Genomic DNA, 122,602 nt, shown 5'->3' with positions numbered 1-122,602 from the left:
TCCCTTCAGCTCACAGCTTGTGGACCAAGAGTCATGTGGATGGGGGCGGGGAAACAGGAGTCTGCCCTTTGCCCCAAAGAGGAGGCCCTGGAAATGCTGGTGAACCACTGAAGGCCTCATCAAGCCTCAAACCCCAAAAGGTCGCTGCGATGCCATCTATTCAGGAAATACGGGTTAAAGAAAGCGAGACAGGTACACGTACTGCAGGACTTCTCAGAGCCTTTAAACTAGAAATGTGTATTGTAACTGTCAGACACAGTGTTTCAGGGTGGAGCTGTGACTTTGTCTTCCTGATGTGTCCTCTGTCCCCGGGCCCAGTGCCTTGTATACAATAGGTTCTCAAATATTTGGCTTATGACTCCTACCATCTGCAGGCCAACCTCCTGGCTGACCTCTGAGAAGAGGCTTACTCGAGAACAGAGGGAGGACACAGGCAGAAGATCTGCGTTGTTCCGTGATTACGTGTGCAGGCCCCACACTAAACCCTCCTACACCTTTATGCCCTGGGAACTGCTCTCATCCTCACTTTACAGATGGGGAAACTGAGGCTGCGGGAGCCGGCAGAATCAATTTCAAGTCAGTGTCCAGTTTGGGTGGCCCGTGCTGACAGCTTGCGCTGTCTCCCAGGTTATTTACCTTTGGTAACCTCTGCCGAAGTTTTCACACCCAAAGTAGCCTTTTAGGTCTGAGCTGGGGGCCAGAGAGACCCCCAAACCTTTACTTTGGTGGCCAGCGCCCGTTCCTGGGTCCCAGGAGCTGAGCATGTGGGTGCTGAGCCCAGGGCAGTCTCTCCACGGGGCCCCCTGGTGGCTGCAGCCTGTTTAGTAGGCTCCCCCCACTCCCCCCCCCCTTTTACAATAGCTGGGAAGCGTCTGAGCATCACCTTGGTTAGCCCAGTGCCTCCCCAGTTCCTGGCGGTGTGGGCATTGCTCAGAGGTGGCTAGAAATGTGAGCCCACACCAGACTCACCTGCATTTAGGGTGTCAGCTTCTCCGAGCCTCAGTTTCATGTCCTACACAAGGCCACCCCACTGGGAGGGTTCCAGAAGACCACTGGTGAGAAGCACTGGGCACCACGCCTGGCACACAGCTGGAGACAGCCAGTGCTCGGTGGGCGCTCTCTCTGGGCTGGGCACACACAGCATTGCATCCACTAACTGGCTGACCCTCAGAGCAAGGCTCCGAGGTGCATACTGTTACCACCTCCCTTTTCAAAAGAGGAAACTGACCCAGAGAGGCAGTGCCTGGAACAAGGCCCACAGCCTAGGAGGGAAAGGGAGACTCACGACTGAGTTGCAGTGGCGCCAGGAAGCTGTTCTTGTCATCAAATGGGGGCTAATGCGGCGTTTCTCATCTCCTGGCAAGTGGGCATCCAAATGGGCTTAAAAGCACGGGGTGCCGGGCCCACTGCTCCTAGTGGGACATGTTTGTCGTAGCAACTCCATCCTGGTGTTTCACAGGGGAGGAACTGACACTTCAGAGGTGGTGACCTGCTAGAGTTCACAGCGAATCATAGCCCTGTCTCCCTGCAGCTCCAGCCTGCTTTCCTCTGCCTCACGAGACTGTGCCCAGGCCCAGAAGCTCCCCACCCGGCCTAGCCCCCCCACACCTCCTTTCTTGGGAGGCTGTCCTGCCTGCCTGCCTGCCTGCCCCTGTATCCCTGCCCCACACCCCCTCCTGCCGCCCTGCTCCTCCTTGCCTCTCCCCTGCTCCTCCTCCAGGATTGCTGACCAGGTTCCACACAAGCAGCTGAGCAGACCCACGTTTGCAAAGACCTTTGAAACTAGTCATGCAGAAACACGTGGGCAAAAGAATTACCTGACACTCCCCTTTAAAGTTCGGATTCCCAGGTTCCTCATTGCCCAGAACCTGATTCGGGTAGGGCTGAGGCCCGGAAGGTGCATCTTTACAGCCCTCCCAGGGGGTCTCTGCATGGTCTCCAGGGATGAGAGGAACCCTGCTGGGGTGGGAGCACTCAGACTGTGGGTTGGGGATGACTCTCCTGGGCAGCGTGGCCAGGTGTGGGCTGGGCCTGAGGGCTACGTGAGCACCAATGCACACACCGAGCCAGCGCTGCACTGAGCGCTAGGAATGCGCAGCGAGTAAGACAGGATGACCAGCGGGCGTCTCTCCTTGCCCTTAACACAATGCACAACTATTATTTACTACAATATTTTTAGGGGGTGGCTGTTTCCCCACCAGAACGAGGCCCAAGGCTCTCTTGCTCTTCACTGTGAACGCCGCATCGGAAGCCCCGGATGACCCTCTAACGTTTACCGGCTGCAGCGCAGCTGAACGAATGACGGTCCCTTATCCTCGGCTCCGGGGGCCCTGCGCAGGACCAGGCGCGTTGCATGCCCTCTCCCCGGCAGGAGCCCTGTTACCCCACCCCGTGAAGCAGACGTGGCCGTCACCTTCATCCTGCCCACGAGGACACCGAGGCCGGAGGGGTTTCAGTGACTTGCAAAGGTCCGTGCGGCCAGCAGGCGGGCGCCGGGCGACAATCCGGCCGCCGCGACAGGCCCCGCGTGGGGAGCCGGGGTGCTTCGCGTGCGCGGGGGGCCATCACCCCCTGGGCCGGGGTGCAGGAGGCCGAGGGAGACGTGGGTGACACCCCGGCGCACCCACCAGCAGGTGAGGTCACTCTGAGAGGCAACTCGGGGCACCTGCCATGAGCGGAGCCGCACGCAGACCACCTGCGCCCCAAGCACCTGCAGCCTCGCGGGCGGCCGCGGACGCTCTGCGCTTGCGCATTCTCCGGGCCTCAGGGCTTCCCGGCGTCCACGTGCACATCCGGGTTACAGGCCCTTAAGGGACCAATGAGCAAGAGCGTCGCGAGCCAAGGGGCGGGGCTAAGGCGGGGCAACATGGCCGCCCCCAGCGCGCTGCGTCCCAGAGCTTGTGGGTGGTGCGCGGCCCAGTAGCTCCGCCGCCGCGGACGCGCCCTCTGCCGTCACCCGTGAGCCTGGGCTGGACCCTGGCAGCTCTGTGAGGCGGCGGTCGGAGAGGGAGCCATGGGGACGGTGCACGCCCGGGTAAGAGGCCCAGCGGGCTGCGTGACCTCTGGGTGGGCGCCGCGGGGACGCGCGCTCGCGGCGGCGCCCGGGGGGCGGTCCCCTGGCGAGGGGGCTCCGAGGGCAGCGCTCCCCGAGGCCTCCGTGGAACGGCCGGGCTCTCCGCTTGCAGCGCCCCGCGGCCCTGTGCCCGAGGCCGCCGCGATGCCGCCCGTGGGTCCCGCAGACCTCGGACAGGAGGCCGAGGCGCAGTGGAGGGGCGAGACTTGCCCAAGGTCACTGAGCTGGGCCGCGGGGCCGGAAGGAGCAGCCGGGTTCCCGCGCCGTCCCGGACCCGAGCGATACGCTCTTCTCTCTACGGCTTCCCTACCGTCGGCCGCTGCCAGCGTCTCCTCCCCGGTCACTCTCCGGCCTCCCGATCTGTAGCCTCCGGGAGCACCCGGTGTCCTCTTGCCCCGGCCCAGACCCCGCCGGAAGCCCCCCTTTTACCTCTCAGTGCGCCAGCCCCGCCTTGTAAGAGGAGGCAGCAAGGGTGCACGTTCCCGGGCTGTGGCGAGAATCAGCGGCGCGTGCATGTTGAGTTCTTGCTCGGGCGAACGGACCGCTTGCCCAGCTGCTGCCCTTGCCCCTTTAACCGAGGGCCGGGAATACAAGTTTTGTCCAAGGTCACACCGTTAGAGCCTCGGGACGCCCCCAAACGCAGGTCTCTGAGTCCCAGCCCTTCCTGCAACTTTCCTATGACGATGGGGGTGGCTTCACTGACAGCTCAGTTCTCAGCTTCCCCGTTGTCTTCCCCAAAAGAAGGGAGCGCAGGGGTCCTGGCCTCCGGACTAGGACCCCGCAGACCTTTCGTCCAAGTGAAAGAAACGCTGCTCTTCCGACTCCCTCACTCGGACACCATTGCACACAGCTTCCTCCTCCTCCATCGCCCACCGCGCAGCCGTCACCAGCTGTCAGGCGTTCCTGTCTTGGGGAACTCAGCTCAGGTCACTTCCTACATAGACCTTCTCCGTAGCTCCCGCTGCTCAGGTCCTTGACCTTTCCCCTCGGTGCCCAGTTTAGCTGTGTTTGCGTTTTTTTGTTTTATCCTTTTGGAGTGTAAGACTCTAGACGTTGCAGTAGGAACTGCATCTTACATGGCTTGCATCCCTTGTAGCATCGTAAACAAAGTAAGCATTCATTCACTCATTCATTCATTCATTCATTCAAGTGAAATTGGCCAACAGGCTGCTCTGTGCCTGGTGCTGCTGCTAGGGGGACAGAATGAGTCTCTGTTTTTATTGAGCTCTTTTGGTATTAGAATTGCTGCTGCTCCGATTAATGTATTGATAAAAAAAAAGGTATAAATTTAATTTGGCCTTTCTGTTTCACTAGCCAGTGTTATGTGAACTTGTTGGTCAAGACTCACAGTAGGAAAGTATGTTTTCTGTCTAGTATCCTCAAGCATGTGTGAAACAAAGGTTATGGGAAACCCTTTATCATTAATATCTGTTATTATAAAAATGTTTTATATATTTTTTTTGATTTCAGAGGAAAGGGAGAGAGATTGAGACATCAGTGATGAGGGAGAGTCACAGATTGGCTGGCTCCTGCACGCCCTCTACTGGGGATCGAACCTACAATTCGGCAGGTGCCCTGATAGGGAATGGAACTGCGACCTCCTGGTTCATACGTTGATGCTCAACCACTCAGCCACACCAGCTGGGCATTTTATTTTTATTTATTATTATTATTTTTTTAAATATATTTTTATTGTTTTCAGAGAGGAAGGGTGAGGGAGAGAGAGATAGAAACGTCAATGATGAGAGATAATCATTGACTGGCTGCCTCCTGCACGCCCCCTACTGGGGATTGAGTCTGCAACCCTGGCATGTGCCCTTGACAGGAATCGAACCCGGACCTTTCAGTCCTCAGGTAGATGCTCTATCGACTGAGCCAAACCAGCTAGGGCCCAGCTGGCATTTAAAAAATATTTTCTATTAGATTCTAGTCTATATCACTTTAAAGATGTTTTTCATAACGAAACATTTTATGCCCGATCCCTTCAGTTAGCACTGCAGTGTCTGGCACAATAAAATGTGACCGGCTGGCAGGCTGATCTGCTTAACGATTAGAAGCTAGATCCAGACATTTATTTTAACCCATTTCACCAGATACCTAGCACCATGCCGACTCTTTCAGACACTGGAATGTAAGTTCTGAGGGTGAGGATCTCATAAGTGCTTGCCACATAGTAGGTTCTTAATATTTGGTGAATGAGTAAATTTCTTGGTAAGAGTTAATTTAGGGCATCAATCTTTGACGTAACTAAAATCATAAAGACATCACCTCTGAAAGCCTGCGTTTCAGATTAAAGACTACAAACGGGTCTGGCCGGCCTTTAGTGAAGCTCGTTTCATGCTTTGAGGTCTCAGGAAACACAGTAGGATTTTTAAAGACATAATGGAATATAAACGCTGTGCCTGGAAAGAGCATATTTTGCTTGGCTGTCAGATTAAGTGGGCTGAGTTGTGCGCATATTCATAACCACAGTGTTCACTGCATACATGACTTGCACTGTGTAAACTGAAAGATAACACAGGAAAAAGTTACTAATTTATTAATATACTTGAGAAACAAAGTAATGATTCTGTTTTAAAAATGTTACACAACAAAAGCAGAGGATAGTGATAGGAAATAAGTGACATATTCTTTGCTAGTGTCCTCTTCCCCGGTCCTTTACCGACGTAGTGTTCCACGTCCCGCACTACCAGGCAGGGACCTGGTCTGTGCGGCTCACTGCGGCGTTCCCTGCTGTTGGCCCGGTGCTCAGCATATGGCACTCAGTAAATGTTTGTTAAATGAACAAGAGAAAAGAAGTCATTCACTCTCCCACTTCACAGACACTTGAGTTCTTCCGATGGGCCAGGCGGATAAAAATAAGAAAAAGAGGGTGTCCTCGCGAAGGCCATAAAGTTCTGCTATGAGTGTCCCTGTGAAGGGGGCGGGTTCTGCCCGAGGAAGCCGGACGGCTCACAGAGGAGATGCCATTGACGTGGCTTTTTTTTTTTTTTAAATATATTTTATTGATTTTTTACCGAGAGGAAGGGAGAGGGATAGAGAGTTAGAAACATTGATGAGAGGGAAACATCGATCAGCTGCCCCCTGCACACTGCCCACTGGGGATGTGCCCGCAACCAAGGTACATGCCCTTGACCAGAATCAAACCTGGGACCCTTGAGTCCGCAGGCCGATGCTCTATCCACTGAGCCAAACCGGTTAGGGCCATTGAAGTGGCTTTTAAGCTACTAGGGGGCACTTACTTGTGGCAGAGAGAGCAAGGTGTGCAGGAACGTGAGTGTGAGGGGCAGGGCGCAGACTGGGCCTTCCGGTGGAGTGTGCCCTGCGAAGGGATCTGGCTGGGTTCTACCCCGTAGGCACTTTTGAGGACCGTACAGGCTTGGGCTGGGATGGGACAGAGGACTTGCTATGTGAGGCCGTCACCTTCCCAGAGAAGCAGTGACGTGACAGGACGCACTGACGAGAGGCTGGGTGTCCAGGGAAAAGGCGGCCCGGGCCCCGCGGCGCTGCTCGCTGCAGGTGTCAGGCCTTCGGTGACTGATGTGCTTATTTGTAGAGTTAGTGGAGTCGGGAAGCAGCCAGGTAACCGGTTAGCAGCGTTTCCCCACACTTGCCTGTTTGTACAGTTACCTGGCGCCACGCTAGACCTGCTGAGCCCATCCGGGCGTGTCTGGGCATCCCTGTGGGTAGGCAGGCTTACACTGCAACCTGTATGCTGTTATGCACACGTTATGTCGCCTGGAGGGGAACCAGCACAGCCTGGAGTCCTTATTCAGAGGGCACTTCGATGCCTTCATGATAACGTCAGTTCACTCTGAAGAAGGTGATCTCTCTGCCCATTGCGTGAGCATGTGTGCGAGGGAGACCTGCTGAACCCAAACAGATCTACCAGGTCCAGAAAAATATGTTTTAGTAATTTGGGTTGTCAGTGTAATTAGTTGTCATAGAATAGCCAATTTTGATTTAAGAAATTAGGATGATTTCTCTAACAACAGGAAAGAAATTTTTCTTTTCCCTGATATATGTCTTTGTGGCATCTTATTTTGAAATCATTTTTGTCTTCCAAAGGGCCTCAGATGTGCAGAACTAACGTAGCCGTAATCCTCGGATCATGCCCCAGTCATTGGTTCACGCCTGACCCTTTCGGTTAATTGAAAATTCATGTTTGCTTTATTTATTGATAATACGCTGGACACTGAGGCTCTCGAGTCCAATATGGGACTTTACAGCGGCAGCAGCTTATGCCTGGCCCCCCACCCTGCTCCCGCCTCCACTGACCGGCGGGCCAGTGGAGCGTCATCTAAAGCTGTGGTTCTCAACCTTCTGGCCCTTTAAATACAGTCCTCATGTGGTGACCCAACCATAAAATTATTTTCGTTGCTACTTCATAACTGTAATGATGCTACTGTTGTGAATCATCATGTAAATATCTGATATGCAGGATGGTCTTAGGCGACCCCTGTGAAAGGGTCGTTAGACCGCCAAAGGGGTCGTGACCCACAGGTTGAGAACCGCTGATCTAAAGACAAAACTGAGATTTTGGTTGTTTAAAAGTTACAAGTTCATTTCTCTGTGGTTCCTTCCTCCCTTTCAGAGTTTGGAGCCCCTTCCAGCCAGCGGGCCTGATTTTGGAGGGTTAGGAGAAGAAGCTGAATTTGTTGAAGTTGAACCTGAAGCTAAACAGGAAGTTCTTGAAAACAAAGATGTGAGTATTCTGTTCGAGGGCTTGAGGTGATGCTGGGAGGAAGGGAAAGGACGGACCTGTCTCCGTGACTCCATCAAAGAGTTTGCAGCCGACTGCGTCTCAGAGAGACCGGTGACTGAGAGAAACAGCTTCTGGTTTAGAAAAATGGCTCTTCCTGATCATTTATGTGGAAAGTTTAGACAAACTTTTATTTTTGTATTTATGTCATTAAAAAAAATTGTTTCAAAGACTAACTCAAATTCTGCTTCCGTTTATACTCTATTCCCTGCTCCCAGAAAAAAGACCTTGGTTCTTGAATGCAACTTTTCCTGAACTCTGTTGCTTTTGAAATTAAATGCAGCTGAAGAAATGAAAGCACATTTTCATTAATTCTTAAATTAAGATCTTCTCTGTGTGGTATTCCAGTCACCTATAAGTTATAAATTTCCCCAGTATGTCCTATTATCTTTCTGTTACTTATCCCCATCTACTATACAATACACATTGCCTTTTTCTCCCCTAAAATATAAGCTCCACTGAGGCAGGAATTGATGTTTTGCTCACTGCTATATCCTGTGTTTAAAGTAACTCCTTGTTCTTGAACCAGTTAAACATCTGCGTGTTTACTGTGTACAGTGCTTTTATGGAAACAGGTGAGCGAGAAGCAGTTCCTACTCTTTTTTTTTTTTTTTTAATATATTTTATTGATTTTTTACAGAGAGGAAGGGAGAGAGATAGAGAGTTAGAAACATCGATGCGAGAGAAACATCGATCAGCTGCCTCTTGCACATCTCCTACTGGGGATGTGCCCGCAACCCAGGTACATGCCCTTGACCGGAATCGAACCTGGGACCCTTCAGTCCGCAAGCCGACGCTCCATCCACTGAGCCAAACCGGTTTCAGCCAGTTCCTACTCTTGAAGGGCTTCCTGTCCAGGAGGAGACAGTGAGAGGCCCTCTGAGTCAGCACTCGTCAGAGAGATCACAGGAGATCTCTAGCAAAAGACACACCGCGTGAAACCGGGTCATAGTGCCACCCGGGCCAGCGCTGGGGGCCTGCTGGGCAGGACACACGGGCCTCGGGGCCTGCTGGGTGAGGACCCGCGTGGTCCCTGGCCATCTGGGTGCAGGCGACCTTGTTCACAGGAAGTGCAGACGTGGCAAAGGGTACGCTCAAGTCACCAGTTATTTGAAAAGGTGTGAAAAATAAATACGATAAAGTCTGGGATTAAGAAGCCTGGGTCATTAAAGTTGGAAAAAACTCCCTGGAATTAACTTCAGACGTGTGTCCTTGGCTGGAAGCCTGAGCTCGTGCCGTGTCCCCTCAGCAGTCTGTCCTCTCGCCACGCAGGTGGTGGTGCAGCACGTTCACTTCGACGGGCTTGGGAGGACCAAGGATGACATCATCATGTATGAAATCGGAGACGTGTTCAAGGCGAAAAACCTCATTGAGGCACGTATTCTCCCTGCTTGCGTCTTCTGTTCCCTTCTGAAGACCCTGGGCTCCCTGTGGCCTCACACCGCTGCGTGCCCCGCCCCAGCCTCTGGCCCTGAAGCGAGCGTGGGCGCCCCAGGCTGAACCCCCTCACTTCCCCGGCGCCTCCCACAAACCGACACGTTCGCGTTCCCCCTTGTCCCTGAGCAGGGTGCCCGTCTCTCCCAAGGCCGCCCCCTGTGTTCTCACAGGTCCCAGCACTGGAAGGGGCTGCGGTGCCAGTGCTGCCGCCTCGCCGCACCCTGCTAAGCGTCCCCCACTCTCCTGTGGGGGCCCTCGGGGTTACCCTCCCTGCGGTCCCTTTGGCCCTTGCTCCCTTTCCCGCAGTCTCCCTGGGTTGCATCATAACTTCTGTCCCCTGGGGTCTCTTCTGTCCTTCTGACCTCGGAACCACGTTTATGCGCCGGGCAGGGTCACCCAGCTTCCTCGTGGCAGGGCCCGTGGCTGCTTTCAGCCCTCGTTCTACTTGACCTGCAGCAGTGTTTGGCCATTCCCACTTTTAAAAATTAGTATTTTTTTAAAAAAGATTAAAGTAATATATAAGTATAATTCAAAAAAAAACCAGTATAAAACAGTCCCATGGCGTAGAGGGCATTGAAGTGAGTGTGGGCTGTTCCCCCACTGCCTCGCCGAGGCCCGCCGGCCTTCAGAGAAAGCCAGGCGGAGGGCTTGGTGCGTCCTTCAGGAATGGCGCCTGCCGGGCAGAGCACGCCGAGCCTGTGCACAGCAGCCCCAAGCTCCACGTTTCTCCTGCCCTTTGACGCTCGGCATTATCAGTGACCATGGCATCTTTCCACATCAGCACGAACCAGCTGCCTGGTACCCCATCAGTAATTGTGACGTTTCCTGTGGATGAGCATCAGACAGAGGGCTCAGGCGAACAGGGCTGCAGCCAGCATCTGTGTGTACTTGGTGGCGTATCTGCAGGACGCTGGCCTGCAAGTGGTCCTCTGGCCCGAGGCTGTGTGCTCCAGCTTTAACATTGTGCCATCTCGCCCCCCAAAGAGCAGTGCGGTCCGGTCCGCACCGCCCAGCGGTGTTGGAGGGCCTGTTTCGCAGCACTGGGCGTCCTTGCACTTTCAGAATCCGTGCCAACCTGTAAGGAGAGAAATACCATCTCGTTGTTTCAATTTGCACTTTTTAATTATGAATGAGATTAAGCACATTTCCATGCCTGTTGGCCATTCACATTTCTCCCTTGTGAATTACCTGTTGGCGTCTTTGTTTTCCATTGGACTGTGGGCCCGTGTTAATAAGCTGCTTGTATGTTGAAAATGATGACTGTCACCTCGCATGTGTTTTGCTTGCGTTGTTGTCTTCGGAATGTGTTTATATCCTTTCTCGACATTTCCTTCCTCTCGGTTTCCATGAATCCCTGCTCTCCTGGCTGCTTCCCCCCTCGTCATTCATTTCAGGCCGGTGGCAGCCTCGTTCCCTGTGACCACCTCAGGCTTGGTTTCCCACGAGGGTCAGTCTCTGGGTGCTGTCACCCTCCTGGGGGTCTCATCCACAGCCTCATGCTCCCCAACCTCATTTCTAGCCATTTCCCTACTGAGCGTTAGCCCTGAACGGGCAGCTGCCCACCAGCATTTCCTCACGGAGTTGCCACAAACTTTGCCAACCTAGTGGCTGAACACTGGACTCCTGGCCTCTTCCCACCAGCCTTGCCCATCCCCCCGACTTCTCCAATGGCCCTGAGAAGCCAGAGCCCAGAGCTGACCGTTTTCGTAGCCTCCCCTCTCTGCTTAGCTGCTCCATCCAGACAGTGGCCCTCCTCGGCTCTTGCCTGCGAAATGTGGGTCTGTCCTCCCTCTGACACGGGGACCGGCTCGGCCAGCCACTGTCACAGCTGCCGGCCTGCGGTGGGGTTCCTCCTCCTCCTTCTGTGTTCACCCGCCCGGCCAGCTCCTGCCCTAAGGAAACGCCGTCCTGTCACCCCTGCTGACAGCCTCAAGTAACCCCTTTTCTGCAGGACGAAACCACACTGCTGTCCACAGGGTCCTTCCCACTGCTCCTCGTCCCTTCCCGGCCTCCAGCTTAGCTCCCGCCCCTCCGCCCCCCCCCCCCCCAGAAGGGCTCCTGCTCCAGAGAGGACGCTCTTGGCACCGAAGAGGAGGAAGAGCAGAGTAGCGAATGAGAGCGCATGCACACACGGAGGGTCCCACGGAGAAGTGACTCATGCCGAGGCGCTTCCGCCAGGAGAACCTGCAGCGCTGTGGCCTTTTAACCTGGGCTTTTGTTTCCACAAAAGGGGTTTGTTATCTGCTCTGCTTTCTGCTCTCTGAAAAGGACTTCTTGTTGCCCCTTCGTGTTCCATCCCTTCTTTTGTGTCTGTCACAGGGGCGCTGTCTTCTCAGTGGCCAGCAAGCCCCACATGGTAGCCCCCAGCCTGGACACGGGGCTGCCTTCCATGCCGGTACCTTAGAGAAATGCATCTTTGTTTCTCTCGTAGGTGATGCGCAAGTCTCACGAAGCCCGTGAGAAACTGCTCCGCCTGGGAATATTCAGACAAGTGGACGTCTTGATCGATACGTGTCAAGGTACGTGCTGTGGGTGGCGGCCCCTCCCACCCGTCCTCCAGGATCACAGGGCTTACCAAGCACCGGGCTGGGCAGCTGGCAGCCTCGGAGTCACCACTGAGTGTCAGGCTCAGGGTGGGCGGGCGGGCTGTGAAGATGTCCTCTGAGCCTGCACGGCACCAGGGCCTGAGGAGGGTCCCCGTGGAGGGAGCCCGCCCTGGACGGCACCAGGGTGAAGAGGGTCCCCGTGGAGGGAGCCCGACCCGCAGCTGTCCGATGGGCTCCTGCAGACTCCACGGAAATGTGCTTGGAAAAGAGGAGGCGCTATGGTCAGAGCTCAGCCTCAGGTTTTGCTCACTGCCTGTTTGCTATGGCAGGCGTCTGGGGCTGGTGTCACAGCTCTGCTCCTTGAGGTCCCCTGGGGCTGGTGTGGTTTTCCCGGGTGTCTTGTCACCTCATCATCCCCAAGATCACAGAAGCTGTTTGTGTGGCCCGGGTTGTGTGCCCCGGTCGCTGTGATGGCTGAGCACCGTTCCCGAGTTCACATCTCATTCCAGCGTCAGGAAGGCCGGCAGGGGTGAAAGGGTACCCCTCCCTTAGGCACCTGCCCTGTGTTGTGCGTAGCGCTCCCCTCTCATCCCTCGGCAGGACTCACTCACGTGGCCACACCTGGTGCAGGGGGGCCGCAGGGGGCTGGCAGTGAAGTCTGAGTGGCCACGTGCGCAGTAGGAGTTGAGGGTCCGCTTACGGCTGGGACAGTGGCTCTCAAGGTGTAGTCCCGGCCAGCAGCGCTGCTCTCCCGGGGGCGTGGTGAAACGCACATTCGATCAAAGTAGGAACTTAGGGCGCACCAGCAACTGGCATAATGAGCCCCGGGTGACTGTGATGCAGTGAGAGTGGAGACCACTGGCTGGACAAGAGGAGAGAAATGCGGGCGAGGCCGGCTACCTGCATCCTCAGAGTGACAGTCATGCCCGTGCCCAGCTCTGCGCAGGCGTTTCGATCCAGTGAATCCTCACAGTTGGGCAAGTGTCACTGTTACTCTTTTAGAAAAAGGAGAGGTTCAGTAACACGCCCAGGTCAACACGTGAGTGACGGGGGTGGCCCTGGCCTCCACGCCGGTGTGCTGCTCCGGTGGCGAGTCTTGGTGGCGTTTAGCGTTAGCACCCCCCCCCCCCCCCCCCGCCTGCTGTCAGTGTGATGTGCGCGTGGTCAGCTGGCCCGCCTCCGCCAGCAGCCACCCTGGCCGCGCACCGGAACTCCCTGGGAACTGAACCAGGAGTCATTCCGGATGATTCTGTAATGGTGGGTGTGGTGGGTGCTGCCGAGAACCGAGAGCAGCAAGCGTGAGCCCTAATGAGACCGCACTGGAGCTCACAGCAGTGCCCCACTGCCGCTCAGCTGTAATAAGGTACCTCACTGACGCAGCGTGTTAATAACGGTGTGAAGAGGCAGGGAGGGGGTGTATGCAAACTGCACTTTGTATCAGTTTTTCAGTGAACCTAACACCACTGTAAACAGTAAAATCTACTCGTTAGAGAACAATAAACGGCTCTGACCTCCACCCTGAGGATGGACTCAGAGTGGGAGCCGGTGGGAGCCAGTGGGTGGGCGTCGGGGAGGGACAGCTGCAGGTACCCTCCTGTCCAGCCAGGGTCAGGGCCAGCCCCTTCCTTCCCATGAGAGGCCACGGCCCCGCAGAGCGTGGCCTGGTCCCCTGCACCCAGGGCCCTTGGTGGGTGATGAGGCGGCTGCACTGAATTCAGACACTCATCACCCCAGGCCCCGCCCCCACCTGAGCATCTGTGTGCGGCTCATGCTTCTCTTCCGGGGTTACTACAGTCCCTCTTGGCACACGGAGTCCACCTTTTAATGTCAGTTGATTGAGGCCCAAATCTCTTCAGGCCCTTCCTGATGTGAGAACAGAGGCAGATAACGTGCTCACCTAGGTGTTGCCGTGGCTCCGGCCGCGCGCACACGCCTGCTTCCCGAGACCTCCCGCTGGAGGCGGTGGGTGCGGCGGTTGTCCTGGTGGCGGTGTGGTGGTCTGCGCGGCGCCCTGAGCCCCACAGCAGAGGGCGCGCTTCCCAGGGGAGGCTGCGGGACAGACGCCGCGGGTGCTGCTGGGCGGGGCCCAGAGTGAAGCCGTGGCTGCGGTCTCACTGCCGAGTGCTATTTCCTCACCCAGGTGACGACGCACTTCCCAACGGCTTAGACGTGACCTTTGAAGTGACCGAGCTGCGGCGGCTGACGGGCAGCTACAACACCATGGTCGGGAACAACGAGGGCAGCATGGTACGAGGGCTTCCCTCCCTTCCGTCTGCGCTGGTGAATGTGCCTGTTCTGAACCCGGGGTCGTTTCCACACCCTTCACCTTGACCTTCGTTTGTGGGGTGACCCGTGCTTTCTCCTTCGTCTCCCTGACTGACCATGTTTCAGATGGTGGAGGCAATACTGACGTCAGTGGTGAACTAGGAATGATTTGGGGAACGTTCATATTCAGTTTCTTGTTCAAATTCCCCTGCTCTCCAGACCCCAGCGTTGGTTTCCCCGGGCCTCACAGTGCAGCAGCGGGTGTAGTGGCCCTGGGCCCTGGGCGAGGACAGGGTGACAGGTAAAAGCCACCACAGATGATGGCTGCCCGGCTCCAGATCTGCAGTCTGTGTTTCTGTCCCGTGTGGGAGGGCCCCTCAGCTAGCCAGGTCCTTCTTAAGAAGTTATCACTCCTTCAGTGTAACCAAGGTCTCCCTCTCTCCCTCCCTCCCAGGTACTTGGCCTCAAGCTCCCCAACCTGCTGGGCCGGGCAGAGAAGGTGACCTTCCAGTTCTCCTACGGCACAAAGGAGACTTCCTACGGCCTGTCCTTCTTCAGGCCGCAGCCCGGGCACTTCGAGAGAAAGTAGGGTCCCAGCAGGCCCTGGTGCGGTGGCCTGGTTAAGGGTTAAAGTTCAGGAGCTGGCTGGCGGCGGGGAGAGCGTGCCGAGCGAGCGCCCCTCCTGCAGAGCCACAGCGCTGCGCCCAGAGTGTGCTTCTGAGTCTGTGGCTTTAAGTGTGTGTGGGCTGTAGTCACTGTGTCCGCGGCTAAGCTCCGTCCGTTGTCTCCTAGCTTCTCCGTGAACTTGTATAAAGTGACGGGGCAGTTCCCGTGGAGCTCCCTGCGGGAGACAGACAGAGGCGTGTCAGCCGAGTACAGTGTGAGTGGCGCCCCCGGCATTCCCTCCCTGCACCCGCGTGGGAGCAAACGCCTGTTTCCCCGATTCCCCGGGATCTTGCGTGTTTAATGAGTAACCTAAGGAGGCCTCGTTCTGAGGCCCGGCCGGCCGCCGTCCAGTGGAGGTGACCGCCCGTGTGCTTGCAGTTCCCCATCTGGAAGACCAGCCACACCGTCAAGTGGGAGGGCGTGTGGCGCGAGCTGGGCTGCCTCGCCAGGACTGCGTCTTTCGCCGTCCGGCAGGAGAGCGGCCACTCCCTGAAGTCCTCTCTCTCGGTAAGGGCCTCCCTGGGCGAGACTGTTTGCACCCGCTGCTGCAGCCGCGTGGCACCTTGGGAAGTAGCCTTCGCCAGCATGGGGCGGTTGACAGGTGTCCCAGGTTGTGTGGAAAGATGGTGCGCCCTGGCCACCGGATTCATGGGCTCCCGTTGTCATGTTTGAGATAGCATTGGTGTAACGGGGAGCGGGGTGCGGAAGAGCCGCTGGGTTCCAGTTGAGAGCTGCTGAGCGGACCTCGGTCAGGGTGGTGAGCTCCTTGAGAGAACGGACCCGGGCGGGTTGTCTCCTGCCCCATGAGCGAGAATTGGTCGTTTCGCTCTCTCGGGTCCCTCCTGTACAACACGGGGTGACAGTCCCACCTTCCTCACGGGTCTTCATAGAGATGAGTGATGTAAGGGCTGTGCCGTGTCAGCACCAGGCCTAGCGCACAGCTAGAGTTCATAAGCACCACGGCTTTTCAGTCCTGTTGGAACTGAGAACACCGGACGCGTTTCTTGCAGCACGCCATGGTCATCGACTCCCGGAACTCCTCCATCTTGCCCCGGAGGGGGGCTTTGCTGAAGGTGAACCAGGTAGGGCTCCTGCTCCTGGGCCTCCCGCACTCGGGCCCTGGGGATGGGCTCACGTCTCAGTATTGACCGTTTTCCTTTCATTGTAAAGGCCGTGGTAGGACGGCCCGCTAGGATGTCAGTGCACCTTCACCCAGGTGAGCGAGCGTCACTCTGGCCTCTTGGTGTCACTGGATGGGCCAGGAGGACAGTCGTGCTTCGGTGTGAGTGTTTTCCCATGAGAGAACTCCTCACGCAGGGCCGGCAGGGGCCAGGCTGTGGTGCCAGGGACACACGCGGCCAGGCTGCGGCGCTGCGGCTCTGCCCTGATTGCAGGGTCGGAGCAGCTGGCAGTCGGCTTCTGTGGGAAACGTGCAAGACCCTGATGGTGTTTGCTTTTAATCCTCACCTGCGGGTATTTTTTCCATTGATTTTTAGAGAAAGTGGAAGGGGGGGAGGGAGGAGAGGAAAGAGAGAAACATCGATGTGAGAGGGACACATCGATTAATTGCCTCCTGCACGTGCCCCAGCCAGGGCTGGGGATCGAACCTGTAACCGAGGTACGTGCTCTTGACCGGGAATCAAACCCAAGACCCGTTGGTGTACAGGCTGACCCTCCAACCACTGGGCTAAATCGGCCAGTGCCCGGCAGATGTTTTTTCAAACGCCGATTTGGCCAAGCAGCGGTCACCCATTGCAGGCTCTGTGATAAGACGGTCACGCGCCCGCGCTTTCCTCTCACATGGGATGGGCAGCTCCAGCTGCTCAGGGTGTTTGGTGACTGTCTGTCAGGCCCTGCACCGCGTGGCACGGCTTCTGGGAGACAGTGGTCTGTCTAACGATGCAGAGCCGCACAGCACATGGCGCTGCGGCGGGTGGCGTAGCGGCCTGTGTGGCACGTCTGCTCCTCTGACCTGTGGCTTCGCCCCCAGGAGCTGGCCGGCTACACCGGAGGGGACGTGCACTTCATAAAAGAAGACTTTGAGCTTCAGTTGAATAAGCCACTTGTGTTTGACTCCGTGAGTATCTGGGCAGATGTTGTCTTATCCCTCGTGCCCGCCCCCAGGCTTGCTCTTCCCCGCCCCAGGGCTGAAGGTTCGCGGGCAAGTGTGACTGTTCTCCTGACAGGGGGGCTGCCGGGAGACAGTGGTTTGCTTGTGTCTCACTAGGTCGTCTCGGCCTCTCTCTGGGGCGGGATGCTGGTCCCCATCGGAGACAAACCGTCCAGTATCGCCGACAGGTGAGCGGGTGAGGGGTCCTGGGCACGGCACGTGTTTTCCTGCCGCCCTTCTGGGTTGGTTTCTGTAAGGCGTTTCAGAGACGTTTAGGAGAGCAAGTATTTCCAGTTTTACTTTAGTTTTTGTTTCAGTGAGTTTCAAAATACCTAGCATACCTCCTATTTAACATTTTGCCTTTTGGGAGGAGGGAGTTAACTTTGTTATATTAAAGAACTTTATTTTCCCTTGAGTAGGAAAGGAAATAGTTGATACACGTTGCTGAAATATAAAAATAGAGAGACATTTAAGGAGGTAAAGATACAGTCCTGCTCAGTGGAGTTTACATTTGGGATGCCTTCCTTTTTTTCTGTTTTTTTGTGGACATGAGTTTATACATGTTAATGTATATACTCATCTGTTGATTATTGACATATATGTTGTGTATAGATTTATGTTCTCCCTGTTTTCATAAAAGTTTGTATGTTTTTTAAAATTCTCACATGAGGATTTTTTCCCATTGATCTTTTTTAGAGAGTGGAAGGTGGGGAGGGGAGAGGGGACGAGAGAGAGAAATGCCAGCGTGAGAGAGACGTATCAGTGGCTGTCCCAGTTCCCATCCCAACCCGGGATCGAACCTGCAGCCCTTCGGTGTGTGGGCCGACGCGCTAACCACTGACCAAACCGGCCAGCACTAAAACAGTTTTAAAGAAATGATAGCGAATACACCATTCCCCAAGTCAGGAGAAGTTTCTCATAAGCAGCATTGTAATGCTTCTCTACACGAACGACGCTGTGAGGAATGTGATTTTGTAACTAACTTTTGTTCACTTCGTGTTCTGAGAGGAGATTCCTAAATGTGGAAATACGTCTCCAAGGCCTAGAATGTTTTCCGGCGGATGAGGCAGAGCGGGCCTTTCAGAAGCCGGTGCTAGCGCTGCGCTCCGGCCAGCAGGGGGCGCCGTTGTCCTGGCTGCTCGGAAAGGCTCCGCCTGTTCTCCAGGGCCAGAAGCTCCTTCGGCCTTGCATGAGCTTAACCTAGCCTTTTGGCTGGCTGTTTGGGAGCATAAAAGCGTTTCATTTCTAAACTCTGGGACCTAACATTTCACCTCCACACGGCACAGAATATAATGCACAGAAATACATTCAGAAGTGTTGGAAGATTCATGTGCAAGGGCGCCCATGGCAGCCTTGTTGAGGATAGCAGAAGTTCTGGAGCTGCCAGCGGGGGGCTATTACATGCCCGCACAGCCATGGGGAAGAAGACGTGGAAGTATGAAAGGAATGGGATTGGATGTTAATGAAATCCACCGTCGCTGTGCGCCTGCCCGGGGCTGGAGTGTTCTCCCCGCGCCCGCGCCAGCCTACGGTGCGCCTTCTGCACGGTCCTGTGCGACGTTCCCGCCGGCTTCCTCTGACGGCTGCGTTCCCTTCCAGGTTTTACCTCGGGGGACCCACCAGCGTGCGCGGCTTCAGCATGCACAGCGTCGGGCCGCAGAGTGAAGGTCTGTCCTCCCCGAGCCCCACCCTCAGCTTTGAAAGGATGTGCTTGTTTAAACCACCACAATCGTAGGTGTCACCACCGACACAGCGCCTACCACCCAGCAGGCCTGGGAAGGTACTTGTTAAGGGAATTGTAGGAAATATATCCAGGCGAAAATACAGCACAGTGAGTGACGTGTGTGACGGTGATGACGTGTGTGACTGTTATTGGTGGGAGATAACCCTGTTTCTCCCACCAATAACAATAATGAAGATATTTATAAGAATATATACTTTATCATTTTAAATGACTGTATTTTATCTTATTGACATACTATAATTTTTAAAAAAATGTTTTTATTGATTTTAGAGAGAGGAAGGGAGATGGAGAGAGAGAAACATCAGTGATGAGAGAGAATCATTGATTGGCTGCCTCCTGCATGCCTCCTACTGGGGAATCGAGCCTGAAACCCAGGCATGTGTCCTGACGGGGAATCGAACCGTGACCTCCTGGTTCATAGGTCGACGCTCAACCACTGAGCTACACCGGCCAGGTGACATACTGTAGTTTTTAAAATCAATGGCCGTTATTGTTGAGAGCAGTTTCAGGTTTAAAGAAAAACTGAGCAGAAAGTACAGGGCTCCCTGCGGCCGGCCGTGCGCCTCTGCTGCTAACGTGCGCTGCTGTTTCACTGTTGCTGTCGTTGCTGAGCCGGGGCCGGCGCGTTAGTACCCGCTACGTCCCGTGGCGCACGTTAGGCTCACGCCGTGCCTTCGACAAGCACAGGGCCCGATAGCAGCCTCACCGCCACACGCCCACCGCGCTCCCTGCCCATCCCTCCGCCTGCCCAGCCCCGGCAACCGCTGAACTTGTTACTGTCTCCGTCGTTTTGCCTTTTCCAGAAAGTCACGTAGTTGGAATCGTACAGTGCGAAGCCTTTGAAGGCTGCCTCTGACCAGTGGCATTTACCGTTCCTCTGGGTCTGTTTATAGCTTGATTGCTCAGATGTTTCTATCGCCAAATACGGTTCCATAAATCATTTTACAAACAACGTTCCATGACACCAGTTTGCTATCCACTCCCCTATTGGAGGACATCTTGGCTGGCGTCAGGGCACCCGGTTTTTGCAGTTAGGAGCAAAGCTGATGAAATTTCCACGTGCAGGTTTCCGTTTGGACACAGGTTTCAGTTCATTTGGGTCAGTGCCGAGGAGCACAATTGCTGAGTCACAGGGAAGAGTCGGCGACTGTCTTCGCAGGGGCCGCACGGACAGAGAAGAACTTGCACTTCAGTAGCATTTGTGTTAGACTCGGGGGCACGGCGTGGTGGTGAGACAGTCTCACGCTTTAGGAAGTGACCCCGTGCTCCCAGTGCCTGGTGCCTCCACAGTTGTTAGTGTCATTGTCATGGCCGCACACTTCATCTGCTGGCCATACCAACATCTTCTAAACAGGGCCAAGTGTTAGACATGGAAACGGTTCTTTTTCCTGTGATTGTGAAGCAGTGACGCAGTGAGCACGGGATAGTCTTCGTGCTCCTCTGTAACTCACTTCATCATCGAACGTGGAAGTGGAGCTGCTGGTGGCAGGACTGTGTGTGGAGGCGTGTTGCTTGCGTGTTGCTCTGAGACGTGAGAGAGTTTTGGTGCCTGAGCCTCTGGCACTTGACATTGTGTCAGGTCCCTCCACGCGTCATGATAAACTTTGAAAACGTCACTCAGTGGGCGCATTTATTCCATTTTAAAATATTCTGTCCTGATTTTTCTGTTTTTTAATATCTTCGTTGCTTCGATTTTATATTGTATAAATAATGAGGGCCCGTGCACTGACTTCTGTACAAAATGCAGATGGTCCCTTTTCACTTATTTTTGGAGTGCTTTCTCAGCATCTTATTTTCTTAGAAAAGTAACATAGTTTACGGGTAGCTTTATTTTATTTTTCATTATAAGTACGCACTGTGAGTGCTCCATGAGAGTGTAGGCGTTGTACACTTGCCTGGAAGTTATACACAGTGAGGTTCCACTCTGGTAGCTGTCAGGTAGCCCGTTGGTACATTCTGTGGTCAAGAACGTAAACCGTCCTAACTTTTCATGAGAGCAGCTTGACAGTATGTATCAAGCGCCTAACGCAGTGGTTCTCAACCTTCTGGCCCTTTAATACAGTTCCTCGTGTTGTGACCCAACCATAAAATTATTTTCGTTGCTGCTTCCTAACTGTCATGTTGCTGCTGTTATGAATCGTCATGTAAATATCTGATATGCAGGATGGTCTTAGGCGACCCCTGTGAAAGGGTCGTTCGACCGCCAAAGGGGTCGCGACCCACAGGTTGAGAACCGCTGCCCTAAAGTCTATATGTGCAGGGACTTTTAATAACACCGCCCCCCCGCCCCCCCGCAACTGGAAACTGGGAACCCAGGTGCCGTCAATAGAACCAGACGGTGAAGAGCGGATCGCCACACGTGGACTGTTTCTCAGCCGTGAGGGCACCACGAGGGGCCTGGCCCGGAGGCCGTGCATGGTGGCCGGTGTGTGAGGGCGTCAGGCTGCCCGACCTGCGCAGCGAGGCCGGGGCAGCGCTCACTTAGCGGCCTGGCGGGTGGGACTGAGAGCAGGGCCCGCGAGGGGCTGCCCACGCCTGCTGCTCCGTCCAGGTGCTCCTTTTGTGGTGTGTTCATGTGTGGAAACTGGGCTGTACGCTCAGGGTGTATGTACTTGTCTACATGTACCTGTGTGTGCAAGGAAATGCATCACCAGTTCCTGTGCACTACCAAGAAATTAGACACCAACATGCCGTGGGTGAGGAGTAGATGAGTGTGCGGTGCCGCGGGTGACTACGCAGACCAGCCTCACCTGGTCACGGAGCAGGGGGTGTCGGGAAAGCTCATTGCAGCACGTGAGCTAAGGAAGCAGGCGGCACTGGAAGCCCCCTCTGTGATTGGAAATGGCTCACATTTTACGTTCTTATTTGTGGTTGCTTACCGCCCACTGGGGGAAGGGCAGGGTGTAGGGTTATCTCTGAACAGAGTGGAAGTTTCCCCTTCCCGCCCCTGTGGTAGCAGCTTCCCCCCCGCCTCTCACGTTACGATTAGTTGGAGAGGCCGTGGCTGGGAGGCCGTGGCTGGGAGCCGTGGCCTCGAGCTCTTTGTCCTGCCTGTTCCCTAGAGCAGTGGTTCTCAACCTTGGCTGCACATTGGAATCACCTGGGGATCTTTTTAAAATCCTGATTTCTGGGCCTCATCCTCCGGACATTCTGTTTCTTTGTTATGGGGTGGGGCCACAACAGGAGTAACAACGAGCCACTGCCTTAGAGCCTCAGTGAGGAAGGGACGCAGGGCGAGCCTCCACGTCGTCCAGCAGGTCATTCCGGGCTAGTCTCGGAGACAGCGTCTCTCCTTCTTATGACAGGTTTGTCGTTTCGTATCAAAGGTCCTCAGACCATCTACAAAGGTCTTTTGCAACAACATGTAAACGTTTCAAGGTTGTGTTTTCTTGTCACTTTCATGCTGTGGCTGTTTGTAGTTGAAATGGAGCAGGTAGCGGTTGTCAGAACCCTAGGGGCAGTCACCCGGGGTCATGAGCCCTCACCAAGGAGCCCTTCTCTCGCGTGGCGCTGGGTGCTGCCTCCACCGTGAGTGGCAGAGGCCGTGCCTGTGGATTCGCAGCGTGGGCAGCGTGTCCGGAGGGTGCAGACGTTCATCTGTCTCCATTGTGGAGTTTTTGCAAAATGCCGCCTGTCAGGTGGTGGCGATGGGCGCTTAGGGGACAGTGAGTCCCAGGAGGCCTTGCTTTGTTTAATGCTGGAGGTGCTTGCGGCCCCGGTGAGCCTGTTTTATTTCGGGCACTTCACAGGGATGCTCTGCGTCTGACTTCACTGCTTTCTAAGCGGCGTTGGCATTTTTCCTGCTCAGGCAGAGTGCAAAGTCAGCGGGACAAAGCTTATCCACATGGAGGCCGGCAGCCTCGGCGTTGGGAGCAGCCAGGCCTGAGGCTGGGCGTGTGCACGCAGCACTCCGCTGCTCACGGGAACTGTGGCCCCGGCCTCTTACTCTGTGTGGCCTTGTCTCTGCACCCCGCCTTGCAGGAGACTACCTGGGCGGAGAGGCGTACTGGGCCGGCGGCCTGCACCTGTACACCCCCTTACCCTTCCGGCCCGGCCAGGGCGGCTTCGGCGAGCTCTTCAGAACACACTTCTTCCTCAACGCAGGCAACCTCTGCAACCTCAACTACGGTAAACGGGGCTCAGACACTGCTGGGGAGTAGACTGATGTTTGCAAGCACAGTGCCAGCCAGGTGTCTGTCTGTCTAGATCACACAGTCTTTAAATTTTAGGGCTGTGCCTTCCTTAAGAAACTCATACAACACCTGACACTGTGTGCAGAGTAACGTTTCTGGTTGAGTGAGTGGGTCACACATGGAAAACCCCCCTCGAATGCTGTCTTGCAAAAACACATCTATGCATTTGCCCAGCAGACATGCCTGGTGCCCCTTCCCCCTGCCGGTCAGTGAGGCCATGACTGGGTCCCGTTCTCATGGCGCTCAGGGCGAGGGGAGACCCCGGGGGCGTATCCAGCCGGGGGGACATCAGAGGTGTCCAGCGCTGCACGCAGCACAGGCCCTCAGCCTGGTGTCTGGAGGGGGCGTGCCATTCTGGCAAAGGGACAGAATGTGCCGGGCCCAGAGGATGGAGAAGCTTGGCTCCGGGACAGGGAAAAGTGTGGTCCCACGCCCTCTCCATCCGGGTCCTATCTGCGTCTCCTGACTATCCAGGCCTGGCTTTGAACGTGGCCAGAGGGCACAGAGCCAGCGAGCGAGCGAGGCTGGCCCGGGATGGTGTGAAAGGCAGGGCTACACCGTGGACACCCCTCCTTCTCCTTTCAGGGGAGGGCCCCAACGCTCACCTTCGCAAGCTGGCCGAGTGCATCCGCTGGTCCTACGGCGCGGGCATCGTGCTGCGGCTGGGCAACATCGCCCGGCTGGAGCTCAACTACTGCGTGCCCATGGGCGTGCAGGCAGGGGACAGGTAGGTGCCGCGCGTTCTCAGCCACTGCCCCACCTCTGCCTTGGGCGTGTGAGTCGTCTCATTGGCCTTTGAGATTCAAGGTTTAGGAGAAGTTGAAGAGGTAGCAAGAGATTGAGAGTATACGTGTTTTCTCCATTGTTTTTTTTCTGTCTTGTTGGGAGGGAAATATGTGACGTGTCCCCACCTCACACGCTTGCACTTGCTGCTGCCGCGTAGAGGAGCTCCTCGGGTCGGCCACGGCGGGCGAGGCCACGGGCGGGCGAGGCGTTACAGATCCGCTTGCTGGTGACCGCCGGCCGGGGACTCGGGCTGGAGGGCAGAGCTTCGCTCCCGGCCCCTGGGGGAACCCCCCACCTTGCCCTTTCTCCGCAGTCATCTTACTGAGCAAGGTGCTCACCACCACATGGATGACGATGGCATAGGGGCATTTACAGTTACAGAAACGCGTTCCTTCTCTGTTATTTGGTGCCTGATGAAGCTTTAAGAAATCCCTGTCATTGTGTACGTGTCAGCGGCTAGGCTGCTGTAAGAGAACACATAGACTCAGGGCGTAAGCAGCACGTTTCTCTCTCCCTGTTCCGGAGGCTGGAGGCCCCGCCACCACCTCTGCTCCTCTGAGAGCCGAGTGCGAGGGAGAGCGCAGCCGCTCCGTCCACTCGGGACTGCTCTGCTGGGCTCGGAGCTGCGGAGAGACAAGTCACCTCTCCTTGCTGACCTTGCTGGAGTTTTTGTCCCAACTAACTCTGCACCAATCCCTGCCTCAGAAAACACACAGGCTGTTCCCGTGTCGAGCAATTGGTGTGTATTAACTGTGTTCACCGTGAGTCCAAACTACACAGGGAAATACTTTACGAATGTTCTGTTGCAAAGAAAATCGAAGTGCACGTGGGTTTAGCTGTAGCTTTATCGTCACTCACTGGCCTGAGGCTCAGCCTCCTGGACGGGCCGCCAGCCCTGCCCTGGCACTCCCTGGCCGTGGGACTTGCCCTGGGGGTCCTGTCCTTCAGACAGTGGGGTGCAGCCCCCGCCCCCGTGCTGTGGCCATGGAAGCTGCATTGTTGTTGAGGCCACTGGAGGTCACTGTGCCCCAGGAAGCAGCCCCGGGGCTGAGGGAGCCCGTGGAGTGGACCCTTCCTCACGTGTCTTCACAGAGAATGGCCGGCTCCCTGCAGCCGGGCTCCCCTCCCTCCAGGTGGAGTCGGGAAGGTGCTTAGAGGTGGATTCCAGTGGGTTTCTTCGGGAAGGAGGCAGCCTGCTGTGTGCGTGGGTTTAAGGACCAGAACGTGAGCCGCTCCTGCGCCCGGGCTGCACGGCTGTCTGTGCTCGAGGCGCTGCAGCAGGTGCCGCTGTGCTCAGCGCCCTGGGTGGGGGGGGGGGGGGGGGCGTGCCTCAAGGGCCGCGCCGTCACTCGTGTGCTGTCCAGATTGGAACTTGGGGACGTTTGAGTGAAGTTGTCAGAGTGTAATCGGCTCTTCTGAAACTCAGCGGCAGCAGGCTGGGGATGGATGTGTGCAAATGACAGATTTCCCCCGAATTCATGCTGGCATCTCTAATTGGATTTCAGGCCTTCACAGAAATGGAAACGGTTCTGAAACGTTCGCTAGATTTAACGCTGGGGGTGATTGCGGCCCCTTGTCTCTGAGATCTAGCAGCGTTGTCACGGTGCGGCTGAGCGGGTCCCCGGAGACGTGATGAGTGAGGCGGCCGCCTGGGGAGCTGCGCCCCGGGAGTGCCAGGCAGAGGCGAGAAAGGGCCATCTCGGCCGCAGGGCAGCGCCTCTGAGCCGCGGGGCGAGCAGAGCCGCCACAGCCCTGATTTCCTGCCCTTTTCCTAGGATCTGTGATGGCGTCCAGTTTGGAGCTGGGATCAGGTTCCTGTAGCCGCGAGCATCCTCCAGCCCCTCCCCGGAAACACGTTGGAGCGATTCTCTGGCCGCAGCCCTCGTGGGGATCCCTGTCAATAAACGTTCAAGACAAACACTCAGACGCCCTGTGGCCACGGTTTGCTTTTCTGACCAGCATCGCACGCGGGCTCCTCCTGGGGGCCAGGGGCGGGGCAGGAGACGCCCCGTCACAGTCCCCAGTCCTCTCCCCAGACGCGAGGCTTCTGTGAGGGGTCCCCATGTGCCAGCGCTCCTTCCGCCTGTTGAGTCACTGAACGTGAGTGGCCGGGAAGGAGGAAGTGTGTGTAACGGGGACACTGAAGCAGAGAGGGCCGTGTCCCCTGGAGAGCAATAGCTGCGCCAGTCAGACCGGTTAGTGCCCGGGTTCCTGCGGCCTCTCCAGCAAACCGCCGCTAACCCGGTGTCTCGAGCACACAGCGGGCACCGTGCCGTCTGCGGCCGAAGTCCAGGCTGGGTCTCCCGGGCCGGAGCCAGAGTGGCCGGCTGTTCCTTCTGGGGAGACGCTTTCCTGGCCTCGTCCAGCTCCCAGAGGCCCCACCTGCCTGGGCTGACGGCCCGTCCGTGTTTTCAAAGCCAGCGCGTGGCGCCTTCCAGTCTCCCTCAGGCTCTGCCTCTGCCCTTTGATGGCTCCTGGTGACTGTTGGGCCACCCGATCATTCAGGCCTCCCTCCTTATTCTGAGGCCCTCTGTTCTGTGGCCCCTCAGTTCTGCCTGCAGCCCACACCCCTCGCCGTGTTCTGTGACATCGTCACACAACCCCGAAATGGGAGCGCGGACAGTTTCATGGGGGCAGTGGGGGAGGCGATTACTATTCTCCCTAACCCACCTGTATCGCAAAGACTGTATTTGGGATATATGTATTAGTCACATGTGGGAAACTTTTTTTTTTTAAGTTAAACTTCCTTTGAATTCTTAGGAAAAAATGTTGCCGTGTGAAGATGTCCAGGGGAGAGGTGCCGCCCCCAGCCTTGGCCAGGACGCGTCCCTGCAGGGTTTCCCTCCCTCTCCAAGCCGGGGCTGTGTCCCTTCCTTTCACGTTGTCCTCCCCAGATCTTTTTCATGTCTTTGTCGAGTGAGCTTGGGGCTCAGGGCAGCCTGAGGGCAGCTTGGGGCTCAGGGCAGGTCGTGAGGCTCAAGCTTGCAGGCCCTCCGCCTGCAGGAGCTGCGGGGACTTGCAGAGAATCTGTAGGAAGAAACAGCTTCCCTTTCTTATAATTGGGAACATGGGAAACTAGATTCCCCCCCCCTTCCCCCGAAAATGGTTTCCTTGTTTGGGGAGAAACCCGTTCGAGCCCTGGCATGGCCAGACTGTAAGTTAGAGCCACACAGCCGAGATCTAGTCCCAGACGCTGACCCGTGAGGTCTAACTGCTCCTTCAATGGGAACCGTTCTTCCAAAGGCGGCTTGTGAAAAGCTGCGTGCTTAACCCAGCGAGGCCGGCACCTGGGTCCCTGATGGGCCCTCACCACAGCCACCTGGGCCGCTGTCTCCCCGGGGGAGGGTGTGCCGCCTGCAGGGGGAGTGGGGATCGGAGCCCCCGGGTGCTCAGGGGGGCAGGAGTGGCAGACGAAGGCTTCACACGGGCTCTCCGGGGAAGGCAGGAGCCGGCGAGTGCCCTGCGGGAGGCCTCGCTGCCGCTGGGGTACCAAGATGTGACAGGAAGACACGAAGCAAGTCCCCCACAAAGTGCCACCGGCCTTGGCGAGTCTGCATCAGTTTTACTCCATTGTCTCTGAATACCTGAGCACTCAGGCTGGAGCAGTTGGACGTTTGGGTAATTAACCTTTTGCTCCACTCTGCAGGAAGGGGCCAGGAGCCAGCCTGTCGCCACGGGGGACGCCCCCAGGGGACGCCCACAGTCCTGTGCTGGGTGTCGCCTTCCGTGTGAACAGGAGCTCACTTAGGTGAACCTGATCCGCACGGTGCTCATGGGAGAGCAGCCCGCCTGACGCCTCGTGTCCTCCGTCCCGTGGACGCGTGGTCTCTCCTCGCTCTGCGTGGCCTCACGCGCGGCTCCGTGGGCAGTGTGCTCACCGGCGATGCCTCTGCCGGGTGTGCCCGCTGCGTCTGCAGCCACAGAACAAAGGACAGCCGAGGCCACGAGGAAGACGGGCTACCTGACGCCCTCCACTCCCTGCAGCGACCCAGGTGGAGAGTTGTTCTTAATTTGCTGCCTTTTTTTTTAAAGGCCAGATGAACTCATCTTTAGGACAGTGAGCTGTGCTCACGTGCACCGTATGTGTAAAGTGGCACCAAGGAGGAGAGAAAAGGGGTTCCTTAGCAGAAACTTGAACCGTGTCCAGCACGGCCAGGGGTGACCCTGAGGAGGGGCGGTGAAGGATTAAAGCAGCCAGACGAGAGAATACAGTTGGGGCCCGGGGGATCACTGTGCCTGGATGAGAAACAGTGACCCAGCCCCTAAGCCGAAGCTTTATTTTCTAGTCAAATCACACAAAGCAAGGGGAGTGGTCAACAAGTTTATCATGTTCTTGGGAATTTCAACTCTATTTTGTTCCTCAGGCCTTGTTTTGGCAGCACTTCCTGTACCTCCCACAGCCCATTAGCTTCCTAGGAACAAGGGAGGACTACAAGGTCAAGCTTAATTGTGCTGGGAGGGCTCTGCCACAGGTCAGTCCGAGGCCTGACCCTATAGCCACTCCCTACAGAAACTAGAGAATCGAGTTTAAATAAAATAAGCAATGTTTAAAATCAGGAGACTGTCTTCAAACTTCTAGCTTCCTTTAAACAACTGGGTCTGAAGACTGAGTCTTCATTTCTACTCGAGACCAGGGGCTGGGCGGGGTCAGGGCTCAGGGCTCAGGGCTCAGGGGCCGTCTCTGGGACTTGGCTGTCTCCGTGGTCCTGCCTGGGGCCGATTAGAAGCAGCATCTGAGTGTGTCCCAGAGGAGGCACATTTTGGGAGGATAACTCAGAAGGTGGAGGAACAGGGCGGGGTGGGCTGGGGAGGCAGGTGCAGTCTTGGCCTGGGGTGGTCCGGGCCTTAGATGGTAAATGCTGTCCTGGAGGCGTTACAGAGGGAACCTGAGCCTTCCCTGCGTCGGTCTCCTGGCAGCGGTCTCTTGGCAGCGCTGTCGAGAGAAGACGGGGACGTGGGATGGAACGCCAGCCTGCTGCCATGCACACCGAGTGTGAGGGGGAACTGTGGGCGGCTGCTCACCGATGTGCTGGGTCAGCCAGCCGTCTCAGTTCCGAGAGCGACCCATGCTTCGCCTGAGGGGCTGCCGCCGTCCCCACGCCCAGCTGTGACTTCATGGCGCTCCCTGACGAGTGAATTACTGGGCTCCTTTGCCGAATCGTTGGATGACTTTTAAGAACAAAGCACGTTTGTGCGGAAGGGGATTCAGCATGGTCTTTTTTGAAAAGAAAGCACATTTGATGAATTTGGACCAACTGTGAAAATCACAGCCTCCCCCCACCCATGTATCCCCCCCCCCCTTTTCAAGCAACCAGGGTCAGCTGTCGGATCGGAGCCCTTCCCGCATTCATCCCGAGATGGGGGTGCGGTCAGGGAAATGCCCCGACTTCCCGCGCCGAGGCACCGCCACTGAGACGGAAGGAGACCCCACACTGAGGCAGAACCAGGCTCCACGGTCAGAGCATCGGCCCCAGAGATCGCTGCTCATCTCAGTGTCATTTCCCCGAAATGCCCGTGGGCAGAGCTCCCGCTAGAAAAATGAGAACATAACCGACGGTGCAGCCTTGACATTGGACGGAGGGATGGGAACTGACATCTGTCCTCCCGGTCAGATAGCATTCACCCCACCTCAATCCAGAGAAAGGACGGGGCACCTCCACGGGGCGCCGCCTGGACCCCCACACTCCCCGCCCCAGACTCAGCCCGTCTCTGTGAACACAGCCTCCTCCGGGCCGGGGAACAGGGAGCTCCCAGAGGAGGGGGGCTCGCGCTCAGGACTCTCACCTCGTTCACGCTCAACACACACGTGCGAGGCGCTGGGCTGGTGCTCCCGCCCTGCCTGCGCGATTCCAGAGTGGGCGGCCTCCTGTTCGCCCCACAGGCCTTCAGCACGAGTCTGCTCATTCCTCACTGTGTCCCCGGCCCACCCTGGGTGCCCCCTTCCTGGCGGCCATTCCCAAGGACCCCGCTGCCAGCTGCAGGGCACCCCTCTCAGTCGGAGCCTGGGTTGGCCCTCCAGGGCCTCCGAGACCCAGCTGGGTGTCAGACAAAGCTTTTCTCAGAAGGGACTCTCAGGCTGAGAGCTGAGGGTTAAGTAGGAGGAAGCCAGCGGTGAGCAGGTGCAGGGAACAGCATTGGTGGAAGAGGGACCAGCAGGTGCAAAGGCCTCTGGGGGAGGACCTGGAGGGCAGGGTTGTCCGGGGAAACGGAACCAACAGGAAGCATGTGCCTGTGAAAGGAGAGTGTAGGGAATTGTTGGTTGTGGAGGCAGCACCGTTGATGGAATTCATTCCGAGTCCAAAGGCCTGAGAACCAGGAGCTGGCATAAGTCCAAGCTGGGGGCAGGGGAGCCGAGGTGAGGTGTCCCCGCTCCAGCAGGGAGGCAGGGAAACGTGGGGGTCCCTCTGTCCTCTGCCCTTGGCTCTCTTTAGGCCCTTGGTGGGCTGGACGAGGCCCACCCACACTGTACTGCCCCTGCCCCTGCCCCTGCCCCTGCCTCTGCCCCTGCCCCTGCATCTGCCTCTGCCCCTGCCCCTGCCCCTGCATCTGCCCCTGCCCCTGCCCCTGCATCTGCCCCTGCCCCTGCCCCTGCCCCTGCCCCTGCATCTGCCCCTGCCCCTGCCCCTGCCCCTGCATCTGCCCCTGCCCCTGCCCCTGCCCCTGCCTCTGCCCCTGCCCCTACCCCTGCCTCTGCCCCGCCCCTGCCCCTGCATCTGCCCCTGCCCCTGCCTCTGCCCCTGCCCCTGCCCCTGCATCTGCCCCTGCCCCTGCATCTGCCCCTGCCCCTGCCTCTGCCCCTGCCCCTGCCCCTGCATCTGCCCCTGCCCCTGCCCCTGCCCCTGCCCCTGCCTCTGTAGGAGGCGTTTACATCTCTCTCCTGTTGGCCTGTTTCTCTGAAACCCTCCTCACACAGCCCTTCCAGAACCCCATCTGAGACTAGTGGGGAAGAAAGGCTTGTCCTGCATTTCATTCCCTTGTCAGAGAAAAGAGCCCCACCTTTTCTGGGCTCCGGTAATGAAGACAATCCCCAGAGCCCCGGAACGGACAGGGGTCTGGTGCACGGCTGTCCCGCGGCTACAAGGGGCAGGTGCAGGTCCCCGCTGGTGGCCGGGGGTGAGCGGTGAGCGCACACCTGGCCCCGCCTCTGGGCTGCCCTCCGTGCCCCTGATGGCGCTTCCCCGCCCGGCTGACCGGGACAGAGCAGGCAGAGGGGGAAACAGCGGAAATACATTTTGGAAAATGGACAAAGGAGTCTGAATGTATTGACTGATTTGCTAAGGGTCTTGCTGATTTATGACTGACTTCCTCATGCGCTTTGAACAGCCTGAAAATCTTTATTTTGCAATAAAGGTGGGAAAAATACAATAGTTCTTTACAAATCAAGATGATATTATTAAAAAAAATAAACTTTCCATCCCATAGTTTTAGATTCACAGAATTCAGACAGTGTGGGGAGGGAGTTGGCGCAGACCGCCCCGCTGGCCCTGTTATAACATCTGTGAGCCAGGCCGCATTTGTTACAATTAATGAGCCAAGTGGACACGTTACTGACTGAAGTCTCTACTGTACTCAGATTTCCTTAGGTTTTACCGCTGCCCTTTCCTGTCCAGGAGGACCCCACAGACACCAGTGTCTCCTTAGCGCCTCCTGCTGTGCCGGTTTCTCAGACGGCCCTGTGTGGGTGACCTTGACCGTGTGAGGAGGACGGGCAGGGGTTCTGTGGGAGGCCCCTCCGCTGGGTTCGTCCGGGGCTCCTCCCGTGGACACAGGAGGTCTGTGGAGTCAGGTTCGAGGACACAGGTGGCGTGTCCTCCTCCCGTGCTGCCCGCACGTCTGAGTGCGCGGTGGTGCCTGAGCGCCTGGCGGGTCCATAGAAACTGGCTCTGAAGGCAGACCGGTGACGTGACCGAAGTGGCCCCGGCGCTCCCGCCCAGCCGCCCTCCTCACGCGTGGGACGGGGCGGAAGGTAACGGAACAGGCGGGCCGGGAGCTGTCAGCAGGGTGCAGGGGGCTGGGACATTCGGGAACCAAAGGGCTCTGTCTCACCTTTGCCCCCAGACCTGACAGCTCCCACCGGGCTGCCTTGTGGGGACATGGAACATGTGTTTCTGAAATGAATAAGGTCCCAGCGGACACACAGGCAGAGACTCCTGGGTAAGGAGGCCCCAGGTTCGGCGTGGGGCCAGGTTAAGCTCCAGCCCCGGATGGAAACCCGAGGCCCAGGCGCCCTGCGGGGCTGCTGGGGACGCGCCTCTGCCACACGCAGCCCCCACGTCCTGGGTTAACAATGTTCCTTTTTCCTCAAGGAAAATGACTATTCTTTTTAAAATCTTTATTGTTGAAAGTATTACACATGTGCCTTTTCTTCCCCCCCCCCCCCCCCCCGCAAGCCTTCATACCCCCGTCTGTGTCTGTGGGTTATGCACACGTGAGAGGCTCAGGCGAAAGCCAGAGCCCAGGGGGCGCAGAGGGGCCCTCAGGCTCCTGGTGGTGCTGGAGGGGGAGCCTTTGGGGGAGCCCTTGGGAGAACGACTCGCCCGGCCAGCCTGGCCCGCAGCCCGCGGAGGGGAGGCAGGTGGCGCCCATCTTCCTGATGGATGAGCTTCACCTCCTCACCCAGGAAGCGGTTCGGCAGGAAGTCGCAGAGCTGAGGGCCTGCAGGTAGAACCGCGGCTCAGGCTCCTCTCCACGGCGGGGCGGCCTCCATGGCGCTCACCTTGGGAGGCTCCTGCTCGTCCTGGAAGAGAACGCGGTTTCTCGGCTTTCAGGCATCTTCTCCGCCAACTGGAGGAAGAAGTGGCCCCGCCCCGGAGAGCCACACTGTCCCCGTCCCCCGTGGGAACAGAAGCCCAGAGAGAGGTGGGTGTGGAGGCCGCAGAGGCAGGCCTGGCGGTGACCGCAGCCTCCACCTGCTGGGGTGATGCTGGCCAATCCGGGAGCTCAGGGTTGCTGGGCAGTGAGGAGTTAAGGTAGGAAAACCCCTGTCGGCTGGTCCTGGAGGAGGCTCTGCAGGTGGAGACTGGATAAGACGCAGGAGGGGGCCGGGGGCTGGGAGAAGGGGCGCCGCTGAGGGCACTGGAAAACGACTATTCTTGTGTTCAATCCTGCAATAGTGGCCAGGAATTTGTTTTTGTTTTTCAAGCAGGAAGTTGCCAGGAAGCGTCATTCTTTTGTTGATTATATCTATTCCTTTAGGACACAAAGTTCTCTTTAATTATTTTTTGGGGGAAGGGACGCCACACTTCTACTCGATTAGGAGAAACCTTTTCACCAGCACAGAAGTCTCCGCTACACTCGCCCTGCCCTGGGGCTATGGGGAGGGTCCCGGGCCCCAGGCTCCTCCGGGAGCTCACGGAACCGGCACCGTCCTCTGCGGCCTCCTTCCTTTCTGCTCATTTCCTTCACACGTTTCAGGAAGCGCTCTCGGCTCTTGAGGGCTTCACAGGCTCAATACGGGCACTGACTCCCTTGGCCAGAACCTTGCCCTCACCTGCACGTTCGCGATGCCGTGGCGCGCTGCCGTGGGCAGGTTGGTGGGGCCTTCCTTTCTGAACAGCCCATTCCCTCGATGTCCGCCGTATCGCCTTCCTTGAGGCCTCGCATGTTCGTGGCCGGAGGAATAAGTCCGTGTTCCCTAAAAGGCCTAGGGGACACGTAACGGTGCCACTCTCTCCCTTTGTGCTAGTCATTTTGGCGAATTACTGGAAGATGGTGGTGATATTTTTTAACCTTTTAAAAATAGAGAAGCCACCTTAGCTCCGGCCGGACAGAACAGGCTGGGTTGTGCTGTGGGCGTGGCTTGCTGAGCCCGAGGCTGTGAATCCGGCCGAGGCTGGTCCTGGAGCCGAGATGCAGCCGGTCATCCACACCAGCTCAGGGTTTAAACCCACGCACCTGCCGGCACGCCCATAGTGTGTGCGCGCGCTCGCGTGTGTGTGCGTGTGCGTGCGTGTGTGTGTGTGTGTGTGTGCGCGCGCGCGTGCGTGTGCGTGTGGTGTGCTCTCCTGTCCCCAGAGTGTAAGGGGCACGGCCCTCTGTGGAGGCGGGGAGCCCAGAATCAAGGTGTGAGGAGGGGACCCTCTCGGAGGCGCGCGGCCTCTTACCTCCGGGGTCACCTGTGACCTCGGTGGGTCGTGGCTCCCGTCGGCCTCCATCCTCACCTGGGCCCTCCCCGGCGTATTGGACAAGGAAGCGGGCGTTTTGGACTGGAACACGGGTGTTCCCCGGGCAGGATGGTTCCCGGATTCTTTGTCCGTCGGAGTCGAAGAATGAGTCCTCGGACGGAAGGCGTAGAGCAAAGGTGGAGGGGGAAAGGGTCCCGCAGAGCAGACCCCCACGTGGGGAGGGGGAAGGGTGCCCCTGAGTCCCTTTTCCCTGCGGCTTACGAAGGCTGCACACCTTTGTGCCTTGACATCCCCTCTGATGGGTCACTATTCCCTTGGACTGGTTACTCTAGCAACTCCTGGGTCAAAGGTCAAACCTCACCTGGGACCCGTGAGGCTCTCCCCTCCTCCCTTATTGTTTTCGATCCCTTTGGGCTTCTCCCTCCTCTGAATGACGGCTTCCTTCCACTCAGTGACAGACCTGCGGCTCCAGCCCCTCCTTCTAGCCCAGTGACGGCGAACCTTCTGAGCTCGGCGTGTCAGCATTCTGAAAAACCCTAACTTACCTCTGGTGCCGTGTCACATAGAGAAATTTTTTGATATTTGCAACCATCGTAAAACAAAGACTTATATTTTTCATATTTATTTTAAATATTTAAATGCCATTTAACAAAGAAAAATCAACCCAAAAAATTAGTTCATCGGTTCGCCATCACTGTTCTAGGGCGTGTGCCCATGGCAGCTCCTCAGCTCCCCTAGTCTAGGGAGATACACCTGCTGCTGCCCTGGTCCCCTTCATTTCTAAAATGTCCTCAACCTGCCTATTTTACCCCCCAAAATTCCTGCTTCAACGAGGCCCGTCTGCTGACTCATCCTAACCAGTTTCATCTGCAAAGACCCTGTTTGCAAGTCAGGTCGCCTCCCCAGGGGCCGGGTTATGGCTTCAGCAGGGTTTTTCGGTGGAAACCACTCCAGCCGTAACAGGTGGCCACCAAGTACACGTGGCAGGAAGGACAGCCATGGCTGCGGGGCTGGCCGGGGCGGCGGGTGAGAGGCCGCAGGGACCGGGGGCAGCTGGGATGGGCGGGCAGAGAACAGAACGCTCTTTCAGGAAAGGCATCGGGAGGGGTGGAGGGAGGGCCGGACTGGAGAGACCCTTGTCCCTGTGAGCCTCTGGGGACAATGGTTCTTTTACTGGAGAAGCTGGATTGAAAGGGAGACCCTCCCAGTGGCGGAGGGGACGGCCAGCCCCTCCCGGGCCCCTGTTCCCTCTTGCACAGCCCGAGGCGCCTCCACCCTGCACGGCTGGGCACACCCTCCGCGCTCCGTGCTCCCAGCAAGAGGGGCGGAGAGACGGGCCAGCCCACAATTTTTATTTTATTTTATTTTTTTGTTTATCTATTTTTAAAATATATTTTACTGATTTCAGAGAGGAAGGGAGAGAGAGGGAGAGATAGACACATCAGTGATGAGAGAGAATCATGAATCGGCTGCCTCCTGCACGCCCCACACTGGGGATCGAGCCCGCAATCCGGGCCTATGCCCTGACCGGAATCGAACCCTGACCTCCTGGTTCACAGGTCGGCGCTCCACCGCTGCGCCACGCCGGCCGGGCCAGCACATGATTTTTAAAAAGTAACTATTTGGATCAAGTAATTGAATAATTAAAAAAATAGGTTGCGAAGTCCAGAAAGCTTCGGGGCGCCCGGGGTCCAATTGTGTCCTCTTGGTGGGACCGGTTCAGGTGGGGTTTCTTTAGCGCCATCAACTGCCGAGTTTGAGGAAATAAGTGGCTCCCTGGCTGGCACCGTCTTTTCCCAGAGCCCATGGTGACGCCTGGACACCGGGCGGGTGACACCCTGACACCGGGCGGGTGATGGGGAGCAGGAGGGCCAGGCAGCGAGCTTTGTTTCGGAAGCTTCTCCGGTTTCGGGGCCACACCTTCCCCCACGCCTGCATCACCACACCCGTCACCCGGTGGAGGGTAGAGGGAGCCACGCTCAGCGGGCATCAGTCCATGAAGGCTTCTCTGTGCGGGGGCGATGTCACAGCCACCCCACGCAGTCTAGGCATCTCCTGCAGTGACCACCACCAGCCCGTGGCCCCAACCACGTGCCCCTCAGCCGCCCACCGGAGCCCCGACGGGCTGAGTGCTGCGAGGCCCCTACTGGGGTGGGAAGGCGGTGCCTGTCTGCTGGGGAGCACAGACACCCCAACAGGGCCAAGGGCTCGGTGCTCGAGGCGGCTGCGGGGCGGGGGGGGGGGGCGGGGGGGGGAGGGCCGGCTGCGCCCGAGGGAGGAGGGGCAGGGAGGGGCCGTCTTCTGCTGGCAGCTTGGCTGGAGGCTCAGCAGGCTGCACGCGGCTCCCCGGAGGCGGAGTTAGGGGCCCCATCCTCCCCTGTGCGCTGCGCCCCCTCATCTCTGTCCCCAGTGGCTCCTGCCCCCAGGAGGCCACGTCTTCTCGGTTTCCATCCGTCACTTCGCATACCAAGGCCTCCGTCTTCTCTCTCCCAGGACAGAGCTTTTCAGTTTGTTCAGTCGCCCTTAGCGTCCAGCCTGGTTTAGGATGGTCTGAGACACAGGCCGTGTTTATTTTTTCTTTTTACAAGTAAATCGCGGTAAAATACACATGGTACAGTTTTCACGTGCAGCTCAGTGGCGCGAAGTGCGCTCATCTCCAGGCTCTTCACCTGGTGAAATTCTGCCCGTTAGACACTGACTCCCCGTCCCGCCCCTCCCTCTGCCTCCACGGACAGGACTCCCCCAGGAGCCTCACACAGTGGGACTCCCACCTGCAGGGACCTCACACAGTGGGACTCCCACCTGCAGGGACCTCACACAGTGGGACTCCCACCTGCAGGAACCTCACACAGAGGGACTCCCACCTGCAGGAACCTCACACAGAGGGACTCCCACCTGCAGGGGCCTCACACAGTGGGACTCCCACCTGCAGGGACCTCACACAGAGGGACTCTCACCTGCAGGGACCTCACACAGAGGGACTCCCACCTGCAGGGGCCTCACACAGTGGGTCTCACACCTGCAGGAACCTCACACGGAGGGACTCCCACCTGCAGGGGCCTCACACGGTGGGACTCCCACCTGCAGGGGCCTCACACGGTGGGACTCCCACCTGCAGGGGCCTCACACGGTGGGACTCCCACCTGCAGGGGCCTCACACGGTGGGACTCCCACCTGCAGGGGCCTCACACGGTGGGACTCCCACCTGCAGGGGCCTCACACGGTGGGACTCCCACCTGCAGGGGCCTCACACGGTGGGACTCCCACCTGCAGGGGCCTCACACGGTGGGACTCCCACCTGCAGGGGCCTCACACGGTGGGACTCCCACCTGCAGGGGCCTCACACAGAGGGACTCCCACCTGCAGGGGCCTCACACAGTGGGACTCCCACCTGCAGGGGCCTCACACAGTGGGACTCCCACCTGCAGGGGCCTCACAGAGTGGGACTCCCACCTGCAGGGGCCTCACACAGAGGGACTCCCACCTGCAGGGACCTCACACAGTGGGACTCCTACCTGCTCTGCTGGTGTCTGGCTCATTGCAGCCCCTGAGGCTGATCCGTGTGGTAGTGCGGTCAGGACCCGTGTGTATGTGCCGTGTGGGCACGTTTCGTTTACCCGCTTATCTGCTCATGGACGTTAGGGCGGTTCCTGCTCAGAGAGGACTTGGTGACTCATCAGATACTTCCTGAGCGTCTGCTGGGCGCAAGGCACAGCAGCTCTTCTGGGAAAGGCCCCCAGGGCACAGCGTTTCAGTTGCAGTTTCCAGCTGGCTGTTAGGGCGCCTGAGACCTCTGTCCCCCGAGGGCCAGGGCCCCCAGGGCTGCCACGGGGCTTCCAGAACCTTCAGCCCGGCTTTCGTGGTTCTTGGTAATAAATACTGCACAGCCCCGGGGATTGAAGGTCTCCGCAGGCCTGGCATCTCACGTCCCTGGTGACGTCCCACGCTGAGTGGAGCGCCCCTCTTAAAACGACGTTCCTGATTCAGAGCACAAGGTGCGTGGCTGCCCAGCCCCCTGTCCTATCAGCCACCGGCCGGCGGGGGCAGAGGCTCGCCTTCGCGCTGTGGGCCTGAGCGGAGCACGTCTCATTTCTGTGACTGTTTTCACCAGGGACCAGGGTCGGCCGGAGGACCCACTTGCTCAGCGGCATTCTAGGTGGTTCTGAAAGAGGTGTTTGCGCTACAGCAGGGGTGGGGGCCTTTTTTCTGCCAAAGGCCATTTGGATGTTTATTTACTTATTTTAAATATATTTTTATTGATTTCAGAGAGGAAGGGAGAGGGAGAGAGATAGAAACATCAATGATGAGAGAATCATTGGTCAGCTGCCTCCTGCACGCCCCCCCACTGGGGACGGAGCCTGCAACCCGGGCCTGTGCCCTGACCGGGAATCGAACCGTGACCTCCTGGTTCATAGGTCGATGCTCAGCCCCTGAGCCACGCCGGCTGGGCACTGTTACCTTTTAAACATTGGTTTGTTTTTAGTGGTGCCACCATCGCGGCCACTATTAGGGTTTTTAGGCAAAAATGAGCAGTAAGTGACACCAGTTTCGACACAGCCTGCTCCCCAATCTGGGCCAGTGTCTGGTTTTGCACGGCCCATGAGCTAGGAATGAGTTTATATTTCACATGTTTTGAAAAACAGTCAAAAGAAGAATTTCACAACGTGTGAAAGCGACAGGAGATGCGACTGCCTGGGTGCATGGTGCAGCGTTAGTGGAGGCGCCACGCTCGTTTGCTCCTCTGTGGCTGCTTTCCCGCCACAGCACCATCGTGGCGGAGCTGCGACAGGCTGGGTGGCCCCCAAACTCAAAAATCCTCCCTGTCTGGCTCCGTACAGGTTTCTAAATTATATTTGTATTGATTTCAGAGAGGAAGGGAGAGGGAGAGAGAGAAACGTTAATGAGGAGAGAATCATTGGCCGCCTCCTGCACGCCCCTACTGGGGACCGAGCCTGCAACCCCCTGACTGGGAATCGAGCCGTGACCTCCTGATTCATAGGTCGACGCTCAACCGCTGAGCCATGCTGGTTGGGCATTCTGACTCCTTACAGACGCCTGCCTAGACCCCTGTTCCCAGCAGTGTTCTTTTTTTTTTTTTTCCCCTCTCTCTTTTTTATTGTTTTATTGCTTAAAGTATTACAAAGGGTATTACATATGTGTCCTTTTTTTCCCCCCGTCCTTGACAATCCCCTGGCCTCCCCTACCCCCCCAGTGTCTTATGTCCATCGGTTATGCTTATATGCATGCATACAAGTCCTTTGGTTGATCTCTTACCCCCCTCCCTCCTGACCCCAACCCTCCCTGGCCTTCCCGCTGCAGTTTGACAATCTGTTTGAGGCAGCTCTGCCTCTGTATCTATCATTGTTCAAAAGTTTACAATGGTCTCTATTATCCATGAATGAGTGAGATCATGTGGTATTTTTCCTTCATTGACTGGCTTATTTCACTTAGCATAATGCTCTCCAGTTCCATCCATGCCGTTGCAAATGGTAAGAGTTCCTTCTTTCATACAGCAGCATAGTATTCCATCGTGTAGATGTACCACAGTTTTCTAATCCATTCAGCTACTGATGGGCACTTAGGCTGTTTCCAGATCTTAGCTATGGTGAATTGTGCTGCTATGAACATAGGGGTGCATACATCCTTTCTGACCCAGCAGTGTTCTTATGATGGTCTGTGGGGGCCATGTCTCCTGCTCCAGCAGCAGCCGGGACAAGCTCACTGTCCCAAAGAGCCCCACCCTCCACCCCAAGCACAGCTCTCATGCCCTCACTGCTCCCAAGTCCAGTGGGCGGAGGAGAGCAAAGCCTTCCATCTTTGCAGGCAGGTGCTACGCCTATGGCAAATGAATGGGGAAAGAAATTCAGACTAAAGTGTGAATGTCTAATAGGCCTGCCTTTGTTCTTTCACGCATTGGATGCACCGACATTTTCCAAGGCATTTGCCCTCAGAACGTATCATCTTTTAGGGGCCGTCACCAAGTCTGCACAGCAGACTAGGACCCAGTCGCCCGGTGCCGACTTTTCGATCATCCCTCATCTGTAAAGCACGTAGGGGAGCCAGCGCGTCTGCAGTTTAATTCGCCGACGGTGCGAAAACAAAACTCCGAGGAGCTGCTAGTAAATGCAAATCCAACTTCCCTCCGCTCAAAATTTGCTGAAGTTTCCAAAATCACTGGGGTGAGAGGCCGTGAGCGCGGCAGCCCGCGGCGCATGCTTGGCCCGCGAGGGGAGACGTGTTAGCTGCACGGTTTTAAAATTCCAGGCGAGTGTGGTCATCTCTTCCTGCTCCCAGCGTCCACCGCGGAAGCCACAGCTCACTCTCGCCCGAGCAGTCCCTGGGCAGACGGATGACATAACACCGGTCAGAGGGCTGCCTGACTGTCGCGGGGGCAGCCGGCTGCAGATGCGCCCGGAGCGCGGGGAGGCCGGGCAGGCCCCGGAGCTCAGCGCCTCCACCACCCAGGCAGCCCGCCAGGCAGCTCCGCAGGCTGCTGGGAGGCCTGCAACAAGCAACACAAGAAAGCGCTTCCCAGGCTGTCACTCCTGGAGCGGGCTCCCCTTCCTCCCCCGGAGAGCTAGCGCCTCTTTTTAGGTTTTCCAGGGAAACCCCTCTTTCTTGTTAGGTGAACAGAAGCGAGGGGAGCCCTGCGGGAAGCGGGCGGCTCTAGCCTCTCTCGGCGCTTGCCCAGCGCCTGCTACCGGAACAGACGGGTTGGTGAGGAAGAGACCTCGCGTTGCCCTGTGTGTGTGTGTGTGTGTGTGTGTGTGTGTGTGTATGTGTGTGTGTGTGGGGGGTCGTTATTCACGCCCCCCCCCAGGCTTTTGGGAGGCGGCAGTGAGGCAGTGAACCGCATGCGCCCGCCGGAGCCCCGGGCAAGGACGGAGACTCCTTGGGGTGCGCACCTGCTCGCCCACCCGAGACCACGCCTGGGCCGCTGGCATCTCCAGAGGTGCCTCCCCTCCGAGGGTGACCACTTGCGACCTAGGAAAGGCGCCGCCTGTCCTGGAACTTCGAAGGCGCGAATCCACTCCGCGTGGACCCTGGTGTCTGGCCGCTCCGCTCACATGGTCTTGAGACACGTCCGCGCTGCTGTTCTTCTATTGCTGCGTGGCATTCAGGGAGAGAGGCAGAAACCTCAGTGAGAGAAACGTGGACCGCTGCCTCCTGCCCGCCCCTCCTGGGCATCGAGCCCAGGACCCAGGTGCGTGCGCTAACTGGCCATCGAGCCCGAGACGGGACCACACTCACCCAACTGAGCCGCACGGGCCAGGGCTCCCGCTCCTTCCTTCGACGGCTGCTTGCCTGGTTCGCCGCGGCTGAAGTGTTCGGGCAAATTCCACCGTCCGCACAGCCCGGCGGCCTCCATTCCTGGGGAGGAGGCCCCTGGGTGACCGAGGCCGACGATCACGCCGCGTGGGCCCCGCACGCGCTCACGAGATGCTTGTGCCTCGGCCTTAACTCGGCTAAAAAGGAAGTGGCCTCCGTTCAACAGCAAATCGAATGGCTTTCTCTCTGAGCGGCTCTGCCTGCAGCCGACTTCCATAATTCCTCTCCCAGCATGCCGAGCGCTGGAGGACCCCGCTGATGGGGACTGAGGTCCTATTTCTGCTTCTTGCTAAATTCTCTTTTATTAAAAGCCAACGTTTCCGAACTCCAGGCAAACACGTGCGATTACCGCTCTGTAAGGCAGCCTGGCGAGTCCTCCCGGATGAGGACCCACCAGAGAGAAGGACCCCCGCTCCCCCCCCCCCCCAGAGAAGCCAGTGAGCTCCCCAGGAGCCCAGAGGCAAGGAGGGGAAGCAGGGGGAGTGAGAGGATTTGGATCATCTGTCACTCCTTCCTCCGGCCCAGAAAAAGTGCAACCCAACCCACAGCCAGCAAGTCCACTCTTATTGTCCTCCGCGCACACAGGGGACAAGACAACCCACTACGACTAACACAATAATAAACACCTCCCGAGCTGGGCATCTCCCCTCCTCCGCCCGCAGGTGCGCGGAGATGGAGCAGGCGGAGGCAGGCTCGGCTCTCGGGGGGTGGGGGGGGTGGGGGGGGTGGAACCACGTGACCTTTGCTGCTGCTCCGTAAGGTTTCTTTTAAAAAACCTTTATTGTTGAAAGTACTACCTCTGTCCCCCTCTTCTCCCCATTGACCTCCTCTAGCCCGCCCCCTGACGTATGATTTCTTAGTAACAAGCACCACGCTTGCGCTTACGTAATGATGATGCTTTTTATACAAACGACGCCTACAAAATCCCAGGGCCTCCTTCCCCGGGGCCGGCCACTTCCCCTTCCCCTTCCAGCTGAGTCTCCTTTGTCGTGGGCGGCCTGCCGGAAGCAGGCGGGCAGCTGTCAGCGCGTGGCTGTCCACTAGAGAAACCCTTTCACGGCGCCACAACATTTTTTTTTTTAATGTATTTTATTGATTTTTTACAGAGAGGAAGGGAGAGAGATAGAGTTAGAAACATTGATGAGAGAGAAACATCAATCAGCTGCCTCCTGCACATCCCCCACTGGGGATATGCCCGCAACCCAGGCACATGCCCTTGACCGGAATCGAACCTGGGACCTTTCAGTCCGAAGGCCGACGCTCTATCCACTGAGCCAAACCGGTTTTGGCATCACATTTTTATTTTTTAAAAAACTCTGGTTAATCCTCACCCGAGGATATTTTTCCCATTGCTTTTCAGAGAGGGTGAAAAGGAGGGAGGAAGGGAAGGAGGGAGGGAGAAACATCAGTGTCAGACAAACTGATTGGTGGCCTCTCGCATGCACCCCAACTGGGCTGGGGATCGACCTGCAACCCAGGTACGTGCCCTTGACCAGAATTGAACCTTGGTGCGCGGGCTGATGCTCTAACCACTGAGCAGCACCAGCTGGTGGCCGTCATGACATTTTAAAAAAGAGAGTCTACCCGTCAGTGTTTGAGTAGCCGTTAGCAAATGACAGTTGTAAATCCCGTGCGTCCACTGGAAGCCGGACCGGGGACGGAATGCTCAGACACGGGTCTCCCGGGCACTCCCCGCGTGTGCGCCCACGCCACCGGGCTGCCTGGTGCTGGGCCCGGGACCTCATTCCCCCTTGCTTCCCCAGGCTGCCTTTCTGCTCACCCTCTCCTGGTCACAGCTCCCCACCGGGGGCCTGTGTGCGCCCAGGGCAGTGGGAGGCGGGCGTCCGTGGGCCACCCGAAACTACGCAGCCTCTTGTTCGTGCGTTTCCCAGAGTGGACCCCCGTCCTGTGGGTGGGTTCTGAGGGTGGCTGACAGGACCCCCAGCACAGAGCGCGCTGCCGGGCCCGGACTCTGCCAGCACCACTGGGATCTCAAAAGCCCAATTCACAACGGCCTAGGTTCTCCCCAGCTTGCTGAGTGATGCCCCAAATCGGGCCATGGAAGCCTCAGAGACCTCTGGCCTCACCGTCCCGAACCCCCGCATCCCACTGTTGCCCACGTGTGTGGCTTGCGGCCCTGAAGGGCCACCCACCAGTCCGTGCCCTGGCCCCCGCCTCTGCTCCCGGGCGGCTCGGCCCGGCGGGTTCGTTCGCGCAGCTCCGGGATCGGGACTGGGACTGGCCTCCGTGGGTTTGCTTCCATCAGTCTCTGCAGCCGTGGGCGTGTCAGGCCTCGGCTCGGGCTTGCAGTGGCTCAGGGTCCCCGCACAGGTCGCTGACCTCATTCCCCCTGCCCCTCACCCCGCCCACCCGGGCATCTTGCCGGTCCTGCCCTGCCCTCCACATCCCCCAGGACGAGGCCCGGCCCGTCCTCTTCTCCCTTCCCTTCGCTTGCGGAGACTTCTCTTGCTTCACTGAAGGCAGGCAAGAGGTGATGCATCCCTGTCCCAGGTCAGAGGCCCCCTCCCTGGCAAGCCTCCTGGGCCCCGAGTCCCCCCCTCCCGCACCCTCTCCTCCGTTCCCCTCGCCTTCTGGGTTCCTGACTGTGTGACTCTGGCATCCGTGTCGCTGGGGCCTGTCTCCTGGGTTACAGGCTCCCGGAGGGCAAGGCTGTCCTTGGGGTCCTTGCGCACCCCCCCTCCCCCCGCCCCCAGAGGTCAGGGCCTGGCATCCACCTGGCCAGGAGTTGCTGTGGGTGTGAGGCTCTGAGCCTGGCGAAGGGAGGTGGACAAACCTTACCCACTGGTGCAGACCTAGGCTCCCCACCCTCTGCGGTACACCTCTGGCCCCTGTCTGGGGGTGGCTGACCCCACCCGTCATGCCTGGCCCAGCCAGAACCAGCCTTAACTCTCCCAGCTCCCGCAGCCTGGGGCTCTTCCCTGGGAGGGCCTCCGGGAACCTGCGCACTTCCCTCCTGAGTCCCCAGGGGCCTGGGAGCCTTCTCCCCGCCCCTGGCCTTTCTCCTCCACCCGCTGTGCACACGGGAGTTAACTTTGGTCCTGGATCGACGGTGACCTCAGGTCTTCAAACCCTTCCCGCTTCCTGGCTGCCCTGCCCTCTTCTCGCAGGTCCCCTTCCCAGGCCCCCACACTGTCCCCCGCCCCCCCTGCTCTTCCCTGGGCCTGAACACCCCCTGGCGCGCAGCCAGCCTCTTTCCTGTGGCTCAGCGGCACCGCCTCAGGAAACCACCCCTGCCCCCTAAGACAGGACAATTCACAGGGGTCCCTCCAGCCCCAGGCTGGTTCTGGGGAGGAGCTCAGCAGTGGAACGACCGTTTGCGTGGTTATCTGATGCACGTGGCCGCCCCGCTCCCCACTGGGCGTCTGCAGAGCCCGCGGAGCGCAGGGCTCAGGCCCGCAGAACCAAAGGGCGCAGGGTGGGCCTGGGGAGTCCCAGCTGCGCCGAGGAGCAGCGCCGCCCTCCACTTGGAGAGTGAGAGGGACGCAGCGTGGGAACGGCTGCTGCCTTGTGGGCAGCCCGCGGGCTAGAAGGAGTGACCGCAGATCCGGTCCAGACAGACCTCTGGCGGCGGGCGCTGCAGGGCCAGGGGCGGGGCGGGACCGGGGGGGGGGGGGGTTGGGGGGGGGGCCGGGGCCGCGCCCTCCGGCCACTCCCCGGGGCGCGCGGGCAGCGGCGGGCAGCGACCAGGCGGCTCCAAAGCGCTGCGCCCGCGGCCCATGTCCTCCGTGTCCTTGCGCTCCTCCCCCCTGCGGACCCCCAAAATGAAGAAGGAGGAGACTTTCCTGGGCAAGCTGGGCGGCACGCTGGCGAGGAAGAAGAAGGCCAGGGAGGGTGAGTGTGCCCGCCGCGGGCCTGCAGCTGCGCCTGCGCCCGCAGACCACGCGTCCCGGCCCCGCCAGCCACCCAGTTCCGCCAGGACCGCGGGTCTCTGCGCGCCCCCGCTCCCGCCGGGTCCCCGCGTCCCGCGCGCACGCCCCCCGCCCCCCAGTCCCGCCCGCCAGGCTGGTGGCGCGCAGCCGCGACCGTTGGTCCAGGCCCTGACCCCTGCTCCTCGCTCCTCCCGGGGACCTTTAAACACCCCTCCCGGGCTCCCGGGTAGTGTGACCGGCCCGCTCCGCCGAGGGCGGGGCTTGGAGCAGAGTCAGGGAGCGGCGCCAGCCCGCTGAGCCCGGGTCAAGGGCAGCAGCGCGGGGCCGGAGGCTGCTGGTGGCCCCGCGCCGTGCCCCCCATTCCTGGGGCGCCCACGGCACTGGCTCTGGGCGGGGCTGGCCGCTGGTGGCCTCGGGCGGTGCGCATGCGGCCCCTGCCCGCACCGTGGGGGCTGGGAGAGGGTGGGGAGCGGAGGCCAGCGGCGGGAAGGGGTGCAGAGCTTACAGGACCGCCCCGCGGCTGAGGGGTCTGGCCAGCAAGGACCACGGAGGCCCCCAGTGTGTACTCCGTGCGCCCCTGGAAATCGTTCTAAGAACTGCCCGCCTCCTCACCCGCGTGCTTTAGGGTTACAAGGGTGTCGCCTTGGCGCCTGTGTGCGCGCTTCCACCTCATGCTGCCCCAGGGCTGCCCTCCTGAGGTTCCTGAAGGTCCTTTGTTCAGGGGGAGCTTCTTCCCCTGGGACTGACGGGGGGGGGGGGGGGGGGTGCGTGGGGGGGGGGGGAGAAGGGCGCCAGCCTGAAGGTGCCGTGTCGCGGAAGGGCGCTGTGAGAAGGCAGGGCCCAGGGGCCGCCTCAGGCGGTGGTGGGGAAAGGAAGGGCCCAGAGGCGGTGTGCAGAGGACTTATCTCCTGGAAAGTCTGCCGCACCTCGCCATGGGCACAGCCCCGGGCTCGTGTCCCTCCCGGACACACACAGGGACAGGGCACCCACATGAGGCCGCACTGTGTATCCTTGGGCCTGTGACACGGTGCCCTCTGAGGATGTGTGTGCCCCACGCTCCCTCCAAATGGGGACTGGGGGCACGTTTCCAGGCGGGAGGCTGTAACCGGTTGGGTTATTCAGTTCCCAGAAGCAGGGCCTCTCCTGGGACCCGAGGCCGGGAGTAATCCCCGGGAAGTCATGTCCTCAACAGACAGCCAGCTCTCTCCCTCATTCCCGCCCTCCGAGCGCGTCCCCAGGGGCAGTCATTGTCCCCTGGCTCTCAGGGAGCCCGAGGCAGTGGTATTAACCAGACCAAGGGGACCATGATAACAGATTCCAGGAAGGAAGCTCCCCCCCATCCCCCCAATCAGAGTGCCTGGGGGAGGCCTGGGCACCCGGGAACCAGGAAAGACATCCTCACAGAATAGCAAGTAAGTGAATGTCCTGGACCGTCCCCACTTTTCATAGGCGCCATTTAGGCTCTCAGAATGCAAAGAGCACCTGCCTGAAGCCATGGACGGGTCCCCAGTTCCAAAGGGGAGTGCTGGTCCCGGCCTCAATGAACTCGTGTGAGCCGGAATATGGGGGCCAGTCTGCTTTCATTTAAATACACCAGGTACCCCAAAGTCATCTCATTTAGGAGGCATGTAAATGCACCAGGTACCCCAAAGTCATCTCGTTTAGGAGGCATTTAAATGCACCAGGCACCCCAAAGTCATCTCATTTAGGGGGCATTTAAATGCACCAGGCACCCCAAAGTCATCTCATTTAGGGGGCATTTAAATGCACCAGGCACCCCAAAGTCATCTCATTTAGGGGGCATTTAAATGCACCAGGTACCCCAAAGTCATCTCATTTAGGGGGCATTTAAATGCACCAGGTACCCCAAAGTCATCTCATTTAGGGGGCATTTAAATGCACCAGGTACCCCAGTCATCTCATTTAGGGGGCATGTAAATGCACCAGGTACCCCAGTCATCTCATTTAGGAGGCATGTAAATGCACCAGGTACCCCAGTCATCTCATTTAGGGGGCATGTAAATGCACCAGGTACCCCAGTCATCTCATTTAGGAGGCATGTAAATGCACCAGGTACCCCAAAGCCATCTCATTTAGGGGGCATTTAAATGCACCAGGTACCCCAAAGCCATCTCATTTAGGGGGCATTTAAATGCACCAGGTACCCCAAAGTCATCTCATTTAGGGGGCATTTAAATGCACCAGGTACCCCAGTCATCTCATTTAGGAGGCATGTAAATGCACCAGGTACCCCAGTCATCTCATTTAGGGGGCATTTAAATGCACCAGGTACCCCAGTCATCTCATTTAGGGGGCATGTAAATGCACCAGGTACCCCAAAGTCATCTCATTTAGGGGGCATGTAAATGCACCAGGTACCCCAGTCATCTCATTTAGGGGGCATTTAAATGCACCAGGTACCCCAAAGCCATCTCATTTAGGGGGCATTTAAATGCACCAGGTACCCCAAAGCCATCTCATTTAGGGGGCATTTAAATGCACCAGGTACCCCAAAGTCATCTCATTTAGGGGGCATTTAAATGCACCAGGTACCCCAGTCATCTCATTTAGGAGGCATGTAAATGCACCAGGTACCCCAGTCATCTCATTTAGGGGGCATGTAAATGCACCAGGTACCCCAAAGCCATCTCATTTAGGAGGCATGTAAATGCACCAGGCACCCCAAAGTCATCTCATTTAGGGGGCATGTAAATGCACCAGGTACCCCAAAGCCATCTCATTTAGGGGGCATGTAAATGCACCAGGTACCCTAGTAGGCAGAGCACCTGGTGAGGAGCAGAGGAGACGTGGACACAGCAGAAGGAGCAGGTGCTGTGGTTGCTTTTGCGTGCGCGTCTGCTGGATCCCTTGCCTCAGTTCTCAGGTTGAGGTGCCTGGCACCCGCCCGTGTTCCCCCATAGAAACCCAAGGCCTCACTCCATAGCTGGGCTCCGCTGCAGGGGTTGGGGGAGGGCTGGACTTGGAAGGTGGCGGTGGCTTCTGTCTGGTCCCTTGGGGAGCGGGGAAGGGGCATGAGCGGAGGCAGCGTGTAGACCAGGGAACGCAGTTCTGAATCGGGCTGCCAGCGCCCCTGCAGGCCGCGCCCGGCAGCTCGCCCTGGTGTGGGTCTCCAGGCTCATGAGCCGGAGCAGGGCCTGGCCCAGGCGCTGGTTCGCCCCCCGCAGGACGGTCAGGAAGAGGCGCTTGGAGGTGTGCTGGGTGCTGCCCGCTGCGTGGTGGGTTTCGCTTCCTTTTTGTTAGGAAGTTCAGGAGTGTGTGTGTGTTGGGGCGGGGGGGGGGGGGGGGAGGCCCCACTGCACTGCCCAGAAGTTAGAGACCGGGGAGCCTGTAGCGTTTGCCTGCGTGGGTGGACAGAGTTCTGGGTTTGACAAGGCATGTGTGTGTGGGGGGGTGGGGGCCCTCCTGCCCGCCTCCAGGGGCGATCACTGCAGGGAAGTTTGCCCTGCGCTGGCGGAGCCGGGCAGGAAGCATCTGGATGAATTCACGGTGTGACTCAGGCTCATGCTCTAGGGAGGGACCCAGGCTGTGTCATGTCACGTGGCGGCCGGTTCAGAAAGTGGAACTCGGACTGACTAACTGTGGGCACCGAGGACGGGGGCGAGGGGTGCTTAGAAAAGAAGCCAGGGCTCCCCGTGGAAAGCCGGGCCTCTCAGGGGCAACCTGCTAAAAGCTGGGTCCGTTGCACTGGGCTCAGCAGCGAGGCGGGAGGAGAGGCGCCCACTCGAGGTCCCCTTGTCCCTCGTGAGGTGCTCTTGTCCTCACGGATGGAGGCCCCATAAGTCCCTCTGGCCAGGAGGCGGGCGAAGGTGTGCCCCAGGGATGCCCCAGCTGCTGTGTGACATCCTTTGAGGGGTGAGGCCAGCTCTGGGCCAGTGAACCCTGACGGAGAGGGGCTGGACTGAGTCCACTCCACGCATGCGCCACATGAGGCCCCGCTGCTCTGCCCAGCCACCCGGGACCAGTGCAGGACTGCCCAGAGCTGGAGCCACCAGAGCCCACACGGAGGCTTCCTGTGGAGAGAAGCATCAAGGAAGTGCCTTGTCCCCGGCTGCCTGTTTGTTGTTGTTGTTATTAAATACTAGAGGCCTGATGCACAAAGATTCGTGCAAGAATGGGCCTTCCTTCCCCTGGCTGCCGGCACCGCCTTCGCTCTGGCCGGAGCCGCCTTTCCGCCTTCCCAAGCTGTCCAAAGGCCTGGAGTGGCTGGGAAAGGGCGGAACGCCTGTTTCCCACCCCACCCCACCCCCGGCTGCTCAGCGCCTATATATGCAAAATTAACCCGCCATCTTTGTTGGGTTAATTTGCATACTCCTGATTGGCTGGTGGGTGTTGTGAAGGTACGGTCAATTTGCATCTTTCTCTTTTATTAGTGTAGATGTTTTTAGAGCAGAATTAGGGTCACAGTCCCTAATGACTTACGCTGTGTGGTACCTTTTCATATGGTGGGTGCCATCTGTGTGTCAGCTCTCTGGCCCATTTTTCAATTGTGGGACTGTAAGGGCTCCAGGTGTGTTTTGGATACGACTCCTGCATCAGACACGCCTTATTTTCTCCGGGTCTGCAGCCTGTCTTGTCCCTCTCCCCGGGTCGTCCGCTAAGCAGCTGATGCAGAAATAGCAACAAACAAGCCAGATGCTGCCTGCGCCTCTGCCACCAGATCTAAAGAACTCGCTAGGTGGCTGCGACCTTGAACTGAAGGTCGGACGTGTGCAGGGTCCTTCGTGGACTTTAAATTACTTCCAGGGGAGGAATCCCCCGTCCTAAACCGCTCCCTGCTCGTCCCGGGGGGGTTCCCTTCGGATCGCCCCGAAGGCAGAGCGGTCCGCTGTGTGGACACTGCATCGCCCGAGCACCAGCCACTGACACTGCCCTGTAGCCCGCCACGGAAGCCAGCCCTGGCGGGTGGGAGCCCCTCGTTGTATCGCTGAGGGAGCAGCCTTCCCCAGCACCCGCCCCAGCTCCTGCAGAGGCGCCCCGGCGGGAGGCGGAGTGCCCGTTTGGGATGGTTTGCACAGAGAACTGGTCGGGGCCGTAGTGGCTTTGAAGGGATCGCCAGGTCCCGTTAGGTAGCAGGTCCCAACAGCTCCTCCACTTCCCTTTAACAATGAAAGGAACAGCGCCTTCTCTCTGGCAAGATAGACGAGAGGCTATGCAATGCGGGTCCCTCCACCAGGCAGGCGGGACTGGGACTCTTCCATCTCCAGGCAGGGAGCCGACCACCTGCAGGAGGCCCTTAGGGAGTGAGCCACGGTCCGGTGAAGGTCCTGGACCCCTGACCCGAGAAGGGAGAGAGAGCGGCTGGTAAGACGTGGGGGAGCCGTGCACATGGTGGGTTCTGGAATGTTCTCTGGGGAGAGAAGCCAGTAGAAGTGCTGTTTGGGCCCATCGGGCCTGTGAGGTTCTCTGCAGACCCTGCCAACAAAGAGGAGAACACCCAAGCGCGTCTCCTTGGGGCAGGGCGGCCTCTGTCTGTGTGGCTCGGAGGTCGTCCGTGACTCTGTCTGTCTCCTGCGTGGCAGCGACTCCTGGGGGGCGGGGGAGGACCTGGAAGTTGCCGCCTGTTTCCTCTCTGGCTGAGCGGAGAGCTTGGCGCGGCTTTGTCCAGTTTCCTTTGATTATTGTTCTGGTCGTAATCTTCAAACCCAGCCTCTCCCCGGGTTTGTTGCACGTCCCCCGCCCCCGGGGTGCAGGGCGTGGACGAGGGAAGCACGGAGGCGCCGGCCTGGCCTGCGGGCTGTGCGTGGCGCTGGTGACGCTCCTGGACACTGCCTCCGTGGAGAAGGGAAGCGAGGCCGGGTCCAGAGGGGTGGCTTCGTGCCCTTGCTTCCTGTGCCGGGGGCGGGCGGGGTGGCCTCGTACCCTCACCTTCCTGTGCCCGGGGCGGGCGGGTGGCCTCTCCGGGACTTGCTGCCCCCTGTGGTTCTCCTGGCATCTGGCTGGACCTGCCCGGTCCCCGAGGAGGCAGGTCGCCGTGACAACCTCACTCATGGGAGGAGCTGGGCTTTGAAATGCGGCCTCCGCTCCGGGAATTGGATTTATCGCACCCCCGACGTCGCGGACTGCACTCCCTGTCGGTCGTCGGAATAGTTCAGGGGTGTCTGTCCGCCCAAGTGGGCGCGCACCTGCCCTGAGTGGCCGGAAGGGCTGCGCTTGATGGGCCCTCCCGCCGGGCTGGCAGGGGCGGTGCCGGCCTCGCCCTGTTCCTGTTTCCAAATGCACGGCCCCTCGCACGCAGGATGAAGCCCGAGAAGCACCCTTTCTCCACGCCGAGATGCTTTGGTTTCCAGTAAAACTGCCTTACGTCGATGAGCAGGTTTACTGGGTAGTACGCAGGGCGGCAGGAAAACGCTGGTGAGGCTGGGGGCGCAGCACAAGCAGGCTGGCCACGTCCACGGCTAACCTGCGCCTCTGCTGACTGCAGGGTGAGAGCGGAGACCCGGACTGCGTCGGCTCGAGGCCGTAGGGCTCCCCCGCCCCCGTTGAGACCCTCCGTGCCTCACTTCACACGGGAGACGTCCCCTCTGGCCCCGGCACTGTCTGGTCTTGGGCGGCAAGCGCGGTCCTTTCATTCTGTCCCGACAACGAGTGTCCGGCCACGGGACCCGTTTGGGGCTGCGTGTCACCCTCTGAGTTTTAGAGCTTTGGGGTCTCACTTCCTCGTGTGGGAGGCGCGGGACTGTGGGGGGAGGACCAGCCCGAGTTTCTAAGCAGACGGGACGGCCGGGTCTCAGAAATGCAGGGGGCCAGGTCCGGCTCCCACCCTGCCTGGGGGCTGTGCTGCGTCTCCCAGCCTCTGCTCCTGGGGCCACGGGGGTGCTGGGGGCGCTCGCCCGTAGGCGGTGAGAGGAGACATTTGAGGAAGGTGTGGGGTGTTATCACCCCTGGGCGGTCTCCGTGTTCCCGGCTGATAATGCTGACGCGGGAGGGGCTGCCGGGAAGCCAGACCTCAGAGCTGGTTGAGGCGGAGCAGGGGCCGGGCTCGATTTCTATGACCGCCTGCCTCTGTTATGGATCTTCTAGAGCAGTGGTTCTCGACCTTCCTAATGCCGCGACCCTTTAATACAGTTCCTCATGTGGTGACCCCCAACCATAAAATTATTTTCGTTGCTACTTCATAACTGTAATGTTGCTACTGTTATGAATCGTTATGTAAATATCTGATATGCAGGATGTATTTTCATTGTTACAAATTGAACATAATGAAAGCATAGTGATTAATCACAAAAACAATATGTAATTATATATGTGTTTTCCGACAGTCTTAGGCGACCCCTGTGAAAGGGTCGTTCGACCCCCAAAGGGGTCACGACCCACAGGTTGGCGACCCACAGGTTGAGAACCGCTGTTCTAGAGAGAGAGGAAGGGAGAGGGAGAGAGAGAGAGAAACCTCGATGAGAGAGGAACATCATTGACCCGCTGCCCCCTGCGTGGCCCCTGCTGGGGATCGTGCCTATAGCCAAGGTGACTGCCTTTGACCGCAATCGAACCGGGGACGACCCTTCAGCCCACAGGCCGACGCTCTACCCACTGGACAACACCGGCCAGGGCTGCCTCTGTGTCAGGATCTGTCCGAGGCTGCGTCTGGGCTGGGACTGATGAGGCTTTGAGAGGACTGTGCTTGGTTTGGGTCTTTACACCTTTACTTGCTAGTTAACCAGGTCGGTCGGGATTGTAGGAGACCCAGGTGGGGCCGTATGAATAATGGACGCCTGTCGTTTTCAGGTTCCGCATCTTCATACGTTCGCGGGGAAGTTCCAGTCCCCAAGGGTCTCGGCTTTCTCTCCTGTTAAGTCATTGAACAGCTAAGGAGGGTGCAAGCCCTCACTGCCAGGGCTCACGCATGGCACTTGCTGGAACCTCACAGTCCCGGGAGCAGCGGTGGGATCAGAGGAAACCAGGGCCTCCCCCAGTGTTTGCTGCTGCTCGTGCTCCTGCGGAGTCTAGAACCTTCCAGCCTCTGGCTTCACCGTGTGGACAGAGTCCTCTGAGCGGGCCCGGGAGGGGACGCCACGGGACGGTGTTCGAATCGCATTGCCGGCAGAAATGGAACTTGAGGGACGTCTTCCCCAGAACAGCGTAGGTGAATGCCTGGGGCGTTAGGCGCTCTCGCCGGGAGCCCGGGGGGAGGCCAAAGCTGTGTATTTCTCCCTATAAATCACCACGATCCCAGTTCCCCAGACAGGCGTCTGACAAAGGACCGAGCCCAGGGTCTGTAAAGATGGTAGAAAGACATACGGCCCAGTGAGAGGAGAGAGAAAAGGTTTGGATAGACTCTCCAGCAAAGAGCATGCAGGCACGGCCTGGGCGCGTCCGGAAGAGACGTCGGCGTCCCCCGTCCCCGGGGAATGAGCCACAGATTAGAACCAGAGGGGACAGACAGGCTGCACGCCCGGCAGCGGCTGAGATGGCCGCAGGAGCCCTGGCGAGGACTCGGAGCTGGGATCCGCACGGCTGGGTGGGCGTCCGCTCAGGATCCAGTTCACTCAGAGCTGGACTACACGCCCCCAGGGCCCAGCAGCTCCAGCCTGAGCTACTCACTCAGGAGGAACGGAGGCCGTGTCCGTGAGAAGACGCGCAGGAACGTGCGTAGCAGCTTCATTCATCGGAGGTGAGACCTGGGAGCAGCTCGGTGTCCCGTCCACGGAGGACGGAGGAGTGGGCGGCAGTGTTCATGGACGGAATATCACGGGGTGACAGGAGGAGGGAAGTGCCGATACACGCGGCACACGATGCTCTCCCAGCCGCCCTGCCGAGCGAGGCCGCAGCCCCGGGAGCGCACCGGTCCCACGGTACGGGGCTGTGCAGTCGGCCGGCTGGTCCGTGGCGGCTGCCTCGGGCTGGGGCTGGGGCTGGGGCTGGGGCTTCCTAGGGAAGGCAGGAGGGGTTTTTCTGTTCTGGAAACGTCCTCTGTCTTGCTGGGGGTTTGAGAAATGCAGGTACATGCATTTGTCGAAATTCACTGGATGAGACTAAAAATGTGCCTTTCGTTGCATGCAAATTTTACCAAAAAAGAGAGCTATCCTATATAATAAAAGAGAAACATGTAAATTAGCCGGGGTTCTTGTCCCAGCATCAAGAAGGGTTCAGGAATCTGGAAAAGGCTGTGCGTAGATGACATAGGAATCCAGAGACAAGATATAATTTTGAAAGGCATTGGGGGTCAGAGGACCTTCAGCTAAAGGAACTGAAGAGTGCCTCCTTGTCTAGGACCCCTGCTTTTCTTAACACAATTTGTCCTAAGGCAAGGTGCAGATAATACACTTCAAAGGGTAAGGTTTCAAAGGATATAGAAGCATTGTCAGTTTGGGGGAGTTAGCCTACGGCTGTTCAGGTGTTTGGCCAGTAGGCGGCAATAGCATGTAGATTAAGATGCCCTTTAATTGTCTGGCAGCCACAATCAGTTTCCTATTCAGGTTTGGGGAAATGCCTTTAGCCATTCCCAACAGGTGACTACACGTGTGACTCAACCCTGTTGAGTCCCCAAGTTTCATCAACCTTTTGATGAAACTCTTAAAATGATGACATGCTGGAATTGGTCTATGGCATAAATTGACTGTCCCTCTGCTATGCTCACCAGCCAATCAGGAGTGAGCATGAAAATTAGGGTGCAGGTCGGGCTGAGGGACTCCCATACCCCCCAGTGCATGAATGTTGTGCACCGGGCCTCTAGTGCTATATAATAAAACCCTAATAAGCAAATCGACCAAATGGTGGAATGACCAGTAGCTGTGATGTGCTCTGATCACCAGGGGGCAGATGCGCAATGCAGGAGCTGTCCTCTGGTGGCGGCTGGCGAGCGCAGTGGCGGAAGCTTCTCCCGCCTCCGCTGCAGGCGGGTGGTAAGGAGTGAGGGTCCTGGAATGCGAGAGGGTGCAGGTCAGGCTGGGGGACCCCCCCACCCCAGTGTACGATATTTTGTGCACCGGGCCTCTAGTCAGTATATATTGCGCTCTAGTCAGTATATCCCCGTCTGCAGTTCATTTTGAAAAGCATGAAAAACACAATGGCATGGTAGCCCCCAAACAGTCCACCTCCCATAGCAGCACCTGTGAGTACGCCCCCTTACACGGCGAGAAGGACTTGGCAGGTGTCACTCAGTGAAGGGTCTTGAGCCGGAGATTGTCCTGAGTAGCCAGTGGCCACGGGTTCTTGCAGGGGGAGGCAGAGCGTCACCCAGGAGACAGGCTGTGTCGAAGGAACAGGTTGGAGCGCCGTGGGCTTGCAAGCCCAGGAAGTGGGGGGACCCCGGACGCTGCAGAAGTAGAGAGACATTCTCCCTGCACCTCCCGGGGGACCTCAGCCCTCAGCCAAGGAGACCCGTTCGGGACTTCTGGCTCCCAGAACTACACGAAAGTACAGTGTGTTTTCCTGAGCCACTGTTTGCGATCATCGTCACAGCAGCAACAGGGAGCGGACGGGGATGGGCTGCTGGGGAGGCGGAGGGACGGTGGGAGGGACGGACGGACGGGTGGAGGATGCTGAATGAACAGCCTGGGAACACGTTAGCAGGACACGCAACCGGTGTGCTCGGTGCTCACGGTCCGTCTCCTCACGTTCCTGCACGTTTGAACATTTTCATGGTAAACTATGAGGGGAGTGCGTGGGCCGGGCAGGTAACGAACGCCCATCGGTGTTGGCCATCGCTCTCGTCATCGTCATCATTGCGACGACTGCCACCCCCGCTTACCCATCGGATAGGGAGACCGGGAGGCTGGGGGTGAAGGGACGGAGCTACACAGGCTCCCCGTGAGTCAGGGGCAGGGCCTGTCGCGGCCGGCTCAGGCCCAGGGGCGAGCTTTTACAGAGGTGGGGTGGCAGGTGTGGGGTGAGCTTTTGCAGAGGTGGGGTGGGGGGTGCGGGGCGAGCTTTTGCAGAGGTGGGGTGGGAGGTGCGGGGCGAGCTTTTGCAGAGGTGGGGTGGGGGGTGCGGGGTGAGCTTTTGCAGAGGTGGGGTGGGAGGTGCGGGGCGAGCTTTTGCAGAGGTGGGGTGGGGGGTGCGGGGCGAGCTTTTGCAGAGGTGGGTTGGGGGTGCGGGGCGAGCTTTTGCAGAGGTGGGGTGGGGGGTGCGGGGCGAGCTTTTGCAGAGGTGGGTTGGGGGGTGCGGGGCGAGCTTTTGCAGAGGTGGGGTGGGAGGTGCGGGGCGAGCTTTTGCAGAGGTGGGGTGGGAGGTGCGGGGCGAGCTTTTGCAGAGGTGGGGTGGGAGGTGCGGGGCGAGCTTTTGCAGAGGTGGGGTGGGAGGTGCGGGGCGAGCTTTTGCAGAGGTGGGGTGGGGGGTGCGGGGTGAACTTTTCGCTCCAAGAACAGCTGCGCTTTGCAAGGGGGAGGCGTGTTTGGGCCGCGTCTGCCCAGAAACGCTGTCATTAGTGCCGTGGGGTTTTAATGGCGGGAACTTCTGTCGGAGCGGCACACGGGATTTCAGTCTCGCCGTGCGCAGCCGGCTTTGCGTTTATCCTCCCGCGTGGGCTGTTGCAAGGACACGGTTCTACACGCAGCCTTTCGTTTTCCTTCCCCGGAGCCCTGCTTCAGGCCGCTCTCCCTGTCTGTCGGGACGATCCCTTGGAAAAACAACCCACCTCTCCTTGGTGTAACACTCAGGGGCTTGTCGGAGCCAGAGGGCGAGTCTCCCTGGAGGACACACAATTTGGTTCAGGGTGTGAGGCAACAGTCGCCACAAAGGGGACACAGCCCAGATGCGCGTCAACAGACTGATGGACGATGGACGAATGCCTGGTGGTCCGTCCTTGCAGTGGAATATTATTTGGCCAGAAAAAGGAACAAAGTAGCTGTGTGTGCTGCCCCGTGGATCAGCCTTAAACGCTGCTAGGCGAAGGCGGCCAGACAGGAGGCTGGTGTCGCCTGATTCCACGGATGGGAGACGCGCAGCCAGAGCGGAAGCAGATCAGTGGCTGCTGGGGGGCGAAGGTGGGGGGGGGGAGGGGGAGGCGGGAGAGGGGAGCTGGGAAGGGGAGTGACAGTAGCGGGTACGCGGTTTCTTTGGCGGGCGATGAAAATGTCCCTACATTGATTGTGATGGTTGCGCCACCTGTGAGGATGCTGCAGATCATTGAGTTGCCCGTTTTAAAAGGGCGAACGGTATGGAACGTGGAGTCTGTCTCAATAGCGCGGCTAAGAGTGTGCTGCCCCGCTCACACTGTTCCCAGCAGAAACGGTTTGGCCTCGGGAGCAAGACCTGGACTGGACGGGAGGAGCTGGCCCGGCGCTGGGCGGGTTGTGGGTGTGACCCTGCCCTGGTGTGTGGCTGTCACCCACAGCGTCACAGGGGGGGAGCCCCGCCTCCGGGACTCCTCCAAGTCAGCCCCCCGAGGACGAGGACGGGCTGTCGGGGCTGCCACATGGGCACCGAGCCCGTCCTGTCACATCCTGTCGCCGGGCGGGTAGCAGCTGGAGAGGGAGGACTCCAGCTCCGGGTGTCCCAGCCATGCGGTGGCGGGAGCAGGCTGCAGGCCCAGGCCGGGGGCTCCCGGGCCGAGCTCTGGGCTGTGCCGCCTCCCCAGAGACTTGAGATGAAAATTGGGTCTCATTTTGCAGAGGAGGAGCCAGGCCCCGCACGCGCGGGACGCCAGTCCCCGGCAGGGGGCCCCTGCGAGGATCGTGCCGCAGGATCCTGAGGCGCAGTCCGCCAGCCCTGCGCGCGATGGGCAACCAGCAGAGAAAGGGCTTGTTCTTCCCCCCCCCCCCACCCCCGGCTCATTCCAGGCCGTGGCGGGAATGCAAGGCCATGGCCAGGTGAGCCGTCCGCGTGAGTGGCTGCTGCACACTCTTCAGCGGGTGTGAAGGCACCGCCCAGCGAGACCGCGGTGGCCTGCAGGCGGCCTCCAGGGCCCATGGGGCCGCTCGGGCGGCGAGAGGCCAGCTGAGCAGGTCCCCGCGCCGTGGCGGCCCGTGGAGGCCCCATAGCTCGCTTTTCTTTCCCTCCGTGTCAGAAGGATCCGATTTCAAGCACGATTTCTGCACCGTAAGGAACTTCAGGGATGGCAGTGGCCCTGGAGATTCGAGCTGGAGATTTGAGCTGGTATTGGCACGTAGCTCCCGTCAGAGGCGGAGCCCGGGCTGAGGGCGAGGGCTTAGCCCTCCCGACCCGGGAGTGGGTTTTAGTGGCCGTGCAGACCCGGCCTCAGACTCAGCCGCTGCCTGTCCCTGGTGGGGGGACTGGGTCCTGACGCTCTCACCGTGGACGCCAAGCTCTGTGAGTTCCTCTTTCCTTCTTTCTTTCAAAGATATTTTTATTGCTTTCAGAGAGGAAGGGAGAGGGAGAGAGAGAAACATCCATGATGAGAGAGGATCATGGATCGGCTGCCTCCTGCACGCCCCACATTGGGGAGTCTGCCACCCGGGCCTGTGCCCTGACCGGGAATCGAACCCTGACCTCCTGGTTCATAGGTCGATGCTCCACCACTGAGCTACACCGGCCGGGCATGAGTTCCCCTGTCAATGTCACGGGCATGCACGTCCCCGGAGGCGCCTGCCTGGGCTCGCCCAGATTCCGTCCTCGCTTCTCAGTCGTCACCTACACGAGGGTCTGCAGACTTTGACGGCAAAGGGCCAGAGAGTAAAACTGTTCGTCTCCATGGCAACAGCTCAACTCCGCCGCCTCGGCGCAGAAGCAGCCGTAGAAAATACTGAACAGATGGACACGACTGTGTTTCAGTGAAGCTTTATTGACCAAAACAGTCCAGGGGCCAGGTTTGGTTTGCTGACCCCGATCTCTGGCATACGTTCTACTTCCTGGGTTTTGAGTGTTTCCGGTCGTCTTTCCATCTCCTTACACTGCTGCTGAAGACTCGCTCTGCTGCAGGCTGGTGGGTAGGGACAGACCCGGGTCACCTGTCCCTTCCTAGCTCGGTGACATTGAGCGGACAAGGGGGGTTGATGGCAACACTGCCCTGATCAGTCTCCGGGATTGTTTGAAGAATGAACTGTGTTGCCTGGCCGGTGTGGCTCAATGGTTGAGCATTGGCCCATGAACCAGAAGGTCACGGTTCGATTCCTGGTCGGGCCACATGCTTGGGTTTCGGCCTCGATCCCCACTAGGGGGCGTGCAGGAGGCAGCCTATCCATGATTCTCTCTCATCACTGATGTTTCTCTCTCTCTCCTCCCTTCCTCTTTCTAAAATCAATACAAAGTAGATTAAAAAGAAAGAGTTAATTGTGTTAATGGGTGAGCAAGGCCTCGTGGGTTGTCACGTGTCATCTGAGTGTGACAGGTTTGTCGCCGGGTCAGTGCCCTGCCCGGAGGAGCACATGGGCAGAGACGTGATGGCGGCACGGAGGCGGGCATTTCTTTCCACCTGTGCCGACCGCCCCTTTCAGACAGCCGTGTCTGACCGCTGTCGCCTGGTCTGTGGAACAGTCCCCGTGGCCTGTGGCTCTCCCTCGCCATCGTGGCTCCCGAGGGCCGTTGTGCTGAGGGACAGCCGGGGAGAAGCGTGGCTCTCGGCGACACACCAGCCGGGCAGCCGTGAGAGCCCTCCCGGCCCCCCTGCCAGCCGGTGGGAAGGTCTCCTTCGCCAGGCGCCCTGATGACAGCCTCAGGCCTCGTGCACATCCCTGCTGCGGAGCCACGTGCTTCCTGGGGAGCGAGCGGGAGGGCGGGGAGCTGTTCGCAGGCGCTGGGGGGACGGGAGCGGAGGGCGCCCCGCTGGCCGAGCTGCCGCCTGAATCGCCTGGGACTCCCTCGCCGGGCGCTGGTGCCGAGGAAGGCCCGGGGGCCCAGCCTGGACGGGTGCCTGGCGAGTGGGTCCGGGTCTCGGTGGGCACGTGGGTGGCGAGGTCCCGCGGGGGCCAGTGTCCGGCTTGGCCTCGGAGTCCGCGGCCCCTCTGCCTGGGAGGAGCCGTCCCACAGGTGGCACCGCCTTTAGTAAGCGGAGCTCACTCCAGGCCGCTCTCTGCTGTGTTACTTGTGTGTGTCGGTCAAGGGGGTCCGTGAGAGGAAACAGGGCGGAGGCCTCTGTTGGGGTGAACTGTGCTCCCCCCGCCCCCCAAGAGACCTGTGCAGGTCCTCGTCCGCGCAGCCTGCGAATGTGGCTCGTTTGGAGATGGGTCTTTGCAGGTCGGTAAGGCTGTAAGTAAGAGGAGGTCACCCGGGAGCAGGGCCAGCCCTTAGGAGAGGAGGCCAGCCCTGGCCGGTGGCTCAGTGGTCAGAGCGTTGGCCTCTAGACTGAAGGGTCACAGGTTCGATGTCCGGCCAAGGGCACCTACCTCAGTTGCAGGTTCAATTCCCGGCCCTGGTCGAGGTGCCAGCGGGAGGCAACCAATCGATGTTTCTCTCTCTCTCCCCCTCTTCTTCCTCCCTTCCACTCTCTCCAAAAAAGTCAGTGGGGAAATGTCCTCTGGTGAGGATTAACAGCAACAACAACAGCCAAACAAAACAAGAGGAGGAGGCAGACACAGCGTCCCAGGAGAGAGACAGAGGCAGAGACTGAGGTGACGGGGCCATAGGGACCCGGGGGCTGCGCCCCCTCAGACGCCAGGAAGGCCGGACAGCCCCTCCCCCGGAGCCCTGCCCACCTGGACCTCGCGCCCGGCCTCAGCCCTGGGGCAGGAACGCCTGCTGGTTTACGCCTCAGGGTTGGGGTGCTTCGGGACAGCAGCCCAGGACGCTGGCTGAGTCTCCATCCGGCCTCCGATGCACCGAGTGCCCGTGGTTCTGCGGCCAGTGGGGCCGCGGGTGGGCCACGCCGGCGGCAGGGAGAGGCCGTGCTGAGGAACTAACCGGAGAGCAGCCTGGAGGCTGTGCCGCCTCCTGTCGCGGTGCGAATGCCGAGCAGAAGCTTTGCCTCCACTGCCGCTGGCTGGATCCGGAGCAACGGGAGGGACTCACCGCGCTCTCCTGCTGGATCCGAGGGTGCGGAGAACCCCTTGTTCCTGCCCTCCTCCCGGCCTGCGTCCCGCCCCGGGGAAATATTAGGAGACTGTTATGCCTTGTTCAGCATGGAAAGCCGGCAATCGTTTTCCGTAAAGTTCCCGAAGCAGCTTTGAGCCTCTGCGGCCCCGTCTCTGCAGGATCGACCCCCTGCTGCTGTAGAGCGAGGCACCGTGTGGCTGCGGCCCAGGGACGCTCTGCACACGCACGGCGGCCGGGTCGCCCAGACCAGCATTTAAACCCGTCCCGCGTGGCTGGGGCCCAGGGGTGCTCTGCACACGCACGGCGGCCGGGTCGCTCAGACCAGCATTTAAACCCGCCCCGCGCCCTGGACGCTCCCACAGACGCGGGTTAGCGTCCTGCCGTCCACCTTGCCTTTTCCGTGACCCTGCAGTGAGGGCTGGGGCCCCGTGCGGGCCGTCCAGGTAGGAGGCCGGGACCAGTGCGCGGGCGAGGCCTGCCGGCCGGCCCCCAGCAGCTCCAGGGCTGTCTTTCAGCCCCTCCGTCCTCCTTGGGAACGTGGTCATTAAAAAATACGCTGTGCGCCCGGCCGGCGTGGCTCAGGGGTTGAGGTCATGAATCTGGAGGTCACGGTTCAATTCCCGGTCAGGACACAGGCCCAGGTTGCGGGCTCGATCCCCAGCAGGGGGCGTGCAGGAGGCAGCCGATCAATGAGTCTCATCATTGATGTTTCTGTCTGTCTCTCCCTCTTCTTTCCTCTCTCTCTCTCTCTCTCTCAAAAAAAAAAAATCAATTGAAAAAATACACTGTGCTCAGGGCAGGTGTCTCTGTTGGTTGGAACATCATCCCATACACCAAAGGCTGCGGGTTTGACCCCTGGTCGGGAGCATCTAGGAGGCAACCGATCAATCTTTCTCTCTCTCTCTCCCTCTCTCTCTCTCTCTCTCTCTCTCTCTCTCTCTCATCAATAAAAAGCAAACATACATTGTGACATAGCAGCGTGACTCACAGTAGCCAAGAGGTGGAGAAACCCAGGTGTCCATGGACAGGAGTGGACAAACACGTGGCCCGTCCCCTCAGCGGACTCTGCCTCCGCCGGGAACAGGAAGGAGACCCTGCACCAGCCGCAGCGGGGGGGCCGTGAGGACATGGTGCTGAGCGAAGCCAGCCGGTCCCGCGGACACGGGCTGCGCGGTCCCGCGGAGGCGAGGTCCCTGCAGCGTCAGGTTCAGACACACAGAAAGCAGACGTGGCCGCCGGGGGCCGGAGTGCGTGTCTAACGGGGGAAGGTGAGAAGGTCCTGAAAATGGATGATGGTGATGGCTGTACAACAGTGTGAAGCCGCGGGCCTGTACACAAAAATGGCGAAAGTGGTAAATTTCAGGTTATGTACACGGATCACGATTTTAAAAAATAAATGAAAATGTATTGTGAATATATACAGCGTACACATATGTGTATTTTTTTAAGAATTGATTTTAGGAGAGAGAGAAAGGGAGAGAGAGAAACATCGATGTGCCAGGGAAACATTGACCAGCTGCCTCCTGTACACCCCCTCCCAGGGACTGAGCCAGCGGGCCGGGATGTGCCCGACCGGGAATCGAACCGGCAGCCTTTCGGTGCACAGGATGATGCCCAGCCAACTGAGCCACACTGGCTAGCGCCACAGCTGCGCAGTTTAAAGAATAATGATAATGAAATGTACCCAGGGTCTTGCCACCTGGCTCAGTCACCTGTACCCTCCTCTCCCCGACCCTCCCTCCCAGCAGAGGCCCACCCCGGGGATGTGTGCTGAGCATTTCTTTGCTTTGCTTGTAGAGTTACCACACCCACACCCACACCCACACCCACACCCACACCCACACCCACACGCACGCCTGCACACACTTGCAGAGTGACCACACACACACATGCACACACTTGCAGAGTGACCATCCACACACACATGAACACACACATGCACACGCTTGCAGAATGACCACACACACATGCACATGCTTGCAGTGACCCCCCCACACATGCACACACACATGCAGACGCTTACAGAATGACCATGCACACACACGCACACACTTGCAGAGTGACCACGCACACACATGCACACACTTGCAGAGTGACCACACACACATGCACACATACATGCACACACTGCAGAGTGACCACACACACATATGCACACACACATGAACACACTGCAGAGTGACCACACACACATGCACATGCTTGCAGAGTGACCACACGCTTGCAGAGTGACCACACACACACATGCACACGCTGCAGAGTGACCACACACACATATGCACACACACATGAACACACTGCAGAGTGACCACACACACACACATGCACTCCTGTATGTCGTTGGCCTTTGCCTGACCTTGACCTTTCTGCACCTGGAGCCACGCCGGCGCGTCCCCTGTGTCGGGTCCGCCTAACATCACAGCCAGCTCCGTGTGCAGCCGCCTCTGCAGGGCTGTCGGGCCTGTGCCGGGGCCTGTCCCTTTGGGCGCAGGAGGTGGTGCCTCAGTGCCCGGCTGCAGGGGGACTTCCTTTGACTGAGTTTTGACTCAGAGGCAGGACAGCCAGTGGGAGGGTGGGGCCTCCGCTGCCAGATGGCCCGGCTTCTGCTCTGCCCCAGCGTCCCCTGCCCTGAGCCTGACGGACGGGTCACCCCCGCTGCTCTGTGCTCAGCATTCCCTGCCCCTGAGCCTGACGGACGGGTCACCCCCCTGCTCTGTGCCCAGCATTCCCTGCCCCTGAGCCTGACGGACGGGTCACCCCCCTGCTCTGTGCCCAGCATTCCCTGCCCCTGAGCCTGACGGACGGGTCACCCCCCTGCTCTGTGCCCAGCATTCCCTGCCCCTGAGCCTGACGGACGGGTCACCCCCGCTGCTCTGTGCCCAGCATTCTCTGCCCCTGAGCCTGACGGGCAGGTCACCCCTCTGTGCCTGAGCTTCCCTGTCAGGTGAGGGGGTAGCACCAGCTTGTGGGGTGACTGTCGACACTGAGAAAGGCAGCGGGTGCGAGCTGGGGGGAGTCCTTGTTTGGCGCTGGTGCTCACCGTTTCTGTTCTCTTTTTTAAAAACATTTTTCTTGGCTGCTTGTCTCCACTTGGCAAAAACGCTCAGCCCGTGAGCTCGTAGTTCCACTTGTTGGAAAATTAAATACATCGAAGAACACATTAAATTAGGGGATTTGCGGTCATTAGCCGAGGAAATTACTTTCTGAAAAATGTGCCGTGCCGTGCGGGATCTCGCGCGTGGCGGACGCGGGTAAATACTGTCGGGCCCGGGGCGGTGGTATGGGCCCTCACAGCGGATGCTGACTGATCCGTGTGAAGAAAATCCGGAGATGAGGGCGCGGGCGTGCGGGATCCGCCGCGAGCAGGGCCCGGGGAGCTGCGTGCTGTGTCCGGGGAGGCGTCCGCGGGCCTCGCGGCCGTGACCCGAGTTCATCAGCGCCGGCAGACCTGTCTCGGGGAGACGGGGGGAGGCAGGGATGCCACCCTGCAGGCGGCAGTGCGCCTGAAGTCAGGCCGGACGCCGCGTCTCGGCCCTCGGCACCCGGGGGGCTGGGCCTGGGGCCCTGTCCTGGCCTCTCCCTGGTTCCCGCTGGGCCCGGCGCCCCTCGGTGTCCTTGGCTCGCAGCCACGCGAGCCTCTGCCTCTGGGTCACCTGGCCTCCGCCCTGTGTGTCTGTGTCCAGACTCCCCTCTGAGAATCGCCAGCGACCTCATCTTAGCCTGGTTACCTCTCTGAAGGCCCCATTGCCAAATACGGCCACGGTCACAGGGGCTGGGCGGACATGAACTTGGGGACACGATTCATCCCAGCTTGTGCTTGGTGAGTGCCTAACACCCGTAGCTGTTACTGTTGCTGTTATTGTCACAGGTGAGGGAGGGATGGAGAAAAACACGCAGCAGCTCACATTTTATCTTGATTCTGCTCGTCCCTGGTTCGTGTCCAAGTCTGTTCTTGGCTTTGAAGGAAGAAGAGGGGGGAGGATCGGTCTTTTTCTTCTGAGAAACGCGGAGAAGCCTGTGTTTGCTCAGGGCCCGCCGCTTGCGCCCCGAGAAGCCGTGTGGGTGAACTCCTGCTCTGTAGGTTCATTCTATACAATTAGAAAAATCTCAGTGGAGTTTGAGAGAGAGGAAGGGAGAGAGGAACATGGATCGGTTGCCTTCCACATACACCCTGACCGGCATGGAACCCGCCACCTGGGTCTGTACTCCGACCGGAACTCGAACCCGCCACCTGTCGGTGTATAGGATCCCTCTCCAACCCACGGAGCCACCCGGGCAGGGCTTGTGCTACACAAATGTTCAACCATAAAATAAATAGCCGGCTTTATTTCTGACACGTACGCCTGGAAAATAAACACCTCTCGCTGTCAGCCGGGACGCTTCACCCGCGGGTACAGCGGCCGCTCCTGTCGCCGGGGCGCGTGGGAGTGTGTGTCCCGGGTGCCGTCCTCGGCGTCTGCCTCTCCCTGTCTCTCCCGACAGAAGCTCCGCGCCGTGTTTGACAGGCGCGGCGCGTGTCATTAAACAGATGCCGAGACGGCTGTCACGGGTTTAAATAGCACTTGTCGTTCTGGCGGCTGCTCGCTCCGCCTGCGGAGGGCGGCAGTGGGCCCGTCCCGCCCCAGCCCAGCCTCCTCCGCTGGCTCCGAGCCGGGAGGGTGGGGGGAGGCCCCGGCCGCCTGCACGCGGGTGTGGTGGGTGATGGCCACGGGACCTTTCTCAGGAGCTGCGGCCAGAAGAACCGCTTTCAATAGCAAACTTTTGACCATTTGAGCCGGAGAAACTTGGGCTGAGCCAGAAGCACAGACATGGGGGTGGGGGGTGGGGGGTGAGCAGGTGGCTGAGCGGGGAGCTTCGGGGCCACCCAGAAATCTCCACATTTCGGCGAGGGCGTGAGGAAGCCGAGCTGAGCGCAGGCCCGCCCAGCGGACTTGGCTGGTAGATGTGGCTGTGACACAGCCAGTGGGACGCCACACCTGGACATCGCGGGTCCACCCGGCGGGATTTGGCTGGTAGATGTGGCTGTGACACAGCCAGTGGGACGCCACACCTGGACACTGCGGGTCCACCCGGCGGGATTTGGCTGGTAGATGTGGCTGTGACACAGCCAGTGGGACGCCACACCTGGACATCGCGGGTCCACCCGGCGCCTCGGAGCCAGGCCGAGGGGCGGAGGCTGATGTCACTCACGGGGACAGGTCACCGGGGAAGGTGACCAGTAGCTTTCCTGCGGTGACCACCTGGCCAGGCGTGTGAGTGCCGGGTCACTGTATTGTGCACCTGGAACTGATACAATATTGTCAGCCAGCTAGACTTAGACACACCTTTTTTTGTTGTTGTTAATCCTCACCCGAGGATATTTTTTTCCATTGACTTTTAGAGAGAGTGGGGGGGGGGGGAGAGAGAGAGAAAGAGAGAAACATCAGTGAGAGAGAGAGAGAGAGAGAGACAGAGAGAAACATCAGTGAGAGAGAGAGAGAGAAACATCAGTGAGAGAGAGAGAGAGAGAGAGAGAGAGAGAGAGAGAGAGAGAAAAACATCAGTGAGAGAGAGACACACTGACTGGTTGCCTCCTGCATACACCCTGGCCAGGGCCGGGGATCAAACCTACAACCGAGGTACATGCCCTCGACCAGAATGGAACCTGGGACCCTTCAGTCCATGGGCTGGTGCTCTGACCGGAATAATCTTAGAAAAGGTGGAGGAGACCGGAGCAGGAGTCAGGAGCCGGGAGAGGGGGTGCTGGGTTCAGGCCGCGCCTTCCCAGTGCCGTCCCTTCTCAGGGTCTCGGCCCTGTGTCCTGAACTGTCCCCCCCCCCCCCCCACACACACACCGCCGGCCATAGCGAGACGCCGCCCCTGGGGAATGGTAGGAACCAGGTGGTGTGTCCAGTGGCCAAAGGGGGGTGAGTTCTACTTCCCCCCAGCACCCCCTTTTCCAGGACCTCCGGGTCCCTCCACCCGGGAAGGGAGCTCGGGAGGCAGGCAGCCGCCCCCACAGTCTGGCTGGCTGTTGCCTCGCCTTTGTTTCTGGTATTTGATTTCCGTCGTCATGGAAACGGGCTGACAAATGTGCCTCTTTTGCGCTGGTCCTCCTGACGGACGGGGACCAGGGGATGCAGGTGGGGCGAGGCGGCAGTGGGCCTGTCTTGTCTGCTCAGGGGGGGGGACGGGAGCCGACCTGCGGGGACCTCCGGGCTGCCCGCCCCGTGGCCGTCGCTGGCCCAGGCCGGGGTCAGACGGATGGGAGGCCAGGTGTACGGTTCCCTTGTCACTGAGCAAGTCACCGTGTCTGCAGGGGCCGCCCAGCTCGGGCACTCCCGGCCGGCCTGCCTTCTGCCGGCTGCGGGCGGTTTCCTGGGCCGCGTGCTCGCCCGCAGCCTGGGCAATGACGATGGCTGGAAATAGCATCTGTGGTCACCAGGCTTCTATCGCTGCAGCCCAGTCCCCCGGCTCCGTCCCGAGCTTCCTCAGGGCCCCTCAGAGCCTTTGCCTCGAGCTGCAAGTCACGGTGGCGGCCCCGCCCGCTCCCACATCCGAGCTCCGTGTGCCCCGTCTCCCGCCCAGTCCCCGCCGAGTCCCGCCTCGCCTGGTCTGTGCTTTCCCCGGCTCCCCGGCCGCACCTCGTCACCAGTGAGTCCCGCTTTCTTCCTTGGCGTTCGCAGCGGAAGCTGCACGGGCCCACCTCACTCCGTCTCCGCCTGTGGGGGTGTCGAGACGAGAGGCCTGGCTGGCCTTGCCCGTCCCAGGCAGGTGCCCGGGACGCGGGTCTGAGGCTGATGGGGTGACTGTGGAGCGAAGCGTGTAGGGAAGTTCTGTCCCCCGGGGGGTCGCGTGGGTTTCGGGGCTGGGAGACTGGTGTTTGCAACCCTTTCAGGATCCAGATGCAGCTAAGGTTCCCAGGGGGATCCCGCTGAGGGGGCGGGGCAGTCGCGCTTCCCTCTAACCGGCCGGTCGGGCCTGCCCCTGCCCTGGTCACACCGGCGAGAGCTTCGTTCTCTGTGTCAGGAGCGGGCGGTGGCAGGGGCCCGGCCTGGGCGGCCCGGGGCGAGCCCAGCTCTGTCCGCGGGGACTGGCGCGGCTGGGGCGCTTGGCGGCCGCTGCTGCTCGGTTTTCCCGCCTGTGGAATGGGGACAGTGGTTCGGGTGACGTGGTCTGAGCGGCTAGCCCCCAGGGACTGTCCCCGTCCCTTAGCGTGCGGTCTCGTGCAATCCTCGTAGCAGCTTTGTTTTGTAGCTGAGGAAACGGAAGCCCAGAGAGGCCAAGGGGCCAGCCCAAGGTCACACAGGAGTGGGAACGGCCTCCCGCCTCCCGGGAGCTGCTGGGGGACCGAAGGAGCTGCTGGCTCCTGGAGAAGCCTTAGGGCTCTGACACGGAGGAAGCTCCCAACCAGAGCCCCGCCCCCCCCCCCCCCCCCCCCCCCCGGCGGCATAAAGAACATACGTTGAGAGGGGGCCGGTGCCACGCCCACAGGGCCCGGGGGGCACAGGCTGACCTTTGCCTTGATCATCTCCTCCCCTGAGCGGGCTTTTGTGGGCGCGGGGCTCTTTCCAGAGGCGCAGCTGAAGGGGGCAACACACAACCTGGGCCTCGCTGGCAGCTGGAGGGCGGGGCGTGGGGGGGGGAGGTGGAGCCGGGGAGGGGGAAGACGGTGAGTGACGGCCAGAGCCCTCCCCCGTACCCCCTTCCTTCACTGAGGCCAGGCATAGCGGGGGGCCCCCTGTTCCCCGCAGGCTGGATCCACCTGCCCTGGTCCTCCCTCCTGGGACTGCAAGCTTGGCCACCTGTCCGAGGCCCTGGCCTCCCACCTCTGGTTGTCCTGGCAACCGGCGCCCTCCCTCCAAGGCAGCCTGGGCTCGGCAGGGTGAGCGCTCTGGTCACTGGTGACAGCTGGACCAGGCAGGCAGGCCCGACCAGCCAAGTGTGAGCCGCGTCCTGTGCAGCTGACAGCTGCCGCCCGAGGCCCCCAGACCCGAGCCCAGGTCACAGGGGACCTCTGTCCGCTTTGCTCGTGGCGGCCGTGTGGGCAGCGGGATGCACCGGGGCCCCCTCGGAGCTGGGCTGACCTGGGCGTTGCAGGGCCCCCTCTGAGCTGGGTGACCTGGGCGCTGCAGGGCCCCCTCTGAGCTGGGGTAACCTGGGCGCTGCAGGGCCCCCTCTGAGCTGCAGTGACCTGGGTGCTGCAGGGCCCCCTCTGAGCTGCAGTGACCTGGGTGCTGCAGGGCCCCCTCTGAGCTGGGCGTTCTGGGCGCTGCAGGGTCCCCTCTGAGCTGGGCATCCTGGGCGCTGCAGCGTGTTGGCCGTCTTGGCCTCTACACATGAGATGCCAGCAGCAGCGTCTGCCTCCCCATGTACAACCAGCGCTGTCTCCAGGCCCTGCCACACGTCCCCCGAGGCGGGATTGTCCCCCGAGGAGCTCTGTGCTTGGAGGAGCTGCCTCCATGGACGGCGTCCTCAGGACCCTCCACCCGCAGGAGAGGGAGCGCGGGGAAGAGATGACCCCAGCAACCACTGCCCTTTCCCCCTGGGACATGGGTGCCGAGATCTTCCTGGGACACACACATATACGCACATGTGCACACATGCACACACACAAACACATTCACACACACATGCCCACACACATGCACACACATGTGCACACACCCACGCTCTGAGGCAACCCCCTGCTGCTCTTTTTTTAAAAATAGACTCAGAGCCGCAGTGTGGCACCTTCCACCCTCTCTGCTTCGCCCTCACGTGGCCTTTCCTCACGCCGACCCACCTGCATCCACCTTATAAGGCCCCTGGATGATGGGCACCTCGCGGTCCTTAACTTAGTCCCATGGCAAAGTCCCTCCGCTTTGTACGGCCACAGAGTCTATGGACTAGGACGGGGACATCCTTGGGGGGGGGGGGCTGGGGGGGACTGTGCAGCTTGCCACGGGGACCCTAACAGAAGGAGCAGGAAACAGCGCCTGTGGTTCCCAGGACAGATGCCGGGAAGGAATGTTAGGGCCCAAAGCATTCGTTCACTCACCCATTCAGTCACGTACTTACCATGAGCTCACCAGGGCCCCGGGCCAGGCGCCCTGCGGGGAGCTGGGGAGGTGGGCAGGCCTGGCGTGAGCCCCCAGAGAGCGCCAAGGGCAGGTATCCAGCAACACAGACGCACACACACGCCTCCCACTGATCGCGCTCAGAGGGGACGGCCAGCACGGGCACGGGAACCTGACTGGGTGGCAGGAGGGACGCTCCACGTCCTTGGCCTCCAGCCTCTCCTCTGGGGCTTCCGCCGAGAGGCCCCCGGCCAGGAACACTGTGCGTAGCGGTCCTTCACCTTCGTTGCCTCGAGTGTTGCATCCGCTCAGGTCGGGTGGAGCTCTCTGCGCCTGGGCCCCAGGAATGCCATCTGGGTCCCTTGAGAATCTCAGGTGGGGACGGGGCCACCAGCACCAGGGTCGCCCCGAAGCCACCTGTTTTTGAAGGTGCCCATCTGTTTAGATGAAACCCTTGCGGGTTGTCTGTCTCGCTTGTAGAGGTGGGAACGGGCCACTAGAGGGCGCCGTCCGGGCGTTTTCTGTGAGCGTCTCCCCGAGTTCTCCCCAAAGGAGTGTTTCTGCTGCAGGTGCGCGCACAGTCGCTCTTTGCAATGACTTAATGGTTTAATTCTCTTATTTTCTCGGCAGAGCACACTCTGGGCTTCCCTGGTGCAGCGGGACATTGCTGATCAGATTAATTAATACCAGCTCGCAGCACAGGGGCTGCTCCGGGTTTGTTCTTTCCGTCGCTGCTGTGGCTGCTGCGAGCTGTTTCCTCTTTGCTGAGCAGGTTCTCCCAGCGCCTTAGCCCCGGGGGCTGGCCCCTGCTGGGAGTGATCCGACTGGTCACCTCCAGCCGCGGTGGGCCACACCCCACAGCTTGGCACCAGGGGAGCCCTCGGCGGCGTCGCTTTCTGGATAATTCTGAGTTTCCGTTGGGTCTCACTCTCCCACCCTCTGCTTCCTTTAGACTCTTTGTCACTTATCACCGATTAATGACAGATTAATGGCCTGCAACTGATATCGATTTCACGTGCTCAACACCAGCACCATCGATGGATAGAAATAGGACCAAGGCACCATCCCCCAATCAAGGGCGCAGGACGCCCACGCCAAAGGACTCGCCATCGGATTGGCCTGAAGGGGCCAGGGTGGAGTGCTTGCTGGCACTGAGTTAAGGGGTGCTAGCGGGGCCAAGAAAATGGGAGGCAAAACAGGATGGCCCTTTGGGCGTCGGGGAGGCTGGCTCTGGGGATATGGGTCCAGCTGCCCATCAGAGGATGGGGGTCATGGGACGTGTGCCCCAGAGACCCGGAAGAATCCGCATGAAATGTCGGCGGCCCTCGCGGGCCCTGGGGAAGCCGCGCTCTTGCGTCCGCCCAGGTGGGCACGATGCCTGACAGGGCCTGCTGGGCCGCCGGCGCCTCTGGCCGCACCCGCATTTTAATTTCCCCGGACTCCCGTGCACAGCACGCCCGAGCCTCCCGCAGGCTGCGTGCGTCCTCCTCCCGGCCACCTGCCCCTGGCTGGCGCGGGCCTGCTCAGGGCTGCGGCCCCGGAGGCACCCTGCCGGGTTCGGCATTGGTGCGGGCCAGGCTGTGTTGCTGGCGCCGCCCGGCTGCCGTCCTGCTGCTCTGGAGATGAAGCTCTGTGGTCACTCAGTCTAACGGGCATCTGTTTAAAGGCCCAGTGACGTGTGAAGCTGGTCCCGGCGACGCCTGAGCAATGCACTCGGGTCTTCGCGACGAGACCCCCCGGGGCGCGGGGCCGTGGGCGCGGCCGTGTCTGGGTGCATTAGGGTTGCTGACCTGGTGACCGGTGTCTGTCGGTGGCCGATCCACGCCTCGACGCTGGCAGATAACAGGCTTTCAGGAGCAGCCGGTTCTGTCCGTCCCGGCCAAGCACACGTTTGTGGGGCCACCTCGGTGCATGGACCCTCCTCTGGGGCTCGGGTGACGGGACTCGACCTCCACTTCTGGGCGTTTATAATCCGGCAGCGAGACCCCACACGGCCCCTGGGTCACAGCTCCGGAGGTCGGGGGGCCCGTGAGCTCACGGCCGGGCCTGCAGCCCCGTGTGGTTCGCTGGCCAACTTGATGGCCGTCACGCTGAGCCCTCCCGGTACCCGGCGCAGGTGCCGATGACGCAGGAGGGGAGGGGAGACCCACGTGTACTGCTTGGCTGAGTGCCTGTCCACGCACACCATCTTGTAAATGAGTTGTCATGACAACCTGGATCAGGTCTGCTTGTCCCCCCCCCCCCCACACACAGCGGGGAGGAGGAAAAGGTGGGAGGAGTTAAAGCGCGTGCCCAAGGCGTGGCCTTTCTGCGACCGGCCCCAAGGCCTTCTCCACGGGCAGCATGTGGGCCCTGGGCCGGGGTTTGGAGGAGAGACCGACGCCTCCAACAGGCCGAGGGAGAGCAGGGCAGGGTGTCGCGCCCGAGGCCGAGCAGCCGCTGGACATGGTGCTCCCGGCAGGGGCGCGTCTGAGCAAAGGCACGGAGGGGCCTGAGCTCTGGGTGGAGGCGGGTGGAGGGGGTGCCCCGGGGAGGGGGGTGGACTCTGGGCGGCGGAGGCGCATGGCAGGCTGTGGGCAGAGGAAGCCCTGAGACACTGCGGGGTGGGGGGACGGGAGGGACGGAAGGTGGACCGGAGCCTGGACCCACGGAGGCGAGCGCAGCCGCCCGACTTTCCTCCGCTCTGACCGCTGTTCCGGCCCCGAGGACTCTCCCTGCTGCGCTCGGGGCGGGGACGCGACGGGGCTGACCCACTTGCTTTCTGCCTGACGCCTGGGCACGTGGGCTCGTCCCGAAGGACCAGCGTCCGTCACGGCGCCTCCGTGTCCCGGTTCCCCGCGCCGGGGGGTCCACCTCGTCTTTCATCCCGTTCTTCTCCCTCAGGCAGGGTCTTCTCTGTGGCTCTCACATCTCCCTCGCCCCGGGCAGCGGGGGGGAGGCCGAGGCTCTGGCCGAGGCTCCTCTGTTTGATGTCGGCTTCTGAGCTCCAGCCTTTTGCATCTGCGCTTCAGCCACGCGGTCTTCAGACCCGTGGCCGCAGGTGCTGCGTGCGCCCAGCACACGGGGCAGCCTGTCCGGCAAGTGAGCCCCTCCTTGCAGAAGGGGCCTCCCTCTCGAGTCCTCGGCCTCCCCTGCTGGCCTGCGGCCGAGGCCCGTCAGACCCGCGGGCTGTGGCTCTGCGGCCGGACCAGGGCGGATCCTCAGTGCGAGCTCTTGTGGGGCCAGGGGGCCCGTCGACCTTCGGTTCGCCTCATGGCAGGGCTCCCCTGTTTACTCCAGCCTCGACCCGTATTGCATCTCGAGGAACCAGATGGGCCTCGTGCCCCAGCAGAGCCAACCCCGTCAGTCAGGGTGTGGGCAGCCGGCCTGGGGCTCTGATGCCCGGCGTCTCATCAGCGCTCACGGCGGGTTAGCGGGTGTGACCACGCGGCTGATTGCGGGCCGCGCCCCGTGGACGAGCCTCAGCACAAGCGGGACCGGTCGGGCACCTCGGAGATGAGAGCTGCCTCCTCTCACGCGTTGCTACACGGATGGCCGAGGGCGCTTTCTCTCCACGCCCGCGTCTGGGCTGGGAGGATGGCGGCTCCCGGGGGCCGTTTGCCCTGCGGCCTCGCCCTGGACGGGACGCTGCCACCGTCCGCCGCGGTGCTGAGGGCCCTGGAGACTGACCCTGCAGCTCACGACCTCACGTTCCCAGGCCTTTTCGAGCGGGACACGCGGGACACGGCGCCTGCGGAATGAGGGTCGGGGCGGGTCTGCTCCGCGTGTCTGAGCCGGTCAGGGCCTCTCCCCGCAGCCCCGGCGCCGAGTCTGGGGCCGTCCTTCCCGGTTCCGTCTCTTCGGGCCTCGAGGAAACGCCCCGAGCTGTGCGCCGGCCGAGGAGAGCAGCGTGATTGATTGTAGAGGAGCCGCTCTGTTTCGAAGACCTTCATGGCTGACGAGTTTAATCGCCCCAATGAATGACAGCTTCCGCGAGGAAAGGGCCCCTGAGCGCCGACGGGAGGGCGGGATCCAGGGAAAGCTCTCGGGAGCCTGGTTCCCGGAGATTTCGTGGCTCCTGCTGGACCGCCTGGACGGGAGGGGCGGACGGGCAGAGGAGGTGCGCCCTGCGCTCGCCTCCCTGTCGCTGCCCACGCTGAGCCGTCCTGTCCGGCCCCTGAGGAGGCGCTGTCACTAGAAGGGGTCTGGGGTCCGTCCTGGAGGCTGGTCGGGGCCCTGCGTTGCCAGCTCCTCCAGAGGCGGCTGGGGAGGCAGCCGTCTGCTGGCGTTTTCTCTTTGGGCCTGGGCCCGCCGGCCTCTGCACCTCCCTGAGCTTCTGTTCCCGTGAAAACCAGGACGCCGTGCGTGGCGACAGCCCCGTGGGTGACGAAGGGTCGCCGCTGTGTTGAAATGACACACTTAGGAAAATGTCAGAGCGCGGCGCTGTCACAGCTCCGGCCTCCGCGCCAGGCTCCCCCACGAGGCCTCTTCATCCTCGCGGAACCCCCACAGCTCCCTGCTCCCCATCTTTGCGTGTGTGTCATGACCCCCCTCCCTGCCCGGCGCCCCTGGAGTGAGGCCTCGGTGCTTCTAGGGCCAGCCCGCTTTCCTAATAACGTCAGAAGGAAGAAGAAAAGGAAACCTGCTAAAAGCTTTCCTTTGGAAAGAGCCTGAGTATAAACAAACGCAGGAGTGAAACCCACACAAAGGAAAAGATTAAACACAGGAACTCAAAGCCGGAGCCTTGTGCTTGGCCCGGGGTGCTGGGCAGCTCTGCGGGGACGCTTTCCGGTGGCCAGGCTTTTGGGTTTTGGAGCCTCTTTCTTCCTTTCTGTGCGGCTGGAATCCCAGCCGGGAGCCGTGCTCCGGTTTCAGCCTTGCCCGGGCTTTGGGTGGAGTGATGGAGAGAGAGGGGGAGAGATCTGGAAACACACAGGTATTCGTCCCCTCCGCAGACGCCGAGGCCAGCATGTACCGGCTGCTGCGGCACGCCAGCGGGTCTTCAGTGGGCGCATCTCTTTTAGTGGAAACTGAGGCCCAGAGCGGGTGGGTGCCTGTGGCATCACCCAGCTGGTCAGTGGCCGAGCCGCCACCCGAAACCCGCAGACTGGCTCCAGGTTCTCAGCCCTTCGTCCAGCTGCTCCTGGAGTGCACGGAAAGACCCACTGTGTGCAGGAGCTATTAGCACGGATGTGGGCAGGTGGTCCAGGGAAGAGATAGTGACAGGGCTGTGTGGCTTGAGCTGGGCAGAAAGGCATCTGGGGTGGATGTGGAGCACCCAGGAGGGCTTCCTGGAGGAGGTGGCCAGTGAACTGAGGCTTGAAGTTGGTTAAGGCTGAACTGGGGCCAGTGAAATGCAAGATCAGGTCGAACCAGGTTCAGGCTCCCAGGCTCGCTGGTGGTGTGTCTCAGGTGCCTTCCTCTCTAACAGATGCCAGCCCAGCCCGGACCCAGCCGCTCCCTCAGAGACCGGTTAGGAGATGAGATGAATGAACAGTATGGAGCGTGTCTGGCACATAGTAGGTGCTCAGGAAATGTTAGTAGGTCCACCACAGAATTTGAATTATTGGCTTACATTTATAGATTAGGAGATTCTACACAAAACCCCAAACTTCCAGCTTTATTTGAAAACCCCTAACCACCGTGGCCCGAAGGAGGAGTGGCCGTTCCCAGTGGGCACTTGTCCTACGGAACGCTCTCCCTGGCCCTCTCCCGCCCCGCCCTCCCTCCTCTCTGACCCTCCTGGCATTCCCAGCCCCGTGCCCACTGCGTGGCCATGTGTCACCGCTGGGAGGTGAGCTCCGCGCGGTAGGAATGCGTGGGCACCGACCTTTTCGTGCTTGGCTGTGGACGAGGCCTTCATCGCACAACGATGGCAGACGCTTGCAATTGGTCCCCAGCTCGGCTCGCAGCCCAGTCCGTCTGAACGCCCACGCCCGCTGCGCACCCACCAGGCATCCGAGCCTTGTCCGTGACTCAGGGCAGCTGGGGTTTCACGGCTTTGAAGTGTTTCCCGTCTGGCGAGTGGACCGGTTCTGTGAAAACCCAAGCATTCCTGGGCGACTGACCTCAGAGGACGATAATCAGGTTTGGGCTGGAAGCTCCTCTCCGAGGGCCCCTTGGAGCCGCCGGGCCGGGGGCGGGGGGCGGAGGGGGGCAGCAGCCCGCCTGCGGCTCAGCGTCGACGCGGCCTGGCGTTCGGCGCCGGAGTCCAACTCTGACAGGCCATCTGGAATGTACGTCCCTTCTCTGCATTCTTGGCATCTTTCATGGCTGCCTCCTCCAGGGAGCCTTCCGTGGTTCTCCCTGGGATGAGGACCTCACCTTCCTCTTCATCGCTCATTCCCTGGTTTGCACCCCTTTCCAGAGCCTGTGTACCCTCCCCGCCTTCACAGAGTCGCCCTGAGGCGGGGCTGAGTGCCCTCAGCCTCAAAGTCCTCAGCGCCCCCTGGAGGTGGGCACTGCTGCCCTCGCCACCTTACAGATGGGGAACCTGGGCCTTGGCAAGGTGAGCGGACTTGCTCCCAGCCACACCCCAGCAGGTGAAAAGTGGGGTTTGAATCTGGGGCCCTGTGACCATAGGCCCTGGCTCAGAGAGCTGGTGGCCGGCCCTGTGTCTGCCGGGACCCCCCTCCTGGCTCAGGGTCCTGGTTACCCTCAGGGCTTGATGCGTAACGAGCCCCTTGGACGGGCTGTTGGACCGGAGCCTGGGCGGGGTGGAAGCGTTTCTCCCTGATTGCGGCCGTGGAGTCCTGGCCCTGCTCAGTGTCTGTCACCTTTGATGTTCGAGGGCCGTGTGCAGAGCTGTTTCCTGTGACCCACTTTCCCCGCGTCAGAACCCGCCCCCGCTCTCAGCCTGGAAGCACGTTCTCCCCCCGCCCCCCCCCACCCCTTTCCGCCCCGTCCCACCCCGTCCCGCAAGGGGATGGATGACCTTCTGAGGGAGTGATGGGCTCCCACTGACGCCTCACCTGCACCCAGAGCCCCCCTGTGCCCGAAGCCCCCCTGTGCCCAGAGCCCACCTGCACCCAAAGCCCCACTGTGCCCTGAGTACCCCTGCGCCCGGAGCCCCCCTGTGCCCGGAGCCCACCCGCACCCGGAGCCCCCCTGTGCCCTGAGTACCCCTGCGCCCTGAGTACCCCTGTGCCCTGAGTACCCCTGTGCCCTGAGTACCCCTGCGCCCGGAGCCCCCCTGCGCCCGGAGCCCCCCTGTGCCCTGAGTACCCCTGTGCCCTGAGTACCCCTGCGCCCGGAGCCCCCCTGTGCCCTGAGTACCCCTGCGCCCTGAGTACCCCTGTGCCCTGAGTACCCCTGTGCCCGAAGCCCCCCTGTGCCCGGAGCCCCCCTGTGCCCTGAGTACCCCTGTGCCCTGAGTACCCCTGTGCCCGAAGCCCCCCTGCGCCCTGAGTACCCCTGTGCCCGGAGCCCCCCTGCGCCCTGAGTACCCCTGCGCCCTGAGTACCCCTGCGCCCTGAGTACCCCTGTGCCCGGAGCCCCCCTGCGCCCGGAGCCCCCTGCTCGACCCTCCGCTCCCGTGAAACCAGGGTCTTTTGTTCTTCTCTGGCCGTCACCCAGAAGGACGCCCTGGCCTCTCTGTCCCCTTCAGTGGCAACAGCGCCCCGGACATGGGACCTGGCGCCGGGTCCTCTGCCTGCACCACCTCCCCGGGTCACGCACGCACCTTGGATCCACGAGGACTTTGTGAAAAACCCTTTCCTCCTCCCGTCTCCTTTGAACACTGTCCCGGTGCAGCTCTGTAGTTCCTGGCGTGGGAGAGCAGCGCTGGGTGCGGTCTGTTCCGAAGCGGCCGAGGAGCCGTGGGGTCTCCGGGGACTGGGCGGATGGCGAGGGTCTCGACAGCCACGTGCTCTCAGCGGCTGTGAAGCGCGAACCCCAGCTGCTCCTGGCGCAGAGCTGAGCGAAGGGTCCGGGGACGAGGGGCCGGCTCTTGGGTGGGTCCCGTGGGGTCGAGGCGCGGCCGACGGCGCGGCCGGCTTCCAGGCCGCATGTGGGAGAGGGTCTCTGTTTTCTCTTCAATGGCGGTAAATGTGTAACATGAAATTTACCATCTTTGACCACGTTTACGAGAACAGTTCAGTGGCAGGCGGTCCATTCACACGGCACAGCCATCACCTCGAGGACTTCGCACCCTCCCAGACAGAAACTCTGGGCCGTGGCACAGCCCCGCCCCCCCCCCCCCCCCCCCGGCCCTGCACCCGCCGCCCACTTTCTCTCTGGATGTGCCTGCTCCAGGGCTCACAGGTGTGGCCTCAGCCAGGGTTTTCCTCTGTGTCTGGCTCGTGTGGCTCGTTAATATCTCAGGTTCCTCCGTGCTGTCTCAGTGCCGGCACCGCCTTCCTGTTGGGGGTGAGTAATGTCCACGGCGCGGCCGGACCACGTGCCATCCCTCCGCCATCAGTGGACACTCGGGCTCGTCCACCTTTTGGCCCCTGTGGCTCGTGCTGCTGTGCACGTGGGTGTGTGATTTCAACCATCTTGCGTCAGGGCTTCGCTGCGGTTAGAAACCAGTGTCCCACACCGTCGTCCTTGTGAGGGGCGGAGGGTGCGTGGTCCCCAAAGCTGGGTCTGCGGCCGAGTCCCCCGAGCCCTGTGCGCGGCCCGGCTTGGTCCTGCTGCTCCCGTCTCCCCCACCCTCCCGGGCCCTGGCGTTTGAGGAACGGCCTCCTGGAGGTGAGTGGGATGTGCCGGCTGGCGCCACCGGCCGGGGGATCAGCAGGGCCCGCCCCGGCCTCTCTCACCTGTCACTCCAGGTGCCCTGCGGGGAGGTGCGAAAAGTGGAGGCGACTGTATAGAAAGAGGAAGTAGGTTTTACCTCCAAGCATGTTCGTCAGAGAGAGGGCCTGGCCGCTGGCACTGGCCACCCGATGGAGAGGGCGGTGTTGTGGCCGTTCCCCCCAGGGCCCACCCCGCACCAGTGCATCTGATCTCCGGGCTGAGCTGGAACCGGCCAGCGCTGGGTCTGGGAGTCACAGGCACGGCCGGTGGAGGACACGGTGCGAAGGACAGGGTGTGAAGGCGAGGCCGATAGTGCGGCTGCGCTCCCTGGCGTCTCTCCAGTGCGGGAGCGAGGGATCCTTTCTGCCGCCGTGGGATGCTGTACCCCTCACCCCCCACCCCCAGATCCTGCAGACCCTGCACCCCAATACACACCACCTGTGCTCTCCGGACAGGAGGTCGAGGCCGACCCCAGGCAGCACCTGTCATCACACCGTCAGGGTCTGTCCCCACGAACGTGGCCTCGACCGTGGCCTCGCTTTAGATTCTGCGCTTGCTCCCCCCCCCACCCCCCCCCCCCCCCGTGCACGTGCCGGGAGGGGCCTGCACACCTGGGCCCCGAGGCTGTGACACGCTTGTCCGTCAGCGGCCTCGGGCCGATCGGGGAGCCTCCAGAAGCTTCCGTGACTTAGTCATGGATTCCACGGAGCAGGGGCAGCGGGCTGGCGGGCCTGGCGGGCGGGGGGAGTATTTGGCGGGGGAAGAGCTGCAGAGCATATTCTTGCTTCGGATCATTTTTCCTAGACTTTTTCTGGGCGACAAGCCATCTAGGAATGTTTGTTACGTGCCTGAGAGCAGGAGTTGCTTTCGCTTTGTTCCCCTGCCAGCTCGGGCAGCCCCGTGCTCCATGTTCACTGACGGTTTCTCCTTCCTCTGCCCGCAGTGACCGACCTGCAGGAGGAGGGCAAGAACGCCATCAACTCGCCGATGTCGCCGTCCTTGGCGGACCTGCACCCTGAGGACACCCTGCTAGGTACCGAGGGCTCGCCGACCCCCCGCTGTGCGCCGACCCCGGCCGAGTGACGGCGGAGCCCCGCGGCGTGTGCCCGGCCCTGGGGGGCGGGACGCCTGGTGCTCGCGGCCTCTTGTTCAGACATCGCACCGGGCCCCGGGCGCCCGTGGGAGGCTGGCTCTGAGCACGAGGTCCTGTGAGAGAAGCGAGAGGAGAAACGAGTCGCTGCTCTCTGGTTACGGGTGCGAGTTTTATGGGGTGTAGGTCTGGGGAGCCAACAGGTAGGAGACCACTGACTGCCGTGCGAGGACAGTTGCCACGGTGAGAAGCCTCTGAAAATCAGACACACAAGTAACGCCCCCCCCCGCCCCCCATCTCTGCAGGCCAGGCTGCCCCCGCCCGGGCCTGCTGGTGGCACCTGCCAGACGTACCCGCCTCCTCGGGCCACGTCCCGGTTGGCACCGATGAGGGGACAGGCCCCACACGTTCCCCTAAAGCAGCGGTTCTCAACCTGTGGGTCACGACCCCTTTGGCGGTCAAACGACCCTTTCGCAGGGGTCGCCTAAGACCATCCTGCATATCAGATATTTACATGACGATTCATAACAGCAGCATGACAGTTGTGAAGTAGCAACGAAAATAATGTTATGGTTGGGTCACCACATGAGGAACTGTTTTTAAAGGGCCAGAAGGGTGAGAACCATGGCCCTAAAGCGTGCCGTGGGACCCGCGCAGTCGGAAGGCAGTGGCGGAACATTCCGTCTACTTCCAAAGCCTGGTTCAAAGGGAAGTCCCGGCGGACGCCTCCGCTGTGGTTTCCGCAACAGGGCGGCCAGCGAGGGCTCCGGGAAAGGCCAGGGCACGTTGGCGGCCGCCCCAGGCCAAGTGCTGGCCGAGCTCCCTGGGCCCGCGGGTCCGTGGCTCCTCCCTCCTCCCTCCTCCCTCCTTCTTCCTCCCTCCTCCTGGCAGAGCGTGGCTCCTCGTCATGCTGCTGAGGGTCTCGGGTCTGGCCGCCTGCTGTCGGGGCGGGTGCTCCTGGGTGACTGTCCGAGGGGCGTGGGGTCAGCCCGTCCGCCGTGGCACCACCCCAGCCGGCACTGGATAAGCCCTGGGCTCGGGGTCGCCCTGGGCCTGTGGGGTGAGGGGCGGCATCCCTGGCCTCTACCCATCAGATGCCAGTAGCAACCCCTCGCCCTCCAGTTGGGACAAACAGAAGTGACTTCAGACATTGCTGCCCGGGGTGGGGACAGCCACTCCGGTTGATACCTGCTCTGGACCAGCAGGGGCAGGAAACAGAGTCGCCTTAACCGTGTGCCGGGCGGTTGCCTTGTCCATGATGCCTTGAGCCTGCCTGTCCCCGGACCCTGACCCTCCTCGTCTCACCGTCTTTCTTTTTTAAAATATATTTTTGTTGATTTCAGAGAGGAAGTGAGAGGGAGAGGGCGGGAGAGAGAGAGAGAAAAACATCACTGAGGAGAGAATCATGGATCGGCTGCCTCCTGCATGCCCCCCACTGGGGATCGATCCCGCAACCCGGGCCTGTGCCCTGACCAGGAATCGAACCGTGACCTCCTGGTTCACAGGTCGACTCTCAACCCCTGAGCCACGCCGGCCGGGCCTCTCGCCGTCTCTCTACCTATCAGCGGTTCTCAACCGGTGGGTCGCGACCCCTTTGGCGGTCGACCGACCCTTTCACAGGGGTCGCCTAAGACCATCCTGCATATCAGATATTTACATGACGATTCATATCAGTAACAACATGACAGTTATGAAGTAGCAACGAAAATAATGTTATGGTTGGGTCTCCGCATGAGGAACTGTATTTAAAGGGCCAGAAGGTTGAGAACCACTGAACTAGCTGCTCTGCTCTCCAGTTCACTTCGCAAGGCTCCAGGCCCCTGAGGTCGGGCAGCGCCGGAGCTGAGCTCTGAGGGCTGGAGGCATGGGGGTGGGGAGGGCGGCAGACAGGGAGGAGCAGGTGCCAGGCCCTGTGGCCTCGGCCGAGGCCGCGAGGCTTGCTGAGGAGCGAGGGAGGCGGGAGGGCTGGGGAAGGAGGCGGCACGGGCCCCGGCAGTGGAGGGCGCTAGCCTTCGTCCCGGGAGCGTGGGAGGCGGCGGGGGCCTGAGCAGGGACATCGCAGGGCCCGCGTGTGGCGCCTGTTGTCCATGGAGCGAGGCCGGGACACGGAGGGAAAAGCCAACGGTGGGGAAATAAACAGAGGAAGGGTGAGCACTCCGTTTCCTTCTCCTTTTGCTTTTTCTTTCTGATGCCTTTTGCCCCGTGCCGTCCTGTGTCGTGGTGAGCCTGCCCAGGGCATGGTTCACTTTGCTAGAGCGGCTTTTCCCTCGGATCCGTGCAGGCCTGTGGCTGCCTCGCCAGGGCCTCTCCTGAAAGGGAGGCAGTGAGGGGCGAGGCCGCGGGACGGTGGGGGAGGCGAGGCTGGAGGACTCCCCACCCTCCGGGAGGCAGTGCCTGCGGTCGGCCACCTGCCCCGGCTGGCACCTGCTGGGCGACAGTGTGGCGCGTGCTCACTGAGAGCACGGGGCTCTCCACGCTCAGCCGTCTCCCCAGCCTGCGCAGGGAAGTCAGCTGTCCCTGCCCCTACCCCTGACCCTGCCCCTGTGTCCCTGGCAGAGGAGAATGAGGAGCGCACCATGATCGACCCCACCTCCAAGGAGGACCCCAAGTTCAAGGAGCTGGTCAAGGTAAGGAGGGAAAGGGGCAAACCTGTGGGCTGGGGAGAGGGGCCTTGATGCGGCTCTTTGAGGCTGTGAGGTGAGGAGGCTGAATGAGGAAGGGGTCAGGGTCGAGGTCACAGTGTGGACGCCCCCCCGGGGCCCCCTTCACTGGGGCCTTTCTTTTAAGAACATTGTTTTGGGTTAATCCTCATCGGAGGATATTTTTCCATTGATTCTTAGGGTGGGAGGGAGGGGGAGAGGCAGAGAGAAAGCCATTGACGTGAGAGAGAGACATCGATTGGTTGCCTCCCACACGTGCCCCCACTGGGGCTGGGGATCGAGCCTGCAACTGAGGGACGTGCCCTTGACTGGAATTGAACGCACGACCCTTCAGTCCTCAGGCCGATGCTCTAACCACTGAGCAACCATCCAGGGCTCCCGGGGCCTTTGAAACGCTGGCTTACACTCTGTGCAGGCAGAGGAGCGGCTGGAGGGAGGTGCCGTTCCCCCCTCTGCCCCCCCGGCCCCCCCCCCCGTCCACCCCTGGCGTGGAGGGCTCAGAGGCAGCGCTGGGAGCGGGAGTGTGGCCTATGCGTCTGGAGGTGCAGACACCAGCTAGACAGGGAGACAGGCCCTGAGAGTCAGGGAGGTGAGGACGGAGGCTTTCTCCCCGCAGCCTGGTTCCAAGCCGCAGCTTAGCCGCGGGCGTTGTTTGTGGCGTGTGGCTGTGGCGTGTGGCTGTGGCGTGTGGCTGTGGTGTGTGGTGTGGTGTGTGGTGTGGTGTGTGGCGTGGCGTGTGGCGTGTGGCGTGTGGCTGTGGCATGTGGCTGTGGCGTGTGGCTGTGGCGTGTGGCGTGTGGCTGTGGCATGGCACGCATGGATGCAGCTGTGACTGCTGATCTGGACCAGGGAGCGCTTCAGAAGGTGGTGGACGAGCGGCGGCTCAGCCTGATCGCGGCCTCGCCCGCGCAGCAGCGCCAGCTCCAGAGCCGGCAGCCGTGGACAGGGCTTTGCTCAGTAGCCGCAGCCGACTCCCGTGGCTGGGCCGTGTGTATGGCCCATGTGTCATGGACAGAAGAGCTCTAGCTGAGGTGCTTTTTACAAAGTTCCTCCCCCACCTGCTGCTGTGGGCCCGCCGTGGCGCACAGGCGTGTTTTCCCGAGGGCCGACACGCAGGCGCGGCCTTTAAAAACAAGTGGAAAATGTCAGTGTTAGGACCCACCCAACAATGTGCCTCCTAGTTTATTTTATGAAGGTTCCCCCCTGAGCACCGGGTGTTCTGAACAAACTGAGTGTCGGTGAGGAGAGGGAGCCGTCCAGCCGCCAGGCCGTGAGGGCCGGGTCAGGCAGGGAGGGGGGCGGGCACCGTGCTGGTCACGGATCCCGGAGAACAGCCAGCGACAGGGGTTGCTCTGGAGACGCGGGCAGATGGTTGCCCATCTCATTCCCAGGTGATGGGACACCTCTCCCTGGCTGTTCAGCTTTTCTTCCGCCTGTCCCCGGGAAGAAAGGCAGCTGCGTGGAAGCGCCCCTCGGGGCAGATGCCGGCGCTGTCAGCGCCGTGGGAGGCGCTGGGGAGGCGTCTGGCGCCGCACGGGCCGGACCGCGCCCTCCGAGGATCCGGCAGCCGCGAGCAGTTTGGCCGCGGTTGAAACAGAACTGTCATCGCTGCGGGGAGACAGGCTGCAGGGCCTGATGAGCATTCGGAAGGGACTAAAGGGAAAGTGGTTTTTTGTTCTGGTTTAAGCAAGCTCGTCAAACACGCGTGCCCAGGGCACGGCGCCCAGGGCGTCGTTAAAACACGTCCTAGCCACGCGCCTGCCGGTTCGAGGCTCGCAAATGACGGCGCCCCCAAAACGAAAAGGCCCGTGAAGCGAGGATGAGGACGGATGACCCGCGGGGCCCGGGCGGTGTCCGGGGGAGACGGCCCCTGCACGGGGGGGGGGGGGGGGGGGCAGGCAGACCCGCGGGGCCTTGCGCTCGCTCCCCAGAGCTGGGCGACCGGCCTGCTGGGCGGAGCTGGTTTTCCTCCTGGTCTGGCTGTGGTTGGTGTTTGGGCTTTAACTGGGTCTGAGATCCAGACGGGATTTCGGGAGCTTTAGCCTCCTCTCGGCCGAAGCGGCCTCTGCCCGCGTCTCCCTGTAGGACTGCGCTGGGGCCCGAGGTCTGCGTGCCCCAGACCCTCCCAGGGGTTCCGTGGTTCGGGCACCGTCCTGGGTCTGTCCCACGGTCCAGCTGACCTGGTCGCCGGCTGAGGCGTGCTTCCAGCTTCTGCGCTGCACCTGCCTCCCTCCCTCCCTCTTGCCCGTCCCCACCTGAAAGCCTGTGTGTGTCTTTAAAGTCTGATTAGAACATCAGGAACCCAAGGACACAGGCCCCCCTGGCTTTTCTATTCCCAGGTCCCGGCACATAGTAGGTGCTCAGTAAGTTAGTTAATTAATTAACTCCGTATCTGAGTGTGGAGCTCCAGTGCCAAGCTGTGAGCACTGGGTGCAGGGACAGAGCCACAAACAAGACAGCCATAGTCCCTGCCCTCAGAGAACGTACAGTCCCACAGGGGAGATCGTTATAAACAACATGTGCTGGCATGGCCTGGGCGAGCAGGGTCAGGGGAAACGGCACTGGGCTGTGCCGGGAGCCATGGAGTGGGGCGGTGGCCTGGGAGGGGTGGGCGGTCGGGGGATGAAACAGAAGCTTGCGACCTGACGGATGAGTGGGAGCTGGCCAGGCAGTGAGGGAGGGGGTGTGTTCAGGGTGGAGGAACAGCACGTGCCCAGCCCTGGGGCAGAGGAGAGTGGGGACTGGAAGAAGCCGGCGAGAGGGTGCTCCGCGAGGGCTGTGGCGTTGGCCCAGGGAGGTGGTTTGGACAAGGGCGGTGGGGGAGGAGGTGGTGAACGTGGACCCAGCTCAGAAGTGGGCCGCAGTGGGGTTCGGGTGGAGTCCGGGCCCTGAGACTCGTGGACGGTGTCTGTTTCCTCTCGGAGAAGGAGCAGGGTTGGGGGTGATGAGTTCAGTGAGAGGAGCTCCTGGAACGCCGAGCGGAAGGCGGTGCAGGGCAGGGGTGCGGGTCCCGGGGCGAGGGCAGCGTTGGAAGTGGTGGGAGCCCTGAGCTGGCCTCGGAGGAGAGTGGACAGCGAGAAGAGGAGTCGCCCAGGGCGAGGCCTCAGGAACACGGTCTTTAAAGGTCAGGAGGAGAAGGGGCGACCAGGAGGCCCCCCCCCCAAGGAAACCAGAAGGGTGGTCAGAGACAAGGGGCCCTCCTGGCTCCATCCCCACGCCCACGCCGCCTGACCCTCCGGGGGTGAGAGGAGGGGGCGGCAGGACCTTCACAGAACCGCATGCCCGGCTGCTCACCCTCCTTCCCGCAAACCGCCCTCCGTTGACTGTACTTCTGTTCCTCGCGGACGGGGCGTCTGAGTTCGTGATCTGAGTCAGTGGGGAAATGGGGTCCACCTCACAGGAGGGCTTTGTGGCCAGTTCTGCGTGTTTCAAAGTCTCTTCCGCATCCATGCCCTTTCGTTCGTCTCTGAGAGCGGCAGTCATCTTCCATTCCCGGGAGGTTCTGGGCACCGATTGGTAGTTTTATTGCTTCCCTGGCGCAGAAAACCACGGGGTGCCTGTCTGTTTCTGAGGGAGCCTGTCCAGGTGTCCATCGGATCCACTCCATCGTGTGGACAGTGACGTCAGCAGCACTGGCCACGCAGCTTCGTGCTGGGAGGAGCCCTCGCTCTCGCCGACAGCCCCACGGCCACCATAAGCCCCTGGGGAACGCTGTTGAGAAAGAGCGTAAGAGGCAGGCTGCCTGGAGGAATGAGCAGCGCCCCCGTGTTCACAGCGCGGATCCACACGGCCGCAAAGGGGGACCGCCCTCTGATGGCCGCTTGCTGGGGTCCAACCCCAGCAGGTCCAGGGGTCCCCAAAGGTGTGGACGGAGTCGGCGAAGAAGGAATGTCACGGAGACAGCGTTCAGTTGATCAGCAGCCTAGCCAGGATCTCCAGCCCGGATCTCCAGAGAGGTTCTGCTTCGGATCTCCAGCGAGGTTCTGTAGCCATGTTCCCTCGCTAGGTTCTCCAGCCAGGTTCTGTCCAGGCTCTCCAGTCAGGTTCAGTGTCCAGGTTCCAGTCAGGTTCTCCTGCCAATCTCTGTAGTCAGGTTCAGTCCAGGATCCCTTGCCATGTTCTCCCACTAGGCTCTGTCTCTAGGCTCCAAGGCCAGTCCCGGTCCAGGATCCTCTGGCATGCTCTCGCCAGCGAAGTTCTTCTGTCTCTAGGCTCCGTGTAGGTTCTGTCTTCTGAATTCTGTCTCCTGAGTTCTGAGTTCTGAGTGTTTCTGTCTTGTTACAACTGTATTTATACCAGTTGATTCAATCCTATCAATCTCTATTACAAAGGTTAGGGCGTTTCTTATCTCCATTCCAGGGAGAAAAGATTATGTAGTTTAAGCATGATTGTTCGTAGTTAAAGGGATTAATTACCCGCCTGGCACTTAGTTGAGGGGTTTTATTCCCTCCCTAACTTTCAGGGGAAAATCCCTATCTGGGGATTCAACCTTTCACAGCGCCAAGAAGGTGAGCAAACATATTAAGAACCGTATGCCATATATGCCAGGTCCCTTGAAACAGCAAGCATGGACCGGCTCCCGGCAAATTCCCCCTTTTTTATTTTTTAAAAGCAGGTATTAAAAAGAAAAACCTCAAATGCTCTCTTATATCCATTTTAAGAGTAGGATTGGCGCTTTCCGCTATTACCTGAGTCCTGATCTATCATCCCAGGGAGAGCTTGCCAATCCTGCACTTTCCCAGGGTAGAAAGGCTGCAGTGGGGTTAAGGATAAGGCTCCTTGGGCCTACCTTCTCCCATGCCATTACATTTACCTTTCCTTCCTCAGAAAAGCATGGACATACTTCTTGTATAAAACGTTCTGTCTGACTGGGAGTAACCTTAATTCCTCTGCTAGCAAGCACATATGTTAAAAGATCAATACAGAGTCTTTTTTCTTTAGACTCAGTATGGCACATCTTCTTAATCTAAAGATCAATACAGAGTCTTCTTTCTTTGGACTCAGTATGGCACATCTTCTCAATCTAAGTTCTGTACTATCCACCTTCTTACCCTATTTATCCTCTATAGGGGGGTCTGTAGCACCCTGGTGGAGTCCTATCCGTCCCGAGTGTGGGGTTCTCAATGGGGGGGGGGCTTACCTAAGGGAATCCTGTTCCAGGGGTTCCCAAAGGTGTGGACGGAGTCGGCGAAGACTATCCACCCTCTTCCTACGGTGGAGTCTGATCCGTCCCGAGTGTGGGGGTTCTCAATGGGGGAGGGGGGCTTACCTAGGGGAATCCTGTTCCAGGGGTTCCCAAAGGTGTGGACGGAGTCGGCGAAGAAGGAATGTCACGGAGACAGCGTTCAGTTGATCAGCAGCCTAGCCAGGATCTCCAGCCCGGATCTCCAGAGAGGTTCTGCTTCGGATCTCCAGCGAGGTTCTGTAGCCATGTTCCCTCGCTAGGTTCTCCAGCCAGGTTCTGTCCAGGCTCTCCAGTCAGGTTCAGTGTCCAGGTTCCAGTCAGGTTCTCCTGCCAATCTCTGTAGTCAGGTTCAGTCCAGGATCCCTTGCCATGTTCTCCCACTAGGCTCTGTCTCTAGGCTCCAAGGCCAGTCCCGGTCCAGGATCCTCTGGCATGCTCTCGCCAGCGAAGTTCTTCTGTCTCTAGGCTCCGTGTAGGTTCTGTCTTCTGAATTCTGTCTCCTGAGTTCTGAGTTCTGAGTGTTTCTGTCTTGTTACAACTGTATTTATACCAGTTGATTCAATCCTATCAATCTCTATTACAAAGGTTAGGGCGTTTCTTATCTCCATTCCAGGGAGAAAAGATTATGTAGTTTAAGCATGATTGTTCGTAGTTAAAGGGATTAATTACCCGCCTGGCACTTAGTTGAGGGGTTTTATTCCCTCCCTAACTTTCAGGGGAAAATCCCTATCTGGGGATTCAACCTTTCACAGCGCCAAGAAGGTGAGCAAACATATTAAGAACCGTATGCCATATATGCCAGGTCCCTTGAAACAGCAAGCATGGACCGGCTCCCGGCAGCCGCTCAGTCAGACGCGTATGTTTATTCCTGGGATGCGATCCACCCGCAGGAAGCACAGACCCACCTATGGCGGGATGACAGCACCCCTCAGGCCCGGCTGGCGTGGCTCAGGGGTTGAGTGTTGATCTATGAGCAGGAAGGTCACCCTCGATGCCCAGTCAGGGCACAGGCCCGGGTTGTGAGCTCGATCCCCAGTGTGGGGCGTGCAGGAGGCAGCTGATCCATGATTCTCTCTCATCATTGATGTTTCTCTCTCTCTCTCCCTCTCCCTTCCTCTCTGAAATCAATAAAAACAACACAAAGACAAACAAAAAGACACATCACGCTACATGAAAGAACCCAGACATAGAAGATCATGTGTCATATGACTCCATTCAGATGAAACGCCCAGAACAGGCGAATCTGTACGCAGGGAAGATAGCTTAGTGGTGGGAGGAAACTGGGGGGCGGGGGGATGGGGAGTGACTATGGATAGGTACGGGGTTTCTTTTTGGGGTGGCGAGGATGCCCTTCAGGTGGTCATGGCGACGGTGGCATGGCTTTGTGGGTGCACTAGCAACGCCGGCTCGCACTGTACAAGCAGGCCTGTGTGGGCTGTGACTGTCCGTAAAGCTGCTAGAAAGAGTAGGAGCTCAGAGCTTGGGGACCCTCTTCTCTGCAGGTTTGGGGTTAGGCTCCGGGTGTTTGGGACTGTTCTGGGGCGTATCTGACTGGAGGGGAGGGGACCGACATCTAGGGCCCCCCTGGACTGCCTGGGCCACGCGGGCAATGCTGCTAACAGCGGCTCACTCGACCCCCAGCTGGCGCCGTCCTTCCCTGTGGCTGAGAGTCCCCACCTCCCCCAGTCCCCACCGGGAGGAGGCCCAGTGTAGGGGGTTCTCGTGAATTCCCTCGGGAACCCTGGCAGCCCGGGTGGGTCAGCCCCTCCGGCCCCACCCCCAGGCCCCTGTGCCGAGGGCATCTTGATGTAGGATGTCCGGCAGCTCATGTCTCCTGCAGCAGCTCTGGCCATTGCCCTGGTCCGGGGGTGCTGCTGAGCATGGCCCCTGGGGGCGCCGCAGGCACCACCAAGTGTGATGGGGGTGGGGGGCGCCACCGAGTGTGATGGGGGTGGGGGGCGCCACCGCGTGTGATGGGGGTGGGGGGCGCCACTGCGTGTGATGGGGGTGGGGGGGCGCCACCGAGTGTGATAGGGGTGGGGGGTGCCACCAAGTGTGATGGGGGTGGGGGGGCGCCACAGAGTGTGATGGGGGTGGGGGGCGCCACCGCGTGTGATGGGGATGGGGGGCGCCACCGCGTGTGATGGGGGTGGGGGGCGCCACCGCGTGTGATGGGGATGGGGGGCGCCACAGCGTGTGATGGGGGTGGGGGGGCGCCACCGAGTGTGATAGGGGTGGGGGGTGCCACCAAGTGTGATGGGGGTGGGGGGGCGCCACAGAGTGTGATGGGGGTGGGGGGCGCCACCGCGTGTGATGGGGATGGGGGGCGCCACAGCGTGTGATGGGGGTGGGGGGCGCCACCGCGTGTGATGGGGATGGGGGGCGCCACAGCGTGTGATGGGGGTGGGGGGGCGCCACCGCGTGTGATGGGGGTGGGGGAGCGCCACCGAGTGTGATAGGGGTGGGGGGTGCCACCAAGTGTGATGGGGGTGGGGGGGCGCCACAGAGTGTGGTCTGGGGGCGCTGCTGAGCTGGCCTCACTCCGCCCCCCCAGGTTCTCATCGACTGGATCAACGACGTGCTGGTGGAGGACAGGATCATCGTGAAGCAGCTGGAGGAGGACCTGTTCGACGGGCAGGTGCTGCAGAAGCTCTTGGGTGAGTCCCCGGAGGGCGGCTCCCCCAGCCCCTCCCCCCGCTCCCCGCAAAGGGCCACCCAGGCTGGGCCACTCGGTTCTCTATGTGGCAACATTGGTCACACGTCCTGAGAGTGGACTTGGCCTCAGCCCTGAGCCCTCAGCTCCCAGGTGGCATCCCGGGGCCTGGGCTTCAGGTCACATGTGTGTTCTCCCGTGGGCGTTCCACCTGAGCTCCCAGCCTCGGGCTGCAGCGGGTCCCCCACAGCTTCCAGAACCGTCCGCAGCTGCCACGCTGCTGGGTGCAGACAGCCAAGGGGAGCAGAGACATGTGGGCCCTGGACCGGGCCAGGCGCACAGTAGGCCTGGCGCACAGTAGGTGCTCAGTCGCCGTGTGTGGGTGGGGAGTGAGTGAATGAACCGAGCCCGCAGGCATCTATGATTGTGGTGCCTCAGGGACACCAGGGCTGCGTGTTCTAGTTCTAATCGGGGGAAGGAGGTCACGGGAGAGAAAGTGGGCGCCCAGGCGCCTCCAGTGAAAGGCCTCAAACAGAACTTTGCCGGGGACACTGCAAGATAGAAAGCCGTGGGGACAGCCTTTCTGAGGGCGTGGCTCGCTTAGATAAACAGCAGGAGGGAAACCAGGGCTCCTGCAGGTGTGGGTCCTCGGGCGGGAAGGGAGGGCGCCAGGCCGCGGCGGGCGTGGTCGCAGTCCCGAAGCTGCCTCGAGCAGAGGTGACAGGTCTTGTCGGCTCCTCGGACTGCCCCCTGCTCCCCCGGGAGACGGGATGGCCTCAGGGTCCTGACTGTGGGGTCCGGGGGGAGGAACAAGAGTGGGACCGCGGGTGCAGGGAGCATCGGCGGCCTGTCAGGCCCTTTATCTCCGCACCAAAGTCCTCTTCTCACCGGGAAGTCCTGGCCCAGCCTCCGCAGCTCCCGTCGGTGCCTGCAGGTGGCTCCTCGCCTGCCCACTGCGCCTTGAACCATTTGTCCATCTTATGTGCAGACTGTCCCCAAGGGGGACGTCCACGGCTTTCCCCTCGCCCCCCGCCCCCATCCCAGAGCAGTGATCTAAGGAGCCTGAGTGACCGGGGGTCTGGGGTTCTGTGGCCCCCCCCCCCCCCGCCCGTCCTCCAAGCCCCCGCTGTTGCAGGTGACCGGCTCCACCTCGGACCCGGACCCCGTGGGGAGGGGGCCTCCTCGCGAGCCACTGAGCAGGCGGCCGGCCCTGCGGCTCTTGTCTGACTCTGCCCTCTGCTCTGTCCTCGCTGTAGAAACGCTGGCGGGCTGCAAGCTGAACGTGGCCGAGGTGACGCAGTCGGAGATCGGGCAGAAGCAGAAGCTGCAGACGGTGCTGGAGGCCGTGCAGGAGCTGCTGCGGCCCCACGGCTGGGCGCTGCCCTGGACGGTGGACGGTGAGCGCTGCAGGGGGCGGGGCGTCCGCAGGGGGAGGGGCGTCTGCAGGGGGCGGGGCGTCCGCAGGGGGAGGGGAGGCATTGCCCTTGCTCATGGAGTCTCGCCTTGCAATGAACACACCAGTTCACACTCCTGCTCGGGCCAGGGGGCCAGGAGAGGAGGAAGCCAGCGTCCGCACGCCCAGGAGCTCAGGCATAAGGGACTCAGTCGCATCCCCATTCTCTGTGCCCCTCCCCCCTAACTTCAGAATAGAGTGGGGTGTTTCTGGTGGGGACATCGGGGGACCGCAGAGGAAGGATGGTGCCAGAGCAGCAGGAGCACAGCTGTTCTCAGTCCGTATCTTCTGAATCCTCAGGCTCCTTCTCAAACCCTGCCCACCGCACTGACTGTGGAGGCCGAGCCCCTCTGCCCTCTGCCCAGGGCTGGACCTTCTTGGGACGCTGGGTGGCAGACAGAGAAGCCATGAGACGTGGTGGGCGTAGAAAAATGAGTCTTAGGAGCCAGCGACCATAAGCCATTAGACAAAACAGTTCTTCGCAGCGAAGTCCCATAGGGGCAGCCGCATACCGGCTGATAAACGAGCACATCTTTCCCATAAAGCAGCAATGGCCTCTGTCCCCACAGCCGTTATCTGAGGAGCTGCACACTGCACGCTGCCCTGGCCCCGCCCCCTCCCACAGCAGTGGCCCCTGTGCTCTCCCTGGGAGCTGCAGCCTCAGGGGCCTCTCCAGCCTCGCTCGCCTCTCCCAGCCTCTCCCCAGCACACTGGCTGGTGAGCGTGTATGCTACTGTTTAGACCAGGGGCGGGCAAACTTTTTGACTCGAGGGCCACAGTGGGTTCTTAAACTGGACTCAGAAGAAGGAGCTGCGGCCGTGTTTCCCGACGTTGCCATGGTAACGCTGCTGCTGGTGAAGGAGCGGAGGGGAGAGCAAGAGAACCCTCCGCACTTTCGGCTCCGCGGGCCGGATAGAACAGCCAAACGGGCTGGTTTAGACCAAAGAGGCTTCTTTCCAGGCAGTGACCTTGCTGTGCCCTTAATGCAGTCCCTGGATGTTCTAATTAAGATTCCCATGCTCAGAGTGGCCTGGGCCGTCCGGCGTACTATCAGCAAGCCTGCGTGCTCTCATTAGCCGTGGCTATCCGGTGACTCTGGCATGGCTCCCACAGATGGGAGTTCAGGTTATAAGACAGAAGCCGTGGAGGGGGGGCCTAGGGGGGCCTTGCAGGGGACCCAGCCCCAGATGCCCAAGGCACCCCCTCCAGGTGAGCTCACTCTGACCCCCAGAGCAGGTCCCCAGGAGGGTCACGCCAGCCCAGGCTGTGTCTCAGAGCGTGCAGGCATCAGGAATAGGCGACCTCACAGTTCCCCCGGCCGAGACAGAGACGGGAAAGGTGAAGAAGCCGGCCGGGGGCCGCACGCTCTTGTCCTGGCTTCCTTCCCCACCCCCCTCCGGGCGGGCCAGGGCAGGGCAGTAGGGTGAGGCCTGGGGGCTCTCCCTGGGGCTGCGGCGAGACTTGTCCCTGGTTTCTTGGCATGGAGACCTAGGACAGAGCCCAGCTGCCCTCGCGGAGGGGCGCCGAGCGCCTGGTACACGGTAAGGCCCTGTGCAGAGTGGCCGCACCTGCTCCCCACGCTGGAGAGGAGCGAGTAGGGCTGACGAGGGCACGGCGACCTGGCGGGCGGGAGTCTCATCTTCCGTCCCCAAAGTGGCATTGCCCTTAATAACCTGCCCTGGCGGAGAGGCTGGCTGCAGAGATAATAGTGCTCATCGCGGTGGCAGGTGACTGCTCTCCGCGATCCTTTCCGTCTCCCGTGCTGATTTTCCTCTCGCCACTTCATCTCACCGCCGCCCAGCTCTCTCCCTTGAAGAATCCAGCTCTGCATTTAAAACATCCAAAGCATCGGGCTTTTCAAAGCGGTTACGCAGCTCACCTTAGGCCGACAGGAGAGCAAACAGCCAGGAGCTAGGAGGCGGCTCCCACGGGAGCTGTGCGCGCCCTCCATTCTTCCGCGGCCTGTGGGTTTCTGCGGATTTTCTCTGGTCTGAGGTCTCGGTTATGCTGCCTCTCGGACACGGGCTTGGGTTCCGGTATAACCATCTAAAGCGGCCCCTCTCCCCCTCCCCCCTAGCCATTCACGGGAAGAACCTGGTGGCCATCCTGCACCTGCTCGTGTCGCTGGCCATGCACTTCCGGGCGCCGATCCGCCTCCCCGAGCATGTCTCCGTGCAGGTGGTGGTCGTGCGGGTGAGTATCGCGGGCCGGACTGCGCAGCGGCACCGGCACCGGCTTTCTCCTCCTGCATTTCTCCACCTTCGTGCCCTCCGCCCCCCGACTTTCCGTGTCTCCCTCTTGACAACATGTCCGCCGCGCCCGGCGGCTCCGAGAGAAGCGATTGGAGCAGAGACAATGGTATTGATTTCAAGAGGCAGATTCGAAGGCCTGGAGCGCGAGGCTCGATCTCCCACATTTTTAACAAGAACATTCGTTGCTCTCAGAGCCGCCGCGGGATGCGGCCTCTCGACGAGGCTTACTGCTCGCTGAGAGGGATGAGGCGGCGGGTGAAGCGGGTCCCAGCCGGGCGCCCCCTCCTGCGCTGTGGCTGCCACCCCCTCCGCCCTCTCCCCCCACCCCGCCGGCCCCCCCCTCGGGTCCTCCCTCTGCTTCCCTCTGGGGAGCCTGTCCTTCTGAGGGCAGCGGCTGCCTCTCCTGCTGGGTCCGGCAGGTGCGGCCCAGACCTCCCTGACTCGGTGTTTGCAGTTTTGTCCAGTACGCGGCTGCTAAGCACCTACTGTGTGCCTGGAACTTCCCGCACGCTGGGGTCCGGCAGGAACAGCCGCTGCTGCCAGTGTTGGGGTGACACTCAGAACCGGGTGTCTTGAGTATTGATTTTATTTTTATTAATCCTCACTGGAGGGTATTTTGAGGATATTTTTTTCCATTGATTTTTAGAGAGTGGAAGGGAGGAAGAGAGAGGGAGAGAGAGAGAGAGAGAGAGAGAGAGAGAGAGAGAGACATGAACCGGTTGCCTCCCACATGCACCCCAACAGGGGTGGGGATTGAACTTGTAACCCAGGTATGTGCCCCTGACCGGGAATCGAACCTGTGACCCTCCCGTCCACAGGCTGATGCTCTAACCACTGAGCCCCAGCCAGGCTGTGTGTTTCATGGGAGATGCCGGCTCCAGGCTCTCCTCTGGTTTGTAAATGTTTAGGGCCGTGGGGTCTGGTCTGTGAGGCTCTGGCTGATGCTGTGTTTCCCAAAGCTGCCACCCCTCCCTTCCCCGGGGGCTGGCGCTGACCTGATAGGGGAGAACACCCTTCTCTTAAAAAAAAAAAATTAGATCAAAATTTATGGATAGATTTGAGAGAGAGAGAGAGAGAGAGAGAGAGAGAGAGAGAGAGAGAGAGGCACCGACTGGCTGTTCCACTCATTGACTCTTGTATGTGCCCTGACCCGGATGGAACCCACAACCTTGGCGACGTTCCACCGACTGAGCCCCCGGCCGGGCCGAGAGCCTTCCCCGGCATCGGTGGGGGGGCGAGGGGGCGCCTGCCACGGCCCGTTTGCTTCCTGAGGGGGAAGCTGTGGTCGGCGGTGGTGATGGGCGCAGGGGCCATCCTGTGGCCACCGTCTTGGCCGCCGGGAGAGGCTTCCTGAGGACACGCGGGGACGTGGTTCCCAGGCCCGCACACGTCAGCCCCGGGGGCGCAGGAATGGGGTGTTTCCTGTCGGGCCTGCGCTGAGTAATTGGGGTATTTCCACGCACCAGGAATCGGGGTATTTCCTTTCAGGCCTGAACTTTGGTCCAAGGGAACCGCTGGGGTTTGCGGAAAGTTTTCCTGACCCGGGCAAGCACTGCTGGCGCGCCCCCTCGCCCGGGTCAGGGGAGGATGCCTGGGGCCGCGGCCAAAGTCCGGCGGGGCGGGGCGGGCCCGGGAGCTGCCGGCCACAGGCCTCAGCCCGACGCCCACAGCTCAGGGCTGCCCCCCAGCTCCCCGAGGCCCCTGCCTGTCCCCCCGCGCCCCGCAGTGCGGGCTGAGGTGGAGGAAGGACGAGGCCAGGCGTACCCCCCACCCAGCAGCGGGGCCTCCGAGCTGCCGTGGTTTCCCCATGAGACCGAGGTCGCACTGCACGCCTGGAAGATACTCAGCTTCGTGTCCGTACTCGGGCCCGGCATCCGGTACCTGCCTCTCGTGCATTTGATGAGAAAGTGAGTCAGTGCTCAGGTCCCCCAGGGGCTCTCCCCAGATCAGTCAGGTGGGGCCGTGAGAGAGCCGCCAGCGCCCGCAAGGGGACAGTCCCCACAGGCTGAGCACAGGACACGGGGAGCTTGGGGCTGGAGAGGTGTCCGCAGGGCCTGCCCAGCAGGGAGGGAGCTCCCCGCCTCTTGAAGGGGCTCAGGAGGGGCTTGTGATGGGGGTGGGTTAGCTGGCCGCCAAGCTCCACCCCGAGGTCCCGTGACATACAGCCCCCCCCCCCCCAGCCCTGCCCTGCCTCCCCGTCTCCCTGCAGTCACGCCCTCACGTGCCAGGAGAAGTGTGTCACACACGTGCCATGGTCCTGGAGCTGCTCTAACAGAATGCCACCAAGTAGCTGCTTTAAAACAACAGACACTGCCCGGCCGGCGTGGCTCAGTGGTTGAGCATGGACCTATGAACCAGGAGGTCACCGTTCGATTCCCGGTCAGGGCACGTGCCCCGGTTGCAGGCTCAACCCCCCGTGTGGGGCGTGCAGGAGGCAGCCGATCACTGATTCTGTCTCATCATTGATGCTTCTCTCTCTCCTCCTCTCTTCGTCTCTGAAATCAATAAGAACATGTTTTTAAAAAATAAAAAATAAACGGACATTTATTCCCTCGAAGTTAGGAGGCCGGAGGTCCCGATAAAGGAGTGGGCAGGCCACTGTCCCTCCGAGGGCTCCAGGGGCAAGCCCCCTGCCTCCCCCCTCCTGGTGGCTGGCGGCTGGCTCAGTCCTGGGGTCCCTGGGCTTGTGGGCATCGTCCGGTCTCTGCTTCGTCGTCATGTGGCCTCTCTCCTCTGTGTCCACCTGTCTGTATCTCCACCGTCTCCCCTGGTCAGGACCTGGCCGTATGCACTGAAGACCCACCGGGTCCCCCGTGGCCTCCTCTTAGCTGATGGGATCTGCAAAGACTGTATTTCCAAATGAGGCCACACTCTGGGCTCTGAGTGGACACGACTCCGGGGGGGCCCTGTCAGCCCATGTTCGTGTGTTACTGCCCTGGGTGCCTCCCACGGTCCTGTCCTTCCTCATGCTCCTCACCTCCCGGTGCAGGGCGTGGTGTGAGGGGTCCCCATGGGAGCCAGGTTTCTCCCGAACCCCCAAAGCCGTCAGCTCTCGGAGCAACATGGAGAACCTGGGCGGGGAGGGGGGGGAGACAGCTTCCGGCCCCCAAAAGGGTCTCTGCCCGTGGCCTGGGTGCCTGGAGGCTCTGCACGGCTGCTGTTTCGTGGTCCCCACGGTGGCCTCGTGGGCCCGGCCAGCTGCACAGCTTCAGGTGCCCCATCCACACCCGCCTCCTCTTGTCTCCGCCTGCGCAAGCGCCTGTGTATTCACGTGTTCTTTTGGGGTTTTCAGAAGCGGGAAGGCCTGCTGCATTCCAGCCACGTCACGGAGGAGCTGACCACGACCACCGAGTAAGTGGCCCGGCTGCAGCCGGGGACCTGCCAGCCACGTCCCTCCCCATGGCCGTGACATCTTCACGCAGGCGTCTGCCTGGCCTCACCTCCACACACGTTCTTCAGCCCTCCCTCCCCTCCCCTCTCCTCCCCTCCCCTCCCCTCCCTTCCCCTCCCCTCCTCTTCTTTTCTTTTCCCTTCGAGGGAGGGCATGGTGGCAGTTTAGTTTGGTATCTGAATGAGGGGTTCCAGATCTATTATTTCTTCCCAAATAGAAGATTAACGGAAACATATGGCGTAGGTGTTAGGACTCGCACAGGCCGCCTGAAATCTCTTGTGGAACGAGACAGACAATAATAAATAAAAATACAGTTGATCATGTTCAAAATCTCAGAAGGAAGGAAAAGATGAAGGGAAATTTCAAACATTGGACTTGCGTAGAGCAGGCGTGCTAAAGCATTTGATGTGACTCCCCAAAGCCCGCAGGCTCTTCACCCCTCGTGTTAGAAGACGGGCCTCCAGAATGTGGCGAGGGAGGCAGTGGGCGTTCGGGTGCGCAGGGGGACCCCCGGTCCCAGTTCATTTATCCGTCCACACTGGCTCTGTCTGAGGAGAGAGCCTTCTGTTTCTTAAGGTGTCCTCCTCCCCTCCCGTCCAGCCTCAGCACCCTTCCCATTCCTCTCTAGGGCCAGCTCTGCGGCCACCTCCTCCAGGGAGCCCGCCCTGTTTGCAAGCGGGAGTGACTGCCTTCCTGTAGTTCCCACAGCCTCTCCTGTCTGTCACACTGTAGGTGGAAATGCAGGCTCACCCTGTCACCACCAGCGCCACGAGCACAGGGCCAGGGGTGTTCATGTCTGCCTGTGCGGCCCGCGCGTCGTAGGTGCTCAAGAAAATAGCTGATAAGCGAGGTGGAGGCAGAGGGTCTAGGGGACTTGGGGACGAAGTAAAGATCGCCTGCCTGTCAGGAAGGTGTGCACACGGGAAGGGTCTGTGCATTTGTGCCCCAGAAATCGTCCAGGCGAAGCGGCGTCCACCCTTTGTGGCTCCGGCCTGGCCCGGGTTCCTGGGGACCCTTAGTCCCGGGGTTCCCTGAAAGGGCGTCGCGTTTCCTCAGGAAACGGGCTCTCGGGCCAGCCGTTCGGCTGTAAAGCTGGCCGTCCAGGGCTGCCCGGAGGGCCGAGCTGCTGGCATGTGCTCCCCGTGGGCCACTCCCAGGATTTACCCTCCCCTGACGGTAGGGGCGGTTTAGATAGAGATGATTTCCTGCGGGACGGGGTTCGTCCACCTGTGGTCGCGTTTTATACAGAGCCGTCGGGTGGGCATTCCCGCCGGATTCTGCCTCAGCCCGTCGCCTCCAGCAGGCACTCGCTGCGGGCGAGCGGCCCCTCGTTCGTGTCTCTCTGACGGCTCTCTCTCTGTTTCTGTTTTGCAGGCAGATGATGGGCCGCTTTGGTAAGTAACCCAGGGCCGGGCGCGGGTGGGGGTCTGGGCCGCAGGGCGCTGGGCTGTCCCGGGAAGCCCCAGGGTTCACGCAGTCACGGGGAGTCCTGGACCCCCGGAAGCCCGGGCGCCCTGCGGGCCCTGCGCCGTGGCTGTGGTGGCCTCTCGGCGCTGGGAGCGGCCAGGGGTGAGGAGGCCTGGTGGCAGGAGGAGGGGGTGTCTGGGCACACAGGCTCTCGCCACAGGGACTGGGACGGAGCGGGAACCAGGACGAGGGGAGGGCGGGATGTGGTCCACTATGGAGCACCGTTAGCCAGAGACTGTCTTTGTGGGGTGAACTCCTAGTTGTTCACCCTAAAACCTCCAGCTCAGCAGCTTCCTTGGGGTCGGCAGCCTGGGCTCCGGGCCCCGCTGGCCGCCCCCCGGCCTGCTCCTTGCCCTCTCTGGTCCCCGCCTGTGAAATGGGTTCGTCGGCGGCTGCTGAGCGGATTCCGTGAGATGAGGAGTGTGTGCCTCCTGGGAGGCCCCCTCTTCCCGTGGGGCCGTGATTCCTGCGAGTTTGCTGTGCTGCTCCCCGCCCTGTTTTGGCCCCACGACCCCATCTTCCCCTCGGCGGGGGATGGCGGGTAAAGGGGCAGCGCGGGGCAGCGGGTAAACCAGAGGCGGGCTCGCTGCTTTGGGGGGAGCATGGACCCCGATGCCGTGTTCTCTGGCGAGCGGGTGGGGAGCGCGGCTGTCAGAAGGAAGAGTAGGCCCAAATGGAAACTCCTACTTGCGACTTGGGACCTGGCCCGGAGCTGGGGGACCGTCCCCCGGCTTGGCCCCCCCGGCTCGTAGCCCCGGGTTCCTGTGGGGACTGAGGGCGCATCCCTGCTCGTGTGGGAACAGGGCTGTCCATCCGCCAAGGCCTGGGCTTGAGGAAAGGCCGCAGCCAGGGGTCCTGAGCTCTCCCCTCGGCCGTGAGACGGGCGGGACGTCCAGTCCCCGCTGTGTTCTGAGCAGCAGGGCAGGCCTCCTGGTGTTTTTATTAATAATTAAAAGGTGGGTGCAGAGTCAGCTGCTGAGGGCGCTGACAGCTGTGGGCAGTGCAGCCCCGGGGGCCCACTGGGCCACCCCGAGTAGGCGGGCCGCGTGGGCAGCCCGGCCCTGCCCTGTGCTGGGGTGGAGGCCTGCCCGGGGCGCAGGGCACCCTCCCGTGGCCCCCCTGTCCTTCCTGCAGGGAGGGCCGGGCCGTGGGTGGCGGAGGCACAGAGGGCCTTGTGCGCTGTGGCCTGTGGTTTTCTGTTGTCACTTCCGTCGGGGGCGGGCCTGGCTGGAGGCGGGGGACTCGGGGCTGGGCCGCCCCCTCGAGGGACAGAGGGGCTCAGGATGCCCTCTGCGGGGAGCGCGGGGAGGGCGTGTGGGGCAGGGACGCGGCCGGCCTGGCCTCCTTCCTCCGCAGGCTCCCGCGTGCGTGTGCGAGGCAAACAGGCCATTAGTGGGTGGCAGGCAATTAGCTCGTCCCCGGTGGCGGCGCTGACGCACGTGGGTCTCCTGGTTACCCAGGCGGCAGCCTCGGGCGGGGCAGGCTGCGGCCCGTCTCCGGGGGCGCCCTCGGCCCCGCTCATCCCTCTGCTTGTTCTCTGTGCTGTCACGGGCCGGCTTCCTCACGCACCCCTTCCCCCCTCGCTCTTCGCCTCACCCCCCTGCCTCGTGTTAAGACAAAGGCACGGTCCCCTCAGTGACTTTAAGGGCCTCGGCCATCCCCTCCCCTCCTCTGGCCTCCTTGCTCCCGGCCCCGGCCCACGGGCTCCCTCTCTGCGCCCCAGCGCGCTCTCCCTCAGCTCGCAGAGCCCTGGCCTGGATGCTCTCCCTCTACACCCCCCCCCCAGGGCTCACTTGCTCAGCTCCTCCCGCTCCCTCAGACGCCGCTTCTCTGGGGCCCTCCTGACCCCTGTCCCGAGTGGCCACCCTCTGCCCCGCCCCCCCCGCCTTTACTCACGGCTCTGCTCCCCATGTCAGTGCTGCTCACCCGGGGCCCGGCCACGTGGGCAGACACGGGGTGCCAGGCGGTGTAGGGACCCCAGCCCTCCCGCTCTCCGTCCGCACGTGGCTGCCTGGATGGTCAGTGTCCTGTGGGCGGGAGCCAGGCTCCCTGGCCCGCATCGCCCAGGAGCTTCCGGAACACCCGGCAGACCCCTGTGGCCGAGGTCCCCCCCGCCCCCCGGCTTCCCAAGAAGTGTGTTTTCTGCCTCAGTTTCTCACATAAGCACTCGGAGCAGGGGGGTGGGTGGGGGGGTCCACTCTGCCCCACCCCCAGCTCCTGAACTCATCCCTCTTCTGCTGAGGTGGGAGGGGAGGCCCTTCTCTCCCCAGGGGAGTTGGGGAGCTGCAGCCTGGTCTCTATGGCAACCGGTTTGCTGCCTGCCTGTCTCCAAGGCGCCCCTCCCCCTCCCGGGCTTCTTCCCAGAACCCCTTCCCGTGAGTGGGGGCGAAGGGAGCTTTCCTCCCCCCTCCGGACCCCTCCCCGTCACATCCCCCCTCTGCCAGGAGAGCTGTGTTCACACCCCTCCTGGTGCCCCCCAACCCCCGGGCTCCCCACCTTGTAGACCCAGCCCCCCATGTCCTTGGGCCTTGACCTTGGAGGCCTCCAGGGACCAGGCTGACAGCATGAAAGAGGAAGTGGCTGGGACAGTGAAACCGGCAGCTGCCCGTGGGCCTCTGCTGGGGCGGTGGGGCGTGGTGGGTCCGAGGCACAGTGTCGAATCCACACTCCATGTCACGGGCGGCTGGTGGCGCCACTGGGAATGTTGCCCCGGCTCCCGGTCCCTTAAGAGCAGCCACGACTTCAGAGCCGTGGGTAAATCTTCCAGTTTAAAAAGCAAAACAAACAAACAAAAAACAAAAACAACGAAAACAACTTCGTCTGGACCAAACCAGATGACGAAGGCGGAAGGGGGCGGACACTGGCCCGCTCCAGTCGCGGTGGCTCCTTCCTGTGCCTCGGTTTACCCTCTGCCGCCCCCGCCTGTGCCCCTCCCCAGGGAGGGCTGCTCCCTGCTTACTTCCCTGACTGTCCCCGGACCAGGGAGGCGTGGGCTGCGCAGGACGAGCTGTGACGGGCCGAGTGCGAGCCTGCGGGCACTGCCTGTCCGGGCCTGGTCCTCAGGCCCGCGGCGGGGGAGGGGCCATCTCCGCTCCCACTGTGCCAGGAGCCACCTGCCTGGCGTCTGGCCTTGAAGTTGGGCCACGGGGACGGACCGGGGTCTGTGTGCACCGCCAGGGCCAGGCGCGTGTGCAGCCAGGCCTGCGGCATGGGGACGCGGGGACGCGATGCCCCTCGCCCGCCCGCCTCGGGAGCCCAGCGGTGGCCCAGCTAAATATACCCACCGACGTCACTGCTCCGCCGGAGGCTTCTCAGGCTGCCCTGGAATCCGTGCTCTGCTTCCGGAAGATCAGCTCCCCGCCGCTCAGGGATGCGGTCTGACTTAGACGATTGTAACCACAGCTCGCTGCGCAGGAGGGCTGCTGCGGGCTGGGCCTCATGGTCGTGCCCCCTGCCCCCACATATGCACACGGCAGTCCCCACGTTCGCGTGTGTACACATCACACACGCCTTCCTTCTCTCCCTTCGTCTTTGCCTCTCACCTTCCTCCCCCGCCCCTAAAGCCAAGAGACTCCCTGGGCTTGGAGCTGCCCCTGCCCCCTGCCCCTGGGCGCCCATGCCCTGGGGTTCTGAGCACCGAGCTCCTTCCTTTCAGGGCCAGGTGGGGGGCAGGGGGTGGAGCGGGGCCGGGGTGCGTCCTCCAGGAGCCCTGGCCCTGCAGCTCCCTGGGCCGGACCTGCCTTCTCTCTCGTTGCCCCTGCCTCCCCCTCCCGCCCCTCAGGCCGCACAGTCCAGGAGCACCCCTGAGCCGGCCTGGCTCCGGGCTCCGGCCACCCCCAGGCTGGCGGAGGAGACGTCCCACCCGCCCCCCTGGCTGGGCTTGCAGCCCCAGAGCTCCACACCGAAGCCCTGGTCCTACTGACTCAGGAACCGTGGGGACGGCTCCTTCAGGCCGGAAGTCAGGAGCCCCAGGCCCTTCCAGATGCCCCCCGCCCCAGCCGCGGCTCCCGTGGCCCTGCGTCCGCCCTGGCGGCCCCGCCCTCCTGCCGGGGCCCAGCGGTCCCGGGCTCTGTCCTGCCCGTCCTGTTGCCCGGTGGCCGGAGAGCGTGCGGGAACAAGCGGCATCGCAGGCCAGCCCTCGAGGACCTGGCGGTCCAGCCGACCATGCGAGCGCACAGATAGAACCCCAGGCGGGGTCAGGGCTGGCGGTCCAGCCGACCATGCGAGCGCACAGATAGAACCCCAGGCGGGGTCAGGGCATGAGAACGGGCCAGGGTGAGGAGGGATGGGCAGGGGCTGCTCTCTCCACGCCACAGAAGGCCGGAGGAGGTGATGGCCGAGAGCAGCTGCAGGAAGGGAGGCAGGCGAGCAGCAGGTGCACAGGCCTGTGGTGAGCAGGTGACAGTGGGAGCCTGGGAGCTGGTTGGAGGAGTGAAGTCAGGGAGGGTGTGTGTGTGTGTGTGTGTGTGTGTGAGAGTGTGTGTGTGAGAGAGTATGTGTGTGTGTGTGAGAGTGTGTGTGTGTGTGTTTGTGTGTGTGTGAGAGAGTATGTGTGTGAGTGTGAATGTGTGTGTGTATGTGTGAGTGTGTGTGTGTGAGAGAGTATGTGTGTGAGTGTGAATGTGTGTGTGTATGTGTGAGTGTGTGTGTGAGAGAGTATGTGTGTGAGTGTGAATGTGTGTGTGTATGTGAGTGTGTGTGTGTGTGAGAGTGTGTGTGTGTGAGAGAGTATGTGTGTGTGTGAGTGTGTGTGTGTGTGTGAGAGAGTATGTGTGTGAGTGTGAATGTGTGTGTGTGTATGTGTGAGTGTGTGTGAGAGTGTGTGTGTGTGTATGTGTGAGTGTGAATGTGTGTGTGTGAGAGAGGGTGTGTGAGTGTGTGTGTGTGTGTATGTGTGAGTGTGTGTGTGTGTGTGTGTGAGAATGTGTGTGAGTGTGAGAGTGTCTGTGTGTGTGTGTGTATGTGTGAGTGTGAATGTGTGTGTGTGAGAGAGGGTGTGTGAGTGTGTGTGTGTGTGTATGTGTGAGTGTGTGTGTGTGTGTGTGTGTGTGTGTGAGAGAGAGACGCTGAGCCCTTTGAGTCCCCAGCCCACAGGAGGAGAATGGTGTATATTGTAAGGGCGATGAGAAGCTGTTGGTGACGGTTAGTCTGCACGGGGATGGGGAGGACCCAAGAAACGGTCCGATTTGCACTTTAAAGAGTGTCTCTGCTTGATGGGGAGACTGGACCCGAGGGCTCGGAGTCGGGGAGGAGGCCTGCCAAGCCCGAGGCCGTAGCTGCGCCAGGTGAGGGCGATGGGGCTTGTGGGGGCGGCCACGGCCAGCGGAGAGGGGTGTCCGGCGGACCCACAGGGAGCGTGGGAACAGGACACCTCCGTCCTGGTGTGAGGGGCGGTGTCCATGCTGCCGGCTGTCATGTTGGAAGGTGGACGCTGGTGGCAGGACCCTCGGGGCGCTCTCCCCGCTGGAGCCTGCTCTGCGGTCCAGGCAGGCGTGACCCTCCTGTCCGGAGGCGGCGCCGCCTCTTCCGGGGACGGGCAGGGGACGGAGCAGCAGGCGGTGCCCTAAACCAGTGGTCGGCAAACTGCGGCTCGTGAGCCACGTGCGGCTCTTTGGCCCCTGGAGCGTGGCCACGAAGTTTCAGTCGCACCGTACGTGCGCGCCCGCACGTGGCATTTTGTGGAAGAGCCACTCTCAAGGGGCCGCCGTTTGCCGACCGCGGGCCTAACCCTCTCCCCGTGTCCCCCCAGAGCGGGACGCCTTCGACACCCTGTTCGACCACGCGCCGGACAAGCTCACCCTGGTGAAGAAGGTGAGTCGCCGTGGCCTCCGGGCCGGGAGAAGGCGGGGGCGGGTGTGGAGTCTCAGCACAGGTGCCACGCGGGTGGGAGTGGGATTATGATTAAAACGTGGTGACAGGCACCGAGTTAGCGGCTCTGAGCTCAGTGTCGCCGCGCCCGGGCACCTTCCCGCTCTCCTGCCCGCGTGTGCGGGGGCGCTCCCTCCCATCGGGGCTTCCTCTCTGTGGGAAATGTTTGCACGCGTGTCAGCCGCCCGCTCTGGCTGGCCTCACTCCGGCGAAGCTGCGTCCCCGCCGGCTCTGTACGCGGGAGGCCTTGGCCCAGAGGTGCCGCGCGTGGCTGTGGCCGCCGCCCCTCAGACAGGAGCGCAGAGGACCGGCCTCCCCATCAGCCCCGCCGCGGATGGAAAACCCGCTCAAACCCGAGGCTCTGGAGTCGGGGCTGGGGAATTCGGGGGCGGGGGCTCTCTTCCAGGAAGGCCTGTTCTCCCAGGAGGAATGGCGTCTCGCCCGCGGCTCGGGCTCACCTGACCCTGCGGACGTCTCGCTGCGCACGGCTTCCTGCTGCCCGTCGAGTCTGGGCCGTGATGTCTGCCAGTGACTCAGGAGAGAGCTTTGTCTAGGACAGTTTCCCCAAACACGGTTCTTTCCTTTTTGTTTTAAATGTGCTTTATTGGTTTGAGAGTGTGGGGAGGGGGAGAGAGAGAGACGGAGAAGCATTGATTTGAGAGAGAGAAACATTGATCGGCAACCCTCCATATGCACCCCCACTGGTGATCGAACCCATAACCAGGCCTGTGGCCTGACTGGGAATCTAGCCGGCAATGGTTCACGGGACGACGCTCCAGCTAACTGAGCCACCTGGCCAGGCCCAAACGCTTTCTTAGTGCAGGACTTGTCAGAGCCTTTACGATGCTGCCATGCTTGGAATTCTCTGAGAGAGCGTGACAGGAAGCGTTTTCCAAGCTTGTTTGTCAGCAGTGAGATGTATGATCTATGTATTGGGGGTCGGACACATCACACCCTGTGGAACCGCCTTTGGAAGGTGCTGGTCCAGGCGGGGCAGTGGGAGCCGCAGGTAGTTCTGGGACACGCTTTGCAGAAGGCCGCGGGTCATCCCGCTGGCCCTCCGGTTGGAGCCTTCTTGCCATCCTTGCGTCATGAGGGACAGACCTCGGGCCTCCGGGCAGTGCCCCGCCCCCGCGCTGGCCACACCTGGCCCCAGGGCCCTGCCAGGGCTGGTTCGGTGGACGATTTAAATCTGGCTCCCCACTCATCAGCTGTGTGAGCTGAGCCAGATTGTGTGCCCTGCCTCAGTTTCCCCATCTGTCGTGTAGGACAGAGGCAGCCGCCACCTCGCAGGGGTGCCCTGAGGGTAAAGTGTGCCCATGTCCGGCCAGGGTCCGGCACGCGGCACTCGGTCAGTAGGTAGCGCTGACCGGCGGCGGCCTAGGTAAGCTTAGCTTCGTCTTCCAGGAGAAATGATCCTAACTCGTCCTGCGAGAGGACATCTTGGGCACTGGCTGCTTAGCACCGAACAAGACAAAGTCCTTCCATCGCCCGACAGCTTCCCGCTTCCAGCCCCCACACTGAGCTGCTCTGAGGGGTTCCCTGTACCCCAGACTTAACTGCAGGGGACCCTGCCCCCCGTCCAGGTCTTTCCAGTCACCCCTCCTACTCTGTCCCATCCACCCACATCCGGCCGCGGCCTGAAGGTCCCAAAGGTTCACACTCATCTTTGTGGCCGGGCTGCTCTGCCCACCCCTCCCCTCCTGAACGCCCCCAACCCCCACCCCCCGGCCCAGCGCAAAGCCCCTCTGTGCCCCACCTCCAGGGCGGGAGGCACCCGCCTCTCCCGTGAGCCCCTCACCAGCCTCCCGTCTCCTTCCCCTCCTTGGCCGTGTCTCGATTTCTCTGTTCCCGTCGCTGGGTGTGTGCATGAGGATCATGTCACAGGTCTCCGGGGTGGGCTCTGGCCTGCTGGCCCATGTCCCCAGCACCCAGCAGAGGGTGGCACGTGGTGGCTGCTCCATAAGAACGAGCAGAAGGAATGTGGAAAGGACCTCGTGTCCAGGGGTAGGGTGGGTGGGGGTGGGATTGCTTGTCTAGGAAAGCTGGGTGTCAAGGCTGAGGAAGTTCACAGGTGACAGGTGTACAAACGCCCGCCTCCCGGGACCACGCCCGCGGACCTGTTTACTGAAACTGGGAGGCTGCGGCCCAGGCAGCCTGCTTTCCATCTTTCATGGTCCAGGTGGTGCCCAGGGCACATTTAAAAGTTCAGTGACTGCCGGGGTCCAACCCCAGCAGGTCCAGGGGTCCCCAAAGGTGTGGACGGAGTCGGCAAAGAAGGAACGACACGGAGACAGCATTCAGTTGATCAGCAGCCTAGCCAGGATCTCCAGCCAGGTTCTCCAGGTTCTCCAGCCAGGTTCTGTAGCCATGTTCTCTCGCTAGGTTCTCCAGCCAGGTTCTGTAGCCAGGTTCTGTCTCTAGGTTCTCCAGCCAGGTTCTGTCCAGGTTCTCCAGTCAGGTTCTCTCACTAGGTTCTGTCTCTAGGTTCTGTTGCCAGTTTCTGTCCAGGATCTTTTGCCATGTTCTCTCCAGCGAAGTTCTGTGTCTAGGTTCTGTGTAGGTTCTGTGTCTAGGTTCTATGTCTAGGTTCTGTGTCTAGGTTCTGTGTAGGTTCTGTGTCTAGGTTCTGTGTCCTGTTGTCTTGTTACATCCGTATTTATACCAGTTGATCCCAATCCTATCAATCTCTATTCCAAAGGTTAGGGCGTTTCTTATCTCCATTCCAGGGAGAAAAGATTATGTAGCTTAAGCATGATTGTTCGTAGTTAAAGTGATTAATTACCCGCCTGGCACTTAAAGGGGTTTTATTCCCTCCCTAACTTCAGGGGAAAATCCTTACCTGGGGAAACAACCTTTCTCAGAGAGGTGACCTTGGTTAAAACACATAATGCCAAGAAGGTGAGCAAACATATTAAGGACAGTATGCCATATATGCCAGGTCCCTTGAAACAGCAAGGATGGACCGGCTCCCGGCAAGTGACCTCCCTGCCAGGGGTCCTGCGGGGCCTGGGTGGGCGCGTGCACGTGGCTCGGTGATCAGGGATGCGGTTCCTTCTTCAGCCGGAGAGTTTGGGGCACATTCTCATTAAAACCGGGAGTTATTGTAAGAACATTTCGTTCTAAACACCAGCTTTTTATTTCAGTAAATAGAGGCGATTCGAGAAGTGTTTCCCAAAGCCAGGGCTGGACGCGTCCCATCGACCCCGGGTGGGAGCTGGTCTCAGCCCCTGTCCCTTTGTCTCGGGGGAAGCTGGTCTCAGCCCCTGCCCCTTTCCCGGGGGGAGCTGGCCTCTCTATCCCTGTCCCTGTGCGGGGGGAGCTGGTCTCAGCCCCTGTCCCTTTGTCTCGGGGGGAGCTGGCCTCTCTATCCCTGTCCCTGTGCGGGGGGAGCTGGTCTCAGCCCCTGTCCCTTTGCCTCTGCAGTCTCTCATTACCTTCGTGAACAAGCACCTGAACAAGCTGAATTTGGAGGTGACAGAACTGGAGACCCAGGTGAGTGTGTTCTGGGTGGGAGGGCTCTGATTCCAGGGGCCCCGTGAGCAAACCTGCTGCCATCGCGCTCGTCCCTGCAGCTCCAGCCCAGCCACCCCCGCCGTCTCAGACCCTCCGCCTTTCTTTCCTGGGGCCGTCAGAGCAACGCTCACAAACTGAGTGGCTTAGACCAGCGGTCGCCAACCGGTGGTCCGCGGACCCTGGTGGTCCGTGAGGTCGGAAAGGTTGGTGACCGCTGGTTTAGACAATAGACATCTAGTCTCTCCCAGTTCCGAGGCGAAAGTCCCAGCAGAGGCAGGGCTGGTGACCCCTGCAAACATTTTTTAATACTGACCCAAGCCATGTTCTGGGTGGGAGGGCTCGACAGTATATATATATATATATATATATATATAATGTTGTTGTTAATCCTCACCCGAGGGTAGTTTTCCATTGGTTTTTTTAGAGATAGTGGAATGGAGAGGGAGAGACACAGAGAGAGATTTGTTGTTGTGGGAGAGACACGTTGATTGGTCGCCTCCTGCGCACGCCCTGGCCGGGGCCTGGGGTTGAACCTGCAACCCAGGTGCCTGCTCTTTACTGGGAATTGAACCCAAGACCCTTCGGTGCCTGGGCTGTTGCTCTAAACACTGAGCCACGGGCCAGGGCTCTTTTCACGTTTGATGTCTCCTGTTAGTGATGCGTGTGACATCTGCAGGGTTTTGTATCCGATAAGGCAACATGGATACCGGTAGGGAGAGGACTCATCTTGCAAACAGGCAACGTGCACTCCCCGCACCGCTGCACACAGTGCAGACCCCACGTGCGTCCTCTCCCGCGGGGCTGGCTGAATGACATCTCTGGACTGGCTTCCTTGATGTCGGAACGCAGCATAGAACACGGGGGCTTTAGGCTGTGAGGGGGCAGCATCGCTCGCCTCTGAATTGGTCAGGGGTCCCCCCCACTCCCACTCAAAACGCGAATTGCACCGTGGGATGAGTTCCCAGCAGTCGGCGGGCGTCAAGACAAAATACCATTTCCCGGGATTAGCGGCCGGAATCTGGAGCCGCGAGGCCTGGCTCCGGCTCCTCGCGCAGCTGATCCGCTGAAGCCGGCTGATTGCATTCACTCCGCTCTCGCTAGTTTCTCATTTGCTTTTCTAATTAAAAAAGTAATTCAGGTTCATTGTCGGGAAGTCTGAGACGGCAGATAAGCAAAACAAAGAAAATCCCCCGCAATGCCATCTGTGCCCGGGCTCCTTCCAGACCTCCCTCCTCACGGACCGTCCTCCGGGCAGCCCGTTTGCATGTGGATTGTGTGCGAATGCGTTGATTATGTCAGCGCCTTGCTAACGCGCACACACGGCCGCTGCTTACCTGCTGTCAGAGAGGTTAACGGTGCGGACGTATACGAACTGACAGGCAGAAACCCTCCCTCCTCCCTCCCCTCTGTCCCTCCATCGTCCTCTCCAGGGGTCACTGTAGTTCCCGGTGCGATGGACATTTTTCTAGGTATTTTATGTCCATAAATGTATTTCCTAGATGGCACTGGATCACACTGCACAGGTGTTTGTAATGTTTTTCTCCCTTTCAGTATATTTCTATTGATTTCGGAGAGGAAGGGAGAGGGAGAGAGAGAGAGAGAAAAACATCAATGATGAGAGAGAATCATTGATCAGCTGCCTCCTGCACGCTCCACACTGCGGATCCAGCCCGCAGCCCGGGCATGTGCCCTGACCGGGAATTGAACCCTGACCTCCTGGTTCATGGGTCAGTGCTGAACCACTGAGCCACACCGGCCAGGCCAGGTTCCTCCTCCTGAGTGGACATGTAGCAGTGCCGCTCCGTGCGCGAGCCACAGCGTCACCACGTGTTTCCTGTAGTTTGCAGACGGCGTGTACCTGGTTCTGCTCATGGGCCTGCTGGAGGACTACTTCGTGCCCCTGCACAACTTCTACCTGACCCCAGACAGCTTCGACCAGAAGGTACGCGCGTCTCGGCCACACGGTCAGGTGCCCCGCAGCCCTCCGGGGCCGGGCGCTCTGCAGACATGGAGCTGCACCACGGGTGGGCTCGCGGTTCGACGGGGCCCACGTGAAAGAAGGAAACCCGACGCGGGGCCGGGTGCCTTGTTCTGTCCCGGGTATTTCCTGCCCGACTAGATCGTCCTTAGTAATCGTGGTCAGTGTTGGCGCAGTTGCCCGCCCGTCCCCTGTATACGTGCCACGCGGGCGTCACGGCTGGGTCCCCTGCTGCTCCCCCAGCTCCCAGGTGCCGTGCTCAGGGTGGTGCCGAGCCCGTGGCGTGGCCATGGGGCCGTGGCCTCCTGTCCCCTGCTCTTGCCCAACCAACACGGTCCTGTTTTATCCCTATGAAAACAAGGCATCTTCTTTGAGTATATACATCTATATATATTTTCATTCCTGTGGATTGTGTCTAGCAAAATTCCCCGAATAGGATTGTTTGGTTCAAGGGCCTAACCTTGACGTTTGGGTTGCTGGCTCTCCGTCCGTGCCCAGCCCTGGGTGCCCGGGCCGTTCGCCTCCCGCCTGGGCCTCCTGAAGTCCAGCCGCCGCAGCATGTAGTCGCCTTGGAAACTTGGCGAATGGACTGACCGTATTGCCTTGGACGCATGGGCATCTGTCATGTCATTCCCCCAAAGCGCTAGGCCCACGAGTCAGAGAGGCGGGCAGCCAGGGGAACCCTTGAAGCCAGGCCAGTGCGTATGAGTCTGCCCGCCGCACCTGGTGGGCTGCTGGCGCGGCCCAGCACCCGTCCGGCCCCGCACCGAGATGGAGCAGTGAGTCCATGTGAATGGGAGTGTGAGGGAGAGGGCAGGGGACCCAGCCGAGCTGCGGAACCGGCAGGAAACGGTGCCTTGTGACGTCCCGGCCACGAGGGCACCGCTGGAGACGAGGCTCGTGCCCTGCGGGCGCGACTTGACTGGTGGCAGAAGCATTGCTGGGGAGAGAGTTTTTCTTGGTTCAGAGGAATGACACTGCTGGGGAGGATGGCGAGGCTAGCAGGCGGCCTGGGCGAGGCCCTGTGCCAGCGGCTGGGTGCCGTCCCCCTGCCCGCCTTCCCCTCCGACACCTTTGCTGCCCTGGCTGGAGGAGGAGGTCGCTCCTTCCCGTCCCGTTCGCCTTCGCCTGTGCGTGGGAGCTGGCGGGGAAGGCTGCTTTCGGTTCCCAGGTCAGGCTGGTGCCTAACCTGACTCCCTCTCCCCGTCCTGTCTCCGCCTGGACCCGCGGCCCGCTGTGCGTGTGCCGACGAGCCGATCTGGATGGTGGTCAGCTGATGGCTGGGGGCGGAGGGAGGTGAAGGGCTGCTCTGTGCTGGGGACAGGGCCCAGGGCCCGGCACCTCTGGGAAGTGACTTGTCTCCTCTGAGCCTCGGTTTCCTCATCTGTCACTTCTCATCCTGTGGATGTGCCAGGGCCTGGGGCAGACACACAGGGACCCCGAGCCCCCAAGAACAGGCTCCCTGCCTTCACCCCTGCGTCTCCCAGCCGCCCCTGATCACTGGTGAGGGGAGGAAGGACCACTCAGTGAGCGTGTGCTGCCTCAACAGACGTCTGCCCGCCGTGCCCTGGGCCGGGTGCCCTGGGCCTTGGTCATTAGGGACCACTCTGTCCATGCTGGCTCCCTCTGTCCTTTCGGAGGAGCGTGGGGGGGGCGGGCGGGCTGGGCAGCGTGGCCCCGGCGTTAACCCCACTCCCTTGCAGGTCCACAACGTGTCCTTCGCCTTTGAGCTGATGCTGGACGGGGGGCTCCAGAAGCCCAAGGCCCGGCCAGAAGGTAAGGCCCGCCCGGTGCCCTGGGGAGGCGGGCGGCAGGGAGGGTGGCCGGGGGCCCCCTGAGGGTAGCCTCTGAGCGGGCGGCTCACAGGCCGGCTGTGCCGACCCGGGTGTCCCTGCCCCGTGGCCCGAGCTCCGGCTTTGGGGACCAGGCGGGCTGCGCTGACGGAGCACCAGTGCCCGGTCTTCAGTAACCACGTGACCCGGAGCCGCGGCCCCTGCCCCGGGCCTCGGGGTGTAATGGCGTCTCGGGCCGGTGCTGGGGCTGGGATTGCGTCATGGCCCGAAGGACGCAGAGGCTGGCTTCACTGCCTGAGAGGCTGCCGGGCGGTGCCCCCTGGCCAGCGAACGGCGATGCTCGTGAGCAGGGAGGTGGCGCGTCCACGCCCCACGGGGGGCTGAGGCCAGGGCCCGGTGAGGCCCCCTCGCCGCCCCTTCCGGCCGCTGTGCCCAGTGGCCCACTCCAGGGTTCTCCAACTCGAGGGGCGTCTGAATCCCAGAAGGGCTTCTCCAAGGACAGATCCCGATTCAGGGCTGAGGGATGGGCGCAAGTCCCATTTGTAATAGGTTTCCAGGTGACGCCAAGGCCCCGCGTCCGGGGAACCCACTTTGAGAATCGCCGTCCTCAGCCCAGCATGAGCTCTGGCGGGATGTGTTCATTCCTCTCCCGACGCCCATCAGGGACAGGAAAGCCATCCCGTGACCCATGAACCACAGCCCCCCGCCCCCTGGGCCAGGGCACCTGTCTGAGGTCAGGGTATGTGAGGACCAGAACCCGGTGCCTGAGTCCCAGGACCGGTGCCCTTCCCACCATGCAGGCGCCTGCATTTGCTGGGCCCCAGAGGGAGCTGACAGGCCCCAGTGTCCTGGGCAGGCCACACCACGTGCCCAACTTCAGGGGGGGGGGGGCGGGGATGGCAGCTGCCACCTGTCCACCCCAGGAGGCCGGCCCCGCAGCACCCGTAGTCCTGGCACCGGTGAGCCCGTGGTGTGTGGCCCCAGCGAATGTCCTCAGCTGCTGTAGACCCCACTCCACGCAGACGTCACCGGTCGTCACACTAGTCCCCATGCGAGTCCCAAGGGGATGGAGGGGCACCCGTGCTGGCCACCCCAGGGCTCATCGCACAGGTGGCGGCCGGGGGCTCGCGGGAGACCTGTGTCTGGGATGCACTGCCCAGAGCGGCCGGGATGGTGCTCCGCTGCAGCCACGCAGGCCCAGGCCCAGGCCCAGGCCCCAGCGCCAGCCAGGCCCCAGGCGCGTCTCCCTAACGCTCCTCCCTGCTTCCTCTGCAGACGTGGTGAGCCTGGACCTCAAGTCCACGCTGCGGGTCCTCTACAACCTGTTCAACAAGTACAAGAATGCAGAGTGACGCGCGGCGACGTTCCTGCGCTCCCCACCAGCCCGCCCTCTCCCTGCTGCCCCCACCCTCCGGGGTTGTTGCCCCGACCTCCTGCCCGTGTCTGTGAGCTGCAGGGCTCTGAGGCCTCGCTTCTGTGGGCTCCCGGCTGAGTCAGCGGCTGTCGGCCTGGATCAGACGATGAAAAGGAAAAACGCCGGAACCCAGGCCCCTCAGCCCCGGGAGGGGCGCCCGCGTTCCATCTGACGGCACAATTAGGGGTCCCCGGCAGCTCGGCCATCCTGGCGGGACCTCCCGGGAGCGAGGCCTTCTTAGTAAAGAGCGTTTTGCAGTTTTAAAAACTCCACTCAGGTCCCAGAAGCCTTTGCTGTGGCAGGAATGTCCCCCCACGTTCCTGCTTCGTGGCCGCTCCGTGTTGTGTTCATCTCGTGTTCGCACAAACTTCTGAGGCCCAGCGGCCCCGCCGCCCGCCGCCCAGGGAGGGGGACCTGCCCAGGGGACGCCTCTGCTTCTGCTGCCGGTGGGCCGGTGGGAGCGGGGCCGCGGGATGCAGTTCAGAAACGTCCAAGGCAGGTGTATCCCTTCGCTCCGGGCGCCGCGCCAGAGCCGCAACTGGGCCGCTCCGACGACAGAGTTTATTCTCTCAGCCCCGGCCCGGGAGCCCGAGCGCCAGGCGGGCAGCGTCGGTTCCTTCGGAGCCTCCTCCTTGGCCTGCAGACACCTCCTCCCCGGTCCTCCCGGGCGTCCCTGTGTGTGTGTGTGTGTGTGTGTGTGTGTGTGTGTGTGTGTGTCCTGATCCTTCTTATAAGGACACTAGTCATGCTGGGCCACCCCCAGCCACGTGACCTAATTTCACCGGCATCACCTCAGGCTGCCTTTTCCGAGGCCCTGGGGGTTAGGGCTCCAGCCCGTGGGTCCTGGGGGCCACGGCAGCCCCTCCTAGGGGGAGCGAGGCTTTCCTCTCGATCCCCGAGTCTTGGCACTTCCCCTGGGCACCTGCAGGAGATGCTGCTCACCCCCTTGCCCACCGTGCGGAGGAGAGAGATGGGGAGGCTCCGCTGGGTGTCTGGTGGCTGTGTGCTGGGGCTCAGCCCCCAAACTCGGCCCCAGCGCCCCAGCTGGGGTTTATGATGTGCGTGCGAACCCCGTGGCGGCCCCTGCAATCAGCCTCCTCCCCCCTTTCTCTTCGAGGTTGGCCTTCCGCAGGGCACAGGCTGTGGAGAACGTGGCTGCTGTTCAGTGGGCTGTCCCTGCTCGGGATTTGGGAAAGGGGGCAGCATCCCATCTCGGCCGGCCGCGTGCAGGCTGGGTGGGCTCAGGGCGTGTTGATGGATGGAGGTGCCAGGGTGAAAGGAATAAGTAAGACGGCATTAGGTCGTCTCCGGCGGGGTGCATGGAGTGGCAGGGCGGTACTGGCACGTGGCTGAGCTGGGACAGTCAGTGCCGCCTTCATTACAGCCCCTGGGGCGGGAGGCCCACCCACCTGGCGTGCTCACCCGTCCCTGGGGCCATGCGGGGAGGAGGCAGCCTTGGGCGGCCTGCCCGGTGGGCAGCTCTGCGGGTTCCTCGGCCCACGTGGAGGCCGGTGGGAGAGCGAAAGGAACAGTGAGATGGGGAACGGACTCCCGGGCGATCGCCTCGCAGCGCTGAGCCCATGGTTCCCGGGAGGGTGTGATATTTCATCCGAGCTACTTTTCCGAGTTGGTTCAAAGGTTGGGAGTGCCTTACGCACACCTGCTAAGGCCCTCTTCGGCTGCACCATTTCACTTTTCCTTGTTCCACTTTCCAGTGTGAGTCAAAACTCACAGCGCGGCCTGGACGGGTGCACTGGGGGCCAGCCCCAGGCAGAAGTCGGGTGGTCCTGGCCCGTGTGGCTCGGTTGTTTGGGCATCATCCCGTGCACCCAAAGGCCCCAGGTTTGATTCCCCATCAGGGTTCAATCCCCAGTAGGGGGCGTGCAGGAGGCAGCTGATGGATGTGTTGTTCTCTCATTGATGTTTCTCTCCCTCTCCCTCTCCCTCTCCCTCTCCCTCTCCCTCTCCCTCTCCCTCTCCCTCTCCCTCTCCCTCTCCCTCTCCCTCTCCCTCTCCCTGTCCCTCTCCCTCTCCCTCTCCCTCTCCCTTCCTCTCTCCCTAAAAATCAATCAAAATAAGAAGGGTGAGCGCTGCTTGGGGAATGAGTCCTTCGTGTGATCAACCCATCGTCTCGTTGGCTTGGGGAGGTAGTTGTCCGGGCGTGAGTTCAGGTCAGGGAAGCTGGGCGTCTTTGGGGTTGCACATGCCCAGGGAGCTGCGTTTGTCCATCGAGGGGCTCTCAGCACAGGAACCCAGTGAGCGCCAGGCCGGCTCTCCAGGCCCAGGCGATGCGCCTTTGTCCCTCCCCCACCCACTGGCCTCGGGCGCCTGCCTGAGGCTCCGTTTCCCCTTTAACAACCACAGGGATTATGCAAGTGCGAGCCCAGCGCGGGCCCCGCGTTTCAATTGGATGTGACAAAGAGCTGTGCTGTTCTAAAGCAACGGGATCCCTCCTCCTCCCCTCTGTGGGCCAGTGTTTTATTGTGTTTATAACCGTTTCAAGCACTGTTTACTTTGGATTTCTGGATATTAAATAAAAGCTACTCAAACCCCCGCTGTGTTGTTGACCTGCCTGCCCGCGACCGCTGGAAGCTGACACCTTCCATGTGTGCTGGGGGCCTGCGTGCCCTACGGCTATGAAGCCCAGGCTGTTAGGAGAATGCCCTGTGGTGGGAACAGACCGCTGGGATTCTAGGAGAATGTCCTGTGGTGGGAACAGACCGCTGGGATTCTAGGAGAATACCCGGTGGTGGGAACAGCCTCTGGGATTCTAGGAGAATGTCCTGTGGTGGGAACAGGCCGCTGGGATTCTAGGAGAATGGCCTGTGGTGGGAACAGGCCGCTGGGATTCTAGGAGAATGGCCTGTGGTGGGAACAGGCCACTGGGATTCTAGGAGAATGTCCGGTGGTGGGAACAGCCGCTGGGATTCTAGGAGAATGGCCTGTGGTGGGAACAGCCGCTGGGATTCTAGGAGAATGGCCGGTGGTGGGAACAGGCCACTGGGATTCTAGGCCACTGGGATTCTAGAAGAATGCCCTGTGGTGGGAACAGACCGCTGGGATTCTAGGAGAATGTCCTGTGGTGGGAAGAGGCCGCTGGGATTCTAGAAGAATGTCCTGTGGTGGGAACAGCCGCTGGGATTCTAGGAGAATGCCCAGTGGTGGGAACAGACTCTGGGATTCTAGGAGAATGTCCGGTGGTGGGAACAGCCGCTGGGATTCTAGGAGAATGGCCTGTGGTGGGAACAGGCCGCTGGGATTCTAGGAGAATGTCTGGTGGTGGGAACAGCCTCTGGGATTCTAGGAGAATGCCCGGTGGTGGGAACAGCCTCTGGGATTCTAGGAGAATGTCCAGTGGTGGGAACAGGCCGCTGGGATTCTAGGAGAATGTCTGGTGGTGGGAACAGGCCACTGGGATTCTAGGAGAATGGCCTGTGGTGGGAACAGGCCGCTGGGATTCTAGGAGAATGGCCTGTGGTGGGAACAGGCCACTGGGATTCTAGGAGAATGTCCGGTGGTGGGAATAGCCGCTGGGATTCTAGGAGAATGGCCTGTGGTGGGAACAGCCGCTGGGATTCTAGGAGAATGGCCGGTGGTGGGAACAGGCCGCTGGGATTCTAGGAGAATGGCCTGTGGTGGGAACAGGCCACTGGGATTCTAGGAGAATGTCCGGTGGTGGGAACAGGCCGCTGGGATTCTAGGAGAATGTCCGGTGGTGGGAACAGCCGCTGGGATTCTAGGAGAATGTCCGGTGGTGGGAACAGGCCACTGGGATTCTAGGAGAATGGCCGGTGGTGGGAACAGGCCACTGGGATTCTAGGAGAATGTCCGGTGGTGGGACCAGCCGCTGGGATTCTAGGAGAATGGCCGGTGGTGGGAACAGCCGCTGGGATTCTAGGAGAATGTCCTGTGGTGGGAACAGCCGCTGGGATTCTAGGAGAATGTCTGGTGGTGGGAACAGGCCGCTGGGATTCTAGGAGAATGGCCGGTGGTGGGAACAGGCCGCTGGGATTCTAGGAGAATGGCCTGTGGTGGGAACAGACCGCTGGGATTCTAGGAGAATGTCCTGTGGTGGGAACAGCCGCTGGGATTCTAGAAGAATGCCCGGTGGTGGGAACAGCCTCTGGGATTCTAGGAGAATGTCCCGTGGTGGGAACAGGCCGCTGGGATTCTAGGAGAATGTCCAGTGGTGGGAACAGGCCGCTGGGATTCTAGGAGAATGGTGGTGGGAATAGCCTCTGGGATTCTAGGAGAATGCCCGGTGGTGGGAACAGCCTCTGGGATTCTAGGAGAATGTCCAGTGGTGGGAACAGGCCGCTGGGATTCTAGGAGAATATCTAGTGGTGGGAACAGGCCACTGGGATTCTAGGAGAATGTCCGGTGGTGGGAACAGCCGCTGGGATTCTAGGAGAATGGCCTGTGGTGGGAACAGGCCGCTGGGATTCTAGGAGAATGGCCTGTGGTGGGAACAGGCCACTGGGATTCTAGGAGAATGTCCGGTGGTGGGACCAGCCGCTGGGATTCTAGGAGAATGGCCTGTGGTGGGAACAGCCGCTGGGATTCTAGAATGGCCGGTGGTGGGAACAGGCCACTGGGATTCTAGGAGAATGTTCGGTGGTGGGAACAGGCCGCTGGGATTCTAGCAGAATGTCCTGTGGTGGGAACAGCCGCTGGGATTCTAGGAGAATGGCCGGTGGTGGGAACAGGCCGCTGGGATTCTAGGAGAATGTCCGGTGGTGGGAACAGGCCGCCGGGATTCTAGGAGAATGTCCGGTGGTGGGAACTGGCCACTGGGATTCTAGGAGAATGTCCTGTGGTGGGAACTGGCCTCTGGGATTCTAGGAGAATGTCCGGTGGTGGGAACAGCCGCTGGGATTCTAGGAGAATGGCCGGTGGTGGGAACAGGCCGCTGGGATTCTAGGAGAATGGCCTGTGGTGGGAACAGACCGCTGGAATTCTAGGAGAATGTCCTGTGGTGGGAACAGGCCGCTGGGATTCTAGAAGAATGTCGTGTGGTGGGAACAGCCGCTGGGATTCTAGGAGAATGCCCGGTGGTGGGAACAGCCTCTGGGATTCTAGGAGAATGTCCTGTGGTGGGAACAGGCCGCTGGGATTCTAGGAGAATGGCCTGTGGTGGGAACAGGCCGCTGGGATTCTAGGAGAATGTCTGGTGGTGGGAATAGCCTCTGGGATTCTAGGAGAATGTCCAGTGGTGGGAACAGGCCGCTGGGATTCTAGGAGAATGTCTGGTGGTGGGAACAGGCCACTGGGATTCTAGGAGAATGTCCGGTGGTGGGAACAGCCGCTGGGATTCTAGGAGAATGGCCTGTGGTGGGAACAGCCGCTGGGATTCTAGGAGAATGCCCGGTGGTGGGAACAGCCTCTGGGATTCTAGGAGAATGGCCTGTGGTGGGAACAGGCCGCTGGGAGTCTAGGAGAATGATGGTGGGAATAGCCTCTGGGATTCTAGGAGAATGCCCGGTGGTGGGAACAGCCTCTGGGATTCTAGGAGAATGTCCAGTGGTGGGAACAGGCCGCTGGGATTCTAGGAGAATGTCTAGTGGTGGGAACAGGCCACTGGGATTCTAGGAGAATGTCCGGTGGTGGGAACAGCCGCTGGGATTCTAGGAGAATGGCCTGTGGTGGGAACAGGCCGCTGGGATTCTAGGAGAATGGCCTGTGGTGGGAACAGGCCACTGGGATTCTAGGAGAATGTCCGGTGGTGGGACCAGCCGCTGGGATTCTAGGAGAATGGCCTGTGGTGGTTACAGCCGCTGGGATTCTAGAATGGCCGGTGGTGGGAACAGGCCACTGGGATTCTAGGAGAATGTTCGGTGGTGGGAACAGGCCGCTGGGATTCTAGCAGAATGTCCTGTGGTGGGAACAGCCGCTGGGATTCTAGGAGAATGGCCGGTGGTGAGAACAGGCTGCTGGGATTCTAGGAGAATGTCCGGTGGTGGGAACAGGCCGCTGGGATTCTAGGAGAATGTCCGGTGGTGGGAACTGGCCACTGGGATTCTAGGAGAATGTCCTGTGGTGGGAACTGGCCTCTGGGATTCTAGGAGAATGTCCGGTGGTGGGAACAGGCCGCTGGGATTCTAGGAGAATGGCCGGTGGTGGGAACAGGCCGCTGGGATTCTAGGAGAATGGCCTGTGGTGGGAACAGACCGCTGGGATTCTAGGAGAATGTCCTGTGGTGGGAAGAGGCCGCTGGGATTCTAGAAGAATGTCCTGTGGTGGGAACAGCCGCTGGGATTCTAGGAGAATGCCCAGTGGTGGGAACAGACTCTGGGATTCTAGGAGAATGTCCGGTGGTGGGAACAGCCGCTGGGATTCTAGGAGAATGGCCTGTGGTGGGAACAGGCCGCTGGGATTCTAGGAGAATGTCTGGTGGTGGGAACAGCCTCTGGGATTCTAGGAGAATGCCCGGTGGTGGGAACAGCCTCTGGGATTCTAGGAGAATGTCCAGTGGTGGGAACAGGCCGCTGGGATTCTAGGAGAATGTCTGGTGGTGGGAACAGGCCACAGGGATTCTAGGAGAATGGCCTGTGGTGGGAACAGGCCGCTGGGATTCTAGGAGAATGGCCTGTGGTGGGAACAGGCCACTGGGATTCTAGGAGAATGTCCGGTGGTGGGAATAGCCGCTGGGATTCTAGGAGAATGGCCTGTGGTGGGAACAGCCGCTGGGATTCTAGGAGAATGGCCGGTGGTGGGAACAGGCCGCTGGGATTCTAGGAGAATGGCCTGTGGTGGGAACAGGCCACTGGGATTCTAGGAGAATGTCCGGTGGTGGGAACAGGCCGCTGGGATTCTAGGAGAATGTCCGGTGGTGGGAACAGCCGCTGGGATTCTAGGAGAATGTCCGGTGGTGGGAACAGGCCACTGGGATTCTAGGAGAATGGCCGGTGGTGGGAACAGGCCACTGGGATTCTAGGAGAATGTCCGGTGGTGGGACCAGCCGCTGGGATTCTAGGAGAATGGCCGGTGGTGGGAACAGCCGCTGGGATTCTAGGAGAATGTCCTGTGGTGGGAACAGCCTCTGGGATTCTAGGAGAATGTCCAGTGGTGGGAACAGGCCGCTGGGATTCTAGGAGAATATCTAGTGGTGGGAACAGGCCACTGGGATTCTAGGAGAATGTCCGGTGGTGGGAACAGCCGCTGGGATTCTAGGAGAATGGCCTGTGGTGGGAACAGGCCGCTGGGATTCTAGGAGAATGGCCTGTGGTGGGAACAGGCCACTGGGATTCTAGGAGAATGTCCGGTGGTGGGACCAGCCGCTGGGATTCTAGGAGAATGGCCTGTGGTGGGAACAGCCGCTGGGATTCTAGAATGGCCGGTGGTGGGAACAGGCCACTGGGATTCTAGGAGAATGTTCGGTGGTGGGAACAGGCCGCTGGGATTCTAGCAGAATGTCCTGTGGTGGGAACAGCCGCTGGGATTCTAGGAGAATGGCCGGTGGTGGGAACAGGCCGCTGGGATTCTAGGAGAATGTCCGGTGGTGGGAACAGGCCGCCGGGATTCTAGGAGAATGTCCGGTGGTGGGAACTGGCCACTGGGATTCTAGGAGAATGTCCTGTGGTGGGAACTGGCCTCTGGGATTCTAGGAGAATGTCCGGTGGTGGGAACAGCCGCTGGGATTCTAGGAGAATGGCCGGTGGTGGGAACAGGCCGCTGGGATTCTAGGAGAATGGCCTGTGGTGGGAACAGACCGCTGGAATTCTAGGAGAATGTCCTGTGGTGGGAACAGGCCGCTGGGATTCTAGAAGAATGTCGTGTGGTGGGAACAGCCGCTGGGATTCTAGGAGAATGCCCGGTGGTGGGAACAGCCTCTGGGATTCTAGGAGAATGTCCAGTGGTGGGAACAGGCCGCTGGGATTCTAGGAGAATGGCCTGTGGTGGGAACAGGCCGCTGGGATTCTAGGAGAATGTCTGGTGGTGGGAATAGCCTCTGGGATTCTAGGAGAATGTCCAGTGGTGGGAACAGGCCGCTGGGATTCTAGGAGAATGTCTGGTGGTGGGAACAGGCCACTGGGATTCTAGGAGAATGTCCGGTGGTGGGAACAGCCGCTGGGATTCTAGGAGAATGGCCTGTGGTGGGAACAGCCGCTGGGATTCTAGGAGAATGGCCGGTGGTGGGAACAGGCCACTGGGATTCTAGGAGAATGGCCTGTGGTGGGAACAGGCCGCTGGGAGTCTAGGAGAATGATGGTGGGAATAGCCTCTGGGATTCTAGGAGAATGCCCGGTGGTGGGAACAGCCTCTGGGATTCTAGGAGAATGTCCAGTGGTGGGAACAGGCCGCTGGGATTCTAGGAGAATGTCTAGTGGTGGGAACAGGCCACTGGGATTCTAGGAGAATGTCCGGTGGTGGGAACAGCCGCTGGGATTCTAGGAGAATGGCCTGTGGTGGGAACAGGCCGCTGGGATTCTAGGAGAATGGCCTGTGGTGGGAACAGGCCACTGGGATTCTAGGAGAATGTCCGGTGGTGGGACCAGCCGCTGGGATTCTAGGAGAATGGCCTGTGGTGGGAACAGCCGCTGGGATTCTAGAATGGCCGGTGGTGGGAACAGGCCACTGGGATTCTAGGAGAATGTTCGGTGGTGGGAACAGGCCGCTGGGATTCTAGCAGAATGTCCTGTGGTGGGAACAGCCGCTGGGATTCTAGGAGAATGGCCGGTGGTGAGAACAGGCTGCTGGGAGTCTAGGAGAATGTCCGGTGGTGGGAACAGGCCGCTGGGATTCTAGGAGAATGTCCGGTGGTGGGAACTGGCCACTGGGATTCTAGGAGAATGTCCTGTGGTGGGAACTGGCCTCTGGGATTCTAGGAGAATGTCCGGTGGTGGGAACAGGCCGCTGGGATTCTAGGAGAATGGCCGGTGGTGGGAACAGGCCGCTGGGATTCTAGGAGAATGGCCTGTGGTGGGAACAGACCGCTGGGATTCTAGGAGAATGTCCTGTGGTGGGAACAGGCCGCTGGGATTCTAGGAGAATGCCCGGTGGTGGGAACAGCCTCTGGGATTCTAGGAGAATGTCCTGTGGTGGGAACAGGCCGCTGGGATTCTAGGAGAATGCCCGGTGGTGGGAACAGCCTCTGGGATTCTAGGAGAATGTCCTGTGGTGGGAACAGGCCGCTGGGATTCTAGGAGAATGGCCTGTGGTGGGAACAGCCGCTGGGATTCTAGGAGAATGCCCGGTGGTGGGAACAGCCTCTGGGATTCTAGGAGAATGTCCTGTGGTGGGAACAGGCCGCTGGGATTCTAGGAGAATGTCCGGTGGTGGGAACAGCCGCTGAGATTCTAGGAGAATGTCTGGTGGTGGG

At 60.7% G+C, this 122,602-nt stretch overlaps 2 protein-coding genes and 1 long non-coding RNA gene across 5 annotated transcripts; 2 read left to right on the top strand and 1 right to left on the bottom strand.

Annotated features, from left to right (window-relative positions):
- Positions 1–2,840: 2,840 nt before the first annotated feature.
- SAMM50 (SAMM50 sorting and assembly machinery component) lies at positions 2,841–25,506 on the top strand. The gene is made up of 15 exons (XM_059681414.1): positions 2,841–3,034; positions 7,668–7,778; positions 9,108–9,209; positions 11,704–11,791; positions 13,959–14,065; positions 14,538–14,668; positions 14,876–14,963; positions 15,128–15,256; positions 15,760–15,831; positions 16,740–16,826; positions 16,977–17,047; positions 18,459–18,526; positions 22,585–22,731; positions 23,382–23,523; positions 25,358–25,506. The coding sequence occupies exons 1-15, from the start codon at positions 3,014–3,016 to the stop codon at positions 25,401–25,403; spliced, it is 1,410 nt and encodes a 469-aa protein (XP_059537397.1). The 5' UTR covers positions 2,841–3,013; the 3' UTR covers positions 25,404–25,506.
- Positions 25,507–33,192: 7,686 nt separating this feature from the next.
- LOC132226896 (uncharacterized) lies at positions 33,193–37,391 on the bottom strand. The gene is made up of 3 exons (XR_009451081.1): positions 37,216–37,391; positions 33,686–33,828; positions 33,193–33,311 (listed from the first exon to the last, which is right to left on the bottom strand). It is a non-coding gene; the product is annotated as an uncharacterized LOC132226896 (long non-coding RNA).
- Positions 37,392–44,726: 7,335 nt separating this feature from the next.
- On the top strand, positions 44,727–115,247 carry PARVB (parvin beta). Of its 3 annotated transcripts, XM_059681411.1 has the most exons (13): positions 44,728–44,887; positions 79,507–79,596; positions 82,210–82,280; positions 90,053–90,155; positions 91,408–91,548; positions 93,682–93,797; positions 97,149–97,207; positions 98,622–98,641; positions 104,464–104,525; positions 108,009–108,077; positions 109,939–110,040; positions 111,780–111,852; positions 113,145–115,247. In XM_059681411.1, exons 1-13 carry the CDS (start codon positions 44,773–44,775, stop codon positions 113,219–113,221), a joined length of 1,098 nt encoding a protein of 365 aa, XP_059537394.1. In that variant the 5' UTR covers positions 44,728–44,772; the 3' UTR covers positions 113,222–115,247. The 3 variants fall into 3 exon arrangements, with proteins under 3 accessions (XP_059537396.1, XP_059537394.1, XP_059537395.1); XM_059681412.1 differs by lacking the exon at positions 98,622–98,641; XM_059681413.1 differs by lacking the exons at positions 98,622–98,641; positions 104,464–104,525; positions 108,009–108,077; ... (1 more) ...; positions 111,780–111,852; positions 113,145–115,247 and adding an exon at positions 97,876–98,104 and having other exon boundaries at positions 44,727–44,887.
- The last annotated feature ends 7,355 nt before the right edge of the window (positions 115,248–122,602 follow it).

Source organism: Myotis daubentonii, chromosome 2 (assembly GCF_963259705.1).
Source record: "Myotis daubentonii chromosome 2, mMyoDau2.1, whole genome shotgun sequence".
NCBI lineage: Eukaryota > Metazoa > Chordata > Mammalia > Chiroptera > Vespertilionidae > Myotis > Myotis daubentonii.
Note: the sequence above shows the minus strand (reverse complement) of the source record. Positions and strands in the feature narration are given on the sequence as shown.

Excerpts from the sequence above, each read along its gene's own strand:
- PARVB (XM_059681411.1), top strand. The coding sequence starts at position 44,773 with ATGTCCTCCGTGTCCTTGCGCTCCTCCCCCCTGCGGACCCCCAAAATG. Across the intron at positions 79,597-82,209 it reads CCCTGAGGACACCCTGCTAG|AGGAGAATGAGGAGCGCACC; the intron begins GTACCGAGGGCT and ends TGTCCCTGGCAG. Across the intron at positions 93,798-97,148 it reads TGCAGGTGGTGGTCGTGCGG|AAGCGGGAAGGCCTGCTGCA; the intron begins GTGAGTATCGCG and ends TGGGGTTTTCAG.
- SAMM50 (XM_059681414.1), top strand. The coding sequence starts at position 3,014 with ATGGGGACGGTGCACGCCCGG. Across the intron at positions 15,832-16,739 it reads CTTTGCTGAAGGTGAACCAG|GAGCTGGCCGGCTACACCGG; the intron begins GTAGGGCTCCTG and ends CTTCGCCCCCAG. Across the intron at positions 17,048-18,458 it reads CCGTCCAGTATCGCCGACAG|GTTTTACCTCGGGGGACCCA; the intron begins GTGAGCGGGTGA and ends GTTCCCTTCCAG.